The 144,179-nt window shown below is 41.8% G+C and overlaps 2 protein-coding genes across 6 annotated transcripts; both read right to left on the bottom strand.

The window, feature by feature from the left end:
- Positions 1-34,245: 34,245 nt before the first annotated feature.
- On the bottom strand, positions 34,246-58,287 carry etv1 (ETS variant transcription factor 1). 5 transcript variants are annotated; one of them, XM_084356491.1, is made up of 13 exons: positions 57,858-58,287; positions 57,520-57,622; positions 56,915-57,005; positions 56,510-56,557; positions 51,825-51,878; positions 45,406-45,535; positions 44,054-44,242; positions 42,450-42,697; positions 39,353-39,421; positions 39,199-39,267; positions 38,923-39,092; positions 37,430-37,531; positions 34,246-35,995 (listed from the first exon to the last, which is right to left on the bottom strand). In XM_084356491.1, the coding sequence occupies exons 1-13, from the start codon at positions 57,875-57,877 to the stop codon at positions 35,774-35,776; spliced, it is 1,515 nt and encodes a 504-aa protein (XP_084212617.1). In that variant the 5' UTR covers positions 57,878-58,287; the 3' UTR covers positions 34,246-35,773. The 5 variants fall into 5 exon arrangements, with proteins under 5 accessions (XP_084212617.1, XP_084212616.1, XP_084212619.1 ...); XM_084356490.1 differs by having other exon boundaries at positions 39,353-39,424; positions 57,858-58,286; XM_084356493.1 differs by lacking the exons at positions 56,915-57,005; positions 57,520-57,622; positions 57,858-58,287 and adding an exon at positions 55,702-55,792 and having other exon boundaries at positions 39,353-39,424; positions 56,510-56,548.
- Positions 58,288-60,495: 2,208 nt separating this feature from the next.
- dgkb (diacylglycerol kinase, beta) lies at positions 60,496-136,036 on the bottom strand. Its single transcript, XM_084358237.1, has 25 exons — positions 135,641-136,036; positions 132,476-132,615; positions 125,450-125,526; positions 123,819-123,839; positions 123,086-123,233; positions 120,638-120,775; positions 116,400-116,449; positions 113,820-113,894; positions 113,587-113,706; positions 111,560-111,677; positions 110,101-110,189; positions 109,644-109,760; positions 109,259-109,357; positions 108,163-108,264; positions 103,655-103,728; positions 102,121-102,195; positions 98,872-98,957; positions 98,114-98,203; positions 96,719-96,879; positions 89,014-89,078; positions 73,321-73,411; positions 71,853-72,048; positions 65,504-65,624; positions 65,175-65,235; positions 60,496-62,377 (listed from the first exon to the last, which is right to left on the bottom strand). Exons 2-25 carry the CDS (start codon positions 132,543-132,545, stop codon positions 62,270-62,272), a joined length of 2,352 nt encoding a protein of 783 aa, XP_084214363.1. The 5' UTR covers positions 132,546-132,615; positions 135,641-136,036; the 3' UTR covers positions 60,496-62,269.
- Positions 136,037-144,179: the final 8,143 nt, after the last annotated feature.

Below are 144,179 nucleotides of genomic sequence, written 5' to 3'. Positions count from 1 at the left end.
CAGGCCTGAGTGACAGAGACACGGGAGGCTTACGGACGGCGCGTGACCTGATGTGACACATTAGGAGGACGTGGCTGAAACCAATGGAGAGAATAACTGATAAATAATCAATATTTAACATCAGACGAAAATGTTTTTTTTCCCCCCCAACTGTTGGATGAAGATGTGTCACAAAGTTTTTTCCAGGTCAGAATAGAAAATATATTTGCTGTTTAGCTCTCGGGTAGCTCAATCAAGTTAATTAGACTGCAATCAAGGCTTTATCATTATTTAACATTTTGCCTCTTTGATGTTGATGTTTTGGGTTCATCGCTCTGAGCACGACACACACACACACACACACACACACACACACACTCCGTCTAAGCTGTGAGTGTTGAGGTGACGTTGCCTCACAGGATCTGCTCCACAGAACTCGTGTAAACACAATAAACTTTTTATTTGTTAATCCACTTATTTTTTATAGATAATTGATTTTGCGTCGTGATCAAAGCTTAGAGAAACGCTCCGCTGTGAATGAGAGCGTCGTCCAAAGTGAAATGAATCAAGAAAGTCAAAAGTTCAACTGTGTGGTCACCTCACCTCTCGCTCTCCGTTTGTACGCGTGCCCACTTTGATTTGTCATTGGCTTCTGTGATAACTGGGCTGATTGTAATTGGACGAGGCGCCCATCGGGGCCGCTCTCATTGGTTTGCCTGGCCAGTCGGCGCTCCCCTCCCTTTGACCCCCTTTACTTCCTGTCCCCCAGGACACCATTAGGCGCTGCCAGGTCCGAGCCTGTTCGTTAAAGCTTGTCACGCTGCGCCGCTGCCACACATAACAACAGCCGAGCGAGGGAGAAAATGATTCAAAGCTCCCTCCTTAAAAACTGTAATGCTATATTTATAAGCCAGTATTTATAAACACATTTGCATATATCAAGATGAAAAAGTTGTTTGAATTGGGGGCAATTTGCATTTGGTGAAACATATGGCAGAGCCACGGAAGCCATGGGCCATGCCTTCATTACCCGATCTTCGTTTCATCAGCCCCTTGCTCCCCTGCTGAGCCTCCCCACGGCGGAGCCTTCTGTCCCCGAGGTTTCAGTGACAGGGGACAATATGTCCCCAAGGTGAGGAGCAGGGGGAAAGCCGCACGCACACCGCTCCTCCAATGATTATTTAATCAGACTCTTCACTCTGGATCTGAAAGAGGAGAGAGGTACAAAGTGGCGCTTATTACCCATTTGTTCAGAGAGAGAGAGAGAGAGAGAGTGGGAGAGAGAGAGGAGAGTGCTCGAAATGGCAGATCAGTTAACACAGCTGACGAGAGGGAAGATACACAGGAGAGGAAAAAAAAGAGGAGTAAAAAAAGGAGGTGGGGAGAAAAAAGGTTGGACACAAAAGGACAGAAGAGAGGATGAGAGATCTGAGGACAAACAATGAAAAGAGCCAGTGATGGAACAAATGACAGAATGAAAAGAGCTGCTGTCAAAGTCAGAAAGGAAACATTACACGGACAAAAAATACCTTTTTGTAGCAACACAGGAAGGTAAACGATAATATTTTAACTTCTCGTCTTAGAAAAACATCCCAGATATCAAATTAATCATATTGAATGTTTTCATTTTATCCTCATTTACACTTTCACTTCACTTCTGTTCACTTTTACAGCTTGTTAATTCACATATATAAATCAGTACAAAAGACATAATCAGCTTTATTAACAACATGGATTTTTACACATTAAAACATCAGTAATAGAGCTCAACAGTGATCGGTCACTTTTTGAAAGTGAATCTCCCGTTGAGATTTCAGAAAACTCCCTGCCCGGATCAAGCCGACTAAGATGAATCCTGATCAGAAAACATTTCATTCAGAAGAAAAAAAAACATGGTGAAAGACTGTGTACATTATTATTTAGACAAACTACAATTAACTTTTAACTGGTTATGAAACAGTCCTCCATACGAGCTACACCAGCAAACGTGACCATCAGACAGAAGATTGGCTTTTTCTACACAATTAGCCATAAAAAGTAGTTTTAATTTTATGACTGAGCGCTGAGGATGATTGGAGGAGGCACTGAGGAAATAAGCTGCTCTGAAGTCTGAACAACAAAGTTTACTTTGTTTCACCATTGTCATCTTTTGTCCACAGGAGGCGCCAGAATCAACAAAAAAGGAAGTTCCTTGTAGCAGCATATGAAGTATTTTACATCCAAAACATAATCGTCTTAGGAAATATGATGGCTTTTTTTAGATTAACAGAATATAAAGTAGTTAGAATTAACTCTTCAACATTAGAGTGCTGTATCCACATAAAATCATCAGTAATAATAATACAGCAATATAATATATAAACCATCGCTCCTTAATACGATAAATATTTATTATTCAGAACTGTTTTAAGTACTTATCTTACTTTTGACACATTTTTCTACACTTTTACTTGAGTTAAAATATTCAATTCAGAACTTTTACTTATCTTTTTAAACATTGTGTCATATATGGTGTCAAACTAAAGGTCTGTATACTTCTACCACGGATGTTTGGTGAAATCAACCCTACCCACTTCCCCTCAAACTGTAAAACCAAATACGGAGCAACAAAAGAGCGGAAAGGAGAATAAAAGGAGGACAAAGTGGATGTGTGTTGAGGTTTGGTTGGGTGGAGGTCCTGCAGGTGAGGGTTCAGCCCGTCTCTCCCTCTCTTCTCTCTGCTGGCTGCAGCGTGGCGTGCCACTCACACCAGCTCCACATTTGCATGTGCAAAAAAGCCCAGTGTTGAAGTGCCGCGGCGTCTCTCCCCACCGTCAGCGTGTGTGGTCGACCAGTGTGCGATTTGTTTAAGTGCTTATGAAAGCGCCTCATCCACAGCCGCAGTCCGTCTCTCAGGACTGATATGTTGTTGTGACATGTAACACGGGGCTTTTTCCAGGCTCCTGGGTTATTTCCAGGTGTAGATCTCTGTGCAGGGAGGGGTCAGAAAATGGCACGCAGGTCACAGTTGTCTGTCACGGTTTCTGCCCTCAATGTTTGTCTTTCTATTTCCATACTCTGATTCCATTTGGATGGAGCTGAATTTAGAGCCAGGTGGTTGGTTTTGAAGGTCATTCTGGGAGTACCTGTCCACAAGCGCTCACCTGAGAGACTAAATTTAGGCGAAGCTTAAAGACCGTCTGTTTTCGTCCATCTCGCATGTCGTAAACTCGACACGAATCACTCAATTACACGGTGTTTGAGAGGGGAGTTTATGTGTAATCAAATTAAAGTAGGTGTTTATGAAAATGTATTTTTACCCCGCAGCTTTTACAAGTCTGTTTTAAACCTCGGGATGATTAACTGTGGACAAAATAAGAGCAGAGGGAAAGTCTGCGGTCGTGTCTGTCTACACTGACACGGCTTTCTTTAAAATTATCATAGTGGAGAGCACATCGCAGGTGACTTTTAACACGTGCGTTTAGGTAAAATACAATGTCATCCTTTAGGTTTTACTGAGTCTAAACAGATGACTGGCCGTGTTTACGCAGCATATGTGATACAAGATGATCACTTACTAGATATGAAGTATCAGTGAGTCCAGACGGGCAGTGTGGGCGACTATTTGCAGCTTTTGAGTCACAGTTGACATCCTGCAGTGTACATAAACAGTGAACAGTTTCACTAGAACTACTACGAGCCCATCAGCATCAAGTGCTCTTGGTAGAAAACTATTTATTCTCTATTTAAACTCTTCGTCCGTGACCTCAGGTCACCACTTCGACGGTTAAACCATTACATGTAGCTGTTATTCATAGATTAAACCCCTTTCATACAAGCAGTCTGTGCCTGAAATGTTAATTTTTATGAAAAGGAGCAGAGCTTTTTTCTCAGGGTAACCTGCAGTATGGCTGTGTGATGAATGAAAGCAGCTACACTGCAGAGACGTAAATAGTCGCGTCCATCTGATGAAAAAAAGACACTTTCAGATTTAGCGCACAAACCGATTGCAAGACTCCACTGATGACGTATTTGAATCCGGTTGCCTTTACTGGCCTTAAGTCTCTCCTTGAATATTAAACACACTACAGGAACATTGGCACCGAACAAAAACACGTTCCTAAAAATAATAATCTTCTGCTGTGTATCAAATTACTTTCGCTACTCCAAAATCTTTCCACAGATCCCGTACAACACCCTGCGAGCTGCACTGCAATAAATAAAACTCCTAAAATCAACTTGATAAACTCTAAAACACACCAACCGTATCAAATCTGTCTCTGAGATCACTTTGTGGAGACAGTTGTCACCTGGCAGCCGTGTGATGTGTGTTAACGCTCTGGCTGGTCGTCTGTAATCGGGCTTCTCCCTGAAGAAACGGCGCCATTTGATCTCAGCCGGGGCCGAGACAAAAACCACTCCTCGGCTATGTAAACACACGATTCAAAATACTGGTTTAATTAATCTCCCTTTATGATAATGATTTCACGGGCCAATAAATAGTCATTTTTACTTTGTTTTTTTCCCTCAGTGTAACCCCAATATTATTTCTGCCGTTTAGCTAGAGCTCAAACGGGGGCAAACAGGATGAGCGCGTCATTAACGCCATGCGTCGACACGCGGCAACTGGGGGAAAAGTATCCAGTGTGTTAATAAGTAATGACTGCCCGAGATCACAGGAACCGTACACTACAACAAAACAAGTAAAGCACAAGCTTTGATAATGACTGTTAATAATTCAATGTGTGTAATTATCGCTTTACAGGAAAGCACAATGGCGGCGGCGGCGGCTCGCTGTAGGGATGGCGGTGTAGCAATTAAAATTAGAGAGATTGAGGTCAGCGGATCAAGGAAAGAAGTCGACAAACGCTGACCTTACAGGTGTTGTTACACGAGAAACATGAAGGAGAAAAAAACAACTTTGGAGCATCCTCACAAAAAATACTTCTTCATTAAAGGGAAACCCACAGCCACGGTGTGTGTGTGTGTGTGTGTGTGTGGTATCTGCGACCTGCTACTTCCTCAAATTTGCTTCTCCATTGTCCCTGAGACCTTGATTCGCACTAGCCAAATGCAGAGGTTGCACATTTGCAACTCAAAACTAGCCAGATCAATGGTAAATGTAATCACTCTGTTTGTCATCCCCAGATTTGAATTTCACAATGAGTGTGTGGAGAAGAGGAGGGAGGGAGGGAGGGAGGGAGGGGAGGCAAAAAAGGAAACATGTCTGACTTCTCTCAAAATCAATGTCTTTCAACAGCCCTCCGCTCCTCTTTGACTGGAAAGGGCATTCACGCGCATTTGGCGGCCATTGTCGGCAGCAAAATGACTAATCATAACATCATTGATGTGCTTAAAAAAAAAAAAAAACGACTACAGACGACAGAACCATTGACAACCTTTGCTCCCATCCAGAGAGAAAGAGTTAATTTGATCATGATGACACCAGTCTCTTTCAAGCCCCTTTTCAGGCCAGAAGCAGCTGGGGCTGGAAGAGCAAGAGATGGGATGAATCCTCCGCGGTGAGGGGGGGGGGGGGGAGAAAAAATGACAAGAAGAGTCGTTATTATGTCTCCATTTTGGGACTGAGAGGGGTTTCTGAATTGCCCTGGATTGCGATCCTGCGCTCGTTCATTCCTATATAGGCTCTCGGTGCGGCAAATGGGCCTTGGGCCAGTGCGAGGCGCTGGAGCTGGAACAAGAATAAGATCACAATTGCATTTAAAGCCCAGAGAGGGAAAGAAGAGGAGGAGAGACAGAAAGAGGGAGCCTATGAGCTCTAATTGCCAGATGGTGAATATTTTCGCTCCCTTTCAACGGCGCATTAATTGCAGGGCTGCCCGGGGGTTGAGACGTACTGATCAGTGTGGCAGAGGATCCTGACCCTGATTATCCCCCCTCAGACTCCCCCCACTGGAGAGACAGTGAGCAGTAAAGGGGGGGGGGAGAGTGAGGAGGGGAGGTGAGGGGCTTTGCAACAGTTTACTCACCCAATCATTTGCCTATCAAGCCACCTGGGCCTCGACACTTTTGGGTTTCAAGTTGGAAAGCAGGCGATGGTGAGGAGGGTCTTTTTGGGGGGAAGGGGGGGAAGCATGAGGGATGTGATGAGGATAGGTAGGGTGGCGAAGGGAGGGGAGGTTAGACCACCCCCTGTCCTCCTCTTCTCTCCTCCCCGTCACCCACCTTTCCCCCCTCCTCCTCCTCCACCTCCTCCTCCTCCTCTCCCAGCCCCTCAGCTCCTCGTTTACATATCTCCAAAAGATGTAATTGAATTAAATAAAGCTTTCCTTCGGGGCAGCTGCCACAGCTGCTGTTTGTGGCATGTCAAAAGGCCCGCCACTTTAAGAGCACTTACATATGCTCCAAATTAGCAGGTCAGATAGGCGGACGCACGATGACAGGGCCGAGGCTGCCAGCGCGACAAGGGGCCCACAGCTGTGAGCAATTCACTGGCAGAGTGGAGGCTCTTTCAGACCCCCTGATTATGAAGGGCAGCGGTGCACGTGCTCATACACACACATACGCGATGCTAACAGGCGTGGAGATGCAACGCACAGACGCACACGTGTGTGCACCTACTCACACAGGGGTCACTGTGGCATTTAGGGAGAATGACTCATTCATGTTGATCAGCCACAACATTTAAACCACCGACAGGTGAAGTGATTAACGTTGATCATCTCTGTGCAGTGCAATGCTCAGCTGGGAAACTTTGGGGTCCGGGAGCGCCATTTATAAAGATGGTCTTAGATTCTGAAGTTAGCTTTAAGATAGTTTCCAATGTCGTGCTTACGTTTGATTGATAAAAGAAGCTGAGCATTAAAAAAAGTGTTCTATTAATCTCAAATCGACTTAAAGTGACGGCACCTGCCTTGTGACTTCATCTGATAAAATGCTAACCCAGCTGAGGGTCTAATCAGGAGTAGCCAGGGACCGAAAAATAAAGAAAAACAACTTTTTTGGACGATGAGATTACGTATCATTCAGTAGACTAACTGGTGTGTGGACAAGGAAAGCCAAACAAGCAGACTGGGAGTGTGTCGCTGCTGCACATTGTTCACAAAGCCCACCACAGACTTGGACTCGTATACGTCCCACTCTGCAGTACTCCTACATGGCCAGCAGGACACTCACTGTCATCAAGTCTAAACTTTGCTAAGAGTTTAGATCATTTCCACATCAAAGAGAAGTTTTTACAAATAGCCACTTTAACCTGGTTTTCTGCTTCAGGATGTTTCATAAGTGAGGCCCCTGGCATTCATGTGTTATCCTGCTTTAACACGTACCACCCACCTAGAATAATGCGTCCCGTTACACTGTAAAAACTGTTCAGGACTCGTCTGGGGAACATGACAAAGTTCAAGGGGCTGGAATGTTTAGAGTGGTGTCAGCTTCACTTGTTCTGTTGTTGCTATAGTCTCTTTAAACATTAATTAACTCATTATTAGGTGGCTGCGAGCACTTTGTTTTCTTATTATTAACTTGTTCGATAACACTTACTGTATATTTTCTCTTTACTAACAGAGTAAATATTAATAAAACAGAGTCATAGATGATAGGTAGTTGTGATGATGGCTGAATTCCATTTACTGTAGCTGCTTCAGTTTCAGGGTCCTGGTCTTGTACATGTTGGTTCTGCTCGTTTCAGCTGAACACAATATAGATCTCTAAAACAACGAGTGAGCCTGCAGAGTCCAGTCAGAATTGCTCCCTGTCCCATACACCAACAAAAGTTTATAGCTTTTTGGTTTACTTGCTGAAGTTTCGTAGTTTACATCACGATGACATTAACAATCACAGTTTTTTAAATAGCTTTTCTGGGCTGAAGGAAAGTTTTACCAGTATAAAACCTCCATGAGTCAAAAATTCATAGTACAAAGAGTAGTTGAGGTTGTTTTACAGACATCTGTACTGGGAAAAGGCCACTGGATGAAATTAGAAGCGAGGCTGAGCCGTGGAGTACGTTCATGAAACAGAGACGTCTTTAATGTGACCAATAACACCTGTGCTTTTTATACTATGACAAGTCAAACATGTCTGCTGTGAAAAAAAGCCCACTGTCAGCTCTTTGGAGGGGTTTTAGGGTGTTTACATTCACAATGATTGCTGCAGGACCTGTCGAGGTTTCTGTACACAGGGTGTAACTGCACAAGTTCACAAAGTTAAATGAAGTCGAGGTATTTAATATCTAACAGTCTCTGACCCTGCAGACACGTGTTATCGTCCTTGGCTCCACATTTTTTGCCTTTAGCCAGAAGTTTCACCTCATCGTCATCGTTTCACTTCAAGCCGAACTGTAAATCAGACTGCTGCAAGAAAACGTTGCAAAATTAATAAAACAAAACAGGAAATATTTGTTCTGTAAGGTTTCTGTTTATTGAGGTTTAGTACGAGACGAGCAGAGGCCTCTTAAAAATGATGTCAACACTTTACTTCAGTTATGTCTCCAGCGAGACACGCCTGTCATATCGTAATCAACCGTTGTGAACAATCATCTAATGACTTGTCACTCAAGGTCTGCTGGGCAATTATGTTGCATTTGCATGGCAGTGAATGGTGTTTATGACAAATAATCCCTGTCCTAATTGCTTGTCTGTTTTCCTTAAGACGTGTACTGCTGATAGGATGTGATTAGCTGGAGACTGAAAGCAAAGTTGACACTGATCATACAGGTTATGTTTAGCAGCAGAGGGGCGGCCCTCTATGATTGTCTTTTATAAAATGTTTTGCTTCACAGCTTATGATTTTATAGGAGCTTTTAGAGTCCCTCAAATCTTATAAAGTCCAAACCAGATCATATTAATCTCTCCTCTCCACGACATCAGAAACCATCCTGTACCAGTGTGGCTCATAGGCTGTACGACCTCCCCTGATGTCAGCTAGTGCAGCGAGCAAAAGTTGGCTGAAACATAAATAAATAAGTCAACAGTGCAGTTTTCAAAAGAGAAATGTATGGAAGACCTGGGAGGACTTATGTGTAATTACTGTACTGTAATGACAAAACTTTGAAGTGATCACTTAGAAGGTTTTGACAATTTTCTATTTTAGTTTCTTACGTTCAAATAAAAAACCCAAAACAAGTTTTTTTCATGATTTAAAAAAGAAAAAAAAAAAAGATTTTGTGATCCTCACATATCCACGCGTAACTAACTCACGATAATGAGAAAATAATGATATGTATCCATTTCCTCTTTGTCTTGCTTTCAAACTTGATAATCAAACTTTGCATTAGTTAGAGCATCATTTTGATTCATTGACAAATTTATTGAGTAACACGGCAAATGGAAAAGACAGACTGTTCAAAAGTCAGTGAGTTCTTGTTTTTGAGGTTTCACAAAATCTAGATTGTATAAAATCAGTTCATTTCAGCAACAAACCAATTTACATGCACTCAGGCGGGAATCTAAGGTCAGAATCACAGACCATGTAACCTGAAAACATTTTGTTGAGGTATTTTCAGTCTTTAGTGTTCATGCCAGTAATTTATCTTTTAGTTTTATTACAACACACAAAATCTGCCTCAAAAAACATCCGACATTGTAAAAAAAAAAAAACCAAAATATTACCTTCAGATACAAGACTACACTTCCATAATTTAGGCCACAGGAACAAATATTCATATTTATCAGAGTCTTTGTTTTGAGTGATTTGAGTAACTCAAGGTCCTTCCATCAGGTTAAAAGCAGGCTGGATGTGTCCAAAACAGTTTGTAAATTGATGATCTGCCTTTAGATGTTGTGGCCCCCCACCTTGATTAATTTTTTCTTCAAACCATAATAGGAAATGAAACAGAGTTTTAGCGATAACCACTTTTACTTCTACCAACTCATATACTGGACTTATAAATAGGGATAAATAGCCTGAATTGTGTAGAAAAAAGTCTACAGTCACATTTTATGGAGTCAAGATGCACACAGCGTTGAAACATTAGTCACTGAATAAAGTTTGTTGCCTCAATCTGTGTGCTCCAGTTTTATTCCTGATTTTTTTCCCTGATACTTGAACGCCCCGCTCTCTCTGAGAGCACTGGACAGGCTATCAGCTCCATGTGAAGTCCATGTGAAGTGGTTAAACTCCGTCCTTCATCACCCCCCATAAAAAAAAACCTTTTAACAAGGAAAAAAAATGGACGAAACTCCAGGAAGTCTTCTGCTAATTTCATGTTTTTAAAATTGGATGGTACAAATGCACGAGTTCCACATACTGAGGAGGACCGGTCCACTTCACTGCAAGAGTTAACACTGGAGATGTGGGCAGAAGAACACGCTAGAAGACCAAGATTTCTCTCTCATTCAGGTCCTTTTTCTGTGTCCTGTTCAATTACAACACATTATTTGACTTCATCTGCAGACTCCAGCAGGAACACCGCCTGTCAAACACACTTGAGAATAAATAAATCCTCTGTGACTGTATATCTGTGGACACCTTCGTGCCGGGCACTCCAAGTTTGAATTTGAGGTGCTTTTATTGTTTCACGTTGTCCTGTGGCGGCCAGAAAAGGCTGTGACTCAGCTGTTTGCACGCAACATTGGAGAATAATGGATGTGAAGGCACCACCAAAACACGGCCTTTAAAAATGCATGAGCGCCCCCCAAAAACCTCCCTCTCCCTCCACAGAATAGAGCTATCACTGGTGCCTGTTATCTCCCCGAACCCCCAGGTAGAAAATGGTAATGATACCACTTAACATCGCTGCACATATGGAGGGAAAATGGAAATGCCAACAGCACCTCAACTATAAAGCAAATCAAATTGAAATATTAATCCGCTGATTAATATAACATTATGAGAGCCCATTCTCTTTGTTGTTAAACAACAAAGGGTTGCAAAATAAGCAACTGCCTAAGAGGTAAGGGGTTTAAAAGAGTCCCACAGAGGTGCTAAAGCCCCTTTCAAACATCATTACTCTGCATAATGTATTCCCTTCCACAGTGCTGAGATTTGATATTGATGTTTACTCATTTATTTTTTAATTAACGTTCGTTGTTAATGAATTCTTTGATGAGAGGCATTTTGTAAATCATTATCCTTGGAAGAGGAAAAAAGGGGATGCATCGCTCTTGCCCCTTATACTCGTGACAGAAGAAAAAATGCTAGGTGTAAGGGGAAAAAGTTGCACATGAGAAGTAGGGTCATTGTTTAAAGTTTGTTTTTTGATGCGTTGATTTTTTTTCCCCCCTCCTCCCCATCGCCGCGCTCGCCTCCCTTGTTGCTGTTTTTCTGATTGCGTCTTGTATCTACAGGGATGAGCGTAGCGAGCTGACAGCGAGGCTCTCTGTGTGTGTGTGAGGGAGCCGGTGTGGATACTTAGCTAATTACGGGAATATAACTCAGGGCTTTCAGAAGAGTCGCTCCAGTGGGGGAGGAGGGCTGCACCGATATCCACGGAGCCCTTGGTGGAGCTCTGTCCTTCCCCTCTTTAATATTGATCGCTGGGGGATCTCTTGGAGGACACAAAGTAGGCTCAGAGGCTGCGAAAGTTTGTTGGACCGACAGTTTTACTCTTTCACACAAGTGTCACACACGGAGAATACTTTCTGATCTGCTGTCCTTCATCCGTCTGCAGGGTGAATAACATCCAGTCTGCTTTGAACTGTGTCGGTGATTATTGTCAGAGTGTCTCCTTCCTTTGTTGACAGGCATTTAAAGTTTGAGTGATTTGAATCTGCTCATTTTTAAGAAGGAAATCTTAGATAAAACTATATTAAACTCATGTCAAATGCACTGGGTGACATGTCTTTTCTTTACAGTGTAGTTTATTTTAACTGCCTGTCAAAAATGTCATTATATTGCCCCCTTTTTGACACTATTCATAGCCTACATAGAGCCATTTTAAATGCACAGGTATAATAATTTTAATTTTTACAGACTGAGTGCCCCTTTTCGTCTGGTATTCCAATCTCAAAAATGAAATCTCAGAGAATGGCGCCAGTATTAAAGACAACAACAACAACAAAAAAACATTTAGAAGAGAAAGTCAAATCTTAATAGGACAACAACCTCTGTGGACTATTTTGAGTAACCGGGTCACGACTTCTAAATAGAGACATTGCTGTTCGGTTTTTCCTAATGTTTTGGCTATTTATTTATTTTTGGAGGTGCCATCCAGTTCCATTATATTCTAGTGAAGGCAGACATCTTTACAGCAGATATTTCCCAAAGTGTATAACTCTATAGACTGAGCGATATAAATGCAAAAACACTATTTAAAATGCAACCCGGTGGAGTTTTTTGTCCACTTAAAGCCGTTTCCCATCAGTGCGATACGAAGATGTGGTGCGGCACCACAGAAAATCTGCTGCTGGGTCTGGTGCCATTTATCTGCGATGTTTTAATCCCAGTCCAGCCCGTTTGTGGAAACATTAATTACACTTCACGATCTCATTTGGTCATTTTGGTTTCGTGAATGAGGCCCAATCAGTTCCCCCTGGACCCCAAAATCGAGTGTCTATCAGCTTCATGACCATCTTCATTGCTTCGCAGCTGCTGAGAGATCTTTAGCCATAAATTGTCACCGACTTGGTTTGTTGAGGTAGTCATAAGATTTTCTCACATTTTGACCTGGACATCAGCCAAAACAAGGGATTTCATTGGTCAAACATATTTACACTGACATCGAGGTCAGTCCAAATTTTTTCCCCTATTTAAAAAATCAGTTTTTATAAATTTCCGTTTTTGTACTAAATCCCGTGCTCGGTGTGAAAAGCTTTGACGCTGCTATGGATCAGTGATTTGAGGAACAGATTCCTTTATTAGTGCTCCGCTAACATGTGTATGACCATGCAGATGTTCATACCTGTCAAACAATCACACTATCCCAGTGATCAGCAACTGGTGGCGATAATGCACCAGAGAAAGAAAGGGAAGAAGAAGACAAGCTGATGTGCACGTGGATGTCTGGGAAAAGAAAGCTGTCTTTAGAACATTAATAAAATATCTTTGCAAATGTTTAATGTGGAGGGAAAAGCATTCAACGTGTTTGTTCGAGCTCGAGGACATGCACAGTGTGTTTTGGTGAGAAACACCAACTGTTTGTTTACAAGAAAACTCCATAGGGTTCCTTTAAAGCTCAGAGAGGAGAGAGGTCAGCAGGGAAAATGCATCATTTAATAATCATTCTCCAATATTGAGAACAAGATGCAGGGATTTGTTGCGGCGCAGTGCTCGGGGACCGCGGGTCTGTGATACTGTAGGCTAGTCTCAGTGTGAGGTTTGGACCAGTTGGCCACAGATGAATCTCGAGCCCCCAACCCATCTGGAGCCATCTTGGAGATGAAGCAAAAACCTGGAGCTTGTCCATCTCTTGGCAGGGCCGGTCTCGTCTCTACACATACGAGGCTGATCGTCTCTAATCCTACCAAAGAATTAATTGCTTAATTGGATCAATTAGACGTCCCAATAGGACTCGATGACGTGCGGTAGGTGCATCAAATAATCATGAATCAATATTTAAAAAGCACTGTGTGGTTGTTGTCTCCAGGTTTCTCGGGTTATTTGCGTCTCCGTCACACGATATTAAAACAATCCGAGTTCAGTTTCGCATCTTACTTAATATCCATTTGCTCGTGTCACAACCTCGTTTCAATCATGCAAGCACTTTTTCAAGTTTTTTTTGCGTCACTCGACGACATTATGCAGTGCTTGTTTTTGAGACAGAAAAACTATTTCCATGACTTATGGCATTTGCAGTATCTCAAAGATCGCACTGCTGTTTTTCTTCCTTCAAGCCAGTTTTTAAATGGAGCCAAACTGCACAGCTTTAAAGGCACATTCATCAAAAAGCGAGTGCGAGTGCACTGCAGATGCTGCCACTTTTTCTTAAAAAAAAAAAAAAAAGAGAAAAAAAAAAAAGATTGCAAGTAGAATTATGGCTTTTCATCAGCCGATAAATTTCACTTGTGATTAATTGCAACACTCACTTTTGGGATCACTTCTACACAAAAGAGCATTTCTGCTTTGTAAAATTCATATAAAAGAAATGCAAATCAATGGTGTTCTTGGCACCAAACATATGCTGCCACAATGCCAACAAGCCTGCCCCTGACAACCCCAGCTGGGGGCTTGTAAGACTTGCTCTTGGCAAAAGACGTTTTTTCCACCCGCTTTGCAAATGATCACCAATTAATACGAACAGCATCCAATTCTAATTTTGCACCTGGTAAGATTGTGAGCATCTTGTAAAGCTCTTCTAAGCTATGGATCCAAATTACTGGATGTTTTCTCCCCTCCCGTTTGGGATCACAGCAGAACAAAAAGCCGTGGCAAAAGTCCACAACCCACCGAGACCAGCGTCAGTGGAAGAAGCCGTGAAAACGACAGATTAGCGAGAAAGGTGTCGCGATTCAAACGAGAGAGTTTCAGAGGCAAGAAATACAAAACAATATGATCGCAATACAGAAATAAATCTGTAAATATGCCACGGATAAGAAAAAAAATCCAGCTTTTTATGAAAATACCCGAAAATATATTTTGTTTTCTTTGATCCCAACAACTTTCTCTTTAATTGTCTGAAAGGAAGACCCAGTTTTCATGTTCCCTTCACTCTCAAACTTTCAGGAGGTGCAGAAGAAATAAATTAAGGATGTGTTTATCACTTTGTAACACAGCAGCATCCATCCATGTGATGAATTCCACATATTTCCCAAAGAAAATGAAACTACAACAATTCAACGGCGTTTCACGTCACTAATTGCTCATCAGAGTTCTTAGCGTCTCTCCCTCTCTCACTCTGAAAATTGATACTCGCCATACGACTTATGATGGATAGGAAGCTTTAATGAGCTCTTACAAGCAATTAAGTAATCAGGGAACCCTGCTGCTCGGCGCTGGAGCTAGCAAGAGCAGTGACAAACGGAGGCCCATCAGTACCGTAATCAGCACAGGACACAGTCACCGCTGCTCACCACTCCCTAACCAAGGGCAGCAATGGGCAGAGCAGCAGGCTCCCATCTCGTGTTATTGTTTTGTCTGCAAATAGTCTCTGAACTTTGTGACTCTGAGACATGCTCTGGTTGGAGTCTCGACAGCTTATCTGCCTCTGCTGAGGAGTTACACAGTCTCCTTTGTTTGCATGTGACTTTCAAAGTGACGCCTACGATGTAAAAAGTAGAAATCAAGTCGGAGAAAGCCCCAAAAATGGCTCAGGTGAGTGAAGTGCACCTCTCAGGTCCGAGTGTCAAACTGAGCACCGAGTGACCGACGCACCTTTAAACTGGAGGAGCAGTAACGGGCAACAACTGACAGGTGTGGAGGCAGATCAGCCTCATCAGGCTCGTAAAGACACACCTGTTTGTGGGGATGAACGGGAAATAAACTATTTTAAATACGATTAAAAAGTTAACAAACATGTACACTTTCATCTTTTTTTTACTTTATTTTTTAATGTTTAATGACAAAAATACACGAACAGACAAAGCGACAACAGACAGGGTCATCATGGGTGAGGTGAAATGCTGGGTCGCACTGCAGTCTCCATGATTTCCCTTAAAATCACAGAGGTTTTTATGACTCGTGACTTTGAGCTGTTCATAATAATAATAATAATAAAGTCTATTCTGTCGGCTTCAGTGCAGAAGGAAAGAAAAGTCCTCCAAGCCAAATAAATACACAGTAAGGAAATCACTTCAAATTCAAATAACATTTCCATTTTTTTCCAGTATTTTTCATCTTAAAGAAAAAGTTTATCGTTGCATTACAAACACTTCCCGAACTACTTCTGAACACTTCGTTTATTTCTTTGTTTTTGTCACAAGGCAAATAAAATTGTGTGGTTTTGTAACATTATTAAAACTTTTACAAGTCCACCTTCCCAAATCTTAAAGTAAAAACTTACTGCAGTTTCCACAGATTTGAAGACTGAAATATGAGGGAAAGAGTCCCTCGAGTACCATATTCACTGATATTTAACACCCACCTCTGCACCTATAAGCATCTTTTAGCCTCTTTATCCTCATTGTTTTGGTTCCCTAAATACAAATAGACTGTAGACAGGCTGGTGTGCATGAATACTGTCATTATGGATTTCTTTATCATAGTCAGACATACAAAATCAGTGGCATGCATACGTTTTTAGACACTTCCTCTTCTACATGTGGTGGGTTGTAGTTCTCTTTAATAATTTGTAGAAAATGTCCAGAATTCAAAGGTAGCTCCAAAAACATGGTTGGCAGCATATCACCAGAGAAACCAACAACTGCTGCTCTTTGCTAGCTATCCTTGACTGTAGCTAGCTCCAACGGTCATGTCGTTTTGAGAACGTTGATATACGGCGTTTGTTTTGGGAATCGCTGGCAATCGATCTATTCAGTCATTTAGGTATTTGGATGTGTTGGTTTGTTTTCGACTTTGCAAGAACACAAATCAGCGAGCCTCAGAAGCGGTGATATATTGAATGGTCGTGACAGACGAAGCTTGTGTCGATCTCTTTTATCAGGTTTATTTTAAAACCGTTGCGTACGTCCACCGGTTGCAGTCTTGAGCTTCTGTTGGTTTTTACGTGCTAAACAATTCATGTTGTGACGAGGAAAATGAAACCTGACTGCGGGATTCGGCGTTCTCAGCTCCCCGCTCACCTGGGGCGTCTGAGCTGGTGAGCTCCACGTTCTCGGCTCCACGTTCTCACCCACCCCGAAGCATGTTGGGCGCCCCAGGGCGGCGTGACACGTCTCCCACACTCCCCGACTCCTCTGAATAATTCTGCCCCGACCATACACGCTCGCATCTCGTGCCTTTTTTTTTTGGGGGGTGGGGGGGGCCTGAGACAAACGCGTTTCACATTGAAAATCAAATATGTTGCTTATTAATAGGACGACTTTGGCGAACGCTACCTGGAGAAATGCCGGAGGGGGGAGCTAGCAGAGAGGGACGCCTACAGTGTGGTGCGCCTTCCCTCTCTTCTGTGCAAAGGGGAAAACAGCTGAGGGTGCAGATTTCTCATCGCTAAACTGGCACAGTCGACGTAGGTGCACACAAACACACGAGCGTGCACACACACTTTATGGAAATCAGAGAGCCAGGGTGTGTTAGGCAGCCATGCATGAAAAGCACAGAGCTTCATGTGTTTATTGAATGTGTGGGAAGCCGGAGAAAATGAAGGAAAAGAGGACAAAAAGGGACTTTTGTTGTTTTCATGGCAACAACACACAAACACACACACACACAAACATCATGTCAGTCAGAGCGAGGGGCCTGATGTTTGGTGTCATTAATACAGTGCCAGTTATTTTCATTAGCTGCCATCTGGTTCATTATATTCAAACATGGACTCCTCGGCTGTACAGTTCGCTTGCTTCATGAGGCTGACTGAGAAAAGGCTGCCGACGTCTGCATGTCTCTCTCAGGCTGAGCGGGGAGCGAGCTGCGCCGCCGCGCCGCTAACTTGGCGTCATTTCCTCGGATTCCGTACAGATTGCACCAGCTAATTATGATCTAATAACTGGCAGACTGTCTGTTTCAATATTATTACAGGAAGAGTAGGTTAAATGAATAGCTCATCATCTGCCCCCTGTATCAGTCATGTTGTTTTAATGATCATAATTCCACCATTAAATCTTAATAATATGTCAAGATCATAAGGGAGACATGTCAATTTGGGGCTTCAATGAGAATTAAGCCAAGGATCGCTGAAGTTGAGCCTGTTTTTTTTTTCTTTTCTTTCCTGGGAGGGCTTGATCTCGTTAGCCGTGTCCTCACACACACACACACACACACACACACACACACACACACACACACACGTACAGCAGAACAGACACAGAGCTGTTTCTGAGTCAATCTGATATTCAAGAAATTAATTTCTATTTCCTGATTGATGTGTTGATGTTTAACAGGAAAGAAGCTGCTGTTAATGTTTTCTAGCTTTGGTATTCTGCACATTATGTTTAATATCTAAACATGTTCTGTCTCATTTAGTACTGAGCTCATTTTTTTCGCCCCCTTTTCCTTTAAGATAATTTAAAAATGTTTCATTTTTGACCCCAGACAACCCAGACGTCAGAACAAATGTTGGCAGTGAACATTTTGTGCAAACCAGGGACATGTCCTGTATGAAATGTTGAAATTTTAAGTTTCTATAGGGGAACAACTTTCCAATTATTATAAATTCTATGTAATGATAATGCTGTGATTATGGTCTTGTTAGGTTTAGGCAATAAACTCACTTGGTCATCTTACAAAAAAAGATCATTTTTGTCCACAAACACGACTAGAAAATGTTCTACCCTCCTTTAAAAATATCCAGTGGTTTCACACTTGCAAAGATTAAAACAGTGTCGTGAGTAGCGACAGTGATTTCTCACTTAGTAGCTGTCAAACCACCATACCCTGCTCCTCTTAACATTAAAGTCAGCTCTTATACATGTAATGTGAACACGATACGACACGTATGGTAGAAATGTTGATATGACAATGCCAACGTTTTATTCTAGTGATGGGGCTGCCTTGGAGACAGCCATTGACAAAACAGCTGTGAGCTTATTATTATATTACAGTAAAATGAGTTTGCCCAGCTGACATGGAAGTGTAAATGTTTAAATTCTTTTTGTGTACTTTAAATCTAAAATGTGTAATATTGTCTGCGTTAGTGTCTGAAATCGAGACCTTGTTCTATATTTTGTTGAGATGTGTACTTACATTGTCCTAAATGTTTCCAACAATGTTCAAACCCACAGAAATCCACAATTTTATTCAAGTTCATGATGCATTTCATTCGATTGTCTGTCGCTATAACTTCCAGGTGGGTGAACAAGACCAAACCTAAAGACAAAAGCTCTCATGATCATGGTAAAAGTTCATGATGTTGTTAAAAATAACGCTAAAAGCAACAGATCCACACCCATAACTTAGGTCCGCTCCAGTACTTAAACAGATCGCTTACTGGACCTTCATTCTTCCAGTCTTGGTCGTGTTTAGGATGTGATTGTTGTTTGGGTTAAAATAACTGTTTCCTATGTAGCTTAACTTCCACATGTGCATCCGTCACGTAAGTAAGTTCTGTGTCATGTTCTTCCACAGTCGATCTGTATAACGTTGTTTTTGGATGAGGACTGGCTGGTTTAAGGATTATATCACGTTAGCTTAAAAAAGTTGCGTTTCACAGCCTTGACCTTTGAAACAGACAGAAGCTCCCCTCAAGGTGCATTTGGTAGATTTCCTACTTTAAAAAGTCTTTTCAAAAAAATCTTAAAATAAACAAGAACATTTTTTTTTTTGTAAAATGACACTTTTGACATGAATTCAAACCCTTTGAAAGTTTTTGAATAAAAATGGCTACATCTGAAGAACATATCTTGTTAAGTCACTCCTAAAATGGCGGTGCGTTTGATGCTGCAGGTTCATTTCTTGGAAGACTCTTTGGATCCTCGGTTTGAGTCTCAATTACAGCACATTAAACTTTGAAAGGCCTCCAAGGACCCGGAGAACAGGCACTTTCTGGACGGACTTCTAGAGTCTCTACAAACTAAAAAAAAAAAAATCAGCGCTTTGAGCTACGAACCTGTATTCTAATCACTCTTCCCTCAAGGCTTTTTGTTTGTGAGGTAGAGACAGTGACTGCACACAGCTCCCAGCTAAGAATAGCTGCAGGAGAGGGGAGAAGGCAGCAAAGTGAGGAAAGTGAGGCAACACGAAAGGCAGCGAGGGGGAGACAAAAGAGGAAGTGGGCGACAGAGAAAAAAAAAAAAAAAACTCAGGAGGGGAGTGCGACTGAGACAATGGCTCTGTCAAGGAGTCAAACGAAGTAAACATCATCAGCGCGATCCGGCGGTGACTCGGTTTGGCTCGGGACTAAACACGACACCGAGACGATCAATCTAAATCAATCAAGTGTGTGAGGGGGGTGGCGTGCATGTGTGTGGACAGGCGTGGGTGTGTGTGTGGACAGGCGTGGGTGGCCATCGTGGCGGTGACGGGGTGTACCCTGTCCCGAGGTCACTGCCCTCGTCACAGAGAATGGAAATAGATGCGTATATCTGTGTGTGTGTGTGTGAATGAGTCTATTGAAGGAAACATGCTGCAGAGTTAATAAGAGAGCATTGTGTGTGTGTGTGTGTGTGTGTGTGTGTGTGTGTGTCCTGTAGCTGCAGTATATTGAACAGACACTGATACAGAGGAAGCTCACAACAGGAAGTTGTCTCTACATTGTTAGAGATGTCAGTTCATTCTCGGTGTCGTGTGTCTGCATCCAGTCCAGCGTCCGTATGAATTACATCCATACGGGATCATCGGGCGCCTCACGATTTATGTGCGATGCCAGCGTCCAGTGCCAACGCAGGAAGTTGTGCGTCCTTTATGTTGAACTGGTCTGGAGGTCAGGGCTGGTGGCGTGTTGTGCGTCTGACTCATGCCAGAGACATGAGTGTGCATCTTTTAACCAAGTGTTTTAGTTGCCTGATCTTAAAGCAACAATATGTAGGAATATTTTGTGCAACACAACTGATACATGTATATAATATATAATTCAAATCCCAGGTTTCTATCACAATGTGTCAGGTGTAACTTACCATTTTGTGCCAACTACAAACGCAATTTATCTCTTTAAGTTCACATGCATTCTCCAGTATTTTTGCAAAATGGCAGTTAAAGTTTGAACAAGTGCTGCACACAACAGAACAGTAACAATACGCCAAGCTAACGTAACGTAAACACCTGGCTGTAGGATGCTACCGGCTAACCTTTGTCGAAATGAGTGGCTGACTGGGCTGAAGTTCAAAAACTAGCAAGTTGACAACTTTGCTAACAGCCAAATATCAAGCAAAAACACAAGACATATAACTTAGTAAGCCTGCTAATATTACTCACTGTTCATCAGCAACAAGTCCAGCTCAGTGTCTGTTCTTCAGTCTTTCCACCTGTGTCATGATGTCTGGCTGCTGAGCACGGTTCTGCTGCCCGCTCACCAGGCTCTGGTTCTGATGCCCCTTCCAGCCCAGGACCTCCATCTCCCGGCCGGGAGAAGGGGACAAATGGCAGACTGTATGTACAAATGACGAGACTTTACCTTTCAAATGTTGTGCAGTGCAGACGCCAAACTCCAATTTTGCTTGCAGGTGATTTGCCAGTCATTCCCATTAACCTCTGTGGAGAGCTGATCCGTAGTCAGGTGACCTTCACTGTCATGGTAAAAAATAAACGTGGTTAACGTGAAACAGTTGCAGTTTGGTTAGGTTTAGGAAAAGATCATGAGTTTGGTTGAAATAAGTACATCGAGTTATGTTACACTTACCCAACGTAAATTAAATATGTTAACAAACAGCTGTACGTTCAAACAAGTCAGTGTTGACTTATGGTTTCATTTTGACGCAAAAGCCTTTCTCCTGGGTGAAAGTCCTGTGTTAGTTTGACCCATCCAACAACCCCGGGTCATCCTGAGCCATCACGGTATGGACGTCATGGTCCGGTGAATATGGTCATACGAATAATATGTCTGACTGTCACACTATGGCGAGAGCTAATGCCACTGGGCGGAGTATGACGTTTTTTTATACGCGCTCCGATCCAATAAGTGGCGGTAAGACACCTACCTGCTGTTTTGGCCTTGTATCTGTACATACAGTATGTTATTACAGCCAACAAGGCTGCCAACAGCTGACGGCAGTTTGAGTCACACCGCTGGATATTTTTTAAGTAACCTGCAGCTACTTTCCACCCTTTTAGTGGCAACAAAAAACATTTCCAGCCGTTTTTATGGCGACCAAAACTGGCTGTTTTTCACAGGAAGTCGGACCATCTCCATCCTGATCGTGGTGACAAAAACAGGTATTTTAAGCCAAACCGGGATGTTTCTCTAACCCTAACCAGGTGGTTTTTGTGCCTAAACCTAAGCAGAGCATTGTGATAAGAGAGAAAAAAAGAAATTTCAACCTCAACGAACGTAAAGTTGCAACAAAAAGAAACGTTCAGCTTCAGCTTATCTGTGGTTTTGCAGAAACGTACTGAGCTAACATTTATTGTGGTGATTGTGTGGAAGTAGGGACAGAGACGATAATGAAGCAATTTGCATTTAAATCACATTTACATTTGTTTTATTTGCAAGAGTGTCTCTTCACTGTTTACTGCTTGAGGCACTACAGGTTGTACCAGCTACCTGAGGTGGAACCGGGTGGATCTTCTGCATCTGGGATTTTTTGTTGCGTTTTTCCTGTTGCACTCCACTGAACCGTCTGTCTGTCTGTCTGTCTGTAGCCTTGTTTCTAGCAGCGACCGAGCCTCCCTGCTGCTGCATTGGACACCTAAAATAGAGAGCTGGTAAAAATAACAATGTCTCTTCACATGCTCTAATGCCCGTTGATCAATAGTAATTACCTACCTGTGGACCTGGCTAGCGGAGCTCCTTAGGCCCCTGGGGGTTTCGCTGTAGACAGCTCACTATCCAGTCGCAGGTAACTCCATAGGACAGACCTTTTAATTGCTTTGTTCACTGCGAGTAATTGAGGGTTGGAGCGCGTTTGCCACGAGGAGTGTGACTTCACTTGGCCTCCTTTTAATTATTCCCGTAACACGAGCCTTCTGCCTTTAATTTTCACTTTGCGCGCGGCGTCGTGAGGTGCGAATACAACTGGAAGATGTAGGTTGGTAACTGTATACGGCGTGCTGGGCCAGATGCACTACAAGCTCAGCCATATGGACAGACAGAGACGTGTTTTGCGAGTGTTTATTCCCTCCGTGTGGAGGAAACGCGGTTGCCAGACATTCGGTGCATCTTTTTAGCACAGCAACTGTCCGCGGCTCCGCTCTGATTTGATCTCGTCGCTCGCCAGGCCTCCAAACCAGATACATAGAGCTGTATCAATATAGTTTAATTAGCATACTGATTAATCAACTGGTTAATTAGACAAATTTCCTATAGGCTGATTACGCCTCCCGGACCTCTTGGTGTGAAGACATATAGAGTGCATGAGTAATGTAATTATTCTGACTGCCAGATGAGGGAAGGTAGGATTTTTTGTTTTTTGTACGACACAAAGGCAGTTCAGACGTAAAGATGCATCAAAACAACATTTAATACATAGAAATATACAAAACAAATATATGAGGTTGACTTCAGTAGAAACAGATACTCAGTGCTCCTGTTTGTTTCTGTGTGTGCATGAAAATATACACGACACGCTGCTGTAAGGCTGCTGGATGTACACACTAAATATCATCATGTATGTTAGACATTAAATACGTTTGTGGTGGTTGAACAGGACTGTCCTCTCACCTGTCTTTCAAAAAGATTTATGTTTTTATATGTTGCAAGGCTTGAGCGTTGATACAAAATCCAGAATTTTGATCGATCACAACATTTTTCTTGCTTTCTGCAAAGTCTTAGTGCTGCACTCACAGGAGAGTTAAACATTAGCCGAGAGATGTACTGCAGTTAATGTTTCTGCAAACCACAGATCCATCATAGTTTGTACGTGTCATCAGCCATTTACCATATTGACATTTGTATAAAATGTGTCATATCATGTTCACATAAGATTTTTATGACCCGACTTCACATGAGGGGAATGTTGGAAAATTTCCAGCCATGTTTGTGGCGAAAAAAGCGGGTGATTTTAAGGAGACCTCGGGACATTTCCTGCTGTTCTGTGGTTACCAAAATAGGTATTTTAAGCCAAACCATGATCTTTTCTGAACACAAACCAAGAGGTTTTTGTGCCTAAACCTAACCAGAGCATAAGCTCAGCGTTATGACAACAGAGAAACAGAAAATTCAACCTCATAACGTAACTTTCACATTTGCTTCATATTTATTCTGAGGATTTGGTTGCAAACATCCCAGCAGGCATGTTTTCTGTCCATCCGTCTGTTTCGATTATTAATTTGTGTCTAATTTGTTTTTTCCACAAAATCTTAATATTACATCTGCTCATTTTGAAAAATTTACTGTCGGACACGAGACGTCTCCCACTTCACTGAAACATCCATGATCAGTGTTTCCGTCCTCCCTTCTTTGAATATCTTTAACAAACTATTACAAACTGCCCCGAAGGAAACGTGTTGCTGTTTTACATAATCATTGACTTCAGCTGGCCTGTGTGCCTCTCCTGTTTTCATATTTCCCTTGAGTTGTTTTTATGTATTCCTCCCTGTACTCCCTTATATCTCTGGGACCTTCCTGACAAAATAAAGGATTAAAAAAAAAAATCTGTATCATATATTTTACTCTAAATGGAAACATGATTTACAAAATAAACATCAGGCTGTATGAGATTGAGACCATAAACTCATTAGGAAACTGTTTACTGAGGTAATAAATCAATTGAGAAGTAGGGTCATTTTCTCATAAGCTTACATACAACCTGACAATCTTTCTGAAACCAGTGGAGACGCCCCCAAAAGGCACTTCAGCCTCCGCTTCACTCTTCAGCCTCAGAAGTTTTAGATTGCACTTTTGGCATTGACTCACGATGTTTTCACGAGGTAGAAGTCATGTTGTGCAGATCTCTACGTAATTTAAATAACTTATTGGGTTATCATGTTTCTTTATGTTGACACGCGTTTCTGTGACGGTCATGCAAAAAACTATACTGAGGAGCGAAAATGGAAGAAACACGAAGCTCTCCAAAAACTGGGTGAGCTAAGAGGTGGTTGTTTTAAAACGTTATGGCAAAAATTGTTTTTAAAACAAATATTTGCTCATTTGTGCTCATTTCCCGAACTGTTGGTTTTGATATCAGCCTTGAAAAACCTCTCTAACCCTCTCCAGGCATTGTTGAACTTCCACTTCTCCTCTACAGAGTTAATCTGACATCCTGCAGTTTGTGTGAAAATGTATTCACTCCTCTTCTTCTGCTAAAGCTTTCACGCTGGAGATGTCTGCAGTAGGATGCAGCATGGATGGTCAACAGTGAAAGGACCAACGCTAAACTAAAAATGCTGCCCTCCAGGTATTATCCTGATCCATAATCTGTAAAACCGCCTCAGTATTCAACCACTTGATCTCGTCCCTGTGCTCTCGGCCTCTGCTCGTCCTGTAACCCCACGCTCTCTGCAGCGAGGCGGAGCGGGGTTGCTGCCGCGAGGTGCGATGGGTGCCGGCGCTGGCACCGCCAGGCTCGGGCGGCCGTGCAACAGTATCTGCAGGCTGCCATCCTTCTGTTCGCAGAGCATCTGAAGAAAGCAAACTGCACTGTTGCTCACACTCCCCGATCCCGTTGTTGTCATTGGCCGGCAGCCACCAATAGTGAGCCAACTGAGTTAACAGACACTTCCGCTCGGCACATAAGGAACCATCTGTTTTAAAAAGCCAGAAAGAAATAAATAAAGAGCCCTCTCTCCCGCTCCCTCTCCTGCTTCCTCTCTCCCTCACTTCTACAGTATGCAGAGCCCTGCCTTCATCCTGCACCTCGCTCTTCATCGCTTTCAATCTACAGCCGGCCACCAAACATCACCGCTGTGACTTTATTGAATCTCTCCTGGCCTTTCAAATTGCGCCGAGACAATTTCTTATTTGAGAAAACTATTTTATTCCATATTTTTTCCTCTAAATGACTAAATTGTCAATTTGTTTGGTTTTTTTTTGCCCTCACCGCCGGCTCATCGCCGAACTTGCCGTCGCAGCAGTTATCGCACACAAAACTCATTTGTAATTTATTGGACATTAGCGAGGTCAGAATTATATTGAAGCCTGATGTTTGTAACATCTTGAAAATCACGGTTGTGTGCCTTGTCTTGGCTGCTCGCTGCTCCTCAGACGTGCCAGCTTGTAGCTAAATAAATATTGGCTGAGGGGCATTTGAAAAAACATATTGTCCTGGCTCAGCGCTCGCTCCCCCTGCCCTCTGTTGCCAAAACAAGACGACGGGGGTCCAGAGCAGAATCTCTTCTCACATGAGCGGTTTGGTAATGGTCAGCTCGCTGCCCTCGGCCTCGCTCGTGCAGCCTTTGTGTCTGTCTGCGCTCGCAGGTCCTCGAGTGTAATGTATTTACTCGGCTCTTCATCGTGCGGCTTGCGGAGGGGATCCTGGAAGCGTGCCCATTTTGCGCTATCACACTACGCCTTTGTTTCTCTTGCGGGTTTTATGAGAAGAAGGGTGTGCTTGTTCTGTGTGTTTTGCAGGTTTTGTGATAACCAGAGATATCTTTGTCACTTCTATTTATGACATGTGTTTTTAGATAGGGCCCTTAAATACGACTGTTTACCGCAGCAGGGTTTGTTTTTCAGCCGTTTATAGCGACTGAACTTCGTCTGCGTGTTGACGATTGTTTGCTTATTTTAGTTTTGTATGACTTAACTGTACTTTTGATCCAATTCAAGGCCGAGACCTGATGCTTTTATGCAATATTGTGCTGAAAAAAAAACAGTTATAATATTGTTATATTTATGTTTGACATATGTTCAGATTTAGATGTTTGATGAACCCCAAAATCTCATAAATCTTCCTTTTTTCCTCTCTTACTTTGTACAATGTTAACAAAGTCCTGTTTACTGTGATACCTTTGAGCACACATTTCATTTTTACTACTTTTCCTCACATTAGTCTTCACTTCTCAAGTTCCTGAAGAAATAAACTCAACCAGAAATCAAGAAAGAGTCGAGTCAAAATACAGAAAAACAGGAAAAAAAGGATGGAAGACGGGACGGCACCGGAGTTAGAATAACTTTGAAAGAAAAATACGAGTAAAACGTGAACGCCTGCTTTCAATTTAATCGTCGAAACACCCCGTGAACTCCTCTCCTGGAGAAATTAAGGTGTATCGTAACAAGTGCATTATTTAGTAGATTTGACATGGCTGCCACATATTTGCAGAGAAAGAATTAATACGCCCGTGGAAACGAAAGCAAGAAGAAGAAGAAGAAGAAATCCACTGAAAATAATTAATTATCAGAGCCTATTTCTAGTCCTCTTCTTAAGCCTATTTAAAGGGCATTAGGTATTATGAATGTGAGGTGGTCTAAATTTACCCCTGTGAGATCTATCTTCATCTGACTACATTAGTATACTTTTCCAGGCTCTGCAGGCTCCTCGCTCGCTATTTAAATCACATTGCATGACTCTGAAATCACAGACTCGTCCGCTTTTCTTTCTTTTTTTTTCTCTTTTCCTTCGCGCGTCGTTATTTCACACACAGGCTAATCTGTTCGTCAGGTTTACAGCAGCTGCAATCAGATTTACACACCTGAAACAGGAAAAAAAAAGATAAACCCGACAGAAGTATTTGCTAAACGGTGGCGAACGGCGTAAGTGACTCCAAGAAAATGAATTATGCATACGCTAAGGAGAACTCATTTGGGAATTAAGGAGGATAAGTAGCAGTCCATTCTGTGCCTGTTAGGGACCCTCTCGGAGCTACAGCGGCTGCATTAGGGAGAGCTAATGGGCCCAGGGAGGGGGCGAGGAGCGCGGGGTGGAGAGGTGGAGGGGTGGAGAGGTTGGAGAGGGAGGTGGGGGTGGGGAGGGTTGGGCCCCTTCGCCGCCCAAGGTCTCCGGGCCCCGGTGACAGATGGTTGGCCACCTCACTGGGTGGCTGTGGCTACAAGGTCTGTCGTGAGGCTGATCCGCGGCGTTGACAGCGTCGCAAAGATCAAACGACATTGTGGAAGGTGAGGAGACGGGTGGCGTGCCAGGCCGGAGCGGGAGACACGGGGTTAGGGCTCCAACAATTCGGGGAGTTCTGGAGGAAGTTGCCAGTACTGATATTTTTAGACTTAACTCACTGATAGAAGAGATTCTCTGCTATTGTTCAGACGCTGGAAAATCCCCCAAGACAAGATAAAATGTTTGTTTGTTTTTATTGTTACTGAAAGGATCACAAGGAGTCGCACACAACATCACTCTGGTCTGAAGTGAAACCAAATTCAATCAATAAGATTTCTCTTTTCTCTTGTCTTTAATTACACGTGTTGAAGTAATCCCAAAGTAATGCACAGTAATCATGCTACATTACTTTCATATTGTGATACTTGGATTATGTTACTGATTACATTTAGGTAATAAGTAACAATCAGAAGACATTTTTAAAGTCACCCTCCCAACTCTTCTAATAATCTGTGTGTATCACACTGATACTGTTTATGTGCATTGTTGTAAAAAGCACCCAAATGTCACACTTAAGTAAAAGTTAAGATATCGTGCTCAAATATTACTTTGTTGAGAGTGAAGTCATCCGTACAAATATACAGTCAATCTGAAATAAAATGTACTTAAGCAGAAAAACTACTTGAGTATAAGAAAGTACAAGTAGAAGTGAACGATACCGATCAGATGATCAGATCTGATCTGATTAGGCTTTTTTTTAAAAAAAAAATCAGATTTCTGATAAAATAATTTAAAAACACGCAGCTTCGGCTCTGATGCAGAATGTAATCTGCAAAGTAACTAGTAACTAGTGATGTAAAAAGTATCCAGAAGTCATACTTGAGTAAAAGTTGATTTATGAACTGTATATGACGGGTTGATCAATTCTCAGATCTGATATTTAGTATCTTTCTGATTATTGGAAAGTGAATTTAAACATGCAGTCATTTGGCTCTGGTGAAGAATGTAATCTGTAAAGTAACTAGTAACTAAAGTTATCAAATATACAGTGTAGTGGAGTAAAAAGTACAATATCTGCCTTCAGAAATGAAGTGGAGTGGAAGTAGCAGAAAATGGACATGCTCAAGTACAAGTACCTCAAAATTATACTTAAATTAATTGAATTACTTGAATGAATGTACTTAGTTACATTCCATTACTGTATATTTGTATTCTGTATTCTGTATTCTTATAATTTTTTATCTTTATACCTGGTGTTCAATGTAAACACTATTCAGAGTGAAAGGCAAACGCTTCTATTATCTCGACTAAAAGTCTCCACAAAGATCCAGATTGTACTTAAACGAGTTTAAAGGCTTTTATATGAAATGTCTGATACTTAATCATGTTTATCAGTCTGTGTAAATCTGGTTTGTTGAACCTCCTCTACAACTTAATGTCCTTTGTAAGATTTTATTTAGAGATCTCCTCCACTGAATACATGTTGTGGGTCAACCTGCCTGAGAAAAGCAGCTAAACTGACCAGATTTCATGGCTTTTATGAGCATTTTAGTGTCATGTGATGATACATTTCCAGAAAACAGTTTGCACCTTGATGATGAAGTTTTGAGCAGAAAAACAATATTAAAAACAAATTTAAATATTTGCTAATGCAAGCTGTTTGGGCTTTATGTGCAGTAATAACTCAAGAATAAAACATCTTTTTTAAACATTGTCTTGGTGTTGCATCAGATACAAACAACACACGACGTGCGTGTTTTCAAATCTCGAACATGAAGTTGGATTACATGAAAGTGATGTTACAAGGAGACTAGGGCTGCAAATAATAAATTGCTGTGAAGGAGGAAAGAAACCAGAAAATATTCACATTTAAGAAGCTGGAATCAGAGAAATTTGACTTTTTCTCTTTAAAGAATTACTCAAACTGATTCATTGATTATCAGAATTGATCTTTGCAGCATGAAACACATATACGGCGTCTAAAAGTGTTGATTGTTGTAAGTAAAATGCTCAGAAAACACAAATTGCTGCTTATAAATGTGAATTTAATGAAGTCACAGAATGGGATATTAACTGTAACTGTCGGGTCAGAAACGTAAAACGTGCATCACATCAGCGTCCAGTGTCCAATTTTTCATCGAGGTGAAGAAGACGCTCACTTTTGGAAATGTTTATTAAGATCACAGCTTTCATCGGGTTTCATCACAGTCTGATGAAAGCTGTGTGCACAAACATCGCTGCCTTTATAAAGTCACAGAGAAGTGAACATCACATGCGGCTACTTCACTTAAAATAAATGCTGTTCTCGCCTGCGTGTACATGTAACAAAATCAGCTGCCTGGGGTGAGTTTGTACGTACAGATCGACAGCAGAGAGGTGAGTTAGCAGCTATGTGAGGTGTAAATGTCGTCAGATCTCATTAGGATGGGGATTCAAAAGCCTTTCTGTCCTCGTGCCGATGTAGTTTCACTGTTTGCTAAATGTGTGTAAATGTCCAAAACTAGCCTGATGCGATCAAATAAATCCACTTATGGAAACACTTGTCTTTGTTCCTCCAGACGGCCTCACACAATAACATTTCATCGCTCGTCTCATGTCCCAACATTGTGACAAGCCGAAGACGTAAAAGTGTTTTCACGAGTGTCTGTGAAACTAAAGACTTGATAAATCCCCATTCAAAAACGAGCACGGCATCAATTCCCCACCACCAAATGCCCCGTGGGCCACGAGAGCCCGGGCCCGTCGGGCGATTAGCCCCGTCTTACATTCCCGGTGATCGGATTAGACGATTCCCACAGTCTAGTCTGAAACTACTCCCGACCCGCAGCTCCGGAGAGCATCTCAATATCCAATTTCACAGCTTTCTAAACCTGGATCACGGAGGCTATTTATTACTGTCACAGGCTTTTGTGTTGGGTGGGGGGCGGGGTAGGGTATGGGTGGTAGGGTAGGGGTAGTGTGATTGGGGGGGGGGGGCTTTTGTGTTTCATCTGCTCCGGAGCAGGAAGATGATCAACAAGAGAGTAAGAAGTGTAATGAGTGAGGAACCAGTGGCGTTGCCTGAAACCGCCTCACAGAAACACACGGCAGACCTGTTAAATTAGAGCGCGACGACGCTTCTTTCAGCAGTCAGCAGCTTCTCCGGGACCTTTGATCCCGACCGAGAAACAATTATGACCCCGGTGTGTCCTACAGCGCAGTGTGGTGTGTTCTGTAATTGACAAGAAAGAAAAAAGAAATGAAAAACAAAAACAAAAAAAAACGTTGACTTGAGTCTGGATTTTGGGGAATGGCAACTTCTGAAGAAAATGGGGATGTTTTGGGAAGTTTTTTGATTATAGCTCAGAATTGTGCTCAGGAGTACAGTAAAATAGAGTCCACTAAGTGATTTTTGGACAGATGTAGCCTTTGTGCTGGTTGGCTGGTCAAAATAGAGCCTCCTAGATAATAAAAGCATTTATAAGGCAGTCTTAAACCGGACCAGGAGCTGTAATAGGGGCCTCCATTATAGAGGCTTTATAATTTCCCTGCTTTTTCCTTTTAGAGCCTCTGTTGTTCCTCTGAATTACCCCTGAATGATTTATGCTCACTGGTCTGGCCACTGATAGACCCTGGCAACACAGATAGAAACACACTTAGGGCTTTTTGGTGTGTAAACACACTGTATTAAAAGCCAACTTGTTTCAAACAGCCAAACACATTTGCCGCGGCGGGGGCCGCTCGGTGTCATTTCGCTCGTCAAACACCGCGGTGTCACAGCCAATCAGGGGACTCCACGGGCAACACAAGCCATTTAACCTGAGCAAACACCGAGTGTCACAAAGCCCGAGGATGACTTAAGAGCCTGAGCAAACACAGGCGAGAGCCATCGGGCACGAATCAAGGCGGCCCGGCTGAGGACAAGTCACTCTCGTAATGGGTTTGTGATGACTCAAGATCGAGCGGCCATCTGTTTGTTACAGTGGGGGAGGACCACAATTCACAGTTCAGATACACAGAATATTAGCCGGTAGTGCAGCAGAGGAGGGGAGCATTTGGCCGGTGGCACAGGATGTAAAGCATATGTCCATAAATGGAGAATATGCTGATAGCTGAGGCCCTGATCCCCTGAACTGGGGCCAGATAACAGGATTTGCATGGTGATTTTCAGCCTCAGTGACACAACATCTTCAAAAGGTGTAAGACGAGTAATCCTGCGAGTGACCTGGAGACGCTTCCCGACGAAACAGGTGTTGCAGTAGCAGTGGGCTCATCAGCAGCTCACCGCTGACACGAAAAAAAAATGCTCACCACATATTTAAAGCGCCGAGGCGTTTGCATGGGATTTCAATGATGAGAGTTTGAATAAACCGCAGCCATTTGTGTCCGGTCTGTAACCGTGAAGTTCATTTGAACAGCAAAAGTCAAACCACATGCAGCCTCGGAGGCCAGAACTGGTTCGTCTGGCACGCGGCCGTGAAACTGTGAAGCCCCACCAACGAACACCCAAACCCCCCTTATTACACCTGACCAGACGAGGACTAGAGAGCAGAGAGGAAGTGTAGAAGTCCTGTAGAAATACTAGGTTATAAGTAAAAGTCCTGTGGTAAAAGATGTACTGAAGTAAAAGCACAATTTCTAAGAATTACAGGCAAAATGTGCCTAAAGTATGGAAGTAAAAGTACTCAGTATGCAGCCAGAACATCCATCTTTATATTATCAGATTATTATTACTGATGCATTCACATGTAAGAAGAATATTAAAGCTGCCTGCTGTGGAGCTCATTTACTCATTTTGTACACTGGTGGGTGGCTTCATTCACTGTGACACTGTATTTTATATGCTTGTTAAAGGTTTTTCAGGTCTTAATCTGCAAAGTAATGAACAACACAGCTGTTAAATAAATGTAGTGGCGTTAAAGTGTGAATTAGCAAATCATTTTGGGGTTTCTGTATCGTGTCTTCCTTCAGACTGGTGGAAAGAAAAAGGTCCAAAATACACATTTTGGTATTTATTTTAGTTCTGATGTGTGTTTTGGGAAATATATGCAAATGAGTGTGTATTTAATTAGATAGACTCTTTTCTGAAAACTTAAAATAATTGTGTTAATGTAAGTCATCAGCTGGAGATTAGAGTGATAAATATTAGTTACATTTTTTTACCCCATTCATCAATTTTTTGTAAAAATGTATGAAATTTTACATAACGTGTCTTTAAAGGATGTTTTTCTCAGACATTAATCTCCACTTCAGTAGCACAACATGCACCAAACTTAACAGTTTTAATCCTGTCTATATTATAAAGGTTTGTACAGCGGGGTTTGTTCACACATCATCCACAACCTGATCTAAAGAACATTTAAACTGGCTTCATCCAGTGCTGAGATGTGCGTATTTAAACATTAAATAATTGTCTTAATGTCAGTAATCAACTGGGGAAGGGTTACATTTTTTACCCTGTTCACTTACAGTATCTTCCCTCATATTCAGTACCTGAGTAAATGTATTTAGTTACTTTCCATCACTTCCTGAGAGTCTGTAAAATGTTCTGATCACTTGGGTTCCTCATGTTATTCAGCTGCAGACCACATCCTTATCCCAAACCCACTATTTCATAAGCCTAAATCGACTGAAATTTAAATGCAATTTGGTGTAAAAAGCTCAAATTCAAATCCGTGAAATCAGCTAAATTAGTCCTCAAACATTCAGAGGAGGAAACACAGAAGCTCCATTCTTTCAAATGTTTTTTTCAGATTTGAAGTGATTTAAAACAATTAAATATATGAAAGGACTTCCTGGTGCTGACAGAATCAGATTATCTCGTCTCTTACGGTCGTCTACGTGCTCGGCAGCTTCTCATAACACACTCAGGGTAACATTATGTGCGTACAGTACTTTCTCACTGGTGAACAGGCAGGTTATTAATACAGATTATTGCCATTTTAGAGGGAAAACCCCAAATTTGTGTCATTCGTCATATTAAAAGCTTCACTGCCGTTTTCAGGGTTCGCACACGTCGGATTAGATGTTGTTAAATATCCTCAGGGAAGCAATCAGGTGTTTAAAGTTAAGGGCAATTCCCTGTTCTACAGACAATCAATAAAAAAATCTGAGAGAGGGGACTGTAATGGGGTCGGCTTGTAACCTGCTCTGACAAATTAAGGCAAGTGGTGTTTTTTCATTACTTACACATCCGTTTTCATTTTTCCCATCAGTGGAACCAATTAAACAATGCTCCCTTAAATTAGTCATTGATTTTTAGCACTAGTGACACTTTACAGAAGGAAATAATAACTTTAAAGGGAGTGTGTTCCTGTTTTTTGTTGTTGTTTTTTTTCATTACTGCCAGTCTTGTTAAGGACAGAAGTAATTCACCTACATGAAAAAAAGTGGTGTCTTAAATTAGCCATTGATTTTTTCCTCAGGTGTCACTTTGGTTAAATGCTTTGTGGTTGGGAGTTTTCTCTCTCCAACCTGGAAATTGACAACAGTCACATAATCTATTAGTCTTCACACACAGATAGACAGAATAATGCTTCTTTTTCACTTCTACTGTGTAAATTTATGACCTGAAACTCTTTTTCTGCCAAGAAATAAGCGATAAATGTTGAGTTTGAGTGTGAAAAATCAACATTTTCACGTCATATGCAAGCGACAGGAAACACTGCCAAGAGAAGAAAAACTGCAGCTCGTAACAACAAAATGTTTTTATCTCATGATTCATTCGGTAAAACATCTGGAAAGTGGTGATAACTTTGTTTTCAGAACTATTTTATTACAGAATTTTTGCTATTGCCGATCCCATCCCACACATGTGAACCTCGACAAACAAAACTCAGACTGACCAGATTCTTTTTTTAATGCTCAGATCGAACAAAAAAAAACAAAAAACAAATGAAAAACAGTTTAAAATAATTAAAAAAAAGAGAGAGAGAGAGAAATCCAGGACAGCAGGCCATATCTGACGCACTTCTTTTCTTTTTATCTTGAGACTAGAAAATACACGTACAATTTGAAGCAGCAACAGAATGAGCCTGATTATACAATGAACACTATTTTTTTGTCATAACATGGATTTTTCTTCATCACATTATAAAAACTCTAAATATTTCTTATACCTTTTCTTTTTTTTTTTTTTTTCTTCCCAAAAACAAAATGGCAAAGCAACGACTTTCAAAGCAAAAAATATACACCTCATGTTCGCCTGGAACGTAACAGAAAACAAAAGGAAAAATCAGGGAAATATTTGACTTAATGTTTTTTTTTTTTAAGCTTTTTATTGTTTTAAGCCAATAAAATCACTTCTATTTTTTTTATTTGTTTATTATGTTGACTGATTGGTTGCTGTGTCCACTTAAACTGTACATGAACTGAACACCTGAATGACAAATGAATGACTGCTGCTTTCAGAATACAAAGAAAAAACTGCTGTTTTACAGTGGATGAGTTATTTTACAGCGGCCTGTAGCTTTATTGATTAATCCTAAACACCGGCCGTTTCACATGTGATGCAGAGAAGAAGAGTATCCATCGAGTGCCGGAGTCTCGTCTTTGCTAACCCACGAGGTTGAGAGGACCGTCCAGTTTTATGTCGTTACAGCAAAAACACCTACACGATGAGATCTACAGTTTGATTGGACGAGGGGCGGAGATCGTTGACGGACAGGAGGTGCTGTGCTCAAACTGGTGGCGAGGCAGTTTCTCACTGACGGGAGCTAAACGTCTCTTTTATTATCACGTCACTTCCTCGAGTCTATAATCGTGTCACTTCACCATTAAAGTATCGTTACAATACGTTGCCAGTATTCGCTTGAAATGAGCATGAAGGTACAGTAACGGCTGTTCGAGGACAAAACTAAAAGGACAGTCGAACAAAAGTGATCATCCTTCGATTTTGCAGGAAGTCTAAAGATTCAGTCCGTGGGTGACGGCGTGAATGAGCCGTTGAGTCCTTGTCTCGCCGGGTCGCCACATGCTCCAAAAATCATAAGAATAGAAGAACAAAAACAGAATGATCTCCACATTAATGTACAAACATAAAACAGCGGTAAAAAGCCAACCACATAGCGAGCCCCTGGCAGGTCAACGCCGCGCCGTTCCTGTCCATAAAGTGCACTCTCCATCCTGCTGTGGACGTCAGAAAGAGCAAAGAGGAGGATGTGTTTATGTGAGAGAGACGAGAGAGAGAAGGGAAGCTCCGCTGCATGTGTGTGCTCAGTCCTATCCCCGGAGCGACTGCGAATTAGAGGACACGACAGTCTCAGGTGTATCGATGGAGGAGGCGGGGGAGGGGGGAGGTGGAGGTGTGTGTGTGTGTGTGTCAGTGTGAGTGTGTGTGTGTGTGCGTGTGTGTGGTTGTGGGGCTGACGTTAATAAACATAGCCCTCGCTGTAGGGGTGCGGCTGGCAGTAGGGCCCCTCCTGTACGTAGGTCATGTTTTCGTCAAAGTGCGACAGCGGCACCGTGTCCTCCTCGTTGATCTGCCGCTCCATGTCCGTCTTCAGCACCGGCCGCTGATTGTCGGGAAACGCCATGGAGAACAAGGCCTCGGGGTCGCACACGAACTTGTAGACGTATCTCTCGCCGGCCACCTGCGATGGAGACGGACGAGACGAGGAGGGAAAAGAAATGAGTCAGACATTTTGGTTTTGACTTTTGGTGGCAACAGTTCCTATATACATAGTCCTAAATATATAAACTATAATCACATCTATTTACACAAGACTGGATACAAACATTTGCAAGGAGAACACTTGAAATTACAGGCAGACTTTCTCCAGCAAATACAGTCGTTCATCTCGACCCGTCAGTAGCTGAAAAGGTTGAATATCCGTTTGTCATCACGAGGCAACGACTTCTTATTTTTTAAGCTCATTTTTCCAAACACACACACTCAAATCTGTGCAATCTTTTTGAATTTGGACTATTATCAACGTCAAGCTACAAAAACAGCTTCAATTCAAGAGTGTTTCAAAAACCAGAAGCAATCAAGGCGCCGCAGACATAAGGAAGGAAATATATATTTTAAAAAAACACTTATTATATGGCCAACATGTTTTGAGCACTAGGTCTTCATCAGGGATTCAAACAACACCATGTGGCCTCATCTATATAGTGGCAACGGCCAATCAGCTGCAATCATATGACCCAGATAATGATGTACCAGGTGAATCAAATAGCAGTAATTAAAACCAATGAAATGACACAAAACAGAATATAGACTGTAAAACACTGTAAACAAAGATGGGAGAAACAATTATATATACTCTGATGTGAAACACCGACCTGATGAAGGTAAGACAGCACAAACACACAGTAGTGCAAGGAGTTTTAAAGTGTGTTGGACTTTTAGTTACACAAACATCTCTGCTCTCTGAGGGCAGATCTGTTTTTCTTCTGTAAGTTTCTTCTTTTAAGAAATCAAGTTTACTAACTTTCCCTCCTAAACACTGTAAGTCAGCTCCACACACTGAGTTTAACCACGCTGCATTCTTGAAGGATGAATACAGACACTTAATTTTTTGATGTGTTGTTGTTGTTACACTATTCACTCACAATGCATTGGACAAAGAAAATGGAGGAGCTGCTCACAGCTGGAAAAAAAAAAATTATAGATGGAGGCCAAACAGCTTCAGCAACACCTCAAAAATAAATGTTTTTGTTAAGTTAAACTCTCGGTGACGTTTTAAAAAGATGCTGTTCGATTGACTGAAGTATTGTATCAGTCCCAGTTGGTATGAAACAGATCAATATGTTGATTTGTTGTACAGTAACTGCAAAGGAAGAAGGGCCTCAGAAAACAAGACTGTCACTGCCGTTATCTTCATCAGGTTCAGCATGTTTGAGATGCTCCACCTCTTTATATAAGCTAGCAGAAGCCCCTCCTCTAACACAGCTGCTATCAGTCAGTTTTTCTCATATGTGAATTTGAGTAAAGATGCGTTTGAGCGAAGATGAACAAAGATTCGGATCTCATTTAATCCTGTAGATGCTCTTTATTTTCTGTTTTCCAACATTTCTTTTACCTTTTGCATGATTCCCTTCTCGTAGTAGTAGCGCAACGATCGGCTGAGCTTGTCGTAATTCATCGCCGGTCGATTCTTCTGTATCCCCCATCGACGTGCCACCTTAGTACCGCACAGACAAACAACACAACGGCAGTCAGTAAACATGCACAGAGAGCAGGATGCCAAAACACAAACACACACACACACACACACACACACACACACACACGCTCGACCTGATTTCCTGACAAGACGGTTGGCGGCAGCTGAAATGTTAAACAAACTTATTAATCCATATTTTCCTAATAACCGTAATTAGAGTGCGTCCAGCCTGAGCAGACCTGACCAGGGATGTGTTCATTAGGAGCTTGTCACACACCCAGCGGAGGAGGCAGCAGATGTTACAGCACCTGTCTACCAGACCACCCACCACCCGGCCTTGCAGTGCAAACCCACAGCGCTCTCCTCAGCTTCTCCTCTGCTGAGTTTCAGTCCACATCTCATTTTTCCTCTCCTCCCTTCTCTCTTTTGTTTCATCTATCCATTTTTCTGGGACCCCTTCACCCAAAAAAACAAAAATCTCTGTGACCTTCTTTCTTTTCTCTCTCTGACATGCTACACCTGCCCAGTGAAAAGCAAGAAGCCGCTAGCTAACGTGTGTCCGCGGCGTCCCAAAGAGAGCTCGTTTGGTCACCTGATGGCATGAATGGGCCCCCCTGTTAGCTGCAGCTGGCCCGTGCCTCTACACACCGTCGGGCAGCGTGGACCTCTGCCAGATACCCCTCTATCTCCTCCCCTCCGCACCCCCAGCCCCCCCCGCCTGCACCCTGCATCCTCCTCCATCCCCCAACAGTGAGCAACAGTGACTGAGCCCCACTGTGTGTGATGTGGGCGCACACACAGACGCAGCCTCTGTTTCCATTTTCAAAAGGCCCAACCGTCAACATGGGTTATATTTTTAGGAGTATGTCCTGTGAAATATTTAGCGGGGGCCGGCCTGAAGGGTCAGCTGGATGGATGTGGCTGAGGACAGAATAAATAAAAAACTATAAAACAAACCCAGCCTCACTGTCAGATCAGAGAATATTAGCTTTTTCCCACTTTAGATGTTGACCTTTGACATTGTCTAATCGTTGCAACCATTTTTTTTTGCTCACGACATACTTAAAAAAAATCCACGTCCTCCAGGTACAGGTATGATTGTTACAGACTGCTGTGATTATTTTCATTTTTCTATTAATCCTTTTGGTTATTTTAAATTTGACTAAAAAATGTGAAAACAGAAAACTGTGAAAAACGTCTAGCAGTATTTCCCAGAGTTCCTCGAGTTAACACCTTCAAATCTCTTGTTTCATTAAATCACAGCTCAGCCAGATTTTCGGTTTTCACATACACGAAACTGAGAAGAGCAGAAAGAAAACTGACATTTGGAAAACTGTAATGGCTAAAAGAAGATTATGAAAATATAAGATAAAAAAATGGTAATATAAGTCTGATAATGTTTCCCTCACCTCCTCTGGCTCGATGAGTTTGAACTCCATGCCGCGGCCGGTCCAGGCGATGAAGTGGGAGTTGGACGGGTCGTCCAGCAGAGCCACCAGGAACTGCCAGAGCTGCAGCGAGCCTCTGCGCTGGTACGACGGGCCCTCGCGGTACAGGCCTGACTCCTGCTTGATGTCGCCTGCGGGACACGTAACGGACCTTTTACCGCATGGTGTTTTCGACATGGCTGCACATGGAGTAGGTTTCAAGGTGATGCTTTTAAAGGATTCGGTGGGAAGACTCACCTTCAACCTTTTCCGGCACCACGCAGGTATCATCGTAGAAATGCCTCACCACTTTGTCAAACATACAACCTGCAACAGAAGCAGCGTTTGTTAGAATATTGAGTGAAAATCCAAAGTGCACCATCACAACATTCACGCGAATCATCGCTGGTACCTTCAGTCCTGTTAGTGTGAGCCAGATAGCCGTCTTGCCGTAAGTAGACAGAATGGCAGCTAGGCACTTCTGCTGAAAGCCAGGCAAGAATGGGAGAGTGGGTGTTAAAGGGCCCGAAGGCAGCATTAAGAACACTATCTCAGTTATCTGAGAGCAGTCAAAGCCTGTTCACTCAATGCACCACTGGCTCTGATTAAAGAATATGCCCTCCGGTGTCGGCACCGCAATGGCTCCCAGCCACAGGCGAGCTCACTATATCACACTGCTAATACACGCTGCGAGCGTCTCTTCCACTCAGAGGAAGATTTACTACCGAATGAAACACGTCTCTCGTGTGAAAACACAAGCTGACATGATGTAAGTTTTGTCATAACGTGAGGGCTCAAGATTATAAAGCTGCTCAGATCACAACTACACGGACCTGAAGGAGCTTTCATGAACACATGAGTTTCTATTTTCACAAGTTTCCTTTCTGTTTTTTTCTTTGAGCACTTCTCACGAGGTTCAGGTGGGTGTGGCTCGGCTGGAAAAAGGTTATACACCAAGATTTAGCATCATTTATATATACATGGCAGTTGTTTGGTTGTTTATGTTGCAGAGCTGCTGTCAATCGAATCCGATCAATGAAGCAGACTGGATGAAATCTTTTGTTTTAATAAAACCTGCAGACAGGAATGGAAATTGTACTTTTTACTTCGTTACATTGCGTCACATTTATTTGATGGCTTCAGTTTCCAGCTGCAACATTAGTGACATTAAAGGAATCAACAATTACTTTCCAGTGAATGAGTATTATCCAACAGAATATTTCTATACTGTAGTACTGCTACTTCTACTTCAGTAAAGGATTACAGTTCTTCAGTATCACTACTAGAAGCTCAAAGATGTTTTTTGATGTTTTCAGGGGCTTTAAAATCAAATAATCAAAATATTGGTGTGACCTTCACTTTGTGTTACGTTGAAGAAAAGTCTGGTCTCTGTTTTATTTTAAGCCCATTTGGGTTTTGAAGTCGTATTTATTTCCTCTCATTTAAAATGTTTTGTACCTATAATGTGATTAAAGTCATTTAACTACACATGTCTGATCACATAATTCTCTAAAAATGACTTTCACTTGTGTACAGAAGCCTGTATTCATCGGTTTGTTTTTACAACACTGCTCACATTGACTCGTCCATTTAGCGTATATGTCAGAGCCTCCCACAACACAGACATCACGGCCGTGGCTTGTGATCAAAAAAACAGCCAAACAGGTTACAAAGTGAATGTTCAATAAACAGACTGAGGCCCTTCATTTAGGCCCATAAACATTTCTCTGAACTTCATCAAAGTAATGGGCTTGTAGAGGAAATTGCTGCTAATGAAATTACTCGCTCCCCTCCCATCCTTTCCAACAGGCCTGCTCCGGTCAACATGCTCCTCTGTGACTGATGATAAATTCACCCTGATGCTCCATCTTGGATGTACAGTACCGTACAGTAGTAGCAAGACTGTGACCCAAAATATACCTAACTTTTTTATTCATTATGTTTACAATCTGACCTTTACACTGTGTATTACTGACTGCGTGGGACAAAAAGAAGCAGCTTCAGTCAATGAAATGTACATTTAACATCCTGACTGGTGGAGAAACAGACAACAAACTGCTCAGCTTATTGATTTAAAAATGACTTGATAACAATGTTGATAAATAATTGTTTGTTGCCGATTTTATATCATAAATTAAATATCGTTTGGTTTTAGTGTTGGCCTTTTGAACTGGCAAATTGTGTCCAACTCACAAACATATAGCAGGTTAGCTTGTTAGCTCGGTTAGCCATGCAGCTAGTGGTGCGGATCGGGAGCTCGGAGCACCAGTGGAGTGTTAGAGTTTACTCTGCTAGCACAGCAGCTTTGGACTGTTGGGGGGAGGAGGTTTTCAGGCCTGGGACCGGGGACCCAGCAGGGACTGAACACAGCCTCCGAGACCTACAGAGGCCAGTTTAACGACGGGGAATACAGTGACATAAAGAGGCTAACAGCAGGGCTCTCAGGGACGATGAAGACACAGCAAGTTCAGGTGGAGACAGAAGAAACATGAAGCAGGAGAGGAGAGAGACGTCGGGCATCAGTCAGCGCCCGCCTGCAGAGGCCTGAGCTATGTTATCAGACTAGGAGGACCTGAGCTAGCTGATTAGCATGCTAACTTCAGTATGCATCTCTGCAACACAATAGACATTTTTCACGTAACATCACAACTGTTATTTCTCACCATTCTGCTGATAGTTTCAGTACATTTTTGAATCTTTTAAACGGGCATTTTAACATAATGCACCTCAGACAATGAAATGTTTGATTAAACATCCGAAATAATCTTCGTTTGCAGCTTTGGTCTTGAGACTTCTGCTAATAGGCCACAACCTGGCAGCTCGTTTCTCAAGAAATTAAATGAATTAACACTGAATCCGGTGTTGTTAATGAGCATTTTGTGACACTCAAACACATCGATGGTAAAGTGAACTTGCACTTTTTTTTTGAGCTGCTGTGAGGAAAACAAAGACAGCCGAACGTAACAGAGACCTGAAGGAGGCCCACAGTGTTTTCCTAGAGCTCATTGCCTTGGGAAGAGGCTGCTTTTCTCCCTGACTGGTCACACAGACTCTCCTCCAGCTCTGCCTCTCCTGGGTCCTCTCTGTCCGCCTTGTGAATGAACACAGCAGTCCGGCGTATGTTCATTCATGTCCTGATGTAGCCTCAGGCTCTGCAGAGGCCGCGGGCTGATGATTAGGTCCCTTTACTCTCCAACTAAAGGGAGCGGACAAGCGTGGGAGGGCGGATTTTGGATTGTGACCAGGCATCCACCCCCCTCTTTTCTATTAGAGCTCCACAGGAAATGGCGACTGGCGCAGACACCCGGCCCAACCAGATCCCCTGCCCTAATAATGGGCAAACTTAATAAACGCCACCCCCTCCTCACATGTCTTCTCCCATTCCTGAAATGATAACGCTCTGGCAGAAGGAAAAAAAAAAAAGGCTGCTGTCGCTTCATGGCTCTTACTTACCAGAGTACATCAAAGTAACACACAAACACCCATGCAACGCCGCCGTTGTGTCTCACCTGAGTCGTAGGTGAAGTCTCTCGGCTCCTGTTTGATCATCATGGAGGCGGGGTACGTGTGGGGTAGCGGCGCCCCCATCATGGCCGGATGCTCGAACAGAGGGTCGGGATACTCCTGCTTGAAGCCTTGAGGAGGGAAGGGGATGTTGGGCTCTGACATCTGTCTGTGGTAGATGGGCCGTCCGTCCCGAGCCATAGTCGGCGGGGAGGGGAACGAGTGGCACGGCTCGGAGAGCTGACGTCGAAATCTGCGGAGGATCAGAAAAATCAGAGGATTCATTAACGGACAGACAAGAAGAGACAGAAACTTAAATTTGTTTAGTTTGACCTTGTTTGCTGAAGAAAATGCCAAGTAAGGACAACAGAATACATATGACGTTACACTATTTAAGTTATTTAGTTAATCTGATGTATATAAATCATCTAAATATGTTTCTGAATAGTGTAAACACAAAGGCTCACTTACAGTACGAGCTTCCATAAAGGATGAATGAAGGCTATGTGAGGTGGTTGAACACAACTAATTTTCTTGATTATCTGATGAATCTATTTGTCTGTAAAATATCAGATGCTCATCACAATTTCCAAAACATCTTCAAATGGCTTTCTTTGTTCAAAACAAAGACAAATTTCACTTTAGATTCACATCAGACAAAGAAAAGTGGAAAATACTCGATTATTATACGATTATTTCAAATTTGCTCTTGAAAAATGTCTTAAATGATGAACTGAATAGCTGATGTTGCTGAGCTCCAGAAGCTTGAATCATTTTCCCAAACACAAGGAAAAAAAAACATTGGAAATATTTGTCTATTAAAAACAAAATCTGTTTACAGCACGCTGAGGCTGTAAACCTTACATCCACCTCTACCGGGAGAATATAATGATGATCTAAGAGGCCACATGGCAGTGTACTGATTTTAACACTTTAACACGCTTACAAACCTGATCTGAAGAAAAAAATACACATTTTTCTTGTGAGGTTTAGAAACAGCTCTAACCAACAGAAAAAGAGGAATCTAGTCAATCTTAGCAAAGTAAATAACAAAACTACTGTAGCTTTCTGACACTCTGACACTCTGGTGACCAACCTGCAGGTCACAAGATGATTAACAGGTGAATAAAGCAGAAAGTACTTTGGATGCTACACAGAAATAAAGGCCTAACTATTTTTTAAACTTGATGACTGGATGCCAGGAAAAACTGAAAGAAACCCCCGTCTTCATTTCATCTTCTAATAATTATTAAATATAACAGATGTAATCAGTGATGATGGGTCACATGATGGGACTTTATCTTAATGGAAAAAATTGATATTTGTTGTTTATTATGTTGAGTTAAATGTCAGATTTGTGCTCTTAAAAGCTGCAGTAAACTGAATAATTGAACATCAAAATAGTCAGAGATTCGTTTAATAGTTGACAAGCTGATCGTTGTAGCTCTGGTTGGATCCTCCCACTCAACCAATGAGCTTCTCCTGTAACTAAAACTCTGATCTACATCTGCTGCTGTGACCTTATTATAATCAGTTTCGAGTACGACCGCCAGCTAAAAGCCCCGCATGTAAATGTGATGTAAATGTGAAAGGCTGCGGGCTGCTCTACCTGTGGTCCATAGAGTAGGCGTTGTCAGGGAGCGGCTGTGAGGACGGTATGTGGGCGTAGGTCCTATCTGGTTTGGGCGTCGGGGCCGCCGTGGGTGAGGCATGATGGAGGGGGGACACGGGGGTGCTACAAGGGGGCGTCACTGGGCTGGAGGGCTTCATTCCTGCAGGCTGCTTCTGCTCATAGGCACTGCGGTAAACAGAAGATACAAGTTAAATGTGGCTCTGGTGGGTTTGATCTATGAATATATGAGCTTTCATGATGATTGAGCATGTTAGTACAGATTTATCACATGCTTTGTGTTAAATCTTACATGTTAAGGCTTCATCTGTACACGTGTGCGTCAGATTCTGATGTTGACACACTTCAGGTGTGTTTGTCTTTGTTAAATGACACCTGAGCCATACATTATTGAGATGACCCAGATTCTGCTTAAATATGGAACATTTTATAGATGAAGAGAATAAGATATTCGAGATATTAAAGAAGAAAATATATAGTTTCTATTGTTGTTATTTAAGTAACACGTGAGAGAAACATGTCTTTGAATCTACAAATTGTCAAACATAAAACAGATTAAAACTTATTTCTACAACATTAAATTCAGATGGATGGTACTTTAGATTGTTAAATTTGTACTTTTTTAAAGAGAGTTTGGTATCAGTGTCCTAAATTCTCTGTATTATTATAATAATCTTTTGTTTGTCACACATTCGTCTTTCCACATCATTTTTTTAAAAATCATATATTGGCTCAGACACATGCTGACTTGTTTCGATGGATATATTAAGGAACGTCACACCATCTCTTGGCGTACACTGTAAAGTAAAGTCCTGCCAAATGTTTTTCTTTTTTTGTCCCCTATATGCATCTCAGCAGAAGCCACCAGGTGAGGGAAATGAATCACACACATGATTCACCACTTATGAAACAGAGTTTCAAGACGACTCTCTGCTTACAAGGTCATTATCCTCTATGAGCTCGCAAGCAGCGTGAATGTTGTGTATCACAAATCAAATCAGCAACACGGTGCCTTGTATTTACAGTGCCTTGGCTTCTGGTACATTTTATTTGTGCGTTTCTAAGTCATTTTCAAATAAATAAAAAACACAATATTATGCTGGGTTGAACAATTGAAAAAAAGATTTACAACAATTGATAATTCATTAAAAAAACATCCTGAAAATAAACTGATGCTTGGTCAAAGTGTAAATACTCGTATACTCTATCTAGTGGCTGTACTTTCTTTTTAATGTTGCTGGTGTAAAACTGTCAGAGAGTCGTCCTTCATGGAGACATTTCAGGTCTTGTGGAAGTTTTTAAGTGTTGCGTCGGTGTCGTGCGGCGCCCACCTGATGTTGTACGGGCACTTCTCTCCATACTGGAGTTTGAAGGGCCGTTCCTGACTACAGTTGGAGCTCAGCTCTGAACACGGGCTGTGCAGCTCCCTCTTGATCTTCAGCTGCAGTCCGTGGAAAGCCACTACACCCAGAGAGGAAGGAAAGATGGAGAGAAGCTAATTTAGAGACTGAATGAAGAAGAAATGTGGGTTTTTGTGTAGGGATACAGGTTTAAGCAGCGTGGATAAGTATTTACACTATCTGCACCGAAATTCACTCAATAAATGTCGTTTTTAGAGCCTCACTCAGTTTTTGGGGTCAGTCTGATATCGATTAACTACGCAGAATATATTACTGTATATGAACACACACTTTTTGCAATGATATCTTAGAAGTGGTGATCAAAAACTTTTACATAATGGAGACCAGATATCTTCACCTAGTTCACTTCACCAAGAATTTAATAATCATAAAATACCCCAAGAATCTTTTCCTGCATTAAGTTTGGTAAAGACAAGAAAGTTTTTATTTCGTAAAGCCCTGATACTGATATATATTTGATCGGCCGGTGATATCAGCCAACAAATATATCAGTCGGACTCTATTTGTTTCCTTTTTTTTAGGATTAGAGGCCGTGTATGTTAGTTTGAGCCACCAACTCTGTCCTCAGTTTACGTCACGTCCAACAAAACACTTAACAGAAACAACCAGATTAACTCATGCTGCCTCTATACCTCTATTATATCATACTCTGTATTAAACAATAGGACAACACTGTCTAACTCTTCCTCTTTGTCACACCAGCTTCCCCCAAACCAGAAAACAACCCTCCTGCAGTGCAGATACCAGGTAACAGACTTGTATGAACGTGCACCAGGCCATCGCTGATTAAGAGAATTCACGACGGATACATTAAAGCATTCATCCTCCAACAGATTTGACATCTCAGGCCATCACTTACACGAACAACTCACTTCAAATCTCATTTGTTCAGCCTTTTTCCTGACAGGGACTCTGTTAGTGAAATATGACAATCATAAAAGCGTGTGTGCGGCGAGCTCCTATAAATGCTCTATCTGCTTTCAGCTGGCTGTCAATACGTTCCAGACGACAACAACAAGGCTCATTGATCTGAAGGGGGGGGCCCTGCGCTCTCTACCTATGGCCCCACAGCGAGCCTGGTGCATCTGAGAGGCTGTTAAGTGCCTGATCAGTCCTGATTAACATCCCATCATCTCAAGTCATGATCAACGCTAATCCAATTGGCTGCGCTTCTGACGAAAACCCAGTCAGTCAGAATGAAGTCGGGCTCAGGTTGCCTTGCTGATCGCCGTCTCACCGCGACTGCACACAAAGCAGCGACGAGGCCGTCCCACGGCGCTCTATCAAACACGATGAGAGAGGGCCGCTGGTGGTTGAAGGGGATGATTTTTGACATTTCAGCCTGAGAGACGGCGTTAAAAACAGAGCGAGCTGAAATTATGAACGGAGGAAGACAATCCATCAACTGCTGGTCCCACTGAAGTACAAACATTTAAACATTTGACTCAAATGTGTGGTGTGGGAATATTTTTCTTTCCTGCGAGGAGCTGAGAGAGGAGGATGTTTTGGGGAGTTTTCTCACGGCTGACTGACAGCTGCCGTATGAGCAGGGGTCGATCTGCCAACACCCCATCTGACGCACAGCAGAGCCCCTGGGGGACGGGCCACACGGGCCCGGCATGACAAAGCTCAGGGGTTGTTCGCAGCCCTCGCTGGGGGCCCGACCTTTCCGGGTCATCGATCGGAGGTCAAAGAGACACTTCCTGAGGGGAGACCTTTGACGACGCTGGCATGGCAGAACCTCGTTAAAGGCTTACGGAGTCAAAACAATACCTCAGTTTTGCTTGTTGAGATCACAATCAGTGTCACTTTAATTACCTGTTACAACAAACACACATGTATTTCTTATTCTAAGTGAACTCCCCCGTCTCCTGGATGCTAGACTACATTTCTTTTCTCTATTTTACACTGAATCAACATCAGTTTTATACAGTATGTCAATTTATTCTGAAACGTTTGAGCGATGGCGATAAAAAATGCTTTGTTTAACTGTCAGCGTCACAGCAGCCGTTAACAGCGGCTTCACGTGTGCTCCAGCACAGGGACCTTAAATTAGAAATGGAAATGTCACAATAGATTTCGTCAGTGGGGTGCCAAGGTACACAAATCAATAGCGAGGGCATTGCCTCTGACTAAAACAGAGACTTCCTTTTTAGTCCAGAATGTCATGCCCATCACTGCTTGATTGCTCTCATTATCTACATATTGATTAACCGAGATGGTAGGGTGTTTAAAAGAAGAAGCAGTTAGAACAATTACTGGGTCTATTTTGAATGCAAATGTTTGTTTTTTTTCTTCCAGGGCCATTAAGTGAAATATTGTGCAATTTTCTTTGGTCTTTGGTGAACAGAATCAACAGAAATCTGTTTCTAAATGGAAATAAACAACGTGGCCACATGTTGAAAACATAATTCTTGCGTTCGTTTCAGCTTCAGGAAAGATTCAGTTGATCCGGATATGACACTTATTGATTTTTCTTCCCTTTGCAAAACTTGCTATTTTAATTTTAGCTCCCATTTTTTTCTGGCAATCCTTTTGTCGCTACATTATCAAAGATCTCTTGGCTCTGAACGTTGTGTATTCTCAGGTACAAATTGTGTGTTTTGGCAGAACCGGCGCCTACGTTTGGCAGATATTTCTCCCGTCCATTCATAAAAAAACTACAGGTCTTTTGGCAACAGCGAAAAACCTTCCATTCCATTTTCACCTACTGTAGGTGCTCGCCTTTGCTGTTAAATGACGGAGGCTCAGATCTGCTGGTAACGTGTGGCCTCATTTTACACCTCCTCTACTCCTTTCGTTTCCTGCTAAGTTATGCTAATGGTAAGCATCTGTGTTGGAGTTTGAGACAAAGAAAAATTCTCCTTCTCCTCCTTCAGCCTGAGGACACTTTCGCTTCGAGGCCGCTCTCATGCTGCTTCTGTGCTGCATGGATGGAGAGTGCGAAGTCGACATTGAGGGAAAACTGCCATAGATTTCTTGAGAGGCGATAAATCCGAGGCCATAAAAATATAAAATAACACTTTCAAAAAAAAAACCTGCCCTTCTGACACAGTCTTTGAAGCGACTCCTCAACGCAGTCTTTTCTTTCTTTTCACTCCTCTCCTCCTATTTCACGTGCTTACACCCTTTTTTTTTCTCATTCTAGGTCACAAAAGAACAAAATACCAAAAAATATAAAAGTGTAAAAATACTGTTGCTTTCATACTGCAAGTAAACGTAGAGCTGAAAGTGTAAAAATCAATTTACATGAGGTAAAAAGTAGCTAAATCAAAATAGAAGAAGAGCAAAGATAGATGAAAAGTATTAAAAGTATTATAAGTATTAAGGGTTTTTTTTTCAATTCAATACATGTTCTATATTTAACTGGATTTAGTTTCCTCAAAATACGAATCTGGAATTAATTAAACTCATGTCAGAATATTTTACAATGAAAAAAAATACCACTCCTGCAACACCAGTTGTGTCTTGTGCCAGTGCTGCCAACTAGGTAGCAAACAATTAGGCTAACAACTCTTTGTGGCTAACATTTACAATGCTACTATCAAAGATATATTTCAGCTTTTACAGTCAAGTTAAACTAATTAACTTTAGATTTGATCCAAATTGAATTTCATACAAAAATACTTTACAACCTTCCAGTTAATACTTATTACAGAGTGACAAAATTTAGCCTGCAACAGATTTTATTTTCTAACTTTGCTAAGTTCGACACTTGAGCCAGATTGTTGTAAGAAAAAAAAAGTACAAGTAAATATACTGACTTCACAAAAACAGGTAATTTAATTATTTTAAAGGATAAAGCTGCTGTTAATATTTATTTTCTTATTGTCAACAACTCCCATAAAAAGATATAAACCAACAATACAGCCCCAAGTGTGTTCACTTAAAGATGTACCGTAAATCTTTGAAAAAATGGTCACAAATATATCGATTTTTTTTTTAAATAAGGCTACAAAATTTCTTAAAACAGCTCTGCACTGTAGTTTGTAGAAAGAAATAACTCAAAGAGTGGTGAACAATGTATTTGTGGGAAGTGTTTTCAGCTGTGATTGACTCAAAAATAAACCACAGTGTCTGAGTTCACTGTAACAAAAGGACACTAACCAGTGAGCACAGAGCAATGTGATATATCAGCCTTTGGTTTTGGTGTTTTCATGGTATTTTATGATAAGAAGGAGAAAATATAGCAAAGTTTTACTTAAATTCCCCCCTAAGCTGCTTTGTCGTGACATTCAGTACATGTAATTAGCTCCAGTCTTGCTCGCTGCCCTTCTCTCCTCACTCTCCTCTCTTACAACTTCTATCTACATCTCTTTTCCACCTCCATCTCTCTATCTCACCGTCCGTCCCCTCCATCTCTCGGCTCGGTGAAACCCATATGGGAGAGCTGCCGGCTGGGATGCCTGCTCGAGCGCCCAACCACGGTGCCCTCACCCTCCCGCCATCTGTTAGTGCCTCTCCAGTCTGCTGCAGGTTTGCCAACAGGACAATTCAGATGGTCAGCAGTCTCCTGCCACCGTGGCCACCCACCCTGGCTACCTCTGAAGGACAACGGGACAGTCTCGGTGACCTCTGGTTCGCTACTGTACACCACGCCGCTCCTCCATGTTGGATTTTAGGGTGAGCTAATTCACACCCAGTGGTCGGGTTTTTAGTTCACTGTTGTGGGTTCTGGACGATACGAAATCGAGCCGGATGAACGGAAATAATTTGAGAGGGGGGGAAATATTTCAAGGGCATACGGGAGGACAAGATGGTTTTTACACCTCCACAACTGTGGTTTACTTTATCTAAGCTCGTCTTTACTCAGTCTGTGGAGCAGAAGTTACAAAAAATGGCTCCAATAAACTAAATCTATTAAAAATATTAAACAGCCTTTAAAAACTACAACAAAAGTTGCAAAATCAGGGTACAACTATTAAGATTTAAATGCACACATAAAGATAAAGATTGTTTTTCTGTTCTTGTCGGCCTGATCTCCTCAGATTTCAAGGTGTTTGAGAATTGAAGGCAAAGAAGAGAGAGAAAAAACTGACCCCCCTCCGGTTTTTAATCTAGGAAACCACCAGGAACCAGATCGAGGATCTCAGGCTGTCATCTGGCCCACGAGAGGTTAAAAGGTCTGTGATCTAGTTTAATGCCAGAACTAACCCAAATATTTTCTTTGACTGCGAAAAATCTTTCAATCTACTATAAAACTGAGAGGCTGTCGATGCAGATACGACCTTTTTTTTCTTTGTTCTTAGTTACGGATCCTCACTTCAAGTTTGTTTCCAGGTTAAAGGGCGTTGAGGACATAGGGAAGACTAGTTTTGTGTCTTTTCTCACAGTTTCATGGGCGTTTTGGCTCATCGGAAAGACATGTGCTCGCACCGGGTCCCACTGAGCTCCACTCACTCCATTTCTGTCCCCACCTTGGCACTACTTCCTCCAGAAGTGGCCCGTGCCAAGTCACCAGTCACTGTGTGCAACCACCGTGCACAACCAGGTACGACTAACTACCTCGTCCTTATTACTGCGAGGGTAAAAATCAGAGCTGGTCAAGCGGTAGATTTTTTTTTTTCTATCATACTCAAAGGGAGTATTATTAGAAACTGACTTTTTTTTTGTCTTGCAGGAAAAAAAATCCTGCTTGTTTTCCTGCTGTAAAAATCCCCACTGAAGACAAACAAGCCTTCAACTGAGGATAAATGTAGTATTTTCTAATATTACACCGCCTGATTTAGAAAATCTAACCACACTGGATGGTTTCTACCAAAGGCACTTTGAGGAAAAAGGTCATCGAGGAGCGTTTTTAAAAGATTTTATTTAAAAAAAAAAAAAAAAAATTCAAAACAGCCATCGCTTGACTGCAGTTTGGCCTTCCCGGGTATAAAAATATCACTTCAACCCCTTTAAAAAAGAAATCCACCACAATATTTTGATGTTTATGCAAATAAATCACACTGCAATAATATCTCAGTGGTGGTGCGAGGTACATGAGCAACACAGGGCGAGAGACATATACAGAGACACACAGACAGAGAGGGAGAGAGAGGGAGAGAGAGAGGAGATACCCCCCCACCCATGCACCTGTCTGCAGACCCGCAAGACTGCCGCAGCTCTCCAGAGAGCACTTGTGCGAGCAAAGGTGAGGCTACTGAGAGACACGGAAAAACACACACCGCCACATGCACTCTCCTCGTGTACAAACGAGACGAGGAGGGGAAAAAAAAAACCCACCACAGATGTTGACACACACACCCAAACACAAGCACATACGCATGCACAAACACACACAGAGACACACCAAGAAGAAAAAAAAAACGACGTGGTCTCTTACTCACAGTTTTCAGTCTGGAAGTCTGGAACGAACTGCTCGTCATTGTCGGGAACTTGAGCTAAAGACACAAGCGGGAGAGAAGAAGAAAGGGAATGATTGTTTCTGATGTTGATGGACAACGCAGCATTGATCACAGCTCTCTACAGTCCAATACCCTCCTCTGGCAAAACAGTCTCCTGGGATATTAGCTCGGCCTATCCCGGCATTGTTTGCCTCTGCTGTCGGTTCAAGAACGCAGCTGCGAAAAAATATGTTTTACAGGAAATCGGGGCACGAGGTAGTTTGTTTTTTATTTGATGCCCGTGTTGAAAATGTGAAACTAGGATTTATATGTTTTAACAGCCTCAGGGTCGTGACAAAAAATATATTTTATCTGCTATTAAATCCTATTTTTTTTTAAAAACTTAAGACAATTAAGGTTATTTTTCTATGAAAACATATTCAGAGATTTAATGTGACATAAACAATTTCGCCACAAGGTCCATTTAGCAGCATTTCTGGAGCTTTCAATCATATCATACAAACTTCCTCAGCAGATGAAGACGCCATAGAGTCGTAATTGTTCAAAATTATGAGCATTTTAAGGGACTTATCGTCAATGTTTGCTTTAATCTAAATACATTTTCTCTTGATTTTAGGGCAGAAATCTTCTTTTTGTGCATAAAACAAGTTGATTTCTATTGAAACGGTTAAAAAAGCCTGAAACAGATTCAGATTTCACTGTTTGTTGGAATAAAATCTGAACTCGACGGACAGGAAATGCACCAAAAATTACAAAATAAATGCACAAAATAACCTTGAGATGTTTTGAGCAATATATTTTCCACAATCTATAAAAGGAAAGTCGTACAATACACCAACGCGAGCCTGCGAGGGGGAGGATATTTTGCTTCAGGTGACCGTCTACCTCCTAATTCCACTTCCTGAGGTCGCCTTGTCCATTGACTGCTCCACAGCCTCGGCTCTCGCTCCTTTGCCAGCAGCCAAGCACCCATTGTTAACAGTATCTAATTGGCTTCTTCCCTACTGGTGAATCCACCTGTACCTACCGAGTCAGGTCTGTTCCAAACGCTTCACCTGCGCCTCAAAACGCCCCTGCACTCGGGCTAATGCTAAAATAATGAAGCCTGCTCCGCTCTGGCTCCAATTAAACATGTACATATTTATATCACACATATTTACACTCGGTGACAGTCCTCCGTGTCCCTCAAGTTCGAACTCTCTCTGGCAAAAAGCAAAGGGAGATTTAAATGTGTCATTAGCACGTCTATTTATACACACAATGGGGTGGATCCTCATTATCGCAGCATCAGTAACATGTCTCGACATGTCTTAGAGATCTTGAACAAAATCACTGATTTTCCATTTTTGCCACTCTTGATATAATCAGGGATGGTTTTTTTTTTCTCTCTCTAGCCAGAGGTGTGAATTGAGGAGAGTAAACAATCAACAGATCAAGAGGAGAAATTGCTGCATATTTTCCAACAATGTCAGGCGGGTGAAGAGGACAGCAAACAAAGGGGTAGAAATGAGTTGACTCTAGGTGCTGCTGCAGTTAAAGCCATCAACTCTCTATTGTGTGCAGGTCTTTTAAATGCATTTTGTATTTCAGCCTGGTTGAATTGCTGCTGATCTGGAAAACAACTCTCCTGTATTACCCCACTCTGTTGTAGGCTTTCTTAAAGGACCATCAGATGACATTTTTGAATAATATGTTTACTTTTATCATATTTTTCCCCCCTTTTTTCAGAGAACAACAACAACAGTGAAAAATACTGAAACGAGGCTGCAAAGAAGCAAGCTCTCGTCTCATGATTACAACACAAGCAAAACTTCAGAGGACCTAACTTGGAAAGGGACAAAGAAGAGGAGAGATGAGAAACAAAAGCAAAAAAAAAAAAGAAAGGCAGCAGAGTCTCTGTGTCCGATAGGAAGTACAGGATGGATGAGTCACCGGCCTCAGTCTGTGAATGAGCCAGCTGATCCCTGCAACAAACTCCTGGGGAGAACGGCAGAGCTGGAAATCTGCCGCCATTCACAAAACAAAAAAAAGAAAAAAAACAAAAGAGAGAGGGACAGAAGGGAGGAAAAAAAGGAGTGAGGATGAAAAAGGGAGACGTTGTAAAAGGCTGCGAACGAGCAGGAGGCCTGAGCAGGAGAGACTATCGGAGGTATTTCCTAAAACCTGCGACAGCTCTGGGTGCGAAATTTAACATCCTGCGTCGCCGATTTCCAAAACAAACTCGGTGTTAACGCCAGAATTTCAAGGTGAATTCGTTACAGAAACAAAAACACAGGTATACTTAAACCTGAGAAATCTATAGAGTGGCAGGAAGAGATGGTTTAATACGTCCAAAAAAAAACCTGAGTGGAGGTGGAAGGAGGGCAGGAGCTGGTTCCTAGGTGTCAAACGTACGCCTGTCAGCTAACGAACCCTCTCAACCTCTCGTTCTCGGAGTCGGAAATTCAGTCGGTCCTCTCATAATTCCTCCTCTTGTTCCAATTACCTGAACTAATAAATCTTAGAAATGGGGGAGGTATTCCTTTTCATCTTAATGGACAGGAAGTAATTCATTAAATCTACAATCTTGAAGCGTACATCATCACATTGATCCATGACAGGCAGAACTGTAATCCTTAACAGTAATACCTCTTATCAGCCGCCCGCCGTCTCTTTCCTCACTTTGGATACTGAAATATTAAAATCGTGTCTTATTCTTTTTTTTTTTTTTTTTACACGCCCTGCGGTGTCCGCCGTGCCAACCTCATAATCTAAACTGCTGCTCAGAGCCGGCTCGACTGCTCCAATATCTGTTTCAAAGCATACTTTCCATTTTTTAAAAGCTTCGGATTGAACGGCGAATTTTCAGATGTGCTGAAGAAGAGACGGAGCCTTATAAATGATGGAGAGCCTGGTTCACCTGTGCGACGGGGGCGAGCCAAAATTTCTCCAGACACTTTTTTTCTCCAGAGGACGTATAAACGATTCAATCCTTATTCTTAAAAAAAAAAGTATTTAAGTCGACTCAATCATTACTTTGCACTCGAGGATTCTGCTTTAAAACTTGAATTATAGCTTCACAAACTGAGCTCTCACTTATATGTTGAGATAGATATTTTTGGGGGGCAGGTCGGCATTTTATCATTGCAGTGCTGTGATAGAAAAACAGAAATTCTGATTATTACAGATTTTAACTGACTGATAAAACGACATATTGTAGGAAAAAGTTAATATTTTTTGCCTGCATACCGTAGATGTCCACGTCTTCTCATAATTTCTAATCATCCTATTTTAATTGAAGGACTAAAAATAACTCCAGAAGTAATTTCACACATTAAAACATTTTTTCACTTGAACTAAAAAGCTGTTTTTTAGCAATTAATGCAAAAATTTTAACATTGAATAATTTGTGTTAATAAATGTGTGTGCATACATCAATAGTCGAGCGTCACTAATGTTACAAAACATCTAAAATTCTTCATTTTTACACCAGTGCTTTGGCACATTTGCAGAGAAAATACCTGCAATTTAGTTTATTTTATATATAAACATACAAAAAGTAGTTTAAATAACTCTTTCAAAGCAATTATGTTCAACTTTACACTCTGTCTGGATTCCTGCCTTTACACCGACAGATCAAATCAAAAAACTACTTCCATGAACTCTGAAAATGTTTTGACCTTAAGCTCTAAAATACCAAAACACTCATTCCACTGAAATATCAACTTTCAGTTTTACATGCAATATTCAAAGCACGCTGCTTCTTAGTGAGATGCAAAATACAAAAAAAAAAGTCAAGCAAAGAAGCCAACATGCACATGCACAGAAGAAACACGGGACAAAGTCAGGAGAAAAAACATGAACAATATTCACCACTGACCAAAACTTCGGTGCTGCAGACACGATGGAAAGAGGACACTCGCGCTTAAATCCTGAAGCATCACGTCTCAGTTAGACCACAATGAGCACGTCTTGCCATTAGAGAAAAAAATATATTAAAAAAATGAAGAAATTGATAAATATATTTAAAAAAAAATGTCGATTTGAGAGGCTGATTCTGGTGGTTTGGAAGTCTGCGATTAAAAAAAAAAAAGAAAAATTATAGATCCATTCTCTTTTTTTTTTTGCTGCCAAGAAATGAAATTGAAGAAGACAAGGTGATGGTACAGCTGGAGAAGATAGAGAGGTGTGCTGAGAGGAGGCAGAGCGAGAGAGAGAGAGAGGGAGAGAGAGAGAGAGAGAGAGGGGAGAGAGAGCAGATGAGAGAGTAAGTGAGCAGGAGAGAGAGAGAGAGAAAGAGTGAGCTTGTAGGCTACAGCAGAGCTCTGGTATAGAGGTGGAGGTGGTGGCAGCGGCGGCTGGCGTGCAGCGCGTTAGCTCCTGCCAAAAGCAGAAGAGACAGTGAGCGTCGGAGAGCCTTCTCCTGGTAATTTGTGATGACACTCTCTGGGTAGAGCCTCCTCGGTCTCTCCCTCAAGACCCCTCGCTCACAGTCTCTAATGTATGCATGACACACAAGGTGCCTCTTCCACACAGGCTTTTAATTGGACTGCGACGCTAGGCAAGTAACTCCAGGCAGCTCTTTTCCCCCCCTCTTCTCCACAACCTATCCATTTTTACCCATCTCTCCTCCTTTTTTTTTTTTTTTTTTCTTTCTTTTTTTTTTGCTTGAGATTTGAAACACTCACCTTCTGCCAGCCAAGTCTCCTGCAGCTGACTGAGGTCCTGGAAGAGCTCTGGATGAGGAGGGTGTGTGGGGAGGTGGGGTGGGGAGAACCAAAGCAGAAGAACAAGGTATTGAAGGCAGTTAAAAAACACAGTCAAAGCCCGGGAGAAGTATCAGAAACAACTGACTTCATTACGGAGGGGCTGATATGCCGGCAGAGCCACTGGGGCTCAGTGGGCACGTGTGCAGCTAATAACAAGTCAATTTGTGTCTCTGACCACTGACAGAGGCTTGTGAGAACCATCACAGGCCGCTGTGTTGTAATTGAGATTCTGTACTTAGCAGCACAGGTGGCCACAAACCAATTGAATTTTGCTAAATGTTTAGGAGCCGTGAAATTAACTTCTCCCCCTGCCCTTCTGCCTACCTTCAGTGTCCAGAGCCAGGTCGGACTTAATGAATTTTCTCTTTCTGTCATGTGCTGGCCTCTGGCAGCTCGTTGTCTTTTCCTGCGGCTTCTGCGAAAATAACACAAAAAAAGGACACAAATCAATTTTTTTTCATCCCCTCACGCTGGAGCAGTGATTGTGTTGTTGGCTGCAGCACACGTGCAACTGAAAGAGCAAAAAAAAAAAAAAAGGGAAAAGAGCCTCAATGAGCCACTCATGGATGCCTCACACACACACACACACACACACACACACACACACACACACACTTTGTAAAGCCTGACCCACGCTGAGGAAAGACCTGTGCTTCACTCATCAGATATGATGTTGTAACATGGTGCAGAACCAGTATAAGTGTGTTAAGGAGTGGGCACCTTGTTTTAGCTGTTTATCTTTGATGATTAAATGCAACTTAAATGGTCCCTGAGGGAGAAATGAGTCTTGGCAGCAGCAGAAGAAGAAGAAGGAAGACAGAGATGAGATCAAAACAAATAGAGAAGAAGAGACATTCACAACAATAGAAGATATTAAAAGATGATGTGAAGATCTTCCAAGTGTTTTGCTTTTTCTTCTGGTCACTCACTTTGGAGTTACAGTAAGGCACTTGCTGGTCGTGAAATCCATCCATTCTGCGCCGCTGTGGCTTTAACTGACGAGCGATCTGCAAAGTCTCCTGTCCGGACACCCTTCAAACAAACGAAAAAAAAAAAGCAGATGGATGGAAATCAGACGTGAATGACGGTCTCTCTGTTTGATTTGAACACCTCTACTTGTTTTCTGGAGAGCGACATCACAGACAAACACCTCCGGCAATGCTGCAAAGTTAAGTTGACAATCTGCAAACGTCGCGCGTAAAAACGCGGAGCGCGCAGCGAAAATGTTAATAAACTTATGGAGGAGGGTTATGAAGTGTGCAGTTACCTAGCGACCTCGCTTTTCATCCGCTTGCAGAGTGCCACGGAGCGGCTGCAGGATCCACACAGTCCCCGGCTGCTGCCTGCGCTTCTTCCCCCCCCGCTCACTGTGTTGCTTTCTAGCGGCTTGGCATCGCCTCCCCGGGGCCTCCCATGGAAACAAGCCGCACTCCCGCTTCCTATTGGTTGTCAATGTCTTTCACTGGATCAGATTGCTGGCAGTCAATCACGCACGGCTGCAGGCGGTAAAGCACCGGAGAGGAGTCAGTCAGTGTGAACACTCAAGTGTCATGATGCGTTTTTTTTGTTGTTTTTTTAAAGTTTGCGATTTATGTTTAAAAGAAGAAATCAGGAGGAAAAACTTGCGCGTAATTTTTCATGCGTTTGGAGTTAAGACTTCAAAACACACATGCAGGCTGCACCTGCACACCCCCTCCCCTCACACACACACACACACACACACACACACTCCTCTCCCGGTCAAGTTTGTGTCCATGGTAACTGTGTTTTGAAGAGCCTCCAGAGGGACTTGCTGAAGCGCCAGCTCTCCCCTCTCCTGTAAGGGATACATTGTTGGGCAGTGCCGAGGACCCGCAGAAGGCGCTGACCTGGAAGTAAAGCACAGGTCAGCGGGCAAAACTGAGGACAGCGTCCAAAAACACACCAAACACTGAGTCTCAGAAACACACATGACTGAGTGAGTTAACAGAGAGTCTCAACCTGAAGCTGTTCTTCAGTTATTCACTCAAACACCAGAGGAAGCTGAAAACACATAAAGTTGGTTGTCAGCTGAATATAATCTATAATTCATGTATATTAAAATAAAAATATGAGTGGAACATGTGAACACAAGGCTAGTAGCTTAGCTATGTTAGCTATGGGATAGTAAGGCTAGGTTACTAATGTTAGCTAGCTAGTCAGCTAAGCTATCTAATGCAGCCTTTTTTTGAGATTGTTTCCTTATTAAAGCTGTTCAGCTGCAGACTTCATATTGTTAGATGTTTCTTCTCTTTAACTTAAACTTAACTTACCTTTTACTGTCATTCCACTGTTGTTAAAGTTACACAGGCCCATCTTTTGGCTACATGACAGTTGATCTGACCAGTTTCTTTATGCAGTTATTAACATAAACACTAGGAGCTACAGCCTGTTGTTAGTCAGGTAAATGTTACATTTCATTTTATTTATTTTTATATTAACATAATTATCTATAATTCATTTATATTAAAATAAAATAGAAATAGAACAACATGTGAACACGGCCAGCGGTTTAGCTTCTGTTAGCGGGCTAACGTTTATTTGGAAACGTTAGGTAGCTAGTCCGCTAAGCTAACGTAGATTATCTTAGATTTCTACTTCAAAATGTTCACTAGCAGACTTCATATAAGTTTATCTTCTTTTTTTAATGTATTGCACTTATCATTATCATCTTAATACATGTTATGAACTTTACTTACCTGATACTGCGATTCAAGTTACACAGGCCGACGTCTTCAAGCTATGTGACCTGTGACAGTGTCTTATAGTCGGCTTTAGGAGAGAGATAATAGGGACAAAAAAATAACAAAACAAATACATTTAAAAATGTTAAAATATGAAATGTATTTTATGTTTTGTAATCTGACTATCTACAGTTGCACTTATTGCCTTTGTTCCACATTGCAGTTTTAAATCGGGGATTTCTTCCTGGAAAGATCTTTTAACTAACATTTATGCAGCTCATCATTTCAACAAAGATTAAACAATAATGTTTTTGTCCACAGAAACAGAGATTTTGATGACACATATATCTAAAACTCATGAGTTGTATCTGAAGGTCCTCTGAAGGGAATGGGGGGAAAGTGAATAGATACAACAATCAATGTAAAGATTTCCCTGATACAGGACACATCTAGGATAAAGGGACCTTTACCATCGCATTAAACACTTGACTGAAAGACGGACGCATCGGACGGCAGCAGTGGTCACGCTGATGCCATCTTGGATCCAGGCAGGGCTCCATTACCAGGCAGGTGAAGTGGATGTGAAGTGAAGTGCTGTGTCACTCCTGCTGAACCCCCCCGAGGACCAAGAGACGCAGTTCAAGTGTAGGCGTCCGCCCATCTGACACCGAGACACGCGGTAAACCAAGTGCCACTCCAGACGACAGGACGGACTTCTTCCTCACCAGGACTCCTGAAGAGTTGACTGAAATTTAAGTAATTCTTTGCTAAGAAATCAGCAATAATGTTTGTTTTGTACTGAAAATTGTGATTATCTAACAGAGGATCTTGTAATGCGGTGATCTAGTGCCCCTTCAGTGTCGAGGTCAAAGGGGGCATTGATCTTTTGTAATGAATAACTTGATTGGTGCACTGAAAACTGATCGTTATCACCTCAAATCCAGCAGCTGACGGGGGCAGTGGTGTTGTTAGCTGTTGCGTAGTCCTAATTTATAATTGATAATTGACATTTTGGTCATTTTCCATAAGCAGCAGTAACTTGTTAACTACAGTAACGCTTGTTTTCTAACTCTTGGGTGATACAGGATGAATGTTTGGAGGCTGCAGAGCTGCAGTATTATTATAGTTTATATTTCTTATAATGTATATATATGTGTCGGGGGGGTCAATGGTCAATGCACAAAGAAACACCAGAACACTACGTCGAACAACAAAAGCTTTTTTTTTATTATTTCCATCATCACTTTTTTTCCGAGTCAACACTGGCAGGCATAATTTGTTTTAGGCAGAACGACATGGTGTGAGTTCTAGAGAGTGAAGCAGTAAGCGGAAAAATAAATAATACTGTGTACAAAAATACAACCTCACTGTACAAACGCTGCAGAGTACAAAGCAAAGAGATGGAGACAGAGCAGACCTCAGTCTCCTCTGGGGTACGGCACTTTTTTTTTTTAAAAGACTCAAATAGTCGAGCCTGTAATTCTTTTCCGAAAAAAAACCCAAAACAAGCACGAGTGCAACTCTGTTAAAAACAACACATTTGTCAGGTGTGTGTCACACCGGTGGGTCTGGAACAAATCTGAAGTCATGTTTGTACTTATCTTTGGTGAGACTGTATAAGATAAACGCTGTTTAAATGCAGAAACCATCCAGGATAATGTCATTTACGTGTATAAGAGGATGAAATAAGCAGTTTTAAAGGTGCACTACAGTTTTTTGTGGCTGTAAAATGCCTCTGAAGACTGTAATCACTGGATGGCATTGATTTTCTGTATTGATTCTTTAAATCAAGCTGGTACAATATATATGTCAATAGTCATTTTGTATTTAGACTTTAATTGGTTAATGTACGCTTGTATGCGCAGCGGACTGTAAACACTCGACAGAAGACATCAGAGCAAATCAATGACTGGAGGAGGTCAGACTGTCTTCTTTGTGAATATCCAGCTGCACAGTCATCGTACCAACACACACATCGGACTCTTTACACTTCAAAAGTACCTGAGAACCTGTTCAAGGAAAAAAAAAAAACACAGGATCCCACACAAACGCAGCCATTTTATAGATAAAGTAATGATATGCTTAAAACCGCGCAACACCGTTAAGTTGTCAAGAAAACGATCAATTTCCACATGTGTCAAAACAGATCTCGAGCCACTCATGCAACAGAAAGTGTGCACACGATTGGTAAAACTGTCTGGACATCTCTCGTGCGACGTGAAACAAAGAGTGTCATGCATTTTTCATGAAGATCATTAATCATTCCTAATCTTTTTCACCGACGGAGCAGCAACACAGCAGATCAAAACATGACAAGGATGACTTTGCGGGGGAACCATTAAAAAAGAAAAAGCAAAAGTGACTCTCTGTCTTTACACCACTTGAAGCCATTCATGAGTCAAGCGCCGATGAAAACGCTGAGCAAAGAAACTTCACTTCTCGCTAAACACTCGGGGGGGAAAAAGATCAGCTGCTCAACTCCAGATATGTCAGCTTCAACAGCAGCAACCTCGCTCAGTGTCCATCATGCATCAGGGGTATGCAAATGCAAAAAAACACTGTTAAAAAACATCAATAGCAGCAAAATATGAATAAATAAATAAATACATCATATCACAAAAACACATTCATCTGTGGGTTTGTCCACATGGCACAGATCACAACGGCGAAAAATAAAAACAGACTTTTTATAAAATCGAGCTTCCCGAAATAGCTTCAGTATTTTTGGAGCTAAACTACACTACACACCGTCGATCAAAGCGTCAGCTCTACACGCGCCTCGTTTTCGGATTAATTGAGGGCTTCTCGGTGACGTCTCCACGCTGCAGGCGATACTTACTGAACCTACAGTTTGCTACTGTACGCTGGGCTATCAAACAGGCATCAGAGACCCTCTTCAACGGGCCGAGTGATGATCAACTTGTGACCTGCCGCTCTCTGCAGGCGCTCCCGACGACTGGACAAAGGTCTCGACGGATCAGTCTTTGCTCTCGGTGCGCGTTCGTCTGATGAAGGACGAGAAGAAGCTTCGGCCTTGTGGCGAGCCCATCAACATCGGAGCCTGGTTCTTGTGGACGATGTCGATCTGGTGTTGGAAAGAAGTTTTAAGATTTAGTTTGGTGCTGCAGGCTGCATTACAAAGACATATGTTAGGAAAGCCTGTTGTCGGAGCGTACTTTCAAAGAATCCCTGCGGTTCATGTCTCTGATAACGAATGTTAACGTACCCTCCGGTGCATTATGGTAAAGTTTGGGGTTTATGGGGAATATTATCTGACAATATCCTGTTTCCCAACAAGGATGCCATTTCTGTTTGAAATTATAAATATCAACCATCAAGGGTTTGTCATATTAAGAACACACTTCATTATACTGTTGCACTAAACTCAGTAATGGGGAGAGGAAATGTTACCATCTGCATTAAAGGGGCCACAGTCACTTCAGAAGGAAAGCTGCCATTTATTGTAGTTGCACTCTGACTTCATAGCAATTACCATCTTTTGTAGGACTTAATGTTTCTGATGTACGTTACAAAACATATAAAATGATAACCTTTATAAAGGAAGATCTAAAAGAATACATGAAATAAATGAGCAACTGAGCTCTGTTTTAAAGATGCAACACTGTTAAGTATTTATACACATCAACAGCCCCAGTTACAGAGCAATGTGGCTCTGAAAAAATTATGAACTATTAGCCCAAATTAATTACCGGCCCAAAATCATCCAAAGTAGGAAAACTAAGAGGACAAACTTGTATGTAAGACTTAAAAAAAGGCGGCATTTTACCTGATAAACAGTAAAATTTCAGCTTGCATCACTTAATTCAGACCTAGTTATCAAAGAAACTGTGATTCGTGTCATACGTCGCATCAAAATGCAAATGGTTTGATGGTGTCGAATATGTTATGCACGCAGAGGAACTGAGATGCATTTGCATAGTTGTTGTTGTTAATAATTAGTGGGTTAACATCCCAACAACTGTGATGTTTTTATAAGCATTTAACAGGTCGACTCATTCAAATTCAGCTCCGACATACAGTACGAATAACACGCCGTGGAAATCATCGCAGCACAATTATGTATTATCAGATCCTAACTTTGCTCCGTCGAGTCGTGCCGGCAGACACAAGAGGCTCTTTCAGGCCACTCGTTTTGTCATGCGCCGGCTTTTTTAGCTTTCCATATGTAAATCTCAGCAGCTCTCCATCTGCAGTGGCGTCGTAATTAAAGCTAAACACAAGCGTAATCAACGCAAACTGAAGAGTTTCATTATAAAAAAAATGAACAACTTGGACGGAGGGCAACACTTGTGGAAGTGCATGTTTGAGACGAAGCAGATGAGAAGAAGTATGACTTGCAACATTAAGTATTTGTTATCATGAATTACAGAAAACACAAAACAAGGAGACGAGCAGAGGGACAGAAACTGAACTAGATGCCATCTGGCTTTTAATTTGAAACCAGTGCTTTAAGAGCCTATTGGATGTTTTTTTGATTTATTGTGCTGTTCTATAAAATCCTTAAAGATCCAGTGTTGTGCGACTGAATGTGTGTTGTCTTGTACATCCGTCTGCCCAAGAACTGCAGATACAAATAAGCGATTGGGGTAAAATCTGGAATTAACGTCATATTAACGTCATTATTGTGCATTGTCCCAGAAAAACAAGTAAAGTAAAGTAAGATCAAGTTTGAAATCCATCACAAAAATCATCCTGTGAGGACATATTGATAACATTTCTTTAAAATAATACATTTACAGAGCTTGTAGAAAGGAGGAGAACAACAGTATCTCTTTTTCTTAAAATGTTATTATGACTGTTGCAATTATTATAAAATGTTTGTCAGGTCCAAAATGACATAACAAGGACATAACAATAACATCAGAGTGTATATTACAGTAGGACGACATCTCTGTTATTCTGACTTTACGTCTAAAGGACGCAAAACACCTCGAGAGGAGCAGCAGAGGCTCGGGGGAACAGAATCGGTGTATTTACCCGCAAAGCTATAGCTCATAAGCAGTTTATGAGCCAGACCTGCTGTGTGAGTCTGTGAAGTCACAATAAATAACTTCTGGGTCACACAAATCAGACAAATTAAACTGAACTGAAATCAAGTTCTGATGCCTATGTTCTGTTGACCTATGAGGGGATGGATGATGAGCTCTGTCACCATTCACTTGTATTTAACCTCCTCTGTTGAAGTAAAATGGTTTGAAGACACTGATTAGAAAAGACCCGGTGCTACAAATAAAACTTCTGAATTGTGAAGTTAGCGTCCCATTTGTGAGCGAGCCGAGCTAACAAGCTGCTAACGCTCAGTTAGCAAACTCATTACGAGAGCTTTATTTTCTCTCTTAAATAACAAAGTTGTCAACCGTCGTTGAGTTGTCACCTCGCTGCAGTGATGTGCAGTAGATGTACACCAGGATCAGTACATCGACACGTCGCTCTACATGTGCAACAGATCGCACTTCTGATGACACCCAACTTGAACGATGGGTGTCACCAGAGGTGCTACAGACTGTTCAACCAGAGAGGCTGAGCGAAAACATCTTCTCAGTCTGGTGTGAAGTTACTCTTTAAGCTCCTGTTAAACAGTGGCTCCAATTTAGACGATTCCCTGATGCACATTGTCTCCGTCTTCAAACTCTCACCGTCTCTCACTCGTCAGAAGTTACAAAGCATCAAGCTCATGATTCAAATCATGTAATCCTGCTGCAGCTCATGCAGTTTATGCTACGTTTCCTCTGTATAAATAAGTACTTGATTTTTTTTTCTTTACCCTAAAATATGCCACCACTTAATATTTTGATTGATGGTCACCGGTCTGCATGAACCACCTGCCTGAGGTGACGCAGTGGACACATTTAATGACTTACTGTGCAGGGCGTCTGCATCCAGGGTTCCCCATCAATCTGCATTGGAAGGGATTTACTGGTTCTGTCAGTGAAAAAAAACATGGTACAGTTAAACTTTGTGAAAATGTTTGTAACGGCGATCTTAAATCCTAAAATATTCAACTCACAGGACGTAATAGCCATTTCATATTTGAATACTTGAAGACTATTTTTCTCTTCTTTTTTTGCCTCTCGGCCAAAACATTGTTGATTTTTGTCTTGATAATCTAAGCTAACAAAATCTTGCAAGGATGCGAACAAAAAAGACAACAAACACACGACAGTAGTGACTTATTGGTCGACCAGCTGACCTGATGGTCACGGAGGAACACTGTGCCAGGCGTCTTCCGGCGCTCTTCAGGCCGGTGTAGATCTGACCCATCTCCATGGCTCCTTCCAGCCCCACCACCTCCAGGAGCTGGTCGGACAAGTCTGAAACACAGAGAAACATCTTTAAACACGTGTAGTTTAATCAACCAGAGCTGCTGCAACTGCAAATGATGTTCAGTAAATGACTCAATGTTGAATAAATACAACATTTATGTTCATTGTTGCCCTTTAAATGTTGCTGGTGTTATCATGAAACCAAGATACTATGAAGGGAAAGCATCAGGGAAGAAGAAAGAGAGGAGGAAAGTCAGGACACATGAAAGCGCATGACGTGATGCTCCTTACTTCACAGATAAAAAAAAGAAAAGAGGCAACAAGAACAACAAGCTACAAACAGAACAGCTATTAATTAGATTGCACCGGCAATGCAAAGCAATCTTGAGATAATATAATTATTAATTTCTCTTCTGTTTTGCAGTTATGAGCATTGATTTTGCCCCTGCTGGAAGCCCAGTGTCACGCAGGGCCCATCTGTTTCAGCGGCCCGCTCTGCCTCCGACTCTCCATCGACTCGTCCCTCCACAAATTAAGAAGCTGCTGCCTCGCTGCTGGGAGCGCACAGACACTAATTGAAACCAAGACCCATTTTTAGGCACTTGGTGCGTGCGAGCGCGTTAGCTCGCTGTCACCGCTGCCGCTCCGTCGCTGTCGTGTTTATCTTGAGTTTCCTGAAGGAGTGTCGCAGGTAATGTTGCTGTTGTCGTGAGGTGTTGTTGTTGCTGCCGAGCTGTGGTGTCCAGCTGTCACCATGGTGATGGACATGCGTCTGCCCCTATCTCTGAAGCCGGACTGTGAGTGCAGTGCTTTCCAGGGTCGGAGTGGAGGAGCGTGTGTACATACCCAGCAGGTTGACCTCCCGACACCGGGCTTTAAAGCTTGCTCCCCCCGCTGTGACTTCTCACGCTAATGCAAATGGCTCACACAGGCCCGCGCTGACACGTATGATGAACAGCGTCACCACGGCGATAGGGATTCCTTGTTGCCTAGGGCTACAAAGATCCAGTTTACGCAGGAGTGCTTACCGTCTGAACAGCAATAGAGCCTCTCTGTCAAATATAACAAGGTCAGTACTCTGTACAGCCATTGGATGTTTAATAAGAACACAACTCGTATATTTGACCTGCATAACCGTTCACTTCTAGATGACCTGAGGATGTTTTTAACCAAACCTAACTTAGAATACGTGAGAGTTAAAGACAGGACTCATGCAAACACACTTTTTACGGCTTGCAAAGTTGGTTTAAAACACTTTGATTCCCAAGACAGTTTGTCACACAAAAGAGAAGAAGAAGAAGTGAGTCCTTGGAAACTGTTTGGAAAAGGACGGGCACTTTCAAAACATACGTGGCAGGTGATTGGATGAACCACTTGTCCATCACAAGCTAACTTCAACGAGATCAACAAGAGTAAAAACATCTTTGCCATCGAGAAAAAGTCTTCAGTGCCGTTCTGTTCTCTTCAGTGCTGATTTAACTGATGCTACAGCGGCATCTACGCTAACTTCTTTATGAGCGGCCATTGTTGAAACTACACCCGTAGCTGCCAGTACTTCCTCAAACGAGCTGACTGGTCCAAAAAACTGGTTTGGACACAAGTGCATAACTTGAATCCTGGCAAGATGGATTCTTGTGTGATCTCTGCGCGACTGTTTGACATTTCCACAATACACCTTTTTGCTTTCTGGCTTAAATTTCCTAAAATGGACCAAGAGTTACAAGACTGTCAGCTGAGCAATCTGAGATCGCAATGATTCAGTCCTTGAGGTCAACAACCAATGTCACCGGGCTTCCAGATATTTGTACTAACACATAACGCACATCCAGGCCAAGAATTCCTTTTCCTTGTGTTGGTGATTGTTTACAGTCTGATTAGCAGCTTATAACGAGATAATGAATGTGATGTGATTGTTTTTACATCTTTGAATCAATCACAATCAACTTGTGCGGGACTAAACCCAGGATGCAGTGAGGGTGCTCCTGCAAAATAATCTCGGGGGAACTTGTATTACGTGTAGGGAGGCGAGCCCTGGCATTAAAATGGCTGAATCCCGCTAAAGAAAAGCTAACAGGCAACCAGGTTAGCGTTAGAGTAACTTGCCGACTTGTTGTTGTTGTTTCATGTCGTGACGGGGAGTTTGAAAAGCAGCAGTCTGCAGTGAGTCAGAGTCAGACTAACCGGGAATCGACTGTTATTAGCGAGATGCCACAGTGATTCAATCTTCAGAGATTAGGGCCTTGGTGATTGAAAATTCAGATTTTATCCAGTATGATCCATTGTTTTTCTCATGAATCACCAACAATTATTTCTTACACTGTCTACCTGGAACAATAATCAAAAGTGGATTGTGCCAAATATAGAAAAAAACCCATCATGTTTACTTCCCAGAGATAAACTGGGAGGACAAATGAAGTCAGCTAACTGTTGACGCAAGAAGGAGGTTGAATTATTAACAGACAGGATAAGCAGCCTGTGGGCCAAATATAAACTGAGACCACCCCTTCCCCAACCTACACTCAACATCATGTGCCTCACTCAGGTGATGAAGGCAATATTTGACTGCTATAAACACACAACACACACAGAGAGGCACTAAAGGTGACAACACAGAGCGGATGAGACAGCTGTGTGAATGAATGTCCATATGGGAGATTCACAAAAGCAGTCTTTCCCGTCAGAGCGCCGAATAAGAAACGACGTCCTTGTCGCTGTCAGACAACGACCTGCCGAGGCCGCCGGCTGCACTCTGACACATGTGGAGCAACAGGGTGAGAGCGAGGGAATAAGAGAGAGACGGTGAGGTGAGGGAGCTGGACCGGCGGCCGATCAGCTGAAAGTAAAACTGAAGAGGGATGGCGGGAGGAGGAGGAGGAGGGTGCGTGGAGGCTGATCCTCCAATGAAAGCTTCATGGGGCTTGTCACGGGGCATCAGTCCCAAGCGTCAACCCTTCCACCCACGCATGGACGCCACCTCCTCCCCCCCTCAGCCTGGAAAAACCTCAGTCCCATTCTAAATAATTCACTCCGCAGCCATTCCCTTCCACCTGAGGGGCTTGTCTCCTGGCGTCACCAGCGGGACGATTTAACAGCTCCCGAAAGGTCAGAGTTTTTTTATCCCGCAGCCACCCCTCCACCTACCCATCCACAAACACACACACACACACACACAATAATCCCTGCCAACAGTTTGATCTGTGCGTCCTGCTCGCCGGTGCCCCCTCTGGGTTAATGCACTCCTGTGTTTACCTCTAAATACGCAGCCCTCTTGATCTGACAAGTTGGGCTGCTCACCTTGAGGGCACCTTCCACAAGGGCATCCACACGCAGGTGCACGCCCACATACACACATCGATAAACATGTACAAATGGGGCGCAAACACACACGGAGACGTAGTGGCACACACTCCCCACTCAAACTAAGTGCCTTCCCGGGATCAGACGGTGGCCCCTTTTTTTTTTTTCCAACCGCAAACACCAAACTGATTGATTTTTATTCAGGGATTAATGGAGTGTTCATCGCGGCAAGGTTGGGCTTTGAATTGATCAACTATCCGCCGAACCGTCTGCCCTCTGTACCACACCGCACCTCCGTCTGACAGTCACATCATCACATTAGGGGAAGTTATACGCATCCCAAACATGCGTATGAACTTTCTTCAACTCCCTCGCCATCCCTCGCTGTAATTTACAATCATTTTTCTTTGTTTTCTCAAGTTCTCACTTTTTTTTTCAAATCACAAGTTGCGTGAACGCTGCGACTGTAACTTAGGGACTAATTTGCCATGTTTTTAACAAGCTTTACTATAAATGTTATCCGAGGGTGCGACTGAACTGTTACTGAATCCAAAAGGAAACAAAAAACTTGGAATCACATCATGGGAAAGAAAAAAAAACAGCTTCATAGACAGCTTCACAGAGATCTGTTTTCTCCACCAGTCATGTTCTGACCGGTGAAGTCTCAGAAGGGATCACTGGCAGCCATGTCTGGAGATCCTCACCAGCTCGCCATGTTTCAAGCCCGACACTGATTGTAACATCCACTTCATCCCCGAGTACAAACACACCGTCTCACCGTGAAACCTACAAACATACTGTGCATCACCTGAAAAGGCAGCAGTCAGACATGATGGGAAATGAAACACAAAGAGAAACAAACAAATCCAGGATTCGTGGTGATGGTGAGGAGAAAACAGATGTGCGTTCAAATACATACATTTTTCATACTCTTTTCTTGTAATTTAGAGAGTCTTATCGGATCATGCTGTTTATCATTTTGCATTCAAAATAAATATTATTGCGTGAAGTAAACATTTAAAAAATGTCAAATTTCCACAAGCTCTGAAAAACAGCCTTGTTGCAGCTTAATTACAATTCATTCTAGGAAATATTTAATACTTAAGAGAATTGAATCAATCAGTAGTGAAATATGCTGAACCCTATAATCCATCACAACTTTACAACAACATTGACGGCACTGTCCACATACTGTATCACAAGATCGATAGTCTACAGATACATTAATATGTCCGTAAAGGCTGCAACTAACAATTATTTACTGGATTTATTACCTCCGCCAAGGAGTTTATGTCTTCGCCCGTGTCTGTTTGTTGGTTGGTTCATTGGTTTGTCAGCAGGATGACACAAAAACTACTGAACGGCTTTCCACCAAACTCGGATGGAGGACGGGTCTCAGCCCAGAAGAGACGCCATTAACTCTTGGTGCAGAATCTTTTTTCTCACTTTCTTTAACATTGTTAATTTCTCAGGGAATGAGATGAAATCTTGATGAAAAAAACAACCATATATAAATTAAAATCTGGATCTCGCAGATTTAAATGTTTCATTTGATATTGGACTAGGCTTGATTGAATTAAAGGGGACTGTCTGGCCTTGGCGGAGGTGTGCATTCTACCTAGTGCCATTTAAGTTGATTAGCTGTTTGGTCTACATAATGTCAGAAAAACCCAATGATATTCAGTTTACTGTCATAGAGGAGCAAAGAAATCAGAAAATGTTCAAACTTAAGAAGCTGAAATCAGAGAATTTTGACTTTTCTTTGTAAAAAAATGACTCAATTAAACGATTAAAATAGTTGGTGATCAATTTCGAAGTTAACAAGCTCACATATGAGCAGATATACAGTTTACCGTGTTCATTTAACATGTTAGCATGCTAACATTTGCAATAAAAGATAAATACAGTGTAAAGTTGAGGCTGGTGGGAGAACCATTAGTTTTGTTTGTGAGCTGCTGGAAGAGCTGGAGAAAAAATCTGAATCAATACAATTGTTAGCGTTCGTCCTGAAGAAAACCCTGAATATACAAACTCAGTTTCATGGTAATATATCCAGTCTCACATCCTTTATTCCTTTACTAGCAGTTAAACATCTTCCCATTGTGGTATAATTACCTTGGATATTAATTAGATTGGATACTTCTTGCACCGCAGCTTTCCGGATACTTTTTTCTCGTCCTTCAAACAGGCTCACACCGTTTCACAAGTTGCCACAGAGCAGCTGACTCATTCTGCTCCGTTCATTCATATATTCTCATTGACGGGCTTCCTTTTGACGTAAATGGATTCGGGGGTATGCCCAACACCCCCCTCAGTCCGCTCCTATTAACTGAGCCTGTCCACTGGAGCCTACACAGACCATTAATACACAAGTGACAGTTCCAAACAGTGACAATGATTGTACCTCCTTTTTGCAAACAAAACCTGCTGGCTATGATTCAACTTGTCATCGGTGAAATATTCATGCGCTCGAGGAAAAGTTTGGTCCTAAGTTTAGTCTTTGATCTATCTGATAGGAGCAAGGACACGGACCGGCTGTGTCTCTTTGAGCCTCCCACACCACCAACTGGTATTTCTTTAAAATTATTGTACACTACTGCAAACCAACCATGATCTTCTATATATGCAGGGCTTTGAAGGTCGTCTGGACTCATCCTCTGGGCAACATCTGGTAGATTTTGAGATATTCCACCAGGTAAGTAAAACTTTGACCTGCTGGTGGCGCCAGATAAAAATCCCAGGGATCACCAAAGTCATTAGGATTCAACCTCTGGGGACCCTCAATGTGTGCACCAAATTTCATGCCAAACGATGTGATAGGGAGATATTTAAGTGTGAACCAAATTGGTGGACTGACCAACATTGCCACTGATGACATATTGGCTTTTCTGGTCAAATATCTGCTTTAATGGCTTCATTCAGCGGCAGACGACCATTAAACAATCATAAATGTACGACTCCGTCAGGTGTCAACGTTACCTTGAACTGCAAACATGAGCTCTTTGGGGTCGAGCACTGGCGTCCTCTTGTCTTGGCTCTTTTTGCCCCCCTTGCGGTTGCCCCTCCTCTTCTTGCTCTCGCCCCAAAGGTTGGAGCCGCCGTGCATGCTGGGAATGTTGAGAATGGCGATGCCTTCCAGGGAGATGCTGCTGAGGTCCAGAGTGACGCCGTCGCACTTTTAGAAAAGAGAAAGGAAATGAGGAAAAAGTTGCCAGACAGGCAACAGCTACAAAAACCTAAAATACATTTATACAAATGTATCCATGTATTTCAAGCAGTTATATTAACTGCAATCTAAAGAACTATGTTATTTTTCTTCCTTAATGAGTTGACCTAGACGCCATGAAGGTTGAACTTTGAGGTTTCAGAGCATGTCAAGCAAAAACAGTTGAGCGAAACTTCAATCAACAAAGAAACCTATGCACTTGGTCTTTGAGAAAGAAGAGTTTTATATTTAAATGTTCCTGAAAGATGTTACTCAATGTACAATGTCGTGCTGGCAACATGGAAATGGTTGTTCCCTCAGGTAACTCTCCGTCTTTGGCTGTGTCAGTGATCAAACCAAACAGCCAATCAAAGGTCAAGTTTTAATTTGGCTGGAAGGTTTAAAAGACCAATTAAACACCATATTGGATATAAATACGGATGCCCAGCATTTGGTAAGCAGCACCAATTCGAATGCTACCTCGACTTTAAGTAGTAAAAAGATCTGAGCTCGTAAAATGTTCAGAAATCAAAGCAGAAAACAGTCGAGACAATGACGGTGACTTCCTGTTTCACTTCAGTGTCCTTGTTCTTTCTTTTTACCCTGAACCTGTTTCTCTTTCTGAGCCAAAACCTTTCTCTTTGTCTCTCTGAACTTGTTTTTAGAAACTGTCCATGCAATCTAATGAAGCAAAACGTCCCTCCAGAATCACGTTCTGTAATAGTCAGTCACCTTCATAGTAATCTAAAAAGCTTAATGTATATACAGTACATATAATAATGGCTTTCATAACCAGTATGGCTCTTCATACCTGCTCCCCTCCACTACTGTTGTTACCTAACCAGCACTAATTAATAAAGACCTCTGCACTGTGTGGATAGCTCTAAGGAAGGGGGAAGATGAACTGTATAGACGGCATCTTCATTATCACTCAATATCACACACAGCGGGGTCATGTAGGGCTAATTACCTGTGTGTTGAACTGAGGTTCAGTGAGAAGCGGGTGGGAAGGTGCACGGATAGCCTTCACACATCAACACTTTGTCTGGTTGAATCCGAGACTAGTACACATTTGTGCTATTTATGGAACAAGGGTTGACCAGAATATTTTCAAGAGGCACCATTGTTCTTTCCTGAGTATTCGCCTGGATGTTCATTTGGTTTAATCAAATATTTGTAACAATACAGAGACTGTGTGTTTCTATAGGGCTCAAAACAGAGAAAATATGTGGTCTGATTTACCTCAACCTCCAGAAAGTCGTGGAGCTTCTTACATGTGGCCGAAAAGGTCTCCGAAGTGCCGAACTCAAAGTACCACAGCTTATTCTTTGTTCTGAAAGAAACACAAGACAACAGGAAACATCGGAGTGTGTTTTTCTCACATCAAAATCTGAAGCCTTGTGCACTCATAGCATCTCTTCTTCTCTCCTCTGTCTACAGTCTCTGATATGCTGAGCTTATGAAAAAGAAAAGGGCCGCTCTGTAAAGGTGAGCTCGTGTTTGATTCGTGCCTGAAAAGAAAAAGGGAATCTTCTAAACTCCACAGGAAATATACCTCTAGTGTTTACCGCTGACCAAAATCACACTGTCATTAATCTCCAAAGAATGCATAATGTGGCTCATTAATCACATATCGAAGCACAATGATGAATCTAAAGCCAGTTAAGGAGGCATCTGAGGGGGCACATGGGGTGGCCAGTGGGTTCCCATGCCCGACATTAAGGCCCAGTGAGGGGTGTAAGAGGGTAATCTACCTGCCCCCAGCAATTAACAGAGGACTGGGGTGCTGCTCCCCGGGCTTCCTACAGCACAAACTCCCATTGTTAAGGCTGATGATCAACGACCTTGCAGAGGTGAGTCACCATCTGTCCACATACTGCCGTGCTATATTATATTACCTCATGATTACACGAATAAAACATCTTTTTTTAATCTTTTTCTTTTGCATTTTTAACCCTGTTGTCCGGGGAAAAGCAGGCATGCAGACCAACAGGACTACCAACGGGGTGAAAACAGTTTTACAGTCGTGCGAGTTGACTGCAGATCAGACCACTCAACCAGTCGCTTGATCTAACAAACCTTCCCACGCTGCTCAACGGGGATGAACTCTGCATCATCTACTAGTGCTATCACTAACAAGCCCGCCCGTGACATCTAATCTTACGGTAACGTTAGCAGAGATGAGCTGTTTCTGACAGACCAGCCCGTCCTCATCAGAATAACAACCATAAACGTCGACTCTGAAAGCAGCTTATTACGACCCATATTTACATTTCCTGTTAGGTGGCGACCTCTAGTGGCCGTAGTGATTATTACGGCAGCAAAGGAGGAAATCAGATGTTCAATCAAAGTCTGTAGGGTGGAGGTCGGGTTAAACAAGCACAGGACTTTCACCCAAGAGACTGCTGTTCTTGTAGGATGTGAAATCAAAAGTCAACATCGAAAACAGAGTTACTTTTTAAATAAGTAACGTGGTTATTTTAACCCAAACCCTAATGTTTTCCCAAAACTAACCAGGTAGTTTTCTTGCCTTAACCCTAACCAGACAGCGAGCATCAATGAAGGTCTGTTACTGCTGTCGCTGGTGTGCTGCACCGGTTGTTGTTGTTTTGGCAATAGTGATATATGTCATTTTCGGGGTGCAATACTCCCATCCAGTCATTTAGGTAAGAGGATGTGTTGCATGGACACATCTCTCTAGAAGAAACACATCTGCGAAGTCCAAACAGTTAACACAAACCATTGTGATGCATCACTGAGACCGAATCAGGCTCAATCAGACATCACACTGTGGGGGCCAATCACATACACAAGCAATCAGACCAGATGGTCAGCAGTACTGTTGTTCATGCTGTTTACATTAAAGTTATAAAACAGCACTATAAATATAGCATCAGTAGCATGCTACTGTAATGCTTATAATGGAAGGATTCATGTTTTGTTATAAGGGCAAATTGACATGATAGGCGAAACTTTCATATAGCCGAGGCCAAAAAAAGACATGATATATGTAATTGCTCTGAGTTTCTATAATGTTCCTTGGTGCCTCCAAGAACAGCATGCTGACAATAGACTGCACCACCAGGGGAGGAAAATACTCTGCAAACATTTAGCGGAGAGTGAAGAAGTGCTAATAACACTGTTAGCAAGGTTGCAGCAGCTGTTGGTGACTTAGTCTAAGCCAGCAGGCAGGCTAGCCTCAGTGCTAAGCTAACAGGACAGCAATGGACAGTATCCTCTAACACTAACAAGTGATAAAATAAGGACAGCGAAATTAGCAGAATAGTTAATTAGACAAGTGAGATTAAAGTCGACAGTGGCTGGAAATCACCAAGTGCATCATGGGAGCAGTGTCTTGGCCCTTAAAGCAGCGTCACGGCGTCCCACAGATCACAAAAGCCTTTTCATCTTTCCAAGAAACAACAGACAACAACACACGATTTATCACAAAGCTTCAAGGACAGAAAAAAACCTACAACAGTGCTGACACGCAGAACTGAATACAGTAAAAAATGACCTTCTCTTAGCTGGAATCAAAGCGCTACAAGAGGGACGTATTAGTATAAGAAGAGTAACAATCACTGAATTATTGATTTCCTCATTAGGACTTTTGTCAGGACCATTTAGCCACTTTATAAATGAGCTTTCATTAGGGTACTTGCAAGGTAGCCCAACTCACAGTTGATTTATAATGTGCAACATGGTCAATAGAAGAGGGATGGGAGCAGAGGGAGGGGGGAAGAGGCGGGAGGGCGACGGGGCCAAGCTGAGAGGCTTTCCACAACAACACATCCCACAGTCTCATCGTCACCATCATCAGTCTGTGAGCTCAGTCGTCTCAACACATGAACACAGGCGTAGGCAATTTTGCAAATAAACAAATGAAGGCGGCTGATTTGAAAAGCATATTCAAAGCTCGTGGTTGGGGATTGATGGAGACACTGAAGTCAGATACAGGACAGGTAATGTTTTGGATGCTTTGACTCTGTTGTTGCTTTGTCCAGGCAGGTATTGGTGATTTTTTTGGTCCGTTCAGGAACCTTGATATTTGAAGTTGTGTTCAGACAGAAAAAAGCAAGTTTTAAAAGTGACACAAGTACATGCAAAGTCACTGGAAAGACATGAATGGATGTGAAGCATACTCTGGTTTATCATCTATTTTACTCTAAATGGGACCATGACTCACAAAAAGACCATAAACTCACGAGAAAACTGTTGACTGAGGTAATACATCAAGTGAGAATTGTGGTCATTTTCTCATAAGCTTACATACATTCAGACTTCCTTTTGCAACCAGCTGACTTGCCCTCTGCTGACCTTTAGCAGAATGCAAAAAAGTTCTTAAAAACAAGGGAAGGTGGAAAGTGAACTTAACTCTGTAGTCTGCAATGATCTCTGCTTGAGGCTAGCAGCTCCAAGCAACATTAGGTGCTAGCATAACACACTGGAAACTCGAACAGAAGAAGAATAATCTGAATGTATCCGATGCTAAAGGAGATAAGGAAGGAAGCAGCACTTAGCATTTAGAGACTTTAAACAGCTATCATCATGGCTGCCACTCAGATACTAGGGACCTTCTTCAGCAGCCACAATGGATTCAGGAATCCAAGCTGCCTACATCTTATACCTACACCAGTACGAGTTTTTACAGTACAGCAGAATCAAACTGCACTTGGGGCAGCTGGGAATGAAGAAAACTGAGCACGCTGTAGGAACAGATACAGTAAGAGATAACGTCTGACCATCCTGTCGATTCCCACCACTTAACCTAACAAGCGCACCATGGCAACAAATCACCTCATGTCCCTGTTCATTAGGTAATTAGGAGCATCTCATTGGGTGGATCGGATTGTCATTTGTTATCTGCCGACCGATGCTAAACAGCGGACTCCTCTGACAGACTGACTGCGAGGAGCGTCTTCAACAGTGGCCAGCTTGTCCCAGGATTAATAGGGAGTCCATTTGAGTAAGATGATACTTTCAAGGTAGATTAGGAGGACTTTACTTTATGGTAAGTGCAATAAAAGTGAACATAAAGTGCCCATTTCCTTAAACTGTTGGCTGACTTTAAGCTCCTGCATCCTTCCAGGGCATCTTCGAAGCTCATTCATTATATTTCCTGTGGGAGCGATTTGTGTTTTCAGGGGGGGAAAAAAAAAACAAGAGCTGCAAACTGTATGTAGCAGGTTTGTAATTCTCCGAGCAGCCACAAAAGCCTCTGCTGTGATTTTTACCTGCAGTGTATCGATGCAAAGTGTACAGCAATGATTACTTTAGCGGTGTGCATGTGAGATCAGCTGTAGTAGTCACAGCTGGCATACCAAAAGAAAAACAGCGGCTCATGTTTCCAGAGCCGCTGAGGTGTCGTCCATTTGCACAAACAAATCATGAAACAAAACTGAAAGAAGAGGACGTATACAAACTGTGCGGCCGAGAGGAAAAAAAACAACACCAAGCACTTTAGAAAAACATCTGACACCACGAGGAATAATGTAAAAAACACGCTGTAAAGACAAATGTGGCTCAAACAGCCTGAATCTGAACAAACACACTCATGTTCATCAACCCTCCTCTGGTTGGTCACCGTATTAAAGGATGTCAGAGGCGATAAGCTTCATGTAGCGTTGCTGTCCTGAGGCCACAGCACCTTTAGATGCACTTTTCTACCGGCCACACTGAACGAGAGGCACACAGCCATTGATTTTTTTCCCCCTCTGACACTTAATCTAACCCGCGATGATCTACGACCTTATTTTCACACTAATTTCTTCTTGATCAGAGGTGATAAATATCGCATTGACATAACCAACTCTTTGTGCATTGCATCAATGCACTGTTTTGTTTAACATGACGCCGCCTGGAGCGCTCCGACTCCGACTGGCAGTTTGAGAAATGACCCGAGTTGCGTCGTCTTGCCTTCAGAGACGCAGCGAGCGCTTTGAAAAATGTATTTCTTTCTGTCGCACTGAACTGACTCCAAGGTGTAGTTTTAACCAGAACTACTGATACTAGTATAACATATCCAACATCTTGAAAACAAATACAAATACTGAACTGCTAACATGACATACGGCTGCTTCTTAACCTGTCTGCAGCAATGAGCCATGGAGGCGCCAAAATCCACTAAAATAAACTATACATTCCTCTTATTTGACTGCTGAATGGAGGGGACATGTTTGTTTTAGTTCATTTATGTACAGAGATGATAAAACAAAAAGGAAAGACTCTGGAGAATAACCGCAAGAACCTGAATCTCCAGTGAGTGCTGAGTTTAGTCACAGGCCTGCGGTTGCTTGTTAGCTTCTTGCTCATGTAAAGTAAGGTTTTTTAGCTGTTTGGGGCAACAACCGTCATGTCTGTGCGAATAACTCGGATAGACACGAATGATACAGAATGAGCTAACTCCCACAATTAATGTAAAGGCTAACACAGCTAACTTGCTCGCCTTAGCTGGCTCGGTAGCCTCCAGTTTGGTTTCAGTAACCTCATTCTGCTCTCGTCAGCTCCACCCACGCTCCACCTCTTTGTCCATTGTTGGACTAGCCGGGAGTTAGGTGGAGTCAGACACTGCCTAACAGGGCGACAGCTGGAGCCACCCACACATTAAGCTTCACAAACGTCTCTTTAGAAAACCTATGGATGATGTCACAGTGGCTCTGTCCGTGTTTATTATGTTTATGTCTATTTATGATACGCCCTCCTCCTTTTTAACAAAGTTACCACAAACCAGTGTAATCCCACTGTGCCACTGCAGCTGGAGACGTTCAACTGCTGTTGCAAAGAGTGTGCCAATGTCCAACATGACTGTGACTGATGGACATGTACTTTTCTCTGCTCCACTATCGCTACATGCCAGAAAAATGTATATATTCTTATTTTATCTTTGCATTTTTGACAGCTTGTATCTTTGAAGGACGACACCCACTTCCTAAAATGTTTAAATGTCTATGTTTATCAACAGCCGACATGAAATTAATCTGAGGGTAAGCCTTCATTTATGACACCTGCTAATACACCGCTAATATACACTATTCAGGAGATCCATCCGTATCCACTCACAGTTGAGGCTACTTTGCAGTCACCAGTCAGATTCAAGATGCAAAACAATGACGAGGCGACGTGCTGCGTGCAGTAATTAAAAGAGTAAAGTACAGGCATAAATTATCTCTTACCCCATCGATCATAAACGAGCTGCAAAACACAAACACTGCGGCAAATGTTTCTGGTGCTCCTGTTTTTACATTTAAACTCATATTGAAATGAACAAATACTTTGGTTTAACTCACCTCAGGTGTTAACTGCAGGGGCACTGTGTTGGATTACCTTCCACTGTACATTTATAATTGAATCTTAAAGGTGACTGTGATGCGTATTGTTAAAGTGTTGCTGATTAACAGCTACAATCAGTTATGTAGAAATGAAACGCGGGGTCTCGTTTGTGACACTGCTCCACCCCTATAGAAACATTCATTTTGGGAACTGACTGTTAATTAATGATTTCATATTGTTTATGAGACTTCAGGTGTTTATTATCTAAGGTCTGACACCTCAGGCGACACGTCAGCAGGCACGAGTTAGTTTGACTCTAGTCTTAGAGTGCAATCGAGTCAATTATCATTCTCAGCTCTTAGCTTTTGAGAGCTTCCCTAACAAGAACCCAGTGGTTTTCAATTATAGACGTTTAGGCGGGCTGTTATAACCAAGATTAATCCAAAAAAGACTCGAGCAAGAATCAAAGAGCAGGAAAACTAAGTATAAACTATGATAACACAAGGAACACAGACAGAGAACACAGGTAAGAAACGAGGGGAAAACAGGAGCGGGTGACAGACGATGGAGGCGCAGAAGTGACACAAGGACCAAAACAAACTGACAAAGTGTGATGGTATAAACACACTTAAATACACTGAGGAGGAAAGACTAATGAGGAACGGGTGAAACTAATGACGGCAATCAAAAAAAGAAGAGGCGGGAAAACAGAACATGACACATGAGGACGAAACCTCCAAAATAAAACAGGAAACTGCTCAACTAAAACCCAAAACCATGAAAGCTAGCGAAGTCTAGCTGAAAAATAAATGTTAAACTGAAATTTAAATTTACTGTTTTTATATATTTCTTTCTTAGAGGTGCATCAGATAAACAGTGTAAACAAGCCGAGGACGTTGGTGTCAGCTGTGGTGTTGAAGGAGCAACAAGACATCACAGCATCAAACCTGAGCAATCCTGACATTTGCCGGCAACTTTTTAAGCTGTTTAATGTGCTTCAGCTAATTAGCTTTTAGGCTAATCCATGACTTATCTGCAGTGGATGTTTTGTTTTTTTAAGTTAATCCACGGCTTTTCTGCTGGGGATGTTTGTTTGGTAGCCGAGGTGCAACACAAGACAAGTCTCCTCTCACTGTCCGGCAGACAAACTGAAGGTTTGAGAAGCTCTGAGGTGGTGAAAATGTTGACACACTTATTTAAAATGACTTCAGTCAGCTGACTGTGGGTTTACTCACTGCAAGTTTATGGGCAGGTGTGACTTTTTTTATTTTCAACACCAGATTTAGCCAGATTTAGGGTTGACCTTTCTTCTTTGTGGTGGTTCTTGGGTCCAAACACAGCCTGAAAGTAACAGCAGACACAATCAGGACTAGAAAAAGTACGTCCAGCTCCCCTGAATGCCTTTAAGGAGCAATTCACCCAGCTAATGTAGCTCGGGACTCGTTTTAAAATGTAAAAATATCAAGAAACCAAACATAAAATGGCTCCTTACAGCACATCCAGCGTAATCCAAGTCTACAGAAACCCTGAGATCCCTAATTGATTTGAAAAGACGATATTTACACCCTCAACACGCGGTCATGCACCCACTGCAGACACTTTTAGCTGCGCAGCTACAGCGAAAACTGCAACCTAAAAAACCTCAGTTGTTTTTCTTCTACTTCAGTTGTTTAGCAGAACGCTGCCACGCTGTTTTGCTGCGAAGCTCCAGAAATGTTATGTGGACTACGAAACTTCTCCAGCAACATGTGGATGAGTAGATAAAGACTGAATTTTCATTTTTTGGGGGGGTACTGTTCCTTTAAGTCTTATAGTTAAACATTTGATTGGCTTCATGCAAACGATTTCCAGGACAGAAACCAAAAAAACAAAAAGCAGATAAGCTACAATAATATAATTTTTCATAAGTTGTGTGTGTGTACGTTCACTTGACTTATGTGTTTGTGTTCTGTGTGCGTGTGTGTGTGTGTGTGTGTGTGTTCCCACTGAGCCGGGGACAGGGCCACAGGTGAGATCCCTCTAAATTACACACAAGTGGTCATTAATTATAGACGACACTTTGGTCACATAAACGATTTCATCCTCAAATGAGGTCCGAGGGCGGCCGCTGCTGAGGTCCACCGTGCGTGTGTGTGTGTGTGTGTAAATGAGTGTGTGTGCATGTGTAAATTAGAGCGCCATCACCTGTGGCCCTATTCCCAGCTCAGCGGGGACACACGCGCACACGTCCATGCGTACACACACACATCAGCATGGGTGTGTTGATGGGCGCGTGTGTTTGGCGAATCCGGCGGGCCCCATCCAGCACATCGCGGCGCTTTGATGAACATACTCATTATGCTAAAGAGTGCTCCATGCCCGGGCTTCCCTGTGCCTTCAGGAAAGGTTAACTCGGGATGGTTACACAGCACAGCGAGAGCCTGTGGGCGCACGGGGGCAGAGCGGCTCTGGAGGAGCGCGCTGACGGTGTTAGATGTCTCAGGCCCAAAAATAGATCTGGGTATGCAGAGCAAATATCATGGGAACATCAAGGCGCCATCATTGATGCCACAGGATAAACAAACATTGCAGGTGAAGCCACCGCGGCTTTCACGCTGCAGCTCAAAGGTCCCAAATCAGGTGTTTTCCCTCACAGATCTCATGTTGTCTGACTACGCAAAGACAAAAACTGCATGGAGGTCAACATTACCCACAAAACTGGACTTTACTTGTGGTTATGTTATTTATGCTTCATTATGCCTGTATTTTAAATTAGCTTACTTGGATTAGCGATAGAAGCCTGAAATTTGTTAGCATATATTTAAAGTTATTGTTTTAAATAACTCGATGACGCCCAGAAACGTTCTCAACACAGAAAGATAATAAGAAAATAAGACAACACAGGCAGAGGGAGTCTCTGCAGATACAAACACAGCCACACACTCCTAGTGCGTCACAAGGGATGACTAAGGGGAGTTATTTTTATATTATAGTCTGTAATTGTTTTGGGGGGAAATCCAGATGAATTAAGGAATTAATGTTCACCTTTTTACTGACCCATCTCTTCCTAACCTTACGTTTTATATTTGTTTAATCGTAACCATAACTTAATCGTAGCTTATTCCCTCTAACCACAGTCACATCCCAACTATATTAAGCAGACATTATAGTTGTGGTCACATGATGTGTGCCTAAAACATTTGGCGTCCATCTTTCCCCATGTGCAGATATTACAGAGAGCAAGAAGAAACGTCAGGCATCATTTTTAAGTATAATCCATTATTGATGTTCTTGTCTAGCGGTGGTTTTGTTTATATAGTGCCACCTTGTGGCTGAATGCCATCAAATTCTGCAGGATTATCGGAGATTAAACGCACAGTATGTAATGTTTGCTGCTAGTGGTCTCTGATTTACTGGTAAACAAACAAAAGACATAGTTTGATGAGGTGGAGAAGGATTACGAGAGCTTTCGTCTTCCTTGTTAAACAAAAATTGCCCCGACGTGACTCAATCATAAATGTTTGTGGAAGACATAATGTGTTAAAGTGTATTCATGATACATTAAGTCACGTTTGCAGTCTTCTTCCTCGATCTCTGAGGTATCAGCTGATGTTTTCCCAGAAGTCATAGCGACAGAAACAGACAGTTATACACATCCTCAAAATGACATTTCTCTGTGTCTAAACATTGTTGGAACATTCGGGATCAACACGACTCAACAAAATATTTAACAGATGTCTCGTCACTTTTTTAGATATATTAACGTATGCACACTCCAAGATTAGATCAAATAAAATATGATTGTGGAAAAAATGTGAAAAGCAAATTGTTCAGTGTAGCAGAAATGTTTGCTTTCTATTTCATCTTGAACCAGAAAAAAATCTTGGTACAGGAGGTGAAGGTGATGCTCTCTGATCGAGGCCTGCACAAAAAAACATCCCTAAAAAACAATCATCTGGTTCTTTCTACTGAATTTTAAGAAAAATACACCAAAGATATCCTGATAAATGACAACCAGACCAAAAAAAACTGAGAAGATCTACTAATCTCAAGCTCAGGAAGCAAATAAAAAATAAGCCTTATGTCAGAGTGAAAGTGTATCGTACAGCACAAAGTTCTGCATTTTCCAAAGCCTTCCTCTTTCTCCTCCTCCACCTCTCTTTTCTAGTTTCTTTCACGACCCATCCTTTTCCCCTCAGACTCAGAGATTAGCGTGTAATTACATGGGAGATCAGCAAAAAAAAAAAACGGGGGGAAAAAAAGGGGAGTAGTATATTTTAACAAGGCGGCCGAGGGGGAGTGGCGATGGGGGAGGAGGTGGCGCAGCCCTCGTCACGGGCCGACTGATTGTCTGCTTTTAATCCTCAACCTCATTATCACCTCCAGGTCCGGCAGTGGCAGTAAATGAATCTATCTGCCGAGTGTCAAATCTTCACACCTTCACCCTGGTAATCACCCCAAGGTGCAAATGCAGAAGATGGATAGAAGCAGAGAGATGAAGGGAGGGAGAGCGAACGTATGACCCCTGCAAATCATCAACAACATCCAGTCATTTCATAATTAGGGACAGCTACACGCTGTTGTTCTGTTGGTAATTAAAGCTAATTAAATATTCAGATTCTTTAAGGTCAACGCGGTGACAAAACCTATAGATTTGGTACATATGGGAAGTGAAGGGGCCATTACTGCTGTCACATTAAAAAGCTCATGATTCAACATTTGACATTTTTCTTTCTCTTTGTCTATGTTGTGCTGAGATCGCACGTGTTTATTCATGAATTTATTTTGACTTTCAAAACCTCGGAGAGCAAAGACAAGGTCACAATATGTATAATAACCAGCAGAATATGTAGAATGAAGCAGTTTTAATCCACATTGTTTTATTTCTCGATCCACGCTGCTCCGGCTTTGTGCATTTTGTTTGCGTAATGATCACTATCAGAAAGAGATTGTCTAATGTTTTGTATTTTTCTTTTTCATCAGTGTAAAATGAAATAACTGTGCTGTCAATGACTGTTGAATTGAACTCTAGTCTGGAAAAGTAGATTAATTAACTGATTTCTGCATCACAAACTAAAATATTTTGAAATCTAAACTTTTTGTGCTCTAAATCGACCGTTTATTCATTTTATATTCTATTAACGTTTCATCGTTAACCCACCAACATCATAACATATGAGACAAAACAAAAACATACTGACAACTCCTCCTCCATCACCCTGGACAACAACATCTACAATGAAACTACAAATAATTACTAAAATAATACAAACTAATAACATGTCTGAGACAAAAAGCAAGTCTCATTCCAGAAAATAAAACACCCAGATGCTAAAAAATTGCTACATAAACAAACAAAAGAAAAAAAAGAAGAGTATTTGGGTCGTAGCCTCAAACGGAAACAACAATATAATACTGAAGGGAAAGAATAACAAAATATAAGTCAAGAAATCCTTATTTTTGTATTAATCTATTGAGCTTCTTTCATAAATAACAATCTGATACTAAAGAAAAATTCTATAGAAACTTAGTCGACCCGGCGAGCAAGGTGTCACTCAGGACTGCAGACAGCCTCCAAGAGGAAGAATCCAAGGTATTTAATTTAACTGTACCACATATTAACTGCAGGCAGCTCAGACTCAATCTTTTTAAATAATATACATTTCCTCACAAGTAAAAAAGTTTTACCTCTTGAGCGTTTATATTAAGTTCTTTTCTACTGAGATACAGTCGAAGAAAGTTTTATATATTATAGGACAAGACCAAAAACAATGTGTGCAAGAGGCAGCGTGTGACAATAAAAACCCTGAGAGTTGAATTAGCTTCATATTGTCTTCCCACTACTGTAGAAAATAAACCACATAAACCCACTTATTCTGTCAGTTTGCCTTGGAAACATTTAAAAATGACATATTTGCATTTTCATCGACAGATATATGATATATAAGATAAATCAAGTAGTCGTAGCTCGTTATATTAGACGTCAGGAACAGGAACAAGGAAAGTAGTGCAACTGTTAAAAAGTTAATTTAAAAACAAACCAAAAAAAGTCTGTAATATTTCTGGAATAATATCAAATGTGAAGAAGTGAAGGATTTCTTTCTTGTGCATTTAATCGAAAACATCTTTTTTGTGCCACTCTGGTATTTAATTTGTATATTTTGCAGGTTTCTGGATTAAATATTTGCACAGTGGTCTCATCACGATCATCATCACCATTCAATTATTGTTTTTAAGGCTTCTTGCGACAGTAAAAGCTTGAATACTGTGTGACACTTCATTCCTATTGAACAGAAAGCATCCAGTACGTTCATTTATAAAAGTGAGCGTCCCCGAGCTTAGAGCTTGTTAGCAGTTTCTCATTATTTCTTTCATTCATTCCAGACAAAAACAGACTTATTGCAGACTTGATGAGAGTGAAATAAAGTGTTTCCCCGAGACGTACTACACTTCGCTTCCATTGTCGCTAAAGTTCCTGAGAAAAGAGCTTCCAGCGGCGGGAAAATGACTCCGTGATGAGTCGCAATATACTTCCAATGGACACGAGCCCTTTGGACAAATCCAACAAAATCTATGCTACCTTGAAAAACTATAATCATGCATTATTGAATTGGCAAGGATAGTGTGTAATAGAGAGATCCTAAACCCATTCCCCCTCCTGAATTATTAATTGAATTCAAATAACAGACAGAATAATTTTCTTAAAATATCTCAATCATTTTTCACAAAGGGCTTTAAAAAAGGAGTAAAACAACAGAGATGCGGTCCGAGTGTCCTGGAGGAGCGCTGGTCCGGTTAGTGACTGAACCGGATCACTGGCTGACCCACATCGCAACATGTTATAGAGGTAATAACACGGCGATAACAGCCCGACACCTCCTTCTGTTTTCCTTCTTGTTGGCATTTCACCAACATGGCAGCACATCCCCCGCGTAACCATCGGTAACCATTACCCGACAGGCCTGTGTTCATATGAAACCACTTCCACTTCCCTTTGGACCATTTTGCCGGCGTATCTGCGCGTTCGAGCAACAAGCAGCAGAAGGATAGTTGGCTAAATGTTGTACTAAGGCCGGGGTAAAATATGATAATGAGTACAAATGGGATTATTAGGAGGCTGCGTGTCATCAGTCTGACTGATCCATGATGTCAAACTAGCCAAGCAAATTCAATTAGGCCTGCAATTACTCCCTGGCGCTAGTGGAGACGTATTGGAGACGTTAAATATTGATGGAAACATAGATGCCACATTTGTTCATCTGCAAAAGGTGAACGCATCTCCTCGAGGTAATCACACATGCTAAATATGAAGCCGGTCCATTCGTCACGCTGAGCGCCACAGCAGATACAGTCCGTTGTCATGACGGGGAAACACAGACGGTTCTGCAGATGCACTGCAGGTTTGTAATATAATCTCTCACATTTCTTTTAAAAAATAAGAGATTCATTTCTATCGTTGTTGGGTTAAAGAGAGGGATATTAAAGAGACAGTTCCACCCAAAATCAAAGACACATATTTTTCCTCGTAGCTGACCAGATCAGGGTTTCTTCTGAGGATTCCTCCTCAGAAAATATCAGGCTCTCCAGGTAACACCATTATGACCTGATGTTAAAATGCAGCAGCTCAGCCGGCTCTGTTCAGCTGCTGTGGAAACTAGCACTTGTGTCATCAACTTCAGCCTGAACAAGGCTTCTTGAAGTATTCTCCTCCTGCGCTGTACTTCTCCTCACGACTTTTGGAGTGCGGATGGGTCACGATATTTGAATATTTGAATAGTCGCTGACTGAGAAAAATTCACATAACTCCTGTGTCTGAAAAACCTGAAAATAATGGGATACCTCCAGGTAATGCAGGCCAGAATCATGTTATTATTACCAGGCTCAGGTAAAAAAGTGTATTGAACGGTCTTTTCCACATATGCTAGAGTACATTTGTATCATGGGGGGCACAGTTCCAGTTTGTAACTGATCATGGATGACGTACATGTATGTGCAGGATGAAATAAAAATATTACAGGAAAGACTAAACTTATTTTTTTCTGCAGTGTTTAAATTTAGAACATTTCTGTGATTCCTCCACTCGCCACTAGAGGGAGCTCCACAGTTTGAGAACAGCGGGTCCAGATTGTTTTGTTGTGAGTTGCTGAGTTTTGGAGATGTCAGCGGATGAGATGTTTGCCCTCTCTCAAATATAACAGGACTAGATGGCACTCGGCTTGTGGCGCTCAAAGCAGCAAAAAAACCAAGAAACAAATATAAAACAAAAATTTGACGAACTCAGCGATATCTCTTTCCAGAAATCATGACCCGGTTACTCAAGATAATCCACAGACCTTTTTGTGAGCAGTTTCAAGTAGTAACCATTTTCTTTCTCTGTCACTGTGCAGAAGGAAACATGGATCTACTCATAGACGAGAGGCTGAGAAGGACGTCATTATTGTTTACATCCTGCGCTGAAACGAGCACGAACCTCTCGTCCAATGTATTTTTTTGGCGCTTTGAACACGAGAACCATCTAGTTTCATTACATTAGAGAGAAGGCGGACATCTCTACAGCTGATATCTCCAACATTGGATAACTCACACCCCAACGATCTAAATGGATAAACAGCACTACAGATGAGAGGAAAATATGTATTTTTGATTTTGGGGTGAACTGTCCCTTTAATGTCATTCAAGGACCCTGAGGATTATTCTGAAAAAGCTGTCTTTATCCGGACCAAAACCAGAACACATACAATCCTGGCTGTCGGATGTGAAGTGGCTGCTCTGCTCTCCTGACAATGTTTCAAATCGACCGTGTGTCAATATTGTAAAACTTCACATGTTCAACCTGAACTGTTAAAAACTGCATGTTTTATCACAAACTTGTGCTGTCGAGGTGTCGGAGCAGGTGATTAGACGCTGCAGGTAGATAACTGATAATAATTTGGCCCCTGTGAAGTCAATTTGTAAGTTCTCATTGGCATAATATTCAAAAGACACAAGCAGAATAATGAGTACAGATGGGACACTTATTTTTGCAACGCGCATTGAAAAGCACACGAACAGTTTCACAGAGAGGATTTCTTTTTTGTTTTTTATTTTGAAGGAAGGTAAACTCACCTGAAAATACCTTTAAAGCACGACTGTTTTAGCAGGTTGTTTGCACCTTATAAATCAAACTTATCGGGACATTACTTGTTGGTACCAAAATAAATGAGATTCAAGCATCAGTCCAGATCTCACAAATGAAGTCGGAACGCAGCAAAACAATTGTAATTTGTGTGAAAATCTCCTTGTAATGATTCATCTGCAGCCAGAAACCTCTAGAAAACCACAGCACAACATGTGAACACCTCTTCTGTCAGGATTAATGTTAGTAAAGTGTAGCAGAGGCACATTTAGAGTTAATTTAATCTTGCAGATGTTCCATTTTAGCACATTTTAGCACATCTGTGCAACCTTTCACTCGAGGTATCCCCTCCATCTGAATACAACTGTCTTTGGCCTTAAATCTGTAGAGTCTCAGCTTTTACATGGCATTTACATGAAATACTATGATCACTAGTACTCTTTAGTGGGCATGCACCATTTCTGTTGCTTTTGCTTCAGTTGCTTGGTGCTGGAACTGTGTTTTGTTTAGGTAAAATGTTTCTGATGTGCTTAAAACTGAGCTTCCTCCCATTAGGTGATAGACCAACGTACCTGCTGTTGAACTTCTCAGGATGCTTCTCCCTCATGACATGGAAACGATGTGCGATGGAGGCATCCTGAAAGAGAGAGTCGAGTTGTTTAACTCAGGTGCTGTGAACAATGTCGAGTTTTTATTTAGTCTTGTTAACATTAGTTTGTAAAAATCGAGCCAAGTTATTCTCATCTCTTCAAACTTCAAACCTCCTCTGAATGTCTTCCTCCTCCTGAATGTGAGGTCAGTACGATGAGGACAAAATAAAACTTAAGCGCTCCTGTTGTACTTTATAAATATGATGATATGCGACCGAACCGAACCGTTACTTTAAATATTGCCTTTACATCCGAGACGGCTTCTTCCTCATTAACTAACTTTCCCAACTTCTCGAACAGTGCAGTTACACCTCGCTCGTCCCTCGTGTGCGTGACTATGAGGTGAAAGGAGCTGAGCGGTGGAGGTGGAGGTGGCGGCGGGGTTTGAGCCCGGGATGGAGGAGGTATTGACAGAAGCTCTGATGAACAGCACGCTGCCTCCTCACAGGCTAATTAATTAAACACACATTGTGAGTAATCACAGCTCCCAGCTAACCTACAGAATGCTGCCGACACCCCGGCAGCCTCCCTCTCTCTCTCTCTCTCTCTTTATCTATATGTCACTCTCGACCTTCCTCTCACCCTCTCTAATCTCCCCCCTCTCTCCCCCCGTGTCTCCCTCTGTGGCCTGGGGCAAAAAGTGGAGCTTCGTTGGAGTTCATGGTGTCGAGGCGATACAGTTCATGTTACATATGTTAGCGTGGTGTGACTGACAGAGACGCTTCACTGGTATATTAACACCATCTCAGTCAGGCAGGACTGTTATCTGGTATTAAAGCGTCAACTTACAGTCTATATAGTGAGTAAAACTTTTACACATTATCTCATCCATGGACATTTGTACCAAAATCTCAAGCCGTATAGTGTTTTTTCGGTAGCCCCTCCAAATTTTGTCACATTTGAGTTTTTTAATCTCTATTGCTGAAACACATACTCCCTCTGGCAGAAATACTGTCATCATCACTGGAGAAAAAAGCAGGTGTATTGGATTAAGAGCAGTGGACTTTGAGACAATCGTGACCCACAGCGTCTTTTGAACCATCCTGACCAACCGGACCAAGCGAGGAAAAGAGTCTACAGCTGGACTCTGTGTTTGTAACATCGATGCTCGGTGCTCACACACAGCCAAAGTTCATGGACAGCGTTTCCCTGATGTCGAACTTTTTTGAGATGCCAAATACATTATCATCCCCATCTTGTTGCCACTGCTTACATGTATGTCTATTTGTATATTAATAACTGTATATAAGTTCTGTAATCTGTGTAGCATGAAGGACTTTATGAACTTCAGTTTCGTTACGCAACCCTGTGTTGTATAACGACAAATAAATGACCTTGTACCTTGAATGTTTATTCGCTCCCGACAGCCAGATTGTGTCTGTGTGTTTGAGTTTAAGTCAACCTCTGACTGAACTCAGCACTCACCACAGACTCTGGTTCTTTTTCTTTCATATGCGAAAATTTGTGAAACTCAATTTATTTAAAATTCACATGTAACAATTTAAGAAGGGAAAACGTATTTCTTTTCAAAGATACCTTCAACAAATGTTCGTCAGCCTGTCTGTATGTGATGACTTCTGAAAGAGGCATTTAATATACACAAGTGATTCACCTGAAAGCTGAATGTATATGAGGTCAGCTGTGTCATAAAGTCTGCAGAGGACCTCGAGAACAGATCTTAAAGTCTCTAGTGATGAGCTACACAGGGAGGAACAGCACTGAGATTTCCTTTAATTTACACTTCTAAGTCGGTGTCAGCAGAAAAATGCTGGCAAGGCCTTTGTGAAAAACAAACCAAACTCCTGACAAACTTGTCTGGCTCAGGAAACATCTCGAGAAAAGAGTGGGAGAAAAGTTGCTGTAAACTTTTTGAGGCTTGTTCCTCTCCCCCCTCTTCCACTGAAGCAATCTGTTTTGACCCGCTCCATTTTGAGTGGCACTATTGAAACAGCACGTACAGGGAGGACCCCCTGCTAGCTCTCTGTACAGAAATTTAGGAGAAGCCAAAAGAGAAAAAATCAATGGAGCTTCTCTTGATGTCTCTTCAAGACGCTGTAAGCACAAGACCAAAAGAATTCCTCAAGATCCCCGCAGACTCACCTCACGCTTCCAACGCGAGCCAGAAAGGTGCGATGATGGATATATCTGAGAGAGTGTAACTTGATTTTCTTACAAACAGGACAATAGCTGCAAACAAGAGAGCAAAAGCGAGGAGAGGTTGTCTCCCCTTTGGTTTGGGCTCTATTATCTGAGATCTGTACAAGTGGAGCTGCAGCTTTTGCAACAGTAAACAGCGATTTCAAGCAACCAGGAGTGGATAAAGGCCTTTTGTCACCCTGCACTGATGCAGCCTTTGTAATGCTTTAAGATGCATCAGTGTAGCGGCCTAACGCTAACGGCGCCATGTAACGGAAATCAGCATCACAAAGGATGAAATATATTGAAATATTTACATTTTAAGGACATTTGTTCAATATGGATTTGCAGATATGCAATTAATGACTCTCTTTCCACATATAAAAGAATACCCGGAACTTATTTTCTTTGTTTTTTGTTAAAAACGACTAACTTTTTGGCTGACAGTCTTCTTAAAACAAAACTCATCTCACATTATCAGGCTTTTACCTGTGTGTGGACATTCATCACAACTGTTCAGACAAAAAAATATTTTTTAACCTCTCAGATTGTTTGATTTAAAGGATTTCTAGCAGCCTGTTACAACTTCTAGTATTTCAATTAATTTAGACATTTGAGAAAGTTATAAAAAATTCTTATTTTTACATCAATTGAATTATTTTGTGACTCGCCGTATTTATCTCAGGACCTCTTTGCGTTCCTGTATTTTTTAAAACTATAACGCAAAATGATCACATCAACATGTTAAGATGTCTAAACGTCTAAAACTACACAATATTTGTCTTGAATTACTGCAATTTGGCCCAAATTCTCATCTATGTGTTGACAAAACATCGAAATGACTGTCCCCTGATAGTTTCTCCTCACTAAAGAATATATCAAACTTTGTCCAGTCAGGCCGATGTTTCACAGGTCGAGACGTAACTTTGAACGCGGTCGAAATGTCCTTAAACTGCTGATGAAGATCATGTGAGCAGCCTCAGAATATCTACTAAATTGACCTTGTGGTGAGACAGTTCACTCAGCTGCTACACTATATTTTTAAAAAAAACACCGAAAACTTAACTCTCACCTGGAGCCTGATTGTGTATCAGAAAACAAACCAATGAAACCTAAATAAAACGACACAACACAGACGGCGTCAACACTTTTAGGGACACGTTCACATCTGGCGGCGGCGGCGGGACGTCGTCAGCTCACTCACTCTCTCTCTCCCCCTAGCTGCCCTCAAATAATTACCAATGTAAAAATCTGGCACCCAAATTAATACAGGACATGTGTAATGTCCTCTCATAGCTCAAAGTTTAGTCCAATTATGAGTGGGCCCCAGCGGTTTGATGTGCCTTTCACTACGGGGGAGAGTAATGGCTTTGACAGGAGCGCCGGGGTCATTAGGGCGACTGACTGCATTATGGTAGTGGAGCGCGCTCAGTGATTAGTTCTGTCTCTCACCCCTGGCCCTGATTGAGATCATTACACTTCACGTCACTTCCACATCCTCCCAAAGGGATGGCGTCATTAATTCTCGACCCAACCGGGCCGTGGCAGAAGGTTGGGTCGGAGAAATTTACCAAAAAAAAAAAAGATCTTTTTTGGGAAGAATCACCTGGAAAATGAAGTTGTGCCAAGAATATTTCTGTTCTGTGCGAGCGGCTGACAGTCAGACAAATCTGAATTTAAAAGGACTTCTGTTTGAATGACTGGGAGGCGACGCTCGGTGTCCGCGGCGGCTGCTACTGCTGATCTTTTTATTTCCAACAATGTCATTACAGAAACAATCTGCTCTTCATCTGCATAATCTCTAAAGGTAATTATTAGCTTGACTTGTCACATAATCTTTATTGTAATTTTTATTTTTTTTTTACGTTCAACGGAAAGCAAAAAAAAAAAAAAGAAATCTGTCACAAAATATTATATCACACTCAAATCCATAGAGAGCTCAAAGTCGTCTTAATCCCCCACAAACAACTTCATTTGTCATCATCACGCCTGCTGGGTGCTAATCCCGCTAACAAACACGAGAAGGAGTTATAATGACTTCATGAGCCGGGCAGGACGAAGATGCTTTCTTTTAATGTTCTCACTGCAACAAGGAAGCAACTAGTTTCATCTGAGCAGCGTCATTTTTCGGGTACTTTAGCTTTAGTTAACAGCCTGGATTGAAGAGTTTTATAAGGAAAGACAGGGTGTGTGAAATGAAAAGTGTTTCTTAAATAAATGCATTTTTTGACATGGAGAGAATCAATCACACCAGATCTTGACTCATCTTCTGTCACCTTCTTCTCACCTTTCAGATCTAAAGATTCGTACTCCTGTTCTGGTTTTTCACCCTGATTACATCTTTCTAAAACCTCAACACTTCTGTATTTGTTTTTGTTTTTTTTAGCAAGCTTTGCTGATGTTCTGCTGATTTTCTCGTTGCCCCAAAGTCCCAATTAAATGTTCCCCTCAGAGTTTTACTGTAAACAAACAAACAAACGTATGTTTACTTTCTCAACGGATTAATTGTTTGTAGCCTTGAGCCATCATAAATGTGGCGAATACATTTCACTCCTCATAACACTTCTGCAAAGCTGATTTGTTATGATGATTCTACACCTGCAGAGTTTATATTCATGTACAACCCTGACTCTGAATAAAGCTGTGACACTGTGTGAAAACATAAAACTGAATGTGTTCAAATATAAATTTACAGGTAAAATGTGTAGACGATGGCCAGCATTCGAAGGTGGCTTCAAAAACACAGGGGGCAGCATATTACCAGAGTAACCGACTCCCTCAACTGCTGCTCATGGCTAGCAATCCTTAGCTGTAGCTAGCTACCGCTAATCAGCTCATGGCTCAGTTAGCCGTGGAGCCAGTGGCACAAGAGTTTGTCTGTCACAGGAGGAGTCACCACAGGCGACGGGGCCCAAGCTCAACTGGATTTGGCTGTGACAGTGTAAATGGCTGGACACCAGACTGGGACTGAACACAGCCTCCAAGACGGACTGAGGTCAGTCTGACAACAGGGGATACAGCACAGAGGTGATTTACAGCAGCTCGGACCAAGACTATGACCACAAGGACGAGAAAACACAGCAGGCAGGGATCGGAGAGGTGTGCGGCGGGAGAGAGTCGGACATCAGCAGCTGGAAGATTTTCACATCTTACTTTGTGAACGGAGGATTTATTTCGACCAAACCAGAGATGAATGTGGAAAAACAAACAAACACTGTGTTGGTGAGTTTGAATGAAGTGTGTTTTGTGATGAGGTGTCTACAGCGTCTGTCTGTCAGGTCAGGCTATTATCCTGCTGATGTTGTGTCGTCTGAACCTGGAATTACACTTCGAGTCTCATCATGTATTTAAAAACAAAGGTTGAAAACCTGAATATGAAGGACCTCGTCAGTCACACAGTCTATAAATGGATCACTGAATGGGCCTACCGAACACAGGCCCGGGGAGGAGGGACAGAGACTTTGCACAAGGAGGTGCAAAGTGACCACAGCAGACACAAAATGACCGTACGATTACGCAACATGTCCACAAAGAGACACAAAACTAGAGAAAGATGCAGAATAACCACCAAGTCTGTGTGTCGTGCTCCTGGACGGTGGCAGGGCAGCAAACACAACATATACTGTGGACTACACATCCACCCCAACATTAAAATACCCTCAAAATGTCCCCTCAGATGTGCTGATACCAAAAATATAAGTAAAACAAAAAAACTGCCATGTTACAACAATCAATTTCCTCCTACAGACACTGTGACCGGTGACTCATAATCCATCCATGACACCATCAACACATGTAGGAAACATGCTCCTCGCTAACAACAACCCCGACTGGTGTCAGGAACTTGCTGGGGAACGCAAAAGCAGCCCGATCGCACACTTGTTGGGCCTTCACACGGTACCGCTGTAGCCGCAGTAGCCCCGACATCCATGTGCGTAGGAATACGGATGTTGTACGGTTGAGGGTATGTAGTGCCAAAAAGAAAGGCTGTTTCACGGCGACGTAAAGCACCAAAAATATTCAATGGATGTATATATTTTAAGGTAGGAAATTCCTGACGGTGCTGAGCGCTGCCTCTCCACACCGGTGGCTACATGACGGTCATCTACTGCAGGTAACACACTGACTAGTACCTCATACAACCCCACATCAAAAGACTCGAACTATCCCTTTAATGCTTTATGACTGTTATCCCTCTTATCATCTCCTGGTTTTAGCCTGGTTGTACTGACACATTTGAGGCCATATACGCAGAGATTAGAGACTATTTCAGAATAAAAAGTTGTTTTTTTTAAAGCAGCACACTTTATATGCTGAAGAGAAATGCAGACATGATCATTTAATACATTTTTTATTTGCCGGCCTTTATTAAACCCATGTTTTACGCTGGATTTTGACTTAAACATCCGCACTTCTTAAATGAGCTTCCAAGCTCCGACTCCTTTCCTTTGTGTCACAAACTTTCTTTACCGTGAGTCGTTTCTGCGGTTTTTAAAACGCCGTTTAAATAAAGTTGAGTTGACAGAAGAAGCGCTGACCCACACCCAGCCACAAAGGTTTGTCACAAAAGATGAAGACGCATGTGTTTACGTGTCTTTTTGACATTTACACTGGGAAATTAATGCAGATGAAACATTAGGATGAATGTTTAGAGATTTATTCCACAGTGTCACCACTTCCCCCTGAACACATCACCATATGTTGAGCACTGCAGACAGATTACAGCCGCTGCTCTCCTCTATCACAATGTTAACAAGACCTGTCCTCTAATATCCTCTAACATCGTCATTAGGGGCCCAGGCTGGAGGTGTTATTCAACTAACATTTGTAAGGCCATGCATCACTTATGTCCCTGCCACAGTCTGTACGAATCTCACAACACCGAGTGGCTCCCTCCTCTACCACCTGCAAATGTCAATTACCATATTTCCCCCCTGACATTTATCAGTAATGGCTAACATGAGCTACGTGAAATAAGTGTCATTACGGTGGAGATGGACAGGAGGGGGGGTTGCTGACGGCCGCCTGACGCCGCGCAGACACACGACGAGGCTTGTTTATCAATCAGAGACGGTTCAGGTTTAAGCACATCTCAATAAAGGCCCTAACCACGACGTGCTTCAAAACAAATAAATTGACTGATTGTGCTGTAACTGCAGCCACCGCGTATTGTTTTTGTCTTTATTCAACCTTTAATAACAGAACCAAGAATTACCGACAGGAGGGATTTGTAAAAATACGTCTGTGTCTTGTGTCTCTGTCGTGTTTAGGTTTGTATTTGGGGTTTTTAAGCTGTTTACTGGCACCTTTTCTGTTCTGTGACTGAGACTCTTTGTCACCACCGGCAAATTTAACTTCGGTGTGGAAGAGATTCGTTAAAAAGGTGCCACTCGAGCTGCATCGCTCCAGTCACTCACTGTTCTGCGTGACACCAGCCTGCTTTTAAACAAAGAAGCTCGGCCCATTCACCAGAGTAAAGCGTCCGACTCACCACTCCGATGGAGAAGTAGTTGTTGACGATACTGTAAGGCACCGGGTCTCCTCGCTCGTCCTTGTCTGTGGGTGTGACATCAATCTTCCAGCGATCCAGCATCACCTCCGAACTGTTCTCGATGTCCCGCATTATCTTCAGGAGGCTCTCGCCCTCGTAGCCTCGGGTGGAGAGAAAAAAAAACAGGAGATGTGTTAAAGTGGGTCGAGAACAGCTTGTGATACTTGGATGATGCTTAACATGCGAGTGCAAACTGCCTCTGACTTCCTGGTTTATTGATTTACAAGGCTGATACTGGCTGTTTGTTAAATATCAGACTCATGTTGATTATTTACTTCTACTGATGGAGCACGAGTGACGACTGATACACGTTATTATAAAACTGTTTGAATAATCTGTTTCACAGGAGTTTTATGATGCGACCAACGTATAAGGAGATTTTCTAACCTGACGAGATGAATGATATTGTGAAATATTTGTAATATCTGACAATGGTTACAGAAATATTGGCTTTGAAAACTGATCTGTTAACTTGTGCACCACATATTTTCAGTTTGGGTCTCAAACCTCTTGTGCTTTATTTTGGGAAGTGATTAAACTATGAGTTAATCCACAGAAAAATTAATCTACAGCTAATCCAAACTACAAAAATCAATACTACTACTATCAATACAGCTTGTTCTCTTTTTAACATGATCGTACACTGAATATCTTCAAGTTTGGGTCGGATAAAAGTCACCATGGACGGTGAGAAACTGTGGAAATCACTATTTTCTGACATTTTATAGACATTAATTTATTTTGTTGGCGGTAAAGGTAAAGGTAAAGGTTAATAGATTAAACCCTTTTGATTACAGCTAGATCACTTCACAAAAGGCTAAGGTTTCTGTCTTCTGTGTCATCATCTTGTCCGTTTTTTTGGTGACGTTAGCGCAACTCAAAAACTGGTGACAACGTGAGATGGAGCAGTGAAGTGAATCCAGAGGAGCAGGATCAAAGCTTTCGTGTGTGTTTTTAGCAGAATTAGATTTTTTCTTTTCCTTTTTTTTTATTATTTATGACCATTTTTAGACTTTTATCAGTTATTATGGTTCATTGACATATAAATAATTTGATGATACTCCAAGAAACATCACAATAAGCAGAAATACCAAAGTACATGTAGTAACTGGTGGATCATCTCTCTTGCATGTCAAGTCATCGATAATGAAAATAATTGTTATTTGCGCCCCTTCTTTAAGTAGTCTATAATTACTCCTTGATCTTCCATATATTTTATAATCATGATGATTACGCCGGGTTATATCACAGTATACTTAAACATTTAACCATGAATGTGATGAGGTGAAGTGAGGCCATGCATTTCACCGCAATGTGTCTATTTTCTGTCAGTACCTCCTCCCCATCGCAGACATCTTGCCAGGTCGTTGCCCGTGCCAAGAGGAAGTATGCACACGGGGGGGTTCCTGTCCAGGTTGGCCTTATCTGGAGCAGCGGGGACAAATATCACAACACGGAGCAAAACAAGAAAACAAACTCACCGCAAGAGAAAACTTGCAAAGGAAAGCATCAAATCCATTTTGCAGCCCTGCTTGTAAAACTACAAGTCAATATGACTGCTGAGTTGTACAGTCTATTTCAAGAGACGCATTTTGCCTGACAGTTATTACCTCTCTTTGTTTTGATTGATAAAAAATTGAGGCAATTTTTGAGAGCCAGAACAAGTAACACGTCTTGGAGACCAAATAGAGGCCAGGTGATTCTGTTTTTTTCTCAAATGATGACCAGTATGTTGTTTTTCCAACTCACATAATCATCCCATTTTACCACCCCTGAATACGCAGACTCGGATATAATTAAAGTGTTTACACTGTATACAAACCATAAAATACACCTCACCATTTCAGGCAGAACAACAGGGGTGATGCGGTCTTTGAAAACTAATAAAAAAACAAATGCAATTTTGCCAAAAAAAGAAATAAAGTATTTAAGTTTACTCTGTTGTACGTGATCAGACGGGAAGGACAGAGCGAGTGAATAAACCGGAGCAGCAGGAGGTTTGACAGGGTGGAATAATTCAGTCTATGGAAGGTGAAGAGGGACAAATTCTTGATAATGTAAAATATTATGACATGTACAGTGTAGTTGTGTACCTATGAAGTCGAGGATCCAGCCCACGGTGCCGTCGCCTCCGCAGGCCAGAACTCTGAAATCAGGAACGTCTCTGAAGAAGTTCAGCCTGTAGAGAACGAACACACGTCAGCGCAGCAGCAGAACTTACCTTCACTCTGTATTTTATTGTTTATTAGACATTTAAAGGCAGTTTATCTACATACAAATGCTTTACGCTTATTTTAATTGCTCTGCTGAACCTTTTAATGTTTAGTTCTTTATTATGATGTTGAAATTTATCACACGATATGCAGATTTTTTACTTTAATAGGGGTAATACTTCTACTCCACTGCATTTCAGAGGGAAATATTGTACTTTATACTCCACTAATTTACTTTGCTTGCTTCAATTTAAAACATTTGCTAATCTTATAAAAGTCCACAAGTTGTTGTTCCAACAAAGAGACCTTTTCTCCGCTGAACTGTTCATGTATTTTCATTTAAACTGAAGTTATTCGAGGCTTAAATAAGTAATAAATAACAAATATGAGAGCTGCGACCATTAATTGATAAGTTGTCAGCTATTAAGGCTCATTAACATATATTTTGATAATTGATTAATCAGTTTGAGTAATTTCAGTGTTAAAAAAAGTAAAAAATACAGTGTCGCTCTTTTAAGCTCTGATAATCGTTAATCGATCGGTCATAATTCTCTGACTTTAGCTTGTTAAATGTGAATATTTTCTGATTTCTTTACTCCTCTAAGCTGTAACGAACGCTGATCGACATTTTTCAGTTTTCTGACATTTTAAAAGACGATTAATCAAGAAAATAATCTCCAGATGAATCAACAATGAAAATGTTCCTCCCCATCGTCCTGAGTAGGATGTTAACACGTCTCATGTTGTCTCATGTCATATTTTATTTCAATCTACTTCTGAAAAGTGATTTTAACATGACAGATTGTTTGGTCTTCAAAGAAGTGAATGGTAGCTGAGACATGTGAGACGAGCTGGGAGCGGATCACGAGCAGCATATTTTTGAGCTCCCCCTCTAATCCCACAAAATAACACATGTCGCATTGACAATTACTCATTCAGCGAGCTAGCCTGCCTGTTCGAGGGCTAATTGGATCATGACAGGCAATGTTCAGTCCAACTTCTTCCGTTCCTTCACAATAACAAAGCCCTAACTGAATGAGCCAGCCTCCGAGCCTCGTATGGCGGGTAAATGATTCGCTCAATTACTCTCCAACTGGGACCACAAACCATATTAGACGCAAAACAGACGGCCGCGAACATGAAAGGCAACTTTGGGGATATTTAAATACCAAGAAACAAACACTTCATTTGCTGTAATTGCATTAGCGAGGCAGCTAATTGACAGCAGTGCGCGCTGCTGCCTCGGCCTGCCGCGTCCGACGGTGACCGTTCACCTCGCTAATGTGTGCGGCGGTGCGCACACTTGACAAAATATTAACAAGGTTACGGCGGGGCAAGGTCATCTGGGAAGTTGTCAGCTGTGGGGAGAAGCTCTGGGTTCAGCAGAGAGGGATGCAGGTGATGTTTGAGGCCACGTGCGGGAACATCAATACAATAAAAAAAAAAAACAGCGGACACAAGGTCAGCTCCAAAAAACTCCGGGAGCTGCGTCTGCACAATCTGCGAGCTGTCCTCCACACGGGCGGCCCGAACCTGCGTGTGCCGCTGTGTATTTATTTTTTATAAGCCCCCAAAGATTCTGTTTTCAGATCTAATCAAAGCCAAACAAGGTGGCAGCACGGGCGGCGAGGCATTCCTGTGTGTTTTAACAGCAAAGTGAAGGAGCCTCGTGCATGTAAATGATCCAGTCATCGTCTTAATCACAGGTGTGAACCATAGGAAACCCGCCGCCGGCCGCACCTGCAGCCTGCAGCGAGCCCCCTCGTCTGTATGCGTGATCACATGTGGTATGGCGAGAGCGTCACCCCTTCTCTATCCGCCAGTCATCTGTGTCACCGGCGCTCCGTTTCACATATGCATGCGGAGCCGCGGCTCGTCTGAGGCTACGGCATGATACCGTCGTCTCCAGGATTCGTTATGTGTGAACTCACCTCATTTGTGTCTGAGCTGCGTGAGGGAAGTGAGTGAAGGCTCTAATGCTAAAGGACTCTCCTGCATGTGATGGTGGGTATTATACCAGAGCAACAACAGCCTGTTTGTAAACAGAGGATCATTAGACGACACTGTATCTTTCTTTCTTTCTTTCTTTCTTTCTTTCTCTCTTTCTTTCTTTCTTTCTTTCTTTCTTTCGATTTGAACAACAATTAACATCATAATTAAGCATTTTAAATGTCTAAAATTGCTGCAAAGTCGAACCTGATGCGAGGAGATCGCATCGTCAATCAAAATATGTTTTTTTTTTTTTTTAAACAAAACATTTCTCACCCTGCTTCATAAAAATGTTACAATTATGTAAAAGTTTGTTTTGCAGTGCATTTCTTCACTGTCGTGTTCATCTGATATATAATTTGAATATAAAAATAACGTATTTTACGTGAAAAATTATAAAAGTGGTCAAAATGTACCTTGTTTTGATCCCTTCATGCAAGTTTTCAAGTTATTTGCCAGTGAGCTGTAATGTTTTATATTAAGGTTAACTATTAACTAATATTAACTAACGCTTATAACAAGGGCCTTAATGTAAAGTGTTAACATTAATTTGAAATCACATCTGCTGTATTTTCTAAAATGGACATCATGTCTCTGACCAGCTTAAAGGGCAAGTCCACAGATTTTCAGTTTGTGTTAAAACAGTGTGTTTCATGCACGTTTGTCCGGATGAGACTGACCATTAGGAGATCTCTTCCCAGCAGCAACCTTTAAAGTTACCGTCGTTTTTATCACTAAATCTTGTCTTTGTGTTTCAGTGCTGACAGACTGTAACACAAAGAGCGAGTCCGGCAAAAACAAGTCGGTACATTTGGAAGATACTCACTTGATTTGTCTATTTCAGACTGCTGAAGCATGCTCATATTACCTTTACCAAACCTTTTACTCGCCAGACGAGCTGTACAGTGTCAAGCCGTTTGTTCTGTTGTACACATCTACTTCAGTTGTTAAGGAGACGACAAAACTTCCCCTGACTTTCCATCAGCATGAGGCTGAGCAGATAATGACTGGATTTATATTTTTGAGTGAACTTCCTTTAATGTCTAATATGAACAGGAGGGATGATTATAGCAAGCAGAACCTGTTTAAATGTCTATCTGGGCACCTGACTATTGTTCAGACACACAATGACCAACTTACCCCGGCATGGGTCCGTTCTTGGCCAGGTTGTAGACTTGTCTCGGGTTCAGAAGATACTGGAACTTTCTGTAAATCCTACAGGAGTGAAAATAAAGAGAGGAAACATCAGAAAACAACATCCAACAACAACAACAACAACAACAACAACAACAACCAGAACAAGTCTTTTCCTTTTCTGCAAACCACAGAGATGTTCAGATGTGCACGAGTCATAAACAAGCATGATCAGTGTCCCATCATGTTCACATTACATGTTCTGTTTATGAGCTGACTGTCAGAGCCGTGTTAGATTTCTGTCAAGCAGAGGTGACGAGCAACAAACTTCAACGTTGTACTTAAGTAGATTTTTCAGGTATCTGTACTTTACTTGAGTATTTATTTCTCTACCGTTTGACATTTTAACACAAATATCTGAACTTTCTCCTCCTCACATTTTCAAAACAGGCTCTTTACTTTAGTTTGAATGAATTTAAGGGGAATTATGGATTATTTTTATTTTGTGTCACTGCACGTCCCAACATCACAGGACTGATTTTAATCAGTGCACATCAGACGCACGGCGGATGTAGCGAGACGAAACAATGTAAACAGACGTAAGAAGACAGGTTTCAGGCTCGGTTCAGTTATCTTTGCACAGAAATGGCCCGAGGAAATGTCCTTCAGGAGGACACTTCTTACTTTTTTTACACAAGTATCTGTACTTCTACTTGAGTAAAGAACGTGTGTACTTTGTTTACTCTGCTGTCAAACCAGAGACGACTGTTACATCCTCACAAGTGCTGAAGTGCAGTCTCCAGCACCTCAACATGTGTGAGGCTGTAACCACTGAATATGTTAACGAGATTTCAGGACCATTTCCTGTGTTTGTGTCGACCTAAACAGGGATTTTAAGACAAAACCTGATCTTTTTCTAACTCTAACCAACTGATTTTTGTGTCTACACCTAAAATTGATAATATAGAAACTCAAAGAAAATATCTGTAGTTTGCAGAAACACTGAGGCCTTAAAAGCTGGATTGAGCGTTGACACGGACCGACGTCCAATCAGAGCGTGACGAGGCAGTGGACTGGGCAGCGGGGTGGGACATACCCAAAGTCCCCTTGAGGAGAAAACCATTAGAAAGACTAATTCATTTTAATTCCAATTTCATTATATCAACTGGCTGAAGTCATATTTTGATCTCATAATTTAAACAAATGAGGGCCGGCGTAATAAGGAGTGAATGAATATGTTTCAGTAATAACCCAATTAGCCCTGGGTTAAAGAAGGGGGACCAGCCAGGGACGTGACAGCCGGGGGGGGAGTCTGTGAGGAGGAGACGGTGTGTGAGCGGGAGGGGTGGTGTGATGTGATGTGACGGCGAAGGCGGCGGTCTGCGTTTTAGGTTAACGTTACCGTGTTTTTATTTGACTAAGTAAGCCCAAAGCTCCCTGCAGCCAGAGGCCACGCCGCTGCCTCCCCTCTGCGGCTGAGGAGGAGGAGCGGGGGCTTCAGAGGCCTCTTGTAGCATGTTGAGACAGATTGTGTACTTACCTCTCTCCCTGCTTCCCCCCGCTCTTCGGATTGACAAACACTAGCAGAGGATGAGTGCCCTCTATTGTTGTGATCTGAATGGGAGATGTCAAAACAAACCGTCGGTGTTTGGAGACAGGAATTCACTTTCAAGCCATATCCCTCAGACATTTTATGGAGTGTATAGACAGCACATCCAAGCCACGCCAGTCATCATCTGCTTCATTTTATAGATTCCCCCCGTTTCATTGCAGAGATGCACACGCGGCACGACCTTCCCCTATGGAGAAGTGTGGGCGCTCGCCAGTACTTTACCTGAGTCCAAATTTAATCTAGTGTTAATTATAATATCTAATTATAAAGGAGAGCAGTGATGAAGCCACAGAAAATGTTCTTAAAGGCAAAATAAATCACGTAAATGTTCCCTTTAAGTTCATTTTTTGGTCAAATGATGTACTGGAGTGTGTTCACAGGGTGAGGCTGGAGACTAAAACCAGCAACCTGCTCGTCCAAGGACCGGATCAGAGTACTGTAGTCAGACAAATGTAATCTAATCTGATTACTTTTGGATAACTTGCTGCACCTTTGACTGAAAAACACGACTCAGCCGTTCTCTTTAAGCAAATCACGTTTATCAGCTGGTGAAATCATTTTTCTCTTACAGAAACATTAATGGCACAAACAGGTGGACTGAGTGTGTTTTACAACATGTTGCATTAGTTTCTTTATGACATAAACTTTACTTTTGACTTTTAACTGCACTCAACATAAACCCTCTTGTGTTTGTAATATCCTCCTGAATTAAAGGCTGTTTTGGACTCCGACACTCCCCCACTACTGAGATCTTCTCGAGTCATCTTAAAACAAACTTTCACTCGTTGGCCTTTAACTGTCCATTATTGTTTATCAGCCCTGGTCCCCTGAAGCCTCTTTGGGGCTGTTGCTGTTATAATATGGTGGCAACATATTATCAATACTTATATCAGTGCCATTGTTGTTTATATTACTGCTGCTATAATAACAGTAATGACATATTATTTTGTATTTTTCTCATCATTGTATCTTCACTCTCTTTTGTTTGTGTCCTTTTGTTTTTTAATGTGGTCTTCCTCTGTGTGCTGTAAAGCTTTGGGTGGACTGTGCTGTGTGTGAAGAGCTTCATGAATAAAGTGAGTTGAGCTGGAGCGACTGCTGCCACTTGAACCTTCACATCTTGACTCAAGAACATTATTTTCTCCCGACAGGTCCGCAGAAGTGGAGCACTTGTCTACGAGAGTATTTTAGAGTATGCCAGGCGCTCTTTTTATGATGATATATGTTATCATTACAACAGTCTCAGTTTTAAAATTGGCATATTTTAAAGATACATGATGTAATTACAACTTCTTAAAAATATAATCTGGGCTGATTGCAGGTAATTAAATTAAATCTGAATATGAAATCCTGATTACATGTAATTTATTACCACCCAACCCTGGTTAGCTCTTATCTTCCCAACTGTGTCTGTGACCACGAGGCCGATTATCTGTATTAACAAGTCACAAATATTTATCTTCTTTCTTTAAATTCTAATTTATTTCCTAAAACAGCTGGGTACTGTAGTTTTTATTAAAACGCACTCAAACTAAAGCAAATGTGCATTTGTTGGGGACTATTTTGTTGGTGGATTAACATACATAAAGTGCACTAATTAATTAATGAATCTCTATCACACAGAGGAAGAAGATACAGTATTTAACTTGCCAACAACTGTTCTGGTGATTGGGTCGTAGTAGGACACATTCATTGTTGGTTTGGATGTTTTCATGAAATATGTTGCCAAAAAGAAAAATACAGGATGTCTCATGCTATCAAAATAAAACAAGTTATTGCACATTTGCTCCAGTTTTTACCCAAATTGAAGCTGACATTAAGGTGTTCTCTGTGTTCTGGTGCGGGCCAGGTTTCAAACAGCGCTGGACGAACAGTACAGTAAAACAAACCATCTATCTCTCTGCCGATCAATACCCTCAACCTGATAACTCATGATTCACTTTTCAGTCGTAACAGTTATTTGTCACCACTTCCTAATTGGCAGGGCAGTTCGTCTCGTGTGACGTGGGAGAGGAATTTTCTCTGAGCGGCAGTGAAACTGTGGACAGAGCGGCAGAACCTGCGGTGCCGGAGGGCCGAGAGCGCCGCGTAAACAAGCTCTAATCCAGCGGGCCTCTGCTTGAGTCGCCCTTCGTGCCGGTTAGTCTGCGACGACTCGCCCCGTGCTCTCCCTGACACAGATGAAGCGCTTAACTCCCCCTGTCTGCTAACCCAGCAGGCCAGGGGTGAATTAATGAGCTCCCTGTCCAGTCCGGAGTGATCCATTACTTCCTGTAATTATAAATAATAATCTTGATTATTATGCTGGCGAGAGGCAGAGATGGATGTGCCTGGGATATGATTCATCATATTTCTCTCCCAGCCTCGCACAGACGAGCAGTCGCCACAGACAGCGGCAGGTTTCCATCGCCGGCGTGCTGGCTGACAGATATTAGAGAGGATCGGGCTCTGCTGTATGATCCTGATTACCAGCAGGGCCTGAAGAGCCCAGTCATACGTCCCGAGACCGACCGCAGAGGCTCATTTACAAACAATGGGAACAGGGCTGATGCATGGATATTCTCCTGAGATATCTGCTGCGGCTGCTGGTTCACAGGCCTCCAACAAACACGACATGTAGAGAACAACACATCAGCTCTGCTTCTGTTAACAGCAAACTGCCCCTCAGCTCCAGGTCCTCTGCGTGAGGCTGTACCACATTTAAAGGTGCATTACGTAGTTTTGGGGAAGACATTTTAATCCAAAGCAAATGATCTTCATTCATTTTTTTATGCCTTAACAAACTAAATAAACTCGTTATTTTCATGACTGAATAAACAAACTGACCTTAAAGGACAACACAGTTTCATACTGTTTTACTTTGTTTATATGTGGCGGACCCTGCCACCTGGGACCTTATTTTCCCCTGAGAACAGCTTACGGAAAGGATAAATATTTCTGGGTTTGTATTATTAGCTCATTATTTATTTTAAATATTCAAATTCTGAGTTTGAATTTCTTCTTCAAAACTACATTGTGCCCCAGTAAACTGGCATTGTTATACCCTCTTTATATATTTTTTTTTATTGCCGTGATTTTATGCAGTGGTGAAAGAAGTAATCAGAACTTTCACATAAGTAAAAGTAGCAACACCACTGGATTATAAACATGGACAGACCGAACACTATCTGGCTGGTTATCAGGGTCGATATTCAGCATGTTTCCTGTTCTCGGTGTCTGTTTGTTCGTCTCTGATTGCAATTAAAATAAACTGGTTTAAAAATATCAGACTTTGTCTCTGATGCAGCTTCCTCTCTCTGTGGTCACACTCAATGTCCCGCCCACAACACCATCTGATTGGTCACACATCACAAGTAATCGCCTATCAGTTAACAAATAAATGTAGAGTGGAAGTGTAAAGTAAGAAAAAGTACATTAGTACAGTATTTGAGGAAATTGTTACATTCTGTCTCTAGGATTTTTATTTTTTACTACTTAGTTTACTTAGTTTTCAGTCTCCTTGATCAACAATAATCATCATCAGCCCTGAAAAAAAAAACATATCAGTCGACCTCTAATTATAAATATTGATGTCTTAATGTGTTAATCACTTAATTACTGCTGGTGGCTTGTGAATTTACCCCTGAGATCAATAAAGTCTTAACCTGTAATAATTCTTCATTACTTTTTTTTTGTTGTAAATATTGTTATATTTTTCATCCTCAATCCAAATCTGCAAAGTACCTCGTTATTAAAGCTTTTATGTAAATGTAGTGGAGGATAAAGTAGAATATTTGGAGTACGAGTAGCTCAGAACATGAGAACATTACTTGAGTAAACGTACTGAATTACTTTCGCTGGTTGTGTTTTATCTGATCATCAGTGACCAAAAGATGCTACAAGGTTCTGGAGTCGTTGGACGAGGATCATCTCAGCCAGCAGCAGTTTCGATGGCTGCAACGTAATCATGAAGGACAAACACGCCTGTAAAGAACAACAAGTGTAATTCTGAGCATCTAAAAATATTGTTTTGCTTTTTGTTAAACAGTTAAATCCTTCTGGTCTTTCCTAATAAAGCTGATCTATCGCTTTGCACACAGCCACCAGACTCTTTGACAAAAACAGTCATTTGCAGCTGGCTCGACTGGTTCGCTTGCTCGTGTTATTGTGTGACTTCGGTTTTCCAGCTTGTTAGTTGTCAATCCCAACACGTTAAAACACCAAAGTCACACAATAACACAACTACTGTAACTAACAGCTGACGGGATCTTTGTCCTCGAGGATTACGTTGCCGCCATCGCAGACCGATTCCAGGGTTTTTCCAGGTATATAAATACATATAGGTTTAGGGTTATATTGAAAATAATAATCTGCTATTTTCTGAGATCTGTGTGTGAAAAGAAATGTGACTGGTTCCCTGTGAGTTCACTGTGTCCAGTTACGAACCACAGACCCACCTGCAGTCCTTGGCCGTCCACCGTGACCGAGTTGGCTCTCTGCATCTTCCCTCGGCCCGACTGGCTCGACCGGGAGTCTTTCCTCAGCGTCGACTGCCTTTCCTGGGGTCAAAGGTCAAACGGCGAGATGGTTAGAGGATACAAAAACGAGGTTTCAGACCCAAAAAAGAGTGATTTCGACTTCAACTCTCTAACAAAATGATTCATAAGACAAAACGTACGGCAAAATATTTCCAATATTGCTTTTTTGTAGAGTGCGTCACTTGTCTTGGCCTTTTTTTCCTGCCGTTTGTATTTTATTAATAATTGTTGTCAGGGCGGTGGCAACCGTTGAGGTCTTGACTTTGACGTTTTTAGAAAAAAATGACCTTCAAGTCAACAAAATATAACAAATAAATAAATAATAAATACATTATTTAGTGTCTTTCAATCCAAATTTTGTTTTAAAACAGCATTTAATCCTTCATGTATGAAAACAAATCACTTCTGTTTTATTGGGCCGTAATTTCCCAATCAATCCAGAAAGTTACCTGGAAGTTATTTTTAAATCTTGTGCTACACATTGGTTTTAATCAGTTTAGTTTAAACATCTATGAATGGATGTTGATTTTCAGAGGAATTTACCTGCTCCACTTGAATAAAAAACAAATATTACTGACCTGCTATAACCCAGTAAATCTGAAGAAGACTGGCCAGCGAATGTGCCAAAAAATTGCATGTACTGTAAGGGAGCTACAGTGTGCATTAACTGGCCGTGGCCGTGGCTGTGACAGAGGTTTTCATGCTGCCTTTTTGTCTGTTGTACAAAAAACAGAATTAATCTTTACAATACCAGACAACCTTCATTATAGAAGTCAAGATGAGAACAAGAAAGCGGGTAATCTATGTTTTAGAGATACTTAATGAGCCATTTTTAGGTGCAGTCTTTTCCCCCTGAAATGGACTTTTTCCATTCTGGAAATAATTTGCCACAGAAAAACAAAGATTTGCCATTTCAGAGCTCGCTGGAGGAACACAGGCTGATGATTACATCCTCAGATAACACCGTGTCAGGCTCACTCAGCCACCGGGCCGGCTGACCAGGGAGGAGTCTTACCAGGATGATGGGGCAGATCGAGTTGGGCGGCAGGATGTGATCCTTCAGGGGTCCGCAGTCACACTCGGGTTTCACGTGGGAGGCACACTTGTTATGGAGCTGGAGGAGGTGGCGGTCGTTATTAACAGCCACATTCGTAATCACAAACAGTGCGTGTTACAAGTGTACATTTGCTCGGGATTGTTTTTTTTTTTTTTTGCATCACATGTGTCGTTGCCTCTGTTTTTACTTTCTATTAACTTGCAACCACAAACAAGTGTTTTCTGGGTGTAAATTGGTGGATTGACTTGCGAGGTATCAGAGGTGCTAAAACGAAACTCTAAAATACAAGAAGCAGTGGGAATATAATGAGGAGGTGGCTGCCTCTCCTCGGGTGGCGGCTTACCGTGATTTGACACCACACACAGTGGAGCCCAGTCAGGCCCTGGTAACACTTAACGGTTTTGTGACACTTGTCACACTTGGTGGGGCAGTTCCCCTCCACCCAGAAATGATGCATTACCTGCGGAGAGAAAGGAGAAGGCAGCGTACAAGGAGGGTAAGAAGTGATAAAAGAAACGCGGTGCAGAAAAACAAGATACATACAAAGGCACAAGTGACACAACAATTAAAGAAAGCAAAAGGGAAAGAAAACAAGAGGAGGAGAAAAAAACAGACAGACAGAAGCAAAACAAACGATGCCGTCTGTGTCTTTAAACCACCTCATTCTGGTAATTAGCGATGCTTTAGTAGCAGATTGAGTTGTTTTAATTCCATTAGAAGAAGAGAAGCCCTCAGCCTAAGCTCCGCGGAGCATCGCTGATCCAAGCGTGCCGCCTGGTAAACACTCCAATTGGACGCACCTCTGTGTTTTTCTTGGACTTGACATAGGTTTTGATGCAAGACGGCGGAGCGCGGGCCACGCAGCGCTCGTGGACGGTGTACTTGCAGACTGGGGAGGAAAGAAAAATGCAATTTAGGACTTTCAACAAGGAAAAGATTGAACGTAGACGGGAGGAAAAAACAGGCTTTCACGCAGTTATAAGTGGCACACACGAGGGTTTGAGTTACGTGTTTGTGAAAGCTGTATGGAAGGTGTCTGGTGCCAATACGAGGGTGAGAGTTTGGTGCAAAATACCCATTGGGGAGAAACACAAGCTATATTTTTTGAGGTTACTGTGGAGCCACTTGGTTGCCTTTTTTCTCAGTATTTTCCATTTTCAGCATTAAGGATGTACAACATCGGATCAGATGTTTACTTTTTCCTCGCTGTCGGAGAGGAGGGCAAAAAAATGCAGCTAGTTCTGGAGAATCGATTGTGCTGAAAAAATCAGAATCGACACCATTTCGATTGTTCAGTATCGACATGTACTTAAACTAAACCACTGCTGTAAAAAGTACCCAAAAGTCTGACTTTCTCTTTAGTAAAGGGGAAAGTCACACATAACAAGAGCACATTAAGTCTTGAAATATCGTATATTAAATGTACTTAAGTAACAAAAGTACAAATTAAAGTAAATAATAAACATATCTACATGTATATGTGTATATACTGTATACTATGGGTCGACTGATCATGGCCGGGCTTATTGGATCCAATGTTCATTAGCGGAAGTATTTTTCTTTTTTAAAAAATCTGATTGCTGATTTAAATCAATTAATTTAAAAATGCAGTTGTTTGGCTCTGATGCAGCATGCAAGTTATCGAATAAATGTAGTGGAGTAAAAGTATAAAGGAGCTGTACTTCTGATATACTTGTGTAAATGTACTTCATTCTATCACTGGTATTAAAATGTGGCTATGCCTCCGTATTGTGATGACCCACAGGCAGATGCAGACACACAAATGTGCAGCTTCACTGGGCAAAAATAAAAAATAAAAAATGTTATCTTATCGTCATATTGGCAGAAATGTATTGAAGGTGGATGCGTATATCTAACTTTGCTGATCCTGCATCCCTTCTCACTATACACTGTTCTGTGCTGTACATTTGATCTTGTGCTGTCAAAAATATCCATAAACTTGATTCTGACTATTTGAAAGGATTTCAATACTCATTGTTCGCAGTATCGATACACAGGAACCTGCTGCCTTCTTTCCTCTCCAACAACAAGTTGATACAAGGTATTATATCAAATTTATAAATTCTAGTACTGTGAGAACACTAATCTGATCAGAGAGGTTACACGTTACAGATTACACCCACAACATCAGCAGTGAAGCACGTGAACATACAACGCCGGCCTCCTGTACATTGTCTCGTATCTGTCTGCACAGATCGATGGATGTGTCGAAGCCTTAATGGTAAGTGAATTACTCACATGAGCAGCAGAGTCCCTGCTTCCCCAGTCCAATCAGCATGTTGAGACACAGGTTGCAGTAGGCCGGCTTGTTGAAGTGCTTCAGTCTCCACACATGCTGCCCGTCATCCTTCACATTCTGCGGCGAGAGAAACAAACCGAGTGATTAACTGATTTTATAATCCGGTGAGAAAAGAAAAATCATCAGCTGATCGTTTCTCTGATTTCTTTGTCATTTAGTTTATTGGTTTTCTCGCTGGTTCGTATTTTAACAGACGTATTCTCATTTTTTTGTTTGTACTTTACTTCAGAACTTAATATTCATTCATAAAAAATGACACTTGGTGGAGATTACTGCTGAAGTTGGTCAAACAGTTCCATCTAGTGGAGAAACGATGAACTGCAGGCGCTCTCATTAGTTTGGGGATCACGCAGCAGATGTAGGTGTGCACATGTGTAAGTCTGTTCTCAGGAAACCACTGCAGAGTGAGTGAGCTGTCACAGGATTAATTATGAATCACAGAAAATGTTTTTTTCTTCCTAAAATCTGTGTATTCACTGCTTCTGGTCTGCAGATCACCTACAGCAGCACGTCTCAGAGTCATTTCAGCGTCTACAGCTTAATATTTATATTTTGGCACTAATTTGCAGTTAAAATGTTAAACAATAGATGTAAAATAACTCCTGTGACATTCTTGGGATTAGCATAAATCATCAGATAAGGTAATAATGGCTGGGGAGAGGCTGATAAAGTCAATTCACACTTCAGTTCAGGGTGCGAGAGCAGACAGCTTCATTTTTTGGAGCTGATTGGGCTAATGAACCAGAAACAATGTCGAATCATGTTAAAAATATCAGTTCTGCTGGAATAATCACATGTGGCGACTTCCAAGTTATTAAAAGTTGTCTTACTAACGTTAAAAAGAAAAATCTAACATTTAACGATGTCTTTACTGAAGGACGACGAGCGAGCAAGAGACGAGAGACATTCATCTGTTCCCCCTTCTGGTGTTTGTCCAGATGTTTCAGTTCAGTACCTGTCACACACACTATGATGCACATCAACAGGTGAGTTTAAACCTCTATAACGGCCGACATGTCACCAGCCTTCAGACCTAAACATCACAATCTATTATAATTTTCATTGATAGCTGCCCTCTGAATGAGCCCAGTCACCAGAGTAAAAAGTAAGCAGTTTACGTTTCTGCAAATGTGTGAAGACTTTTATATCAGGAGGGAATGGGGATGGTGGTGGAGTGACAGCAGGTCGAGACTGTGTTTCAACATTTGTAAGTGTGAAACTACTGGATATGATTTTAAGGGGATGTTGAGTCATCTCAGGACGTGTTTGTGGCGACTAACACAGGTATTTTAAGCCAAAACATGATATTTTCCAAACCCCAACCAAGTGGTTTCTGGGATGAAAGCTAACCAGATGAAGATGTAATGATGTAAAGTTGCACCATAAAGAAACGTTAGGTTTTAACAGAGCCATGGTTTGCAGAAATGCACATTGCCAACATTTTCTTCTGTCCAAAATAAATACTCTTTAAAAGGACAACTCTTTTATGAGTTTTGACACTGTTTGGCAATACGTGTAGGCTATCATTATCTCTTTTCTTGTGGGAATACCTTTTGTTCAGAGGCCCATTATTCAGAAAAACAAAAAGCTCACTGCTCAAAAGGTGTGTTACTCCAAAAATACACACTCTCTGTGAAGTTTGTTTGCTCTTAATGTGTTTCTGTGCAGGAAAAGACAAAGTGAAGCTCATCAGGTGACCTTCAGCCTCATGGGATCAACAATGAACATGTAGTGAACGTTGTGGAACAGTCCCAGTCTGGTTCAGTTTAGGAAAACATCTTGGGTTAGGGTTAAAATAAGTGTGTTAGTTACATCAGTTAAATTACGTACGCAAGCTGCTGATACCAGAGTGCATTCTGGGACTAACCGGCCCGAGGAACAGCGGGCTTTATCGGCATTAATTCTTGGAGCGTTAGCAAGCGACAAGAATCACTGGCAAACACAAGCGATGTCTGTGTGGACTCACTGTCTCCAGGCCCAGCAGGACCAGCAGTGGGATCGTGGTCATGCCTCCTTGGATCCACTCCTCCAGTGAAACCGTGCCGTCGTGATCGTAGTCGATCTCCCGCATCATATCCTGGAGGATCTACAGCACGGAGGAAAGAGGTCACCAGAAGTCAAAGACCAGCTAATGAATCAGGGTCATCATTTCAAGTGTTTTTGAATGTATATTGTTATATGTTACATTGTCTTTCGTACCGGTTTCAGCTCGGTCACGTCCCACTCCAGGTACTCGGCTACGTGCATCATCTGGGAGATAATGTGCTCCAGCTCCTGTGGTGAGACCGCAGACAGTCATTACAGGCACAAAAACACTGTATTTACCTTTCTGCATATTGCAGCCTTACAAGTGGATGTCACTAAACGTCTGTGGTGTGAATAGACTGATAAACAGCGTGTAATAGCAGGTTGGGAATGTCATTCTCCCGCACAGAAGAGTTGCGGAGAGGGAAAACAAAGGCAGCGTGGGAAGAGCTGCGAGGGCTGATGGTTTAATTACAATGGTTGGTTTTTTTGGGAGGCGTTATTATCTGGTGGGACGCAGAATCACTACGATGCACTCTGGACTGGATTTTAATATGTTGAGTATCAGTGAGAGTGGAAATCAGGAGTTACTAGCTGATGTTTTATTTTCTATAAATTCTGCAGAACAATGCGGGTCAGACTAAATTAACGTCTCTTTTCTCTTTCTGCTCTCCGGCCTCTTTTCATTCGCTCGCTCCCCTCCCTCTCCCGCTCCATAATGGGATACTAATAATGGGATACATTACAAAAAACCCCTCCGCCCACCCCACCCGCGCCCTCTCCCTCTTAACCCTCTAATTCAACCCACTGACTCCCTCCTACGCACTTTCTATACATACACACATAAGGACTGACGCTCTCTCATTGATAAATATACACACACCCAACTCTCCTCTGGCTTTAAATCTTATTTCTGTCACCCGAACATTTATATACTTGAACCAACACCCGAGGGTGAAAAGACAGAAAGATATTTCACCTGTAATTATGTGATCTTAAAAGTAACTAGTTACTGCAGCTGTGAATAAATGTAGTGGAGTAAATGATGTCTTATCATGAAGGTTAGTTTACTTTAATGAATCTTTTATCATCAGTTTCATTCTGTAAAGATCAAATAAATACAAGATGTTTAATGCAAGAACATAAACACAAGGAGTTGGAACAGTCCGTTTTGACGTTTTTGGTAATTCCTTAATCGTTGTTCCTTTTCAATTAAAGAATGAAGATGTTTGAAACCAAAACCAGTAAAAAAAATTTTTTTAAACCAAAAACGAAAAAAGCAACTCTTCCTTATTTGTTTCCAAACTACTGCATATGTAAAAAAAAAAAAGTAGTATAAAGTTCTGTGGCTCGAGACGAAGCAGCATGAAGTCTGATAAACTGTATCCAGTGATGTCACTCAGTGGCTAAATTGCATTGTGGGTAATGTAGGAGCCAGGTTTTGAGTAGGAAGAAGAATATTTGGGATAAAAAGCTGACATCTCTCGTTCTGCTGTGTTGATTTTGATCATTTGTTTTTAAACTCCATCATGAGTCCAAAAATACCTGGTGCCTACATTACCCACAATGCAATTTAGCAGCTAAGTGACATCACTGGAGGCCATTTATCAGATTACATGCAGCTTCCTCTGGAGCCACAAAAAGCTTCATACTACTTTTTCGTTACCCTTGAGTAAATTATTACTTGTTGTTATTATTACCTCAACCTCGGAGGACGTGTTTTCTGTCCATATGTTTGTTGGTTTGTCAGCAGGATTATACACTCACTTTCTTTAACATTGCAATACAGGACATGTTTTAACATTTTTGGAGTAATTTATGGACCTTGATGAAAAATAATTGCCGTATGACTTCTTTCTATAAGCGAGCACTAAAGGGACCTCGGTAATGTCTCATTATCAGGTAGGTTTGTTTATTTTTCTGTATGTTTTTTTTATCAAGTTTCAATTCCCTTGATGCAAGAACACAAATAAAGTCTACGGTCAACTAGTCGATTGAGTTTTGATGATCAATCAGTTTCTATTTAAATCATATTTAAAGCAGAAGCATTAACTCTGTGATGATTGAGAGATAGATGTTATAACAAGCTGAATATCTTTGGGTTTTCAAGCGTTGGTCTGACAAACAAGCGATCTGATGACATCACTTTGGGCTTTAGGAAACTGTCACATGCATTTTTCACCGTCTTCTCAAAAGGATTAATCGACTAACCAAGATTATAATCCTCACATTAATCGATAACGAGTTTTTCACCTTCATCTTGGTGTGGAAGATTATGGAAATAGGATTGAGGACATGTCCGTTACTGAACACTGGTACATTCATTGTCTGTTGCTTGTTTCTTTCAATGTGAAAATGTACGTTGTTTTGTTTTAAATTTGTTATTTGTTCCTTGTCCCTATGTTTGTTGCTTCTGTGTTGGCCGGGACTCTCTATGGACTCTCTCCACGGTCAAGTTAGACTTTCAAAATAAAGCTTGCAGACAAACAGTACACATATTAAGACATTTGACTGTTATCAACATTGTCATATTAAAATGACATAGAAGAAGTTTGCCTTGGTTGAGATCCACTGTCCTAAATAACCCTAAATGTTGACGTAAACATGGTAATATTCCTGGTTAAATTAAAAAATAAATAAATAAAATAAACACTTGAACACCAACATGTTAGGAGATGCCATCGGTTTCAAGTTTTCACTTTTGCCTGATGAACGTGAGGTGAAAGTTGTTCTTCAGGGAGGAGAAATATTTACCGAGCTGTCCAAAGACCCGTTTCCATCCGTGTCGTAGAGGCGAAACATGACTGTGGAGACAAAAACAAAATGTCAAGCTTCAGTATTAACACCCTGCGCTCTGCAGCCTTTAATCCCCACCTTTGAAGTGCACATTAAAAGCAGTTATTGGCAGCAGAAGCCACAACACTCGCTGCTCTGTGACACAGACTTTCCCCCTGCGTGTCGATGTCACTGCACGCGGATACAAAACAAAACCCTGAATCCAGCAGTTGTAAACATCTGAATGCAGCAACTTTAAGTGTCCCCCAATTACCACTCGAGATTGTCGCCATGGAAACAGACAGCTCCAACATCCCGGCTGTGATTGGCTCTTCCTGTTACATCGCGTTGATGCGTAAACACCCCCGGAGTCTGAGCGTAACAGAATCGTGACAACAACAACAACAACAACAACAACAACACGACCCGGCTGCAGATCATTTCCATACTAATGGCTATACTTAGAGGGGCTCGGAGCCACCGCTGCACCCTCCACACCTCCACCCGAGCGTGGTCGAGGTGCAGCAGGAGGGTGGGGTGCTGACATCATGAGGACTTGACGTCAGACGGCGGTCCGTCAGGCCACTAACGAGGAGCTAATTGCCAGTTTCCTGAGGGGGTGTGACCTTTCGGGGGCAGAGGGAGGGGGGCAGTGACGCTGGAGTCTGGTGCTGGGTGCTGGGTGGAGGTTGATGGTGTTACAAGGAGGTGATTGCGGTCACCGAGAGAGGCCTCAAGACGGTCATAAAGTGCAAAAGATGATGAGAACTGTTGTTAAATTCTGTCTGCAGTATAAATGTGTTGGACAGAGGAAAGTCTCTGTGACTGGAAGGAAAATAATCGTCCTGAAATGTTTCTTTGAGGAAGGTATTCACAGTTTCCATCACAACAAAGACGCAAATACAAGACAGAAGAATAAAGCAGGAAGTGAAGTTCGTGTTTCAACAGACCGCTGATGTGTTAAATTTGTACATTTTATATGTGTCATATCAATGTATGTATCAGATTACGTTCAGATTACATGTTTATGTGCTGACTTTCTCATCACAGGTGGAGGGGACGGTGGTCATTTTAAAATGTGTAAACATATTTTTTTTGCAGACTAATTTTGTATTTCTATTCCATTTGTTTTTTACCTACAACAGGGTTAATTTAGTGTATTTTGTCATGCTGTTGCCTGTTTGATTGTGTATTTAAAACCTCTCTTATTTCATTATGATATTTCTGTATCACTAACATTGTCGTTACCATTTTCTGTATTATTTTTTACTTAATTTTGTTTTGTTTCATTTTATTCTGTACTCACGTCTCACTTGTAAATGAAATCTTGATCTCAATGTGACTTCCTAATTAAATAAAGTATTAAACAATATACATTATTATTAGAGTCAAACATTTTTAGAAACAAACATAAACATCTGCCAATGGAGTGAGACTTCAACCTCACTGTGGTGTTTCAAGATACTCCTTAAAAATCATCTGAAACAAGAGAAACTTCAATATTTCATATTTATTTCAATATTTGATGACTTGCTGTTGCCAAAATGTGTCTGTTTCAGACGATCCTGATGAAATAAAAAAAAATCATCAGCTTAGAAAGGAAGCTGCACCGAAGTTCAAGCAGTTCTTGACCAAACCAGCAGAGGGAGCCATCCACCCCTGAAATAACAGCAGTCAGGATCACAGCGTTGTAGAGCGATCGCTCAATAAGGCATCATCCACAGATAAATCCATGATGTGCCCACACACAGGCAGCGTCGGCTGAATTATTTAGTCATCCCTGTGCTTAATGAGCGCTCCTCTGCTCAATAATTCAGCAGATGGATGAGAATTACAGCAACACAGAAAAAAAAAAAAAATTCTGATGTCCAATTAAGCAACGCAGCCCTGTGAATAAATGATGTGATAAATGCTATTCGGGGACGCGGGAAGACGTGTCAATAAACTGCGATCACGAGGCATCAAACGTCCCTTTGGAGAAGCTTTACGGGAGCCGCGCCGATCATTTCCAAACAAAGACACGGAGACCGAATCTCACTTGATAGTCAGTCAAATCTATAAACTCCATTATTATCACCAGGGGGGGAAGAACAACACAACAAGAGGGACACAGTTTGATTGAATGGGCTTATTAAAACTGCCGAACACACCAGAAAGACCTTCAAACTGTCTTGTTTTTAAAAAAAATGAAATGCCGAGGGAGAAAAAAACACACAAAAAGACAGAAAGAAGAAGATTCAGAGTAAATATTTGAAAGCAAACAAAGAACTGTTCACATCGACACCAGAGATTCACTGCACCGTCTTTGGTGTTGCTTATAGAAAACTCGATATCTCGACCATAAATACTCTGTTCAGAGCTTCAGGCTGATGTCACGTCAGCCTCGCAGACAGGATCTTATGTGGATGATCGTTTCTCACAGCCTGAAGAAGCACGCACAGAAATAATGTCTGCGGTCGAGATAAACCTCAGTGGACGGAGCACAGATGGAGAACATAGACAATAAAATTAATTAATAGTAATGACTCATTGATTTTTCATTCAGTCGCTGTCGTTTCATTCTGTCGGCTTTTCAAATGCGTCTTCTACTTTCAGCAGATATAACTCACATTTATTGAACTTCAAACCTGAACAAAAGGTGCTGAGAAACCTGGCAGCTTCAACAAACGGCTCATTGTTTTGTCTTTTCTTCTGAAGGTGGGTCTCAAGGATAATGATTCGGTAAGATCTGGATCAGATTCAAACTTAGACATCCCGGCAGTATAGTTTCTTCTCACCTGGACTGGGTTTAGCAGCTCTATATTTCTTGTATTCCCAGACTGAATGTCAGTGATTTGCACTGTAAACATTACAGGAGGCGACACCTTATCTGTCTGCCTTGTCACTGAATTTATTACTTTCAATTTACCCTCTCTGCCCCGAATAAGACTCTGTTCAAGTAAAGAGGCAACACGTCCTCATACCTCCTGCAGGTTGGTCAGCGGCCTTAACCTTCAAACTAAAGGCTCATTTCTCCTCCCTTTACGTACAAAACTAGACACACATTTCAAACGATATCACCCACTATACTTTCATCACGCATCCTTCACGTCGGCATGGATGTTAAGCAATACAGCCACTCGGGGGCGCCGCTCAGAGTCAAATAATTTCCGCAGGGACCTCCACTTTTCCTTTACCATCTCCTCCCAGCTGTTCTGTAACTATTTGCCAAGTAACCTCATACAGATGTTTACAACTTCTCACCAACTCTCCTCAAAAAGTTTCTGCCATTTTTAAGCCTTCTTCCTCTTCCTCTACACTGCCGCACTGCCCTCTACGAGTCGGAGGCACCGCTCCAGTGGTCCGTGTCCGTAAGCTTTCAGAAAATATGCAGAAAGATGTGTAAAATGAACAGAAGGCTCCGTCCACATCAGCATGCATATCTAACACTGAGCATGCATGAGCTTTAAGACGCTCTACTGTACCAACCCCTCCAGGGTCAGTTCTGAACGTGACGGGCTCCACGGTCAAGTTAGACTTTCAAAATAAAGCTTGCAGACAAACAGTACACATATTAAGACATTTGACTGTTATCAACATTGTCATATTAAAATGACATAGAAGAAGTTTGCCTTGGTTGAGATCCACTGTCCTAAATAACCCTAAATGTTGACGTAAACATGTTTCTGTCTATTCGACCATCTGCAGCATCCAGGTCAAACTTCACAATGAGCTCGTTAAGCAGAAAGAAAAACCTCCCTCAGAGAAATGAATCCACTCAGAACGCAGCTCCAGTCTGCATATTTGACTTTTTCCCTAAAACAGGAAGCGTCCGAGAGGCTCTTAGATCACATTAGATTCGATTACCTCGGCAGCTGAAGGCTACAGTTGTTATTTAAAGCTTCAGAGAATCGGCTACTTGCTGCGGCATGACGTTGCATTTTTCCACAAAGCTGCAGAGCAAAGATTTGTGGCATGAGCTTCGTCCTCTCTCACCCTTTAACTTTCTCCCCGGGCTTCAGTCTGACGTGACTTCCACCCACCGAGGTTAAACTCAGGCGATGACATTAATTCTGCCTCTCAGTGCCTCAATTTCCTGGTTCTGTATTTGTATTTGTGTATTCTTGTATCAGGACTTATCTACTTTCTACACACCGACCCTCAGATGCTTGTCGTACTTGTCATACTGTATTTTCAACAGAGGAACCTGAAGTCGTGTGATTCGGAGCGACACTCACACTCGAGCTTGTCCTCGGGACGCCCGCCCTCCAGCAGCGAGAGGTAACACACGATGTCCTTCAGCTGCACCGTGTCCAGAGGTTGGGGCAGCGCGGGCGTCTTCAGAGGGGTCGAGTTGCCTTTGATCAGCTTCAGCCCTGCAGGGAGATGGAGAGGAAAGGTCAAAACATCCTCCACAGTGCCTCTAATGTTAGCCACACAACCGGGCTGGGCCGGGAGGCCTGACATTAGTCATACAGTCGTATTGATCAGTGGTGGGTGGTGTGCACTTCACCAAAAGGCAAACAAACAGTTTAAGCCTTATCAGACACTTTGTTTTCAGAGGCTATATTCATGCTAGAGGGGTGAATATTTCTTGGTTTCTTGGTTTCATCACGATGTGGACGAGGAGTGACAGAGCATAATTGGGAGCTGGCAGCCTCCTGCTTGGTGGATTGTTGATCGTTATGTTGCAAACGCTCTCTTGTACCGAGTTGTGGGCGAACGTTACTTTTGCAACGTTACTTTTATTTGTTTCGAGATGTGGCGGAGGGAGGCAGAGATCGACAGAGAGTGATTAAAACGAGCCCAATATTTAGAGATATTTTGGATTTTATGAAATTATTGGCAAGCGAGAGCTGGACAGGACACATGCTGTGTGAAGTCTGCCACACAGAAATGAAATGCTTTGGTAATACAACGTTAGCTGTTTCCACCCTGGATTACGCTTCATTTACAGGTCCACAAATTTCATGTTAAGTAATTGGTAATTACCAGCTAACAACTCTAAATTTAGGTTTGTAATGACGCCAGCTCAGGAGCGCCTGCTGAATCTACAGATTTAGATTGAACTCGCTCACTTTTTACTGTAAATCTACTTCATCACTGCTCAATCCTCAAGTGGACTCTTTCAATTTCCAGCCTCTGAATGCTGCCTCGACCTGGGGAACATTTTCTTTTTTACCTGATAATAAATCTTTTGATTGTGCTGTTCAGGGACAGGACGATCTCTGCTGAAGTGAACCACTATTTCAACCACTGGAACTCTGGTTTTCTGGAAACTAACATCTTTCATGTTTACACACTACACGCTCAGCTGTAGCTCATTAAGCCTGCAGCAGTTATTAGCATAATGAGCAAAACTACACATAATTCTTGTGTTGGCAGGAGAACCTAGTCTTTAAGATGTGTTGGAAGTATTGATAAATTGCTGTACAGTCACTGTTTGATGACACAGATGATCAAACGTCTCCTCCACACATGTGTTAACACACATAAAAAGTCTCTTATCTCTGTGTTGGACATGCTTTACCACATTAAAATCCTTAAAATGGCTCCTGTTCCTTCACCCTCATTAAAAATCCCGGATTATATGAAGTCCATCATCAGCGTTTGTGCACGGGAGGCTTGAAGTTTCCACATTGCACTTGTGCCTGCTGAATACTGGACCAGAATTGGCTTCCGAATTATTTGTGATGTCACAAATCACGCTCGTAGGCCCGCGAGACATGATAATCTTGTGTTCATGCCTCGATAATGTCCTATTTTCCAAACCATCTGTTGTTCATGTTGAGACATGAGTGCTGACTATCAGAGGCTGCCAGTCAGACTGGAGTCTTCAACACTCGTGTAAGAGATGGGTGGGTTTGCTAAGACAGCTTCTACGTTTGTACTTTTTTAACAGAAAACACGTTTTATACTGGGAAGTTTTTATGATTTTTTTCACTCCAGTAAAAGGAGACAATATTGAATACAGAACTTCTCACTTGCATCCACCGTTCCTCATCCTGACTCATCTTAAATGTGAGTGACAGAAATGAAAACAGAGAACAATGCACAACGCTGCGTCGCTCGCTGCCATTTAGGACACTTCAACAGGAAACAATGAAATCAAGCTAATTGTCTTACTGATGCTTGTGTCACATGCAGTTAGGACATGGTGTCAGACGTCTGATGGGTCACTGTCAAAGTGGATAAAGACATTTGAAAACACCAAATTATAGGTTGGATACCTACGTTGAATTACATAAAGCCTCAATAATTCACCTGACACATCAGGCAGTCTCGGAAGTTGGCTGACGTGTTACGTGCGCCATTTTTATATCAGTAACTCATTACCACACTAGAATGAGATATTAGTATGAAAGCTGTAAACAAACAAAAGCTTTGCCAAGACAATTGGCAGCCTCAACACTACAATTTACATTGTGGGCCACCGGGCTGGACTTGGCAGGGAATCTGTTATCATCTGAAGGCACCGAACAGAAAAAGAAATGGCTCTGCTTTCACACAACAAGAGAAAGTAAAGCTTCGAAACTTTCATGATGCTGCAAAGTAAATTAATGTAAGAAATACGTGACGAATTAGCTGCAACAAAAGCTGCAACGGTGTCTAAATATCAGCAACACCAACACGCTGTTTATATCTCGAGGGGTTTGTTAAGGTTAAGATTTCCTCTCTACACTTACCAGAGACTCTGGGCTTGTCAGAAGATGAGGGACTGGGTTTGGGTCCCTTGTTGCTAAACGACATGAAGAGGTGTTGACAGAACTCCTCGGGGAGTTCGCTCTCCAGGAACGTCTGCATGAAAACCTTGAAGCCCTCAAAGTCGATCTCCTAAAAAAACCAGGACAGAAAAAAAGAGCACGTTTGTCACAGCGAGCCGCGGCCTTACAGCCTTCAAGGCTTCAAGGCTTCAAGGAAATACAGATGAGTTTCAATATGAAGAGAGGATGTTGGTGTGTTTCACATTCGGGGCTCAGTCTGAGATCGCTTGCAGTATTCATGTTACAGATGCACTCAGGAAGATGCCTGAAGTGTTTTGCAGACGAGGTCGGTGAAAATCTTTTAGAGAGCCGTTTAAATGCAGTATTCAGTGTTTGTGCTTTTACTTTTCAAACATTTAGACTCACAGCCTAATCCAAGTGTCTGTTTGGCTGAATCTGCGTCAACCGAAACACATAAACGATCTCTTACATTTTTGCTCATTAACTCAGTTGTTACCAGTTCGAGGAAAAGACACTTTAGGTGAGTAATATTTCCCTGGAAATGTTGCATGGTGGCCTCTAGAAACACCTTTAATTTCCTTTCTTTTATTGCTCCGCTGCTGCTGGAGAGAGTCGAGTCGTTTAGCGAGAAATCGTGTGAGCGCTCTGCAAAACACACAAACAATTAAATAAATAAGAGAGAGGAAGAGATTACCTGGGTGAGGATCTCCTGCTTCTGAAGCCGCCGCATTGAAGGAAGGAAGAAAGAAAGCAACGTGATCGAGGATGCATCGAGCAGTTGTTACATTAAAAAACATCCTACATTTAACACAGGCATTATCACAAAGACTAGCTGAGTGTCTAGCTCTGTTCATTAAAGGGACAGTTCACCTCAAGATAAAAAATACACATTTCTCTTCTTACCGGTAGTGCTATTTATCCATCAGGGTGAGTTGTCGGCCGTATATATATAAAAAAAACTTAGCAATGTCTCTTCCCAGAAATCAGAAATCGTGACCTGGTTACTCAAGATCATCCACAGAACTTCTTCTTTCATGTAGGAACTATTTTCTTTCCATGTCACCATGCAGAAGGAAGCGTGCATCGACTAATGGACGACAGCCTAGCTAACTAATGGCTACATTTACATTTAGGGCATTTAGCAGATGCTTTTTTGTCCAAGGCGACTTACAGTAATTCATACATTCACACACTGATGGCGGTGGCTGCCATGCAAGGTGCTGACCAGCACATCAGGAGCAGTCTGGGCTTCAGTATCTTGCCCAAGGACACTTCAACATGCAGAACATGGGAATCGAACCAGCGACCTTCCGATAACAAGATGCTGGCTCTACCCCTGAGCCACAACCACCCACAAAAGTTACACCTCACGTCAGAGCTAACGTCACGGCTAACGTTATTCGGTGGGCGTAGCTTGTTGAAAGAAAGAAAACAGTCCCTTCATGAAACTGCTCACAACAAGGGTGGTGAAATAATCTCAAGTAATTGGGTCGTGATTTCTAGAAAGAGACGTTGCTGTTGAGTTTTTCGGAGCAACACAAGCAAATACCATTAAGTAAAAAAAACATTTCTACAGCTGAGATTTCAAAAACTCTGCAAATCACACAAAAACAATGTAGTTACAGGTACGAGGAGAAAAATCCCTTTATCTGCTGCTACATTAAGTATTTTATAACTGCCATGCAACAGTTATTAATGCATGCACAATATATCAAAAGATGTATTGAATACTGCTAATTAAGATTGACTTATTTATTGGAAACTCTCGCCCAAATGTACTCCCTTTACTTTACCTTACCCAGTTTTTACTGTGTGTTTGTGTGTGTTTGTGCACCTGTGAGTTAGTGTAGCGAAGACTATTGTTGGAAGTGAAACAGGTAATTATTCTCCAGACCCCATTAACCCTCCCACGCTGCTGTCAAAGCTAAATACAAAATGCCAACCTTGAAAATTGTGTTATCGTGGTGATATAAGTGGATAAATGTTTCAGCGGCAACAAACTCTTTCAGCTGCTTCTCGTGCAACAATGGCCGCTCGTGTGTCGAAATACTCTTTGATTAAAATGAACAAAGCAGAGTGAGACCTCTCGAAGACGTGTGCAGAGAAATTATTATTACATAATCAAAAAAATGAAATAATAAAACATTGTTCTGTGTTCGTGACATGATTTTTCAGAGAAGTACCGAAATAAAGACACACGGTGATCAGCCAGCGCTACAAGACGTATTCATTGTTCAGCTTTTGTCTGTATGCAGGTGGACGTGCTGTACGGGGGCCATGAGTTCAGCTGGATTATAAACTATCTGCTATATAAACTGTACATACCTCCTCTGGGTTGTATTTGGCCAGGACACCATCTCCATGGAACTCCTGCAGCACATCCTTCAGCTTCTTGGTCGAGTCTGAGGAAACAACACAGAGGTACGGTATACGTTTAATATTAAACATTCATTTATATCACAGGTTTGATTTACAAGCACACTCAGCAAAGACGGCATGTGTGGGGGTTTAAACAGTCTGAGCAAGTCTTGTTGAACGCAGATTATTCTCAAGGTGATGGAAACGAGTCTGGACTAAGTGGTCAAACAAGCAGCAGTCGTGTTTATGGATCTGAATTCTTTGGACTTTGTCAGCGCCGCTATGAGCTGAAGAAGCGCTCGGCACAATGATTGATTAGATCATAAACTCGGTGTGGATGCAGCATCATGAGGTCTGCAGGGAGATGCACCCCCATTTGTGAGTCAGAGCTGTGAGAAAGTATAGCCTACGCTAACGCGGCCATGTCAGCATCCGAGGTGAGGACTTAAAATCTGCTGTTCTGTATTTAATCTTGCAAACTTTTTGTGGTTTTCGCGATATCAACTTCTTTTGGAGGCTTGCGTAAGTAAGTGTAGCTACAAACTACAGCTGTTAGCAGCACGTGTTAACGGGTAAACGTGTGGAAACGCTTTCAATATTTTTGTTAGAGGAGAAGATTGGCATCAAGCTAACGTCTACGTATAAAACACAGCCCTGGACAGAACAGCGAGAGCGTGGTTAGCCTAGCATGACGACGGAGAGCATGGAGTAAAAGCTACACTGGCTCCAAAGCTCAGATTTAAACTGCTGCATCTCAGACCAGAAATGTAAAAAAAACCCAACGTTGTGGTTTTTGGGGAGCTACATGTAGGATTTACTTCTTGGTGAGCCATGACGAGCAGAAGTTGCCAGTTTTGGTACCAACACACTCGTACATCGACCAGAACCACCGACTACATTTAGCAATACAGCAACAGATGCTGCAGAGAAGTAGCGTGCTGCCCAGAAGGATATGCTGTTGTTAGAGATGTAATAGCAATCAGAGCTAGGCTAGCAGTTTCCTGCTGCTTCTCGTATTCATGCTAACCATTGCTAATGCTATAGTGACCGTAATTGTACGTGCTTTCACTTTTTCTGTCACATTATATTGAAATGCTTAAAAAGAACATGACAAAAAACATACACGGCGAGAACATTTCCTCCTCGGTGAAGGTAATACCATCACCACACAATGGTGCATTTTATTCACCTGTTTTGAGAAAAGTGGGCATGATGGCGCTCAGTTATAGCCAAAAATAACTCGATCTGAATGAGATCCGGTGTGATAATTACGGCATGCTGCAGAGCGTTTATGAGCCCCACTGCTAAATCAATTTGCTGCGCCACAGATACCACGTTCTAATGTTATAGAAGTTAATTAGAGGAACCATTTTCTCACAGGCACTGGAGGGCCTGGTTCATCTCCGAGCACAAGCCGCTCTCTGCTCATCACAAATTGCATTAAGATGGCTGTTAAAGTTAGTGCTTCATATTAGCTCTCTTACCTCTACGCAGGTTTTTATTAGCACACATCTTTGCGTCCTCCGTTTAATGAAATTATGTCTGCTTCTCCAGCAGTTCTGCACCGGAGAAAAGTTTTGAAGTAAAACTTTAACCTGCCATTATCTGAACGGAGCAGCCAGAGAGCCTGAGGTAACGCTGCTGTTCAGGAAACTGCACAGCGTGTCGCTGATTGATAGTCAGCACGAGTATTAACGGTTCAGCCTCGCAGGTAAGACGGTAAAGTACAGGAGCAGTCAAACATAGGGTTAGGGTTACAGTATGTGTCAGACTGAGGAACATTTTTTAACTTTAGTTTTACAAATATCCCAAAAAGATCAGACGTCACAGAGACTGATCTGTCTCTAGTTCGTGAAATAGACGTTCATATTAAACGATATAACCGTCAAGAGTCAAATCGGTCTCGCATTGACCTCCACTTTTCCTTCATCATCGTCGAGCTCACATTTAATTCCCAATCTCCTCCCAACTGTTCGTCAAAAAGTTCCACCATTTTTAAAACTTCTTCCTCTTGTTCTGTGGTCGTGTCTCGCCTAAACTTTTGGCTAAACTACTAAACTACCCCCCTACGACTACCGGACTCACTGCTGCGTTGGGCCGTATCCGTAACCTTTCAGAAAATGTGCCAAAAAGGTTGGAAAACATCTATACAGTGTGATCAGCTCAGGTCAGCTTATTACGACTCATACTGACGTCTGTTGTTAGGCAGCGACCTCTAGCAGCCGTAGTAATTATTACGGACGCAGAGGAGGAAGTCAGTTGAAGTAGTATAAAAATATATAATACAAGTCTGCAAAGGGAGGAGGTCGGGGAGGATGGGTGAGATAAACAAGCACGGGACTTTCATCCAGCCCCAAATGCACACGTGTTGTCGATGTTGGCACGAGTTACGTTGTAAAGACGTAGCAAGGGAAGCGTTTGCTAGTTGGGAAGATTCGGCATTTGGTCGACGTGTCGCCAACGAAACTTCTATTTGTCGGGCAAGACAGGGAGGAGACTGCAGTTTGTGTCCAGTGTCATGGTGAGATATCAACTTATTACTGTAGTTAAGTAAGGTGACATAGATTAAGTAAGATAAGTGAATTTATATAAGTTAAGTAGCTATTTTAAGCCAAACCACAATGTTTTCCTGAACCTAACTGAGTGGTTTCCTAAACCTAACCTAAAGATACACTGTAACCATCACATTGTTTTGTGGACGGTGTATAGTTTGTTGTTTTGGAAGCACTTTCACCCAATCTATTGAGTCATTTACGTATGAGGATGTGTTGAAGTAGACATCAGCTGTAACATAAAGTCTACATCCTGCAGATCCTGAAGAACAAATATCCTGTGTTGAATACTGGCTGATATTCGGCTTCTTCTCAGACGTGCAGTTGAGCTTCCATTAACAGCTTTGTGTTGGTTGTGACATTTTGTCGCCTCCTGCACTAATGGCTTTGGATCTTTGATTTTTCTCTGGATGCATTTTTACCAACAGTGACTAGAAATAAATGCCACGTCGGGCCGAGAGTGTGTCATCATTATTGACCATCTTTATTAGAAACGCCGTCGACACAAAACCATTACGGAGGAGAGCGATTATGTATCCGCTGATTGCTTGTCACATTTAACGGGCACTATGAATTTTCTCTCTCCATTGTGTGGCACGAAGAAATCTGAGGACGAGACTCATTTCATGTGTTTTTCTATACATAAACACACTGAAGAGCATCTTTACCTTGAAATGTAAAGGATTTTTTGTCCTCTGTGTAGCTGCTACGTTCTGTGCATTCGCAATTACATCGCATAAAGACAAACTCTAATTGTTGGTGAGTCAGATCCTCGGTGCCCGACTAGGCGCACAGCTATTAAAATGTTATGAGAGTGTGCATAGCTCACTTTAATGAGAAGAAAGGGAGTAATACAGTAGTAGGGGGAGATGAAGGGGAGAGATGAGGAGGGAAGGTGATGCCCATTGTTGCGGCTCAGAGAATGGGATATTTTATAACCTGTAGCTGCTCGGTGCACAAAGACTCGCCCTGAGCTCGTTGAAACATGATTATCCAAATCTGTCTAGCGTGCACACACGCCTGCACGCAGACATGCACACACACTAAGACGCTTTACGAGTCTCTCTCTTGCTTCTTTGCTTTTTTTTTTTCTTTACGCTCTCTGCTTCCTATCCCCACACAATCTTCATTTCAAGCTGCATCGTTGAGCCTCTTCAAAACATTTTCTTGTTTAATTCAACGAGAAACTAGAACCAGACCCTGACTCGCTCGTACGGAGAGCTGGGGAGTTTCCTTTAGAGTAGGGGACGATGTTAGCGAGCTCAGAGCAATTAAAGGGAGAAATGTCATAACCAAAGTGAAACACTGGTACAAGGGATCCTGGGTGAAAAGCATTAATTATTGAGATTCATACTCGCTGCTGTGAATGGCAAATAATAACCCTTCCACTGGCTGGAATGCCTCAAACATCTCGTGTTTGACACTGAAAATAGCTCTAAAAATATATCCTACGAGCACAGTTGACACAAAAAGCACTTAGGAGTTGGACACCTCACGAGTCTATTTCTTGTCCGTAGTTAATTCCATTGTTTGTCTTCCTACAAACGATTTACTGTGACTTTCAAAGTCAGTCCAAAACTATGCGTGGGTGGTGCACAACATCTCCTAGTTAGCCTGCCAGGTATCGTCATATTTTCCATCCCTGGTACCATTTCAAATGATGAAATGTGTCAACATCTTGGAGCGTAACATAAACTCCAGGCATCCAGAGCACAGTCTGGTGAGCAGGGAGCCATTTGTTGCGTTTCGAATGAATCATTCAGAGCTAAAACGGCACCACACAGATTAAATGCTCGAGCGATTCGAGCTTCCTACATCAGCAAGACGAACGGTCGGCAATCACAATGTCAAAATTTTATCATCAGAACGAGGGTTGTTCGAGATCAACCGCGGTGATTTGAGTCGTACAGCAGACCGAGGTGCTCTCTTGTTATTGTTAACTCGATGGTTTGATGCTATCTGAGATAATTTGTCTTGGTGTGCGGGGACTTAAATGTGTGAGGAGGATTACTGAAGATGTGAAAGCAGAAATCCAGCTCTTGACAACTTTCCAAAAACCCGATCTGATGAAGCGAAAAATGTCCTCGAGTCAAAACACCCGATACTTTTGGGAACTTACGGAGACTTCACACACTCGAGGTAACGAGGAGAGGAAAATATACTGTTCTGCTTTTAGTGTCATCTCTGCGTCCCATTGATGGGACTGGTCCAAAAAGTGTTTAGCCTGTTAGCTTAGCACAAGACAGCTAACCTTCACTGAAAGAGGAAAAATGCACCTTCCAACACCTGGAAAATTAGCTTATTTCCATATTGTAGCTCGTTAGCAATCAAGCTAGCCACCAAAATATACCCAAAGTTATGTCTGTAACTCTTTTTTTTGTTATATTTGCTAAAATTGTCATGATCTGATAGTAGAATAAGATAAAGATCAACTGTGAAAAAGTCCACTGTCTGTGGGTCCAGAATCCACCGCTCCTGAATCAACACAACCAATCAGAGCCAAGGGGCGTGTCTGAGAAGTGTCAATCATGCTAATGCATACATGGCAACTGCCCTCCCTTGCGCAGTGCATACTCGGCAGTGCCCCTCCCCCGCGCAGGGCCTGCTCTCACTTGGTCAGTCAGGTTCAAGCTCAAGCTCAAACTGCAAACAATGGCGGAGAGGCAACAGAGTGGAAAAAGACTGACGAAGAAAAGCAGTGTAAAAAGAAAGAATTGGACCGTGCCAGAAATAAAACTAGGATAAATATCGGAGCGTCATTTCAGAGGTGGAGGGAGCTGAGGGATTTGCAAGGACTCGAGAGCGACGCAGAGTTGGCTGCTTTTCTGCTGGACAAGTAAGTACCCCTGCTTGATATGTTGCGGTTACAGTAATACTCGCAATAGCACATATCTCCTTACGATGTTGCAGTTGAGCTACGTAGCTTGTTGATAAATCTAGCTTGCTAGCTTGTATGTTAACTCCAGTGTTTAGCTTTGTCTTTATGGCTACTGGTTAGCAAACGTGTCTTTCAAGTGACAAGGCATAACTACAGACTGCAGCTTTTAATATGACTGCTTTGGAGTTAGCTACCTTTGACGCTGTAATGCTAGCAGTCACCTGCCTGCAGTCTTTGCTAAACATGTCCTGAAACTACTCTACATCAATACTGAACACATAAAGAAGACTTCAATCAGTCTGACTCCCTGTAAAGTGTATTTAAGGCAATAGTAATTTAAGCTAATACATATATGCATTGTGGCCAGGATTTGAAGATATCACCAGAGGAACCTGCAGCTGCTGCTCACTATACTCTTTGCTAGCTGCCGTTAGCCAAATAGCTGACACCATTGAGCCCTATTAGCTGACTAGAGTCTGCCTGGACCACAAACTCGGATCACGGAGTCAGTCAACTGGGCTCAACAGCCTCAAAATGAACAGACACCGGACCATCTGTTTCAATTGTTCCAACATTGTGATCATCTTGTAAACCTCTTAATTTTTCCCACAAGATTTGCTTGTTCGAGTGTCCCAACTTAAGATTCAACAAACCCTCTTGCTGCACAAACATGTCGTCAATTCCTTGTTTCAGCGTAATGAATGCCGTTCGTAAGACTTGATCATTAGCACTAACAAAGGCATTCAGATGAAGGTTTCATTCACAAAAATGTCGCCCAAAAGAAAATATATTTTACATTTTACACTGTGGAGCTTGAAGTCCTGCTGTCAAACTGACAAAAACTTTATTCTAGTATTGAATTTTAAATTCTGGTAAAGTGATCAAAAAAAAAAATCAAAGAAAACGATTACTTCAAAATTTCCATGTAAAATACTCTTTAGCTCGTACAGCCTATATTTCATAAACTACTTTACTTGGTAATTCTGAGGCAATCCTGATGTTTTAAAAGTAAAGTACAGTAACCTTTAAACATTTACAGTATGTCAGGAGAGGTATTATTTAGCTGTGCACACCGTTACGAGTCAGAAATAAAGTGAGTAAAGTTGCATGCCCAAAAAATTGTGGGTTTGTCATTACGAGTGACCCCTTGCACATTACACGTTATCATTTTATTCACTGATATTACTAATAATGTCGTTATCCAGTAGCAAACCAGAAGAAGCTGTTTAGCAAAGATGCTAACGCTATCTAAGCTGTCACCGTCATATTTTATTAAAGGTAAAAGGATTCATTTCAAGTTGAAGACATCACTGAAATTAAGAGTTACTATTCTGAGATGCAAGGTTGAAATGTAAAAATTAAGTGAAAAGTTAAACAATGTTCACAACACCTCTTGACACGGAGACTAAGCAGCTTCAACAGCTGCCTCGGTGTGTCATGTCAGCTGGGAAATGACTGTTCTCGCTAAAAAAAACAGGAACAAATAGGGACAGACACACAAACACCTTCAAAAATACCTTTCATCACAGTCAGACACAGGCACAGAGTACCTCTTCTACTCACACTGAGTGTATTCTTGTAGCAGGGCGAATTCAGCTGGGGTCAGCGTGACCCATTTGTCCTGGCTGCTCATTGTGTTGAGACCTGGTCCCTCCGTCCACCGAGCATTCCCCGGACAGCAACACACAGCGGGGCGTCACACGCTGGAAAACAACAACAGACATCAGATCACCTGCCCCGTTAACAGCCGCAGCCGTCTCTTTTTACTGAAAAGCTGTGAAAATGACCAAATATATGGCTGGATTGGAAACAGAGCTGCAGAGGATCAAATGATTGCTTCTGCATTGTAAGATACAGAAATACAGAAGATATATCAAAACATACAGAAATGTCAAACTGGCATTTTGTCTTCATTGCTTTAAAACTGATGTTCTGGATGTGTCATGTTTCCTGTGTTCCTGCCCGCTCCTCTTTCTGCAGCTGTCATCTCAAGCCCGACAGCCAAAATGTCCCTTTGTCTCATGATTGCCATGTTTTTCAGCATCGTTGCAAGGACTTGACATTTCAGGCATTGACATTCATGTTTGCCAGCCAGTGTTGGATGAAGCCAGAGTACATAATCCACTGCTAATCGAAACTGATGGAGACCTTTATATAGATAGAAACAAATGTTAATGCCAGGGTTGCTAAGTTATTCTAGAAACTTATTTTGTCAGAAAAATGAAAGGCTAACAAAACCCTGATATACTCGTTCAATCGTTTCATTCGGCCCCTATGAAAATAATTGGGACAGGCTACCTTGCTGTCTACCCAGCCTACGTACCTGCCTGTGCTATGCAGATGTATTTCTAAAGCTATTAGCGAGCTAGTGGCCGAAGAATGGCAAAGAAAGTGCAGTCAAAATGTGCAAAGACTAACATGCTCGCTTGACAACGGTGAGTACTAACAATAGCCTTGTTTAGATTCATTATGAAAATGTTAAGTGAAGTTGGATACGGCAACGATAACAAAGATGTCACAGTAAACTGTCGTTCAGCAGCTAACTCAGTAGCACAAAGCACACAGCCCCTGAACCAAAGCAACAGACTCATTCCCCTGCTAATGTTAGCACAAAGCACACACCTACTGCCAGGTCGTAACTGCTCCGCTGGCTAGTCTTTTCAGAATTAGGTATGTTAGTGACAGCTATTTAACTGCTTTTATTATGTGATTATGCCATTTAACAGAGTTGTTCAGTATGAAACCAGAAGTCAATGATGTGTACTATTAACTTACTCAGGTAGTCACGTACGTGATAACTTACTTTAGGGAACATAGGTACATTTCAAATGGAAGTGACATAAGTGACGTAGTGATTTTAACCCAAACCACAATGTTTTCCTGAACCTAACCAAGTAGTTTTCTTGCCTGAACCAAACCAAACTGGCTCGTGGGATTACGGTCTGGTACATAACAGTCGTGTTGTTTCGGGAGACGCTGACAATCAACCTATTCAGTTCAGTCTAGATTTGAGGATGTGTTGTTATAAGTGCTATTCAACAACATTCAACAATCAGAAACACATCAGAAATGTCACTGCATCGTCTTGAAAACCCATCACTTTTGGGTAACACCTGGAAAATCCAGATTATTGAAGAATATTTGTGAATGATGTGTTTATAGTTGTGGCATTGCATTTCTGAAATCTGCTGCCTGCTCAGCTGTTGGTTTGGAGTGAAGCATCATGAAATGTTTGCAACAAGTGGAGGAGAAGTGGATGGGTCTTTGTATGAAAACTAATTTGGGCTTTAAAAGCATTCAAAGCTGCGTTGGCGCTGCTTTTTTACGTGACCTTGCATCAGCTCGACTGGTTGCTATGATCACAACACGATTGAGTTCAAGCTAAAACAAACCTTTGTAGGCTGGTGCTTATATTTTTTTGAACAGAGTCCAACATCCAGTGTTTCATTGGAGGTAAATTAGAAGCCATGAGTGATTAAGAGATGTTACCAAAGGCAAAATACAGAAGATAATTAAAATGAATCACCCAAGTGTGGAAAAAAGAAAGAAATTAAATGAATTTCAGGTTTAAGATGTTTGTATTATGTAACTGTGGTGAAGGAGGAATGTCCATCATATCAGACGGTGGATAACGTGCCTCACTGATATTTTCCATGTGATAAAAGCCAAGAGAAATCTCTTATTGCCGACCCGATTCATCACTTCAACACAAATATATGTCACTGTTCGAGCCACAATCAGCGCTCTGCTGTTTGCTTTCCCTCCTTGTTTGCGTCGAACGAGCGTGCGTGTAATTGTATGTTTGTGTAGGTGTCACTCAGGCATCTGTGTGTGTGTGTGTGTGCGTGTGTGTTACATTTGCCCCAATTATTGACAATTGAAACCTTCGGATCAACAAGTGTTCGTGTGCATTCATGTGGAGGATGGTTGTGTGTGTTCCTGTGCATGTGTGTAAATAATATCCATTGATGTGCTTTTAAGTGAGATATAAATGTGTGTAATATTGTTTGGACTGTGTGTGTGTGTGTGCCTGTGTGTTCATGCAAGTGTGTGTGCGCATCCATGGGTGAATACATGCTCATATGCATGCTCCATCCCCCTGCATGACAAGGCATAGAAACAAGATGTAAATCACTCAGAAAGCGTCATTATTATCAAAAAAGGGAAAGCAACAGTCAACACAATGTGCAGCCACCAGTGTTTCTGTGTTTGCACGCTGGGTGCGTGGGAATCAACCTCCCTCGCATAAACTTTGATCTGCCGCTGGAGCTGAAACTAGAAACCGCTCGGCAACGTCTTGTTTAATGTTTGGCACCGACAGCAAAATGGGATCCAGATAGAGAATCTTGTTATTTATCTTAAATCTGCAGTGAGTCTAATTCCAACACAGAGATACTATCTGTAATATACTGACGTGTGCAGTATGTGCCTGCTGTGCACTGCGCTGCAATCATCCTCTCGCTCTCTCCGGTGTTGCCTAACTGCAGTGCATTCTTACAAAACCCCTCAGCTGGTATCCTTTGAACAATCAAAATCCCTTCAGTTGTTATCAGATCGGCTTGATTGTCCTCCAGTGATGCAGTGAGGACATTCAGCGTGGCTCCATGTGCCTGCAGAAGACCTTAGCTGAAGACAACACCGATGCCACGACACACAGATACAGTAGGTAGCGGCAACACTGCGACATACAGCACCATGAATGGGATGCGATATCAACACGCCGCTCACCTGCTGCAGAGCTGGAGTCAAACACTATAGGAGAGAGGACGAGGGAGGAGTCCCTCCAGCCAGATGTTTCCAGATGAAGCTCCTCAGTCACATTCCTGCCGTCTCCTCCTCCTCTGAGTCCTCTGTCAACTGCAAAGGCAAGAGTGGGTGTTGTGTAATTAGATGGAGTGTGAGAGTGTGTGTCTGTGGATGAAAGAGAGAAGACGCAGCAGCAGCAGCAGCCCTCTCAGCTGCATGTCAGTGTACGAGTGTGTGGATGGTGTTTATTTTTCTCTGGCGGTGTCTGGTCAGAGCAGCATCGCTGGGGATGTGGAGTGGTGAGAGAGGGAGAGGGAGGGAGAGAGAGAGAGAGGGGGAGAACACCAGCGCTGCTCTGCCTGCAATGATCAGTTTCCATACTCCCGCTCGCTCACGTCACATCCCTCCGTCCCTCCCCTCAGTGGCTCAGGTCCTCACCTTCCCCCTCCCTCTCCTGAAAAACACCCCGAGGTGTTATGCTCTCCTGCTTTTCTCTCCGTCGTTTTCTCATCTCTCTCTCTCTCTCTCTCTGTCTCTCCCCCACCTCCCCTTCTTTCTTTCAAGCCATCTCCACTCTGGTCACCGTGGCACGCATCAGCCGACCACATTAGCATTCAACACGACGGGCGGTAAGTGCAGCAACCTGTGGGAGATCTTCTCCAAAGGGCTGAGAGAAGGCGGGAAAAAAGAGGAAGATGAAGATAAATAGGGAGGAGAGAGGGTGGGAGGTTGAAGCTCAAAGAGAAGGAAATATGGGGACAAATAGAGTGAGAGAGGAAAAAGATAATGACAGAAGGAGAAGGAAGATGTTCAGGTAACACTTTACAATAAAGGTACACAAAAATGTGAGGAATGAATCAAGAACTAATGAATCGTTAATGAGTAACCCCTGAATAAATGTGATTTAAGGACTGTATGTTAGATAATGATGAGTTACTAAAGAACAGACTGGGAGATATATAATGAATCAACCAAGTAGATTCATTAATTACTACTTAATTAAATATTAGTTACTCTTTTCGTGCCCTTTCAAGTTAAATGAAACATCTCTGTTCTCCAATAAAGCATCGTTATCTACAGTATATGATTTCTCATTAACGATTCATGAATTATCAAGTAGTTCCTGATTCACTCCTCACACGCTCCTACTTGCATTTTTGTGTACCTTGTTGTACACAAGCGTTTCCAGTGTTTGATTTTTTTGTGACCAATTTTTTTTTCCCATTTAGTTTTCTGGTGACACAAAGACATAGGCTAACATAAGGAGATGGAACAATGGCTATATTAAAACTTTACGCTTCAACTAATTAATTTTCAGCTTTACGATGAGGTTTGGGCATAAAAACCATTTGGTTATTGTTAGGAAAATTATATATTTTGGCTTTATGCTGGACGACGATGCCGATGCTTGAGAACTGTTTGTTCAGTTACAGGAATATCTGTAACTACGATATGGTTTCAGTCAGGGAAATCTGTGGGTATGTTAAATTAAGCATGGGAAATATGATTAGTGTTAGGCAACTAAAAACAGGTTAAGATCGCGTTAACAGTTAATAAAAACACAAATGTTACTCGCAAGTCTGTGACACTACTCGATCTCGAGTCTCCTGATTCACTGTGTGTTACACACTCATACACTCCACCAACCTCACACCCTGGTACATAAAAGGCACATTACTTTCTGCATTGGACATAAATTTTGAGGTGAGGTATTGTCCAATATGGTCGTAAGTCCTCAGAATGCCGGGGGACAGGAGGTGTAATGACTAACTTTGAGCATTTTCAAAATATATGTCCCCTTCTGTGGGACCTACATCAGCTCGACAGAAAAAACTTTTTTTTTTCCCTCTTTTTCTTTATATTTATATTTATTCTTTACTTTATATGTCAGAGTAGTCCCAACATAATAGATCTCAAAGGATTAAATAACCTTTTCTTTGGTATAATTATGTTTTGGAATAAAAGCAGCCCTGCTTGCAGCAAAATGTGTTCAACCATCATTAATATTCCAAATAGTACCATTGACATTTCAGGCATTTGGCCGACACTCTCATCCAGAGAGATGCATGATAAGCTCATGTGTCGAAATGAGCTCAGATTCTTAGGTGGCCTCACTGGAAGGGATCAATACTAATGAAGTCAGTGGTTAGAGCCTCAGCGTCAACACATGAGCTGTAAAAAAATCTTTACAGTTTGCACAGAACGATCATACAGACACAGAGAGTGCACGGCAAAGACAGAGAACGAAGGAGAAAATGATAATCTTACAGCGTTTTAGAAAATTCAGCTAAAGTGTTTATTATAGGTGAACACTCGGTTTCTCCGCACAGATCACGTTAGCATTAAATAGATCAATAAAGCAGAAAGCTGATCAATAGAAACAGTGAATATTTATAGTAGAGCAGTGTATACTTATATAACCCGTACTGTAACATGACATTTAAATATGAACATAGGCTGCAGGTACTTTATACACATTTAAATACACTACATGGCACAAATAAAAAAAGAATTCAGTCAACTGAATTAAAAAATTATTGGCCATTATTCCAGAAGATCAAATGTTTCCTAGAAATTGTGATTATAAACGACTAACTTGCAAATTGTCTTTTACTTATTTTTTATCTACACAATAGGGAACAAAGTCACAAAATATTGATTCTGAACATATCTGATCAGTGCCTTTTTGTTGAAGCCTGCGATAAAATTTTTTTAAAAAAACAGTTCAGTGTGGTTGTTTTATTTTGGCGAGCTGGAAGTAGTTAACTTCCTAGTTTGTAGAACGTTAGCCACCTCATGAATAAACAACATCTGTATGAAGAAGCTCTGACTCTGATCCAGGGCGAGATGCTGTTACACTGGAGAAATCACCGAGACTACCACCAGCTGGTCCAGGAGGTCCGTCTGGATGATGGTAAGTTCAAGGTACAATATTATACTTATTTAAGGATGTGTGAGGGACAGTATGAAAGTGACATCAGGCACTTTTTACTTTGAGATGTTCATTACACTCCTGCAAAAATGCGAGGGGCTCAGGGTGCATAAGCAGCGTGCAAAACACTAACTGCCAAAAGAAAATAACTGGGAAAAGACACTTCGCGTTGCATAACTGCTTTCTGTTTGATTGTTTGATTTGATTGAAGAATATAACTGTTAATCTTTGATAAAATTTGTGTTCATTCTTGTGATGTGCCATACTGGTCCAACAGCAAACAATTCATTTCTCTAAAGGAGTTCTCTAAGTTCTTGATGCACCATATAAAGGGTCATAGGTATAAATAATTGAGTGTCATCTGCATATAAGTGGAACTTTCTGGCATAATATGTAAACAATAAATACAAATGGATCAAGTTATGAGCCCTGTGGCACCCCAAACATTTCAGTAAGACGGACTAAGAGATGTCTTTTTTCTCCACATACTGTTGACGTCTTAAGTTTAGAAGTTTATTCTTATATGTAACCATAATTGACTTTGAAGGGGGACAGGCCACAAAAGACGGGTGTCAAAGTCAGATGATATAGTATGCATCCAACCAACTAGCTCCTACAAAGTGTCGTCCATACACACAATGGTGTTAATATACTACATGGGTCATTTAATCTGTTTAAACTTAGACCGGTGCTATGGTTTTGATGGCCACAGATCAGTTTAGCAATATGCTTGGTTGTTGACCATTTGAGGGGGGAAAAAAACAAATGTTGTGGAGAGGACAGCCTTGAAAATAAATGAGTGATATCCTCCTCTCCTCAAGAATACTGTCTCGGAGAAGAGCCAAACATTTGTCTAGCTACACTAGTGGAGCTGCTGTATAGTATAAATGTCTACATGTTCACAGATAAAGTCTTCTGCAGGAGACATATAAATAACTCAATAACATAGTCCATCGTGCTCTGCCTAAAAATGCTTTATCTATAAGTATGCTGCTTCCTGGACCCAACCTAATATCTTAATTTAATATACCAGTCCATCTTCAGCTAATCTTTACATCGCTCTACCTTTAAGTAGCTTTCTGCCTACAGACAGCCCAATTTTAATCTGACCCACAAGCCTCAGCATGTATCGAGTTTCATGAAAGATCGCTGAACAATGACCCAGATATGGGCGGTGTGTGGGTGGTGGCTGACCAGAGTGCCAATAACGTTTGTGTTTTAGTGCTGCCCCCAGGCCGTCTGTGTAGGTCATGTGGTACTTTACATTTGTGTCAGAGAGGCAGAGGCAGTTGAAGTATTGACACGGCCTTCACATGTGACTGTCAGTGGTTAACTACAGAGCAGCTGCTCCTCAGAGTGATGTGCAGCAGCATCTGGACTCTCACATTATCTACTGCAGAACATTTGGATTCAATTCAAATAAATATGGGCATTGTTTTAAAAAATTGCTAATGTATCGTTTGGATGGAAAAGCAATGAGCTGTAAAAACATCACTGACATATTACCACCTTATAAAGTTGAAATGTGATCGTGGTAGTAAACAGTTGCTTCTTCACACATCCAGCAGGCATTATCATTCATTTGGAGTCGTGTTTTTGGCCACCTCCCTGCTCTGGTTTGGTGTCAAACAACCCCTGAGGGAAATATCTGGCTCTGCTAAATGCTCCACTACATTCGCAAAGCTATAGCCGCTAACTGTAGCCGTCTGCTGTTTGTTGGCAGCCAGGTAGTCTACAGTGGGTTTTTAGAGCCGTTTCCCTGAAAACAGCTCAGTGCCCAAAACAAAAGATGCTACAAAGCTCTGTATGCTGATGTAATCCTGCAGATTTGGGTGATAATACTCTGTGGATTTGTGATCCATTGTTGGGCTGTTATATTATTTATATTGCTGCAAACCTCAGATATGTCCGTACATACATAGGTTTTCATAGGCTACATATCACATTGATATTTGTACAAAATGAGTTTTATCATGTTTTCATTACAGGTTTATGACTTGACTTTCAATTCAGGGTGTGTAGGGGATGGTGGTGGAGTTACAGGCGACAAGACGACCAAGCCAGTGAGCGCAGTTCAAGTTTGCGGTTCAACATTTGACACCACTGGATATTTTTTAGGAGACCTCAGGATAATTTCCAATCATGTTTGTGGCGACCAAAACAAGTGTTTGAAGCCAAACCATGATGTTTTTTTAACCCTAACCAAGTGTGTGCCTTATGTAAACGGAGCACGAGCACAGCTTTGGGACGAGAGAAATAGAAAATTGAACCTAAAGAAACATAAAGCTGGAACATAAAGAAATGTCAAGTTTTAATTTAACTGGTTTTGCAGAAACATACTTTGCGAACACTGATTCTGGTGATTCGTTTGATTATGAAAATATATTTTTTACTTTTTTTTAGTCGACTTAACCATGTCAAGTGATCAAACTCCATCTGCAGAGGGAGTAAGGTAAAACAAAATGGATTATTATTATTAAAGATTTGCTGCTTCTTCCTGTCATTTATGGCAGTAAAAGAGTTTTTCAGGTTTCAGTCTGTTTTTTTGGACAAAAGAATCAATTTGAAGACATTATTTCGCGCTCCAGAAAATTGATGAGCATTTTTCACAGCATAATTGATTTATAATGAAAATAATCGACAGATAATCACCGATGACGACAATCGTTAGTTGCAGCCTTAGTCTCCAAGTATGTTTTGTGATTAGGTACCACTGTTGCACATTAATTAATATTCCTCTGTATTAACATCTGTTGTGTTTTAGGTGCAGATGTCACAATAGATGCACGTCAGACGAGCCTGTCTCTGCTGAATGCATCAGACCTGCATCATCATGAGATCTCTTGAGGTCATTATGCATGTGGGTCAGGCGTGCTGCAGACAGCCTCCCTGGAAACTGACTGCATCACACTCTGCATCAATGAAAATTCACATCCAATCCCTTTGTCTCCATAAATGGACTGAAATGTATGGCTGGCTGTCTAGCGCTGATCTCTTTTGTGTGAATATTTTATATATATATTCTATTTGTTTTCCTGTTAAGCAGCATGAGACTGAAGAAAAAGAAGAAGGAAGAATCAGAATCAAACATCGGTTTATAGGCAAGGACTGTCACAACCCAAGTGAAAACAAGTACTGCAAAAGTCAAGAATCATAATGATGAACAACAAAAATGTGTCAGAGCGAAAACCCAGAGATGGAGCTGGATCTAAAGACAATGATAACTCTTAAAAAAGTAAGAAATTCAGTGAAGCATTCTCAAAAAGGCTACCTCAGTCAGCAAATGATATGGTCAACACTGCAAAACAAGGGATTTAGTGCTTTGCTAGAAAACCTCTCCTCAAACCTTCCTGCAGCTATCCTTCATGTTGTGCTGCCTGCCTTAATGTCGTATACTAACATTAAGAGTCGAGCGGCGGCGGAGTTAAAAGCATCATTTGGAGGCCTCAGCAGTCTGTGGTCAAGCTGAACTCTGGAATAATATGTTAACCTGACAGTTTGGTTAATTATTTTATCATCTGCATGCTGTGTGTTTTCTGCGAGGATCACAGGCTCTTAACAACTGCTGGAGGCTGGAGATGGAAAAAGATATTTGTCAACACTGGACTGGACATTGTGAAAGCAGTCTCCATTCATAAATGGACAGAATAGCGGGTCCATTAGTAGCTAACGGTCATATTGTTTGTACAGTCTGAGTAAAGGCAATATGGACTGAGGTAAATATTTTTTGTTACTGGAGAAATTTTGACGAAAATCATTCAGTCCTACTTTCCTGTTGATCTGTTACCTCAGTAAACAGTTTCCTAATGAGTTTATGGTCTCAATCTCTAGTTTTCTTCGACACAGCATGACGTTCATTTATGTGAATTACGATAAAGCAGAGTATGATTTAGGATGTGGCTACCTTATGATTGAAGAGTCGCTACGACCACAGGTTCTCAGTCAGATCCAATCAGGGTATCCTCCGCAGAGCCACCCTCTGGTCCAAATATGGTCACTTTTGGCTTCAAAAAAACAAGATGGCGACGGCTCCAGGCTGCAGAAACGGTAGTCCACAAACCAATAGGTGATGTCACAGTGGGTTTACACTTGTAGCTAACCAATAGTGTGAACTTTACAATGTAGATGTCAGAGATGATAACTTCAGAGCATGATTAATACATCGTGGCAAAGTTTTTCTGCACAATGAGGTAAAACTTCGTACTGCAGACCTATTCAGCTGGTGGATCTTGGGCAAAATGTGGCCATTTAACAGCCTCTTTCCCGCACTTTGATCATTTTGTTAGCCGGCTAATCAGCCCGTTAGTTTTGTCTGATGCTAAGCACAAAAATCCTTTTATTTTACTAAAGACATAAGTTTTAAGAAGATTAAATCCTGTACTTTTGTATAAGCTAATCAACAACAAAAAAAGTAAAATCCTAGCTTTACATGTCAGACACCGTGTTATAAAAGTCCAGCCCCTGGCACAATGTAGTTGAACAGGCCTGTCGTACAGTGTTGACTCCCTCAGCGTTACACTCACAGCTGATACTAATGCACCGATGATTACAGTACATGTTACAGCCTGAAGCCTCTGCTGAGAGCAGATGGTTGTAGAAGAAATATACTACTATGCAAATCAACATTACAACTTCTGAGACCCGATCAAATCAGAAGAGAGCTGGCAGCTCCGTCACCACCGCGACACCCCACCCCCCCAAACTGTGACAGCAGACTGAAGCGCATATATCAATTCTACCCCACTTCTGGCCCTCTGTGCTATAAATAGCAGCCTGAGTGTGGAGTGTCGAGCAGCACACCATGTATCATAATGAGACCCATTATGTAAGGTCCTGTCCTGCGCGTCTATACGGGCCGACCCGGGGTCTTCCTCTCCGTGGGGCTGAGGCCACGCTGATGCTAGGAAACAGACAGCTGGGTCCCCCTCTCTGGGTTTACATCCCCAGGCACGAGCAGGAGAGCATTAAGAGAGAAGAACGACTGACAGTGATGCACACACGCTTAATATTAGCCTGTGGGCATCTGCCATTTTCAGGAAATGTCTCGGTATGTTAGAGCGGTACTAATCATTGAGAAGGGGTTCGGTCCAGACTGCAGATGAATATAAAGCAGCCTTTTTTTACTCGGCACGTGTGTTTACAAATGAACACAATTGATTTGATTTGCTCAACGCTGGAAAAATGATTTATCCCATGTGGCTTTGATTAGGCTGATAAACACTTAAATTAAGTCAGTGCACTTTTTAAATAATAAATATTAAACTGAAATGATATTTATTTGATCTTGTCTGCTGCAAACATCACATCTGTACATCACATGTCTGTGTTCTCTTTCTAGTTTTATTTTCATTCATCAGTTTGCAAAGCAGTCTGTTATTTTGGCTCGCTGGACAGGTCTAAATAACAACCAACAATATTGAAAAGACATAATTATCAGTTAATATTACGTATTTATTAATCTCTGCCCCTTCATTAGTTAATTTCTACCTATTCCAATGTATTTTTTTGCTTTTATTGAATGTAAAATTCTCTTTTGCCATCACTGAATTTCCTGGTAATTTATTTCATCTTTGTGTTCTTTATCAGAAG

The sequence above is a fragment of the Pagrus pagrus genome, assembly GCF_965226575.1.
Source record: "Pagrus pagrus genome assembly, chromosome: 7".
NCBI classification, from domain to species: Eukaryota; Metazoa; Chordata; class Actinopteri; order Spariformes; family Sparidae; genus Pagrus; species Pagrus pagrus.
This window is presented reverse-complemented; position numbering and strand designations above follow the sequence as displayed.

Bases quoted from the DNA above. Each gene is read 5' to 3' on its own strand.
- etv1 (XM_084356490.1), bottom strand. From the start codon at position 57,877: ATGAAAAGCGAGGTCGCTAG. The intron at 42,698-44,053 runs GTAGAGCAGCCC...GATCCTCCGCAG, and splicing joins GCCTACTCTATGGACCACAG to ATTTCGACGTCAGCTCTCCG. The intron at 35,996-37,429 runs GTAAAAGAAATG...TCTCCATCGCAG, and splicing joins AGAAGGGAATCATGCAAAAG to GTGGCCGGCGAGAGATACGT.
- dgkb (XM_084358237.1), bottom strand. From the start codon at position 132,545: ATGAGCAGCCAGGACAAATGGGTCACGCTGACCCCAGCTGAATTCGCC. The intron at 116,450-120,637 runs GTGAGTGTCGCT...TTGTCTCCACAG, and splicing joins TCCCGAGGACAAGCTCGAGT to TCATGTTTCGCCTCTACGAC. The intron at 98,204-98,871 runs GTACACAACTAC...CCGCTGCTCCAG, and splicing joins CTGGATCCTCGACTTCATAG to ATAAGGCCAACCTGGACAGG.